At 41.6% G+C, this 144,179-nt stretch overlaps 1 protein-coding gene and 1 long non-coding RNA gene across 3 annotated transcripts; both read left to right on the top strand.

The window, feature by feature from the left end:
* The first annotated feature begins 47,370 nt into the window (after positions 1–47,370).
* RTP4 (receptor transporter protein 4) lies at positions 47,371–51,146 on the top strand. The gene is made up of 2 exons (XM_058555571.1): positions 47,371–47,552; positions 49,646–51,146. The coding sequence occupies exons 1-2, from the start codon at positions 47,371–47,373 to the stop codon at positions 50,931–50,933; spliced, it is 1,470 nt and encodes a 489-aa protein (XP_058411554.1). The 3' UTR covers positions 50,934–51,146.
* Positions 51,147–87,657: 36,511 nt separating this feature from the next.
* LOC131414874 (uncharacterized) lies at positions 87,658–112,374 on the top strand. 2 transcript variants are annotated; one of them, XR_009222251.1, is made up of 4 exons: positions 87,658–87,817; positions 105,046–105,134; positions 105,257–105,310; positions 111,752–112,374. It is a non-coding gene; the product is annotated as an uncharacterized LOC131414874 (long non-coding RNA). The 2 variants fall into 2 exon arrangements; XR_009222252.1 differs by lacking the exon at positions 111,752–112,374 and adding an exon at positions 109,234–109,595.
* The last annotated feature ends 31,805 nt before the right edge of the window (positions 112,375–144,179 follow it).

The raw sequence follows: 144,179 nt of genomic DNA, 5'->3' as shown, positions 1-144,179 counted from the left end.
AAATATTTTTCAAGAAAATAGTCTTACCACAATAAACAGATTTTACACAGTAACCTAGCATATACAACTGAACCAAAGTTTTCACAAATCAATGCTCACCCTTCCTACGAGGATAGACATGTAGATCAATGAAACAGAAGACAGAGTCCAGAAATAAATCTACACATTTATGGTCAATTGATTTCCAACGAAGCTACCAAGACAAGTCAGTGGAGAAAGACAGCCTTTTAAAACGGCGGTGGCACAACTGGATATCCACTTGCAAAAATACGTACATGCAAAAATACATGAACTTAGACCCTTTATTCATAAGATACATAAAAGTGAATTAAAAAATGGATCATAGGCTGAAATGTAAGAGCTAAACGTAGGGAGTGAACTACTTGTACATGTAACAACAGGGATAATCCTCACAAACGTTAAGCTAAGTGAAAGAACTCAAACGTGAAAGACTAAATATTTTGTGTTTCCGTTTACAAGAAATTTCTAGAAAAGGCAAAACACTAGAGACCAAAAGCAGATCAGAGGTTTACTCGGGCTGTGAGTCTGCTTACAGGCGTGAGGGAACTTTGTCGGGTGATTGCAGTGTTCTAGAACTGTGGTGATGGTTGCACAGCTGTATAAATTTTCTAAAACTCATCAAACTGTACACTTACAATGGATGAATTTTATGGTATGTAAATTATAACTCAAAGAGGCATGACAACTAATAATATTAAATCTAAAGGATAAAGATGATAAATGATTTGTTCATTTGTGTTGTGTTCTCTGGGTATGATGAGTTGGTTCCAGACAACCTCTTATTACTTTATTAGTCTCCTTTATAACATCCACGGCATCATTAGGCAGAGATATATCACTCATAAATGACTAATCATTTGAAAAAATTAGAAAACTAGATATATAGTGATTAGATTTATATTGAAAACTAAACTCTTTTAAGCAAAGGAGTTTATAAATCTAAGCAATTCTTCCTACATTTTTATATGCAATACCAAAAAATGCCATTGGTAGACCATAATTAGCCACAGTTTCAAGCATGTAAGTTGTCATATTCACTAAAGGCACAATCTAGTGGTTCTGAATGCTTGTGATGCACAAGGAAGAATGTTCTGTCTCTCCTTAGTGGCTTAGGATGGGAACCAGACACCTCCAAAGAATTCCCAACCAGTTCAGTGGCTTCCAAACCTAACTGATCATCAGGATGATTCATTAACGGCTCCCGCCAATCCTCAAGACCTAAACAATCAGAATCTCAGAGCCAGGAGGTCTTAGGACTCTTTGTTCTTGCAAAGATTTCCCAGGTGATCAGGGAGATTCGTGAGTTTCACTTGGTGAAACCAGTATAATCAGTTTTGAGATAGATCACAAAGAATTGGTTTCTAATTATAGTTAAAATATCAAAGTTTGCAAATGAGTGACTTTTAAAAAAAATTTATAAAGCGGAGTCTAGGCTAAGTTGTCTCAGCAATCATACCCCCCATTCTTCCTTGCCCTCATATCCTTAGAAAGGGGTGGAGTCACAGTTGGTAGGCTAGAATTCTGCAAACCCCTGGGATCTACATCGATAACCTCAAATTCTTAGCTTTTAAAAGAAAAGCTTTTCAGTCAAATGGAGAATATCGTCAGTTATTCTTTTTTAATTGTTGGCTGCTATTAGGTCAATTCATCCTCCTGTATTTGTGGAAGCTACTTTTTAAACCAAGTGCAGAATTTACATGCTCACTATTAAAGTTAGTTTTTAGCTCTTCACTCTAGAGTCTTAACGTCTTTTTGACTCTTCATTCTGTTATTTAATGAATTCGTTATTTCTCTCAGATTTACATCAACTCAGATGTTGAGAAAGTGAGTTGATATATTTATGATATTTGTTTTTTTGTCCCTATTTTTTTTTTTTTTTTTTTTTGCTCAGGAAGATTAGCCCAGAGCTAACATCTGTGCCAGTCTTCCTCTATTTTGTATGTGGGTTGCTGCCACAGCGTGGCTGTTGGCAAGTGGTGTAGGTCTGCACCTGGGATCCGAACCCGTGAACCCGGGCTGCTAAAGCAGAGCCCGCCAAACTTAACCACGACGTCACAGGGCTGGCCCTCTTTGTCCCTAACTTTAATCAACCTGCAAACCCATTTTCATTCACACTTTTTCCCTTCCTCTCGCCACCTGCCTCAGGAAAGGGGGCCTCTCTTCCTACCTCATGGGGCTCAGAACCTCTCCCCAACACCTGCTTGCTCTCCAGAAGCCTCCCTCCTCCAGTACCCCTCTCTCCTGGACCCTCTGCTTGTGCTCTCAGCCCACTTCTCCTCCGTAACCTAGAAAGGGATTCAAGTCTTTCCCATCTACAAAACAAAATCCTTCTCTGGCACGGTATTTCCCTTCCTAGCCAGCCTTCGTCCTTTTTCTCATTTTCTTTCTCAGTCAAGCTTCTGGAGGGAGGACTATCTCTTGAACATCAGTATTGCTCTTCTTACCCTCTGTCATCTGGCTTCGGTTCCCACTGTTCCAGTAAAACTGCTGCTGGGTGGAGCCATTAAGGATCATCTGGTTGTCCAAATCCAATCACCCTATTTTCTGCTCATAACTAATTTAATCTTCCTGGTGAGTTTGTTTTGGGGAACCATTCTCTCCTCCTTAAGCAGTCTTCCTTTGGTTTTTCAGGCATCGCCTGTTCCTTTTGCCCTTCTCATCCCTCCAACTGTTCCTCCTCAGCTGCCATCACGAGATGTCTCTTTCACTTCCCATTCCTTATGTGTCGCCTTCTGTCCTTGGCTCTCTGCTCCTCTCGTTCTCCAGTGGTTCCTAGCGTGGCCTTTGAACCAACTGTATCAGAAGCACCCAAGGAGCTTGCTTCTTGCTGAAAGTGCAAATTCCTGGGGCCCTAGCCCAGACCTACTAAATCAAATCTCCGAGGGGAACCTGGGTTCCTGCATTATAAACTCTCTCTCCTGGCGACTCTAAAGCACACTATGTTGAGAACAATGGCTCTACAGTCTTCCCTGCGCCACACTCTTTATTCAGATGTTTCCCAATTCATTGTCTCCACTGCTGCACAGACCCCATCTTGTTGTTCTCTTCTTTACAATCCTTCACAGGGATCTCACCTCTAGAAACAGAGGCGAAGCTTCCATATCCTGGCATCAAAGATCATTTAAGGCCCTGTGCAGCTTTTGGGTTGGGCTCCCCACCCCAACCCTCTAATGTTCTCTGTGTTCCAGGTGTACTCTTAACACACCTGCTTGCCCACACCTCTGGGCCTGGCTGTTCCTGCTGCCCAAATGCCCTCCCCCAAGGTCTCCTGAATTCACCTTCAATTCTCATAAACTACTTGGAACATTCTGCTGTGTAACTACCTTGAGCTTCACAGCCTCACTCCAGTGTCTCCTCTTTGTCCTCAGGGCACCCATGTATAAGATGCCCACTCAGTATTGTGTTCAATGATTGACCTCGCGCGGCCTCCCACGTGGCTGGAGCTCTATACCAAGGGGACCATGTCTTGCTCTCTCCAGGACCCCGGAAGCACAGGTGCTCCATGGCACAGAATAGGAGGACAGTGGTCATGGTGACAGGTGCTGCAAGGGTGCTCCTGGCCCAGACACATGCTGTGCCGCTCACCTGGGTGATGAGTGGCTTCACGCATCCCTTCACATGTGCCAGGCTCCAGGCTGGGCCCTGGGGTGCAGAGTGTGAACAGTCTCTGCTTTCGTTGAGGGAAGGACACAGAAAAGTCAGTCAGGATAACCTGGGAAGAGAAAGCCATGACAGGAGGGACATGCAGGGAGCTGTGGGAGCACAGAGGAGGACAGTCAGTCCAGACCTCGGTTTCAGATGGAAGATGCCTTTCCAGGGAAGGAGCGAAGTGGACGGAAAGGGTAAACATGGCAACACTGCACAGAGTGGGAAAGTGCTCCAGGAGGAGAGGGTGAAGACCTAAGTCTCAATCTTGGCTCTGCCGCCGATAAGCTGTGTGACACATTGCTTATACAATCGCTGAGCTGCAACTGACGTGTAAGTAAAGGGAGGAGTTTGAACTGAGTTCAATTTTGAAATCCTTGAAAAGGTCAGAAATAGGAACTTGGCACAAATGGGTGCTGTGAAAGGTGCATTGATAAGTGAAAGCCACAAGATGGCGCTAGAGGATCTCTTTCAGGGCAAACTTGGGGCTCTGCTTCCATCACTGAAACCTCACCCTGGGGGTGGTCCACTAGAATCTGGGGCTGATGGATGCCACCAGCTCCAGGCCTGGCCTCTGTGTAAGGCTCTTCTGAGACATATGAGCAGAAATTCTCATTTAAAACAGAACACCTCATTTTGGGGAACTAGTCATTAGTTGTCTTTAAATACACACATTTACAAAGCAGCCCCTTTGCTGCCTGATGGTGCAGTCTGGAGCCCGTCCCAGCATTCCTATGCTACAGATACGGGTCTCATCCCACTTGCTGGACACGTGGAGGGAGATGTTTTGTTCAGGTCCTAGGGGCACAACCTGCTCACCCCTCACTCTCTGTTGGGGGCAGACATTGATCGCAGGAAATGGCCTGGGCTGCCTTGCAAGACATATGTCCCATCTTTGGGCCTTTGAGCAAAGCTGGGCAGTTGGGGGTCTGAAGAGGTAATTCCAGATTCTTGTGTGGCTGGATTTGAATTAGAGACCCCTGTGAGGATCTAATGAAAGCCATGGACCCTCTCCTCCTCTGAATACTCAAGATATGTGTGTTATTTCAGCAGCTCCTCAGACCTCCTGTCTAGGGACCTAGGCTGTAGACCACTCAGAGTTCCTATCAGCCTTAAGAACCCAATGTTCTGTATTCACTCCCAATTGCCAGCTATGCACATTAGCTTCCTCATTAGTAGTAACACTAAGCTCTTGGTTATCTCCTCTAGAGAAGAAGTAGTGGGAGTGATGAGTCCTAAGTCTTACCATGGCTAATATCTAAACAGTGGACTATGCAAGGATCAGCTAGATACAGCTATGATGAGTTTGGATCTGGGTTTTTCTGTTGAGCGCTTCAGCTGTGCAGAGAGGCTGCATTCTGAAGCTCTGCTGCAGGAAAGGCTGAAGAGCCGCATGTGTTCCCGCCACTCCCTGCCTGCTGGGAACGCACCTTTGCTGCACAGGGAGGACATGGAGCTTCTTGCCAGCTACGCATCCACATTTCTGTCCTGAGTTTTTTTGGTAAATCTTTCTCTGTGCTGGAAAGCTCCAGAGATTCTACCTGCTTTTCTGTGCTCTGTTCAGCTGCTCCACACACTCACGCCTCTGGGGTTCTTTGCTTCCTGAGGCTAGTGACCTAGAAGCATGATAGGTCAAAATAACAAGCAATGACCTTGGGATTGGAAGGCTCCATCTGGTCCTGGTTCTGCCATTTATTACTGTGAGACTCTGGGCCTCAAATATAAATGGGAATAATGACTCCTTTTTCTTGTCAGGTAAGGTTCTTTTATTCAATAAATATACATTGAGCGTCTGTTGCGTGTCACTCACTGCTCCAAGGACTGTGGATACACTGAAGGAGACAGACACGATTTCTCTGTCCTGGTGAAGCTGACAGTCCAGGGTAGTTTGAGAATCAAATTAGAAAACATATCTGAACACCTTCTGTTAACTACAAAGTGCTCTGACATACACTCTTCCTACTGTTTTTGTTTAAATGGTTTTACAGCCTATTGTGGCAGGAGACACAGACACGGTTACAAACATCACAAATATGGGCAAGTCACCTCCCAGCAGAGCTGATGGACCTCAACCCTGGTGGGTGGGAAATTGTAATGGGGCTGGCCCTGCCCATCCTCATTCCTCCCTCGTGGTCTTTCTCCTGGAAGATAAGTTGGTCGGACTGGGACCTGTACTGTTTAAACAAAATAAAGTCCTCCATTGAGATTTGGACAGATAAACATGATGTTGCAGAGAATGTAGGCAGGACATTGCTGGCCACCGCAGCGTCGCAGGGCATCCTCGGAGTCTCACGTCCCTCAGGGCTTTCTCTCTCTCATCTGGCTGCCTGGTTTCCTGCCCTCTCCCATCCTGAGCCCTCACCTCTTGTTTTTATTATTTATTTATTTTTTTAGCACAATTGATTCAGCATGGCATTGGGAAAGAACTTTGTTAAAAAATGAGGGGAAATGAAGAAAATGATAAGCTGTACAAAATGAGACGTGTTTTTAGAGAACAGGGTTTTGAGCAAAAGAATCTGTGGCAGGGAGCTCTGAATTCCCTTGTCCAGGAATAGGTGCTCCCCAGTACCCACTTCCACTCATGGACCCCCAGCTGGCCTAGCATCTTCCAGATGAGTCCCACTACTGACTGTGTGTGAGGTGGTTTCCAGGTCCCATCATGTTTCCTGGTCATTCAGGCTTGGGGTGACCTGACCCTATTCATGGACAAACTCCTAATGACCTGAAACTAAGCCTTTCCTCTAATCAAAACCCCTTCACCCAACCCAAGGTTTTGAGAGGCGTTAAAGTCCCAGCTGATTTGAAGCCATCTTCTGTATTTCTCTCCAGTATTTCTTATGTCCATCCTCTCTCCTTAGCCCACCTCTGTAGAGAACCGACAGCATTGATTTTCATGCCTCCCTGTATCTGTTCCCTCTGGTTGTGTCTCTCGCATGGAATTTCTGCTCAGGTAGCACACTTACTTTGGAAAACGGAGCAGTAGCAAACATGATGCAAGCAGAGGCTTTAAAAAGCACTTGATTTCTCTCTTGGACGTCTGCCACTGTCGTGAGAACATGTTTGGGCTAGAGTGCTGCAGACATGTGACAGACACGTGGAGGAGAACCGACCAGAGAGTCCCCAGCCAATGTGCCAGGTGACCAACCACAGACACATGAGTTAGCCCAGTCAAGACTGACTGAGTAAGCCCACATCAGCAGAACCTCCAGGTGACCTGTAAATTTGTGAAAAATGGTAGATGGTAAGTTTTAGGGTGACTTGTTACTCAGCAGTACCCAGCTGATACAACTGTGTTGCTCAGACCATTATTGTGTCTTTGTTAGGCTATGGTAATGGTAATTCTTTGGTAATTCAATGGTAACTCATACCCTGGCCTTCAAGCAATAGTCTTCCAAGCCAGCCTCCACACTGATGTCAGAGTGATCTACTTATGTTACTATTGGACTGAACTGAAATATTACCTGAAGAGGCCATGAGGATCATCTTGCCCATTTCACAGATGAGGACACTGAGGCCTAGAGAGAGAAAGTGACTTGTCCACACCACAAAGACTTAGTGGCAGCCCCAGTCAGCCCCAAGACTGGAATCAAAATCTCTAGACTCTTTATTTGAGGCTCTTTCTCTGCACTGGAAATCTGGTACCTGGTCAGAGTAACTCATTCACATCTCACATTCTAAAGTGTCCATCCCATGCTAGGATTCCTGGGAGCAAATGTCTCCTCTTTTTTCTTTGAGGAGCGTTTTGAAAGTTCAAGTGTCTCTCCTCAATGTCAAAGGTGACTGGTGTGTAATTGCCCAGTTCCAGTGGCACCTCTAGAAAACTACAGTTCCCCTATCACTTAGTCTACCCTTTCTCTGCTTTCTCTTGCTCTGTTCAGAGATAGCCTGGGCCCCTCTAGATCTGAGAGGTCTGTCCCGGCATCCTGAAACAGCTGTCTCTAACCTTTTGAATGATCACACACATGACGTATCCTGCTTGCTGGATATGCTCCCGTGGACCTTCCTAGGGTTACAAACATTCCCAGCTTGAAGCTTTAATTCTACTTCTTTTGCTCCTTTAAGAAGGCAAATGGGAAGGAGATGATGGTAACATTATCAAAGGAACAACCTTGGTGGCACCTCGACTTAGAAAGCAGTGAGTCATCGGAAAACTCTTTCTAACACTGCTGCCCTCTAAGCATGGTCACAGCATGCCCATGGCTGAATGCAGGCTTTCTCAGGGGTCACAAGTAGAGCTCTTGGCTCTCTCCCAGCCATAACTGAACCCATTTTGAGGTCCCGGGCACTGGTAACAGCTATGCTTTTACATCATCGGTGTTCTTCCTTGCAGTGCCCTGAGCCTCCCAGGCAAATTGATTCCTAAAACAACCAGTTCAAGGTTTCCACTTGGTCTTGCTGCTTCAAGTGGTCCTAAATTCCCATAACCATAGGTTAAACATAGAAGTATGTTAATATTAGTAACGGGGGTTTGGGAGGCCCTTGATCCTCATTCCCCACTCTTATTCCCTTTTCATCTCAATTAGGTTCTGTCTCTGGGTGAGATGCTGTCAGTGGGCAGGCTAATACTGAACAGTGGCAGAAGTCCAACAGCCCAGAGGACTCTGGACCAGAGAACAGGGTTCCTCCTCACCCCAAGTGTTTAGAAATGTACACCTGAAATTTTTACAATGTTATAAACCAATGTTACTGCAATAAACAAAAAATTAAAAAAAAAAAAAAGAAATGTAAAATATAATCCCTCTCCACTCCCTAGTACCCCACTCAGTCATCTAAATACCCACCCCTCTTACTGGGTAGGCTTTAAGTCAACACTGGGGCTTTTAGCCAAGACCTGCATATTGAGGGTCTGAGCTCACTCAGGAGGGTGTGGACGTGTGGATATCATTAAAATCATATTTTTATTGAAGAATATGTTAGACTTGAGCTAGTCTGTTCTGTGTAAATTATTCAGAAAACTAATTTTCCTGGACAGAGTGAAAAAAGCAGGGAAAGGAGGAACGAATGATTGGGGATTCTGAGGATGAAGACTTCTCTCTTGTTTCTGAGAAAATTGAAGAACATGGGTCTGTTTTGCTTTAAAGAAGACATAGGTGCAATGTTTGTATACAAAACAATTTATTTAATGCAACCCTCCCCCACCTCAAACCACTCACACACATTTTCTAAATACCAAGAGTGTCCTGTGGGTCATGTGAGGTGCTGTGAAGCCTCCCATCCTTCCAGGTGCTCAGTCCAAAGACCATGCTGTGGTTTTGACCTCTCTCTTTCTCTCAGGCCACAGATCCAACCAGTCAGGAAATCCTATTGACTCTACTTTCAAAACGTTTCTAGAATCCAACCATTTCTTACCTCTTCTGCTGCTACCACTGTGAATTGAACTTTTAACATCTCTTACCAGGATTATTGCAATTACCCCCTAACTGTTCTCCCTACTTCTGCCCTTGCACTTTACATTTTATTTTCAAAATTATAGCCAGAATTGTCCTGTAAAACCTAAGCCACATTGTCTGTTCCCTTGTAAATCCTTCCATCAAAAAAAAAAAATTAAAAGCCATTTGTATTTTCTATTGATCATCAGAACGTCCTGCTAGTCTGTGCAGAATCTACGTATCTTTGTTCAATAGCATTAACTACTCTCAGCTCTTGGGTTTGGGCCTAATTCGCTTATTTCCTTTTAAAGACTAAAATATCCTGGAAATGAGATACCAGCAGAAATAAGCCAAGATTTCTTTGAGGTTATTAATTTTTACTTCCTACCAGCTAAATTGGGCCTGAGGTTCTCCCGAGAAGCACAGAGCAGTGATTTTAGCAGGGCCTTGTCAGGATAGGTCCACGGGATCCATCCAGGACTGCCACGAGAGGGCAATAGGAAGAAAACCGAAAGGGCCCATACCAAGTCAACTGGAAACAAACGAGCCTTGGATAAGTTTCATTAACCTGCAAGCTCTCCCCTCTCAGCCAAAGTCTTTCCTTCAAGGGGCACTCTGCCAGCCAGGTTCCTAGATCTTCAGACTGCAAAATCTGATCTGAATAATGGGAGGTAATATTGGTGATGGCTAATAATTATTAAGCCCTTACTTTGTGCTGGACAGGATTCTAAACACTTCATATTCGTCCATTTATTTATTCACTCATTCAACAAACATTTATTGGGCACTTAATACGTACATAAATAAACAAAACAGAAAAATAAATCCCTGCCCTCCACAGTTTACATACTGCTACCAGGAGACAGAAAATATATGATAACCATAATGAATAAGTAAATTATATTGTATGTCAGGAAATGATGGGGCAGGGAAAGGGAGAGGGAGTATTTGAGAGCAGGAATCACAATTTTATATATATAATTTATTATATAAATAAATAAAAATTATTTATTATATAGTTGGTCCAGGTAGGCCTCATTGAGGAAGTGATATTTGAGTGGAGAGGGAGGTGGTAAGGAAGTTATCCATGTGGTTACCTGGGGAACCAGCGTTGCAGGCAGAGGGACCAGCCAGCGCAAAGACTCTGAGGTGAGAGCAACCTGGATGCTCTAGGACCAGCAAGGAGCCTGTGGCTGGAGCGGAGGGAATAGGGAGGATAGAGGGGATGAAGTCAGAGATGTAAGGGTGGGCTGAGGCCATGATGGGCTTAGGAGGCCACTCTAAGGGCTTGGCTTTCTCTCTAATCATGTAGGGAGCCACTGGAGGACTTCGAGAGGAAGCTGACTTAATGTGACATATGTTTTGCATGAGCTCTCTGACTGCCATGTTGAGAACAGAGCATAGAGTGCAAGGAAAGAAGTAGGGAGACCATTTAGGAGGCTATTGCAAAAACCCTGGTGAGAGATGCTGATAGCTCAGCAGAGGGGGTGAGAAAGATTTAGATTCCAGATATACTTTAAAAGTAATCAATAGGACTTCTTGGATCTGTGGCCTGAGAGAAAGCAAGGAGTTGGAAATGAATGCCCGGTTGTGGCCTGAGCACCTGGAAGCATGGAGTTGCCCTTAGCCAAAATAGAGAAGCGCGCTGGTGAATAGGCTTTGGAGGAAGATCAGGAGTTCGGCTTGGGACGTGTCACCTTTGTGGCACCTAGTGGAGTGGGCAGTTGGATATGTGAGTCTGGAGTTCAGGGGGGAGGCTGGATGTATACATTTAGGCGTCTTTGGCAGGTAGATGATAGTTAAAACCTTGAGTTTGGAAGAGCTCACCAAGGGAATGTGTATAGATAGAGAGGACCAAGGACAGGGCCCTGGGGTCTCCCACATCCTGAGTCTGGGAGAAGATGAGGAACCACCAAAGGAGAATGGGAAAGAATAGTCACAGAAGAAGGACAAAGCCAAGAGTGTTTTGTCCCAGAAACTAAGAGAAGGCAGTGCCTTCAGGAGGCAGCAATGATCTGCTGTGTCAAATGTCACTGGTGGCTCAGACAGGAGCAAGAGTGAGAAATGGCCATTGGGTTTAGCAATGGGGAAGTCATTGGTGACCTTGACAAGAACGCTTTATGTGGAGTAATGGGCATGAAAGCCTACTTTGACTGTATTTAAGAAAAAATACGAGGAGAGGAATTGGAGAAAGGAGTGGATCAACATAAGAGTTTTTGCTGTGAAGTGTTGCAAAGAAGGAGGTGGCAGAAGGCAGAGGAAGCAGGATCAGGGGAAGTTAGAAACTATTTTTTTTAAGAGGGGACAAATAACCTGTGTCGATGCTGATGAGAGTCATACAGCAGACAGGGAAAAATTAACTCCCTAGGAGAAAAAGGGAGTACTGCTGGGTAATCTAAACGGGGCAGAATCTAGTCATTGCAGGTGACTGCGGGATTGGATTTCATCGTAGTTTGCTAGGGCTGCCATAACAAAATACCACGAACTGGTTGGCTTAAATAACAGAAATTTATTGTCTCATGGTCCTGGAGGCTAGAATTCCAAGGTCAAGGTGTTGGCAGGGTTGGGTCCTTCTGAGGGCTGAGAGGGAGGATCTATTCCTGACCTCTCCCCTAGCTTTGGTGGTTTGCTGGAAATCTCATTTCTTGTCTTGTAGGCACATCACCCTGGTCTTGCCTTCTTGTTCACATGGGATTCTTCCTGTGTGCGTGTCTGTGAATGAATTTCCCCTCTGTGTAAGGACACCAGTCAATTCAATTAGGGGCCCACCCTACTCCAGAATGACCTCATCTTAACTAATTACATCTGCAATGACCCTATTTCTAGATCAGGTCAATTCTGAGGTGCTGGGAGTTAAGATATCAACATACAAATTTTTGGAGGGCACAATCTAACCCATAATAGCTTTAGATAGGAGATGGAAAATTTATCTTTATTAACAGAAGGGCAGGTAGAGCATTTGTTTGAAAATGCTGACAGGTTTATAGATATATTTGTGGAAGACCCTGGAAATGCTCTTCCGATTGCTTCAATTTTCCCAGAGATGTGGAAAGCAAAGTCATTAGCTGAGAGTGTGGGCAAAGGCAGATTGAGGGGAGGGGAAGCTCTGAAGTTGTTTCTAGCAGGGTGGGAGAGTGAGGGTCTAAGGAAATATAATATGGCAAGTGGGTAGCCTTAAGGTCACACCTGCGGTCCTTGGTTCTGTATCTAAAGCAGGGCAGTCCGTGTGGTTGTGAATTTTTCTCGAGCTCCGCTCAGCTGCCTGGGGGCAGGCAGAGAGTGTGGAAGGAGCTGTGCTTCACTAGGGTTGTGGTTTTGCAAAGTGAGTACAGCACACAGAAGAGAAGGGGGGGCAAGGGGACTGAGAGTAAATACAAGGACATTATAATGATAGACTGTGGAAATAAAATTGGATAGGAGGGAAGAGAGGACCCTACGTGGAGAGACTATATTACTCTGATTTTACAGATGAGGAAAGTGATGGGCAAAGAAGTGAAGTACTTTTGGGGGTGCAATCAATAGCAGAACTGAATCCAGACCCAGGCAGGACGGCTCAGAGCCCATGTTCTTAGAGACAAGACCAGAAAGGTGGGAGGAAAGAGGCAGGAAGGACAAAGCATTAGATTAGTGTTATGAGACTGTTCTCTCCACTGACTCGCCTCACATCCATAAGCAAGGCATTCCTGTCCTCTGTAACACAATGTTCCACGATTCCAATGATTTCCTCCTCTTTGGAGAAGGATCTTTTCTCTTTGACTTTGACAGATATTCTCTTCTATTTAGGACAGATATCTGTTTCCCTACTGACATCTCATCCTCTCTTCCTTTTTTTCCTTAAATATATGCAATGTTTCATTGTTCACAAAGTACTTTTATGTTCATTTTCACACTTGGTGTCCACAGCCACCCTATGGCAGTTATTATTATTCCTATTTTCAAGATGGGAAAATGAGGCTTAAAATAGTAAAGAGATGAATCCAACAGCCAGTTAATAGCAGACCTGGGCTTCAAATCTAAGCTTTTAACTTGAAATCCCATTCTCTTTCCATCTCCTGAGTTATGGTCTTTTTAAAAATAGTGAATTTTCCTGAATTTGAAATAGAGTGAATTGGACAGCAGGTGTATCCCTGACACTGGAGAAGCTCAGGAATCTAGATTAGCACCCTTCTGGGATTCTGTAGAATAAACTCAAGCAATAATTGTGGTGTTAAACGCAATGGACACTCACATGTCTTCTGCTCTTATCTCACTACTCTGGGATAAGTCAGGGAATAAATGTCTATGTTAATAGAAGAAAGGCCATTTAAAATGGTTTAGTTGTGAAGTACACTACTGTTTACACCATGTTTAGTATAGTAGGTGAAGTTGTCTTATTTCTTCTTGGGGCTGTCTTTCTATATTAACAAAGATGCTTCTGAAATATTTGGTAAAACTCCTTAGTAAAGTTTATTTATTCAAACATTCAGTCATTCATTCATTGAGTGAATGAATTTTTATTGAGCCCTTGCTATGCACGTGGAATTGTGCTGGGTGTTGGATCCTTGCCTTTGGGAAATTCATAATCCATCAGGTAAGGCGGATCTGTAAACAAACAAATTCCCTATAAATTCTATAAGGATGTGTGTACTAAGAGCTAAGAGTATGGATCAAATGCCAGGGCAGAAGAAGGAGGACTTCAAGTTGGAGGTGATATTTCTACTTCTTAGAGAAGTTTTACAGGGAGTGCAGGGGACTAATTGCACAGCCCCCACAGCTCTCTCCATTCCTCTCCTCAAGACCGGTCTTAGCATGGCCTCCACACCTGGAGCGACAAAACACATGCCGCACTAATACTTTAAGACAAGTGAAGAGCAGAATGATTTCTTCAACTCTGAGATGCCATGGAATTCAAGAAACAGAGACAGCTGTGACCAACATGATTACAGGCAGAAAAGAAAGCATGAGCAGGCAGAACTGAGGGTTCATCTGGGCTTTTGGTATGAGACAGTAACTCTATCCAGGCTGGTAGTCAATCGTGTGTTCCTCTAACCAAAAGAGAAAAACAAAGTCTTCCTGCTTCAGAGAGAAGCACAGAGGAGTGGTATGGAGGAGACTCAACCAACGACCTGCTCCCTGATAGACTCTTGGCCAACCATTTCTCCTTCCCGGACCACAGTTTATATTGTGAGCTGATATTGCTAATTGTGATGGGCTTACGGATGAATTTTTCTTTATATTATTTTACCTTTTCTGTAATTTCCATATTTTCTACCATGAGAATGTTTTAATTAACCTTAAAATGTTAATATATTAATTAACCTTAAAAAAGTGAAAATGAAGGGATTGAAGTAAATGGCTTCTGAGATCGATTTCAACTCAAAATCCGATTTTAAAGAAAGAGTGGAGACAGAGAAAATAAGCAGAGAGCATATGACTTTTGCTGAGAGTAATGAATTCTGTTAACAATGCTTCTTCATAGTAGTACTCATTTATTGAGTGCCAGGTCTTGTGGAAAACACTTTACATACATATTTATATATATTCCTATAGAGCTGTATAGATCTCTATATAGTATATATCAGTATACATAGATATCAGTATATATAGATATATGGATCTATAGATGTAGTATATATCTATAGATATCCAAATATCTGGATATATATCTGTATATAAACATATGGAAATGTGTATACAGATAGTATAGATATAGATATATCCCTAGGATAAGGAGAGGCAATATAGTGAAGTGCTTAAGGTCCTTTTAACTTTCAGTTAAGTTCTGGCTGGTTCTATATATACCCCATTTGAGCCCAGTGCTAATAAAATTCAAAAAGAGGTGTACTTCCTCTTCATGTGAACATTGGCAGTAGACTTCCCTAGATTGGCTAGTGCTGCAGTCCTCACCTCTTCCTTTCACTGACCAAACAGCAAGCTGCACGCATGAGTACCCTTAGAACAGGATGGTGCCTCTGAGTGCTGGGGCTGCAGAGAGAGGGCAGTACCTGTGACATCCAGGAGTAACTGGGAGCCCCCACATCCAGAAGTCTGGCCACAGGTACAACTCATTGCCTAGAGCACATCCTACCCCTCCACCATAGGACTAGAGTCAGATTTCAGTAAATAAAAGGCACTCTCAGACAGCCTTAAAAGCAATCTTTAAAACAAAGTTGAGAATGTTACCAAGAATTGCTGAAGGTTAAAGAAAAACATTGTATAAGAAAGAAACAAAACTCAACAAACAGAAAAATTAGCACCCTAAGAAAGAGAAAATGAAACAAGTAAAAATGGAAAAATGTAATTAATATTTACATTTATGAAACAAGAACAAGATGTTATGAAAATTAGAGATTTTAGAGATCTTAGAAGTATTTTAAAAAATGCTTATTGAAAAGAAAAACTCAATAAACGGGGGGCAGAGCACACTGGACATAACTGAAGAGAAAATGAGTGTGTTGTAAGACACAGGTGAGCAATTCTGCCAGTTCTTAGAAGAGAAGAACCAGGAGGTAAAACATATAGGGAAAGTTAAGAAGCTCGGAGGACAGAGTCAACAGTCCAACATCTATGTAACAAGAGTCCAAGATGAAGAGAACAGACAAAACGAATGAGAGAAAATCAAAGATATACAAGCAGAAAATATGCCAGTGCTGGAGAAAGATATGTTTTTAGATTGAAAGGGCACATCAGGCCTCTGAGCAGAATAAATGAACAACCCTTTTCAAAGGAAAACACTTTTTTATCCTGGGTTGCAAGTAGATGGTTAGAAACATCTTTGTTTTTGTGTGGCAATCATTACTACAGCTGAGTTTAACTATGTATAAGACCCATTCCTGGAAACAACTTTGTGCCCAATATCCCTTCCTTCCAGCTCCTAATGATTGCCTTCCCAAAGCAGGTTTAGCACAGGGCCATGCAGGGTCATGAAAGAGAATCTCACTCACATGCCTCAGAGAAGGCACTTTCTTATCCCTGCTTGTAAGCAGATGGTAACAAACATCTTTTTTTCTGAGTGGCAATCACTACTAGAGCTGAGTTAAACTATAGATAACACCCATCCCTGGAAGTAACTTCATGCCCAATCACAATTCCTTCCAGCTCCTAAGGATCAGAAAGAGAAACATCCCTGAGTAAAGAAACAAAAGAAATTTTAAATTAAACCTTAATAATTGTTGACTGTAAAAAAAAAATCAATATTGGCTAGATCTCAAATCCAAAATGAACCCTACATATAATGTGGAGGAAGAGGAGGTTAACATTTTTGTAGCTATAAATAGGAGAGAATATAGATACAGTTTAATTTTAGATTATAGAAAAATATATTTATTGTGTTGTTTGGACCGCAGCAATAAGTGTGAATTGCTTTCAGAGTTTGAAATGAAAATCAGCAAGATATGTATAAAAGGAAAAAAGAATCCTCCAACAAAATGAAAACCGCATTCTTAGCTACTGCCTCAATTACTGAATCATTCCTTAATTTCCTTCTAACACCTGTTAGTTTACTGTTTAACAAAGAGTAAGAATGGAGCTGTGGTTCTCAAGCTTTGCTGCACATTAGAATCACCTTGGTAGTGTTTATACTACCAAGGCCCCACTCCCCATTAAATCAGAAACTCTGAGGGTGGGACCCAGGCATCAATAGTTTTTAAAACTCCCCAGGTGATTCCGATGTGCAGTTGAGTTTGCTAACCAGGAGGATAGAGGACAGGTTCTTCAAGGGAGAAGGTCACACTTCAGGTAGGATTAGATGGCAGAGTGACTGTGGGGGGACTGTGGGAGGGACTATGGCAGAGTGCCCTTGTGCCCTCAGACATTTGTTTTGTTCCTCTCTGAGCTGCAAGAGTCAGTAAAGAGGAGTTCTGTGAACGCTGCCAAAGCTGGGGAACTCTGATTCTATAAAATCAGTCTCAGAAAGAGAATGTGCTAACTCTCTTCTAAAATGTACCACATGGGACCCATATGAGTGCAGAGCTCACCCCTTCCTGGCACCCTTGCTGTTGCTCTGTTTGTGCTGTTGTAGCCAAACATCGCCGCCTTCTCATCAGGAGCTTGTTAGGTGCTGCCATGACCATAGCTTAAAACGTCTATCAAGACCTTCTTGGTCTATGGTAGTGGTTAGTGCTCTTGCTGAGCACTGCTGCTGGTCCCAGTGCCGAGCCTTGCCAAAGCAGGGTGCTGAAACAATTTCTCGTCTCCTCCCCTCTATTCAGGACACATCCGGCTTCTCTAGGAAGATATCACTTCTTTCTCTCAACTCCTGGTACACACTTACTGTCTTGGCTCCTAAGTAGATGTTCATCTCCTATTTGGCTTTTCTTTTTGAAATCCTCCAACCGCTTGTCTGATCCTAAGTCCGATATGATGAAGAGGCATTTAAATCTGCAGTCTCTGAATGCATTCCCACCATAACCCACCAATGTGTTTGTTAGCCTCCTGAATCTCTTTTTCTCTTTGACGCGATGAAATCCAAATGCCTTTGCGTGGCATTCACGCTCTTCAAAATCTTGTACTCATCAGCCTGGTGAAACACCACTCTCTCTGCCTTCCAGTTAAATCTACTCTCCAGCTGTGTCTCCAAGGCGCCACACTTTCACCGCAGGGAGAACGTGCTATGCACACGGGTTCTCCATTAGTCCTCTCTATGAAATCTTCCTGAATCCCCAATCAGAGTTGAGTTCACCTGTCTCTGTGCTTCCCTACCAGCATTTTCCTCCCTCTGTGACGGCAGTCGTCATTGTATATTATAATTATATTTCTTGTGTGTTATTGTCTCTTACTAGACCAGAAAGAACTAGAAAACAGAGTACTGGTCTCTGTCTTCACCCATGACCAGCACAGTGTCTAATGATTAATAAATATTTATCAGATCAATGAATGAATCAATGAATGAAATGATTTAAGACCTAACTGACCTGTCAAGACAAAGATCTTGAGCTTGGCGAGAAATCAGAATGTACATGAGAGTTTGTCAAAATGCTTGTTCCCAGGCTTCAGCCCAAAAAGATTTTGATTCAGTAGGATCAGGGTGAGGCCTGGCAATCTGCATTTTCAACAGCCTCCCCAGTTGAGTCTGATTTCTCACTACTGGGGACCTGCTGCGGCCTTGGAGATTCTTCCTTGGGAAGTTAAGTACTCCTGCCATTCTCTCAGTGCTCACATGGCTGGTCATGAGTCTGGCCCTTCTTTCTCCAGGAGGGCCGAAGAGGCCAGTTGCCCTGCCAGCATGTCGATCCCACATAAAGAGGAATCTTTATAGCTTAAAAATTTCTGAGGGCTGTGCCCGGAGCAAGGCAGACCTGTGCCCACACAGATGTCCACAGTCTTGGAGCCCAACCTGGCAGGAGATTTGCATTTTGGCTCACTTGTAAATCCAACAGGATTTGAGGAAAATAGAGCAACATTTGCTACTGGGATCCTGTCATCCTGCTACTTTCTTACGTGATTGACAACGCTGGTATGAGCAGTCTGCTTTTCAGCCTCCATCTTCCTCTAAATGAATATTGATGCTGTGTTTACCTTTAATTAATATTCATTGCAATAAAGGAATTACACTCATTCACTTTTAATTATATCCTTCTTGCATAAACAGGCTTTTAATAACAGATTTTCCAGGGTGGAAAAAACAAGCTCTCTGCCCCCAGCCTTGTCTGATGCCAGGAAAGCCGCCTCTGCGGTTAATAAAGGGATTGCAGTTTGTTACTTGGTGCAGTGGGAGGAGCCGTGGGTGGAAAAGTTAGCTCTTCTAAGTTCTAGCTCCAGCCCTGCCATAGCCACTGTGGCTTCTTGGGCTAATTCCTTTTCCTCCTGCGCTTCACCTTCGTATCTGAAAAACTGTGATTGGACCAGGTCAATCGTTCTCATCCATGGCCGTGTATTGGGATCACCTGGGAGAATTATTGAACAATACCGAAGCCCAGGCCATGTTCCAGATGAATTAAAACAAAGTTTCTATGGATTGGGCACAGGCACTGGTATTTTTAAAAAGATCCTCAGATGAGATTCTTTTAATGTTGAGAATTTAAGAGTTGATAACTGCTAATGTGGGCATCATTCTCACCAGACGTCTAGTTTCTTGTGGGTCCTGCCAGTGTTGTGGGTTGCAGAAGGCCCAGAAGGAAGGCCAGTATGGAACACAAGAACCAGCTCAGCTCTGCCCTAGTGTTCCCCTGTGCTGGGGGCTCACATCCTGGGATTGGTTTAGCGGTGTTCTCTAGGAGCAGGGAGGGAGGAATAATACTCACTGAGCACTTGCTATGTGCGAGACCCATCCACCATCTCCTCTGTCAGTCATCAGACCCATGTCTCATGTCTACTATGTGTCAGGCATGGGTGATTTAATGTTGGTGAGGAGGGCAGTTTCTGCCCTCGTGGACCTCATGATCTAGAAGGGGAGAGAGACTTTAAGCTGATAATTAACAACTAATTACGAGTTTAAAGAGTTACAAAGGAAAAGTACAGGTTGCTATCAGAGCACATAACAGTGGTGGGGGAATGTCGGTAAGGGAAATCTGCTATATGAAGCAAGGTCTGAGGTCTAAGGCCTGAGGATGGGTAGGACTTAGTTCAGTTAATAGATGGAGAGGAGTATTCAAGTCAGAGATAATGCTCTTACAAGGCAGATATTGGTACTCCTGCTTTACAGATGAGCAAACTGAGGCCCAGAGAGACCCAGTGCTTTCCCTGAGGTCCAAAGCAACCACTCTGATTCTGACTTTCCAGCTAGAAAGGGTGTTAGAAACCACTTAAATCACATGGTGGGGCAGAACCAGTCAAAATGATCTTGGCTGCAGCCAGACTGACTAGGAATCAGGTTGGAGTGGGGTGGGAATGAAGCCCTAGGCCTAGGCAGGCTGCAGGCAGAAAATGCCTCCTGCTTGGTCGAGCAACAGGCCACGTGTAGTCCTGGGAAGGAAGCCACATCACAGTGTTCAACATGAATCTTGGATGGGGAGGGGGGATTCTCTGTGAGGCAGACAAAGATGTGTGGCATGACAAAAGGAGGGGTCAATCAACAGGGGATAGTTGGATGATCCCAGCAGGTGGTCCAGAGTAAGCAATCTTTCAGCCAGTAGCAGGTCTCCTCCCATTACTCTGGAGTTTAGGGATGGGACCCCAGACCTTAGAAAAGCAAGACATTGCCAGCCAATGAGGATAAGCCCAGCAGTGCTACTCTCCCAGGGAACAAGGTGAGACTATATCTTGACAGCCAGCCAGGGCTCAGAGGTGAGACTGAAACAGGAGGTCAGAGCCAGTTTAGCAAGAGGGGGACTTGATGCTGAGGTCTAGAGTTTTGGCCTGAGGACAGGATCATTGCTGGAGACTGTGGGCAGGCTTAACCTGAGGCTGGGGATCAAGTAGTTCCAGGCGTGGGGGGAGCAGGTATGCAGAGGTGGGAGGCAGGCGGGGCCTGACTGAGCATTCCAATGGTTCTCAGTGCACGTGAGATTCTAATATCCCCTGAGAATCTACTTCAGTATATCTGGGGCGTAGTGTGGGTGCCTGCATTTTTAAGAAGCTCCACAGGCAATTCTAGGGTACATTTTTGGTGAAGAATCAGTGGTCTAGACCAATACCTTCAGTTTTCAGATGAAGAAACTGAGGCAAGAAGTCATTTGCCCAAGGTCATACAATATACTAGCAGAAATAGGATTAAAATCCTGGTTTTCCATTCCCAGTCCAATGTACCTAAGTGTTCAGGTTAGCAATTAACATCAACAGCAGTAACAGTAGCTCCTTACATGCATACTCCCATGCCTCTGATATCATCTGATCTTCACATTTAGGGGCTACTTATGCCCCAGTAAAAGATAAGCAAATAGAGGCTGTGTGAAGTGAAACAATTTGCTTGCTTAAGGCCATATGGCTGGGCTGGGACAAGAACATATTTCTCTTTGCTAGTCCTGAGATCTTTCTCCTGCTTCAAACACCAGATTACAAAACTAGAGTTCAGGCTTTTCTCCCAGGAGGCAAGACCTGACCTTTCTCAACCTGGATAGTCTAATGGCCTTCAATCCATTTCCTGTGCATGTCACCAACAAGTCCCTAATGGAGTGTAGCAAGAAGGCTAAAGGGGAGCTCAGTAATTAGTGGCCTCGAGGCATAAGTGATGTTTGGACAACTGGCCGGCTGGCTGCAGTGCATTTGGCACCCCAAGGGCTCCAGAAACCGGAGCCAAAGTGCCAAACACATCAAACACAAGTGTCGCCAAGGTCTGAGCTCAGCTGCTCCTTTAGCATTTGCAAAATGTCCTGCCCATACTCTTCCCCTCGCATCCTCCCTTGGCCATTTTCAGGAGCAGATGAGCTGAGGTTACATGCAGCTGATCCCAGACCTGCTGGTTAATTATCTTGGCCTGTAATTATTGTTTCCTATTCCTCGCTTCTTGCCAGCTCCTGCAGTTAATGTATCATTTCTCTCTCTGCAGAGACTCCTTTGGGAGGGCTCTGAGGCCACGGAACGAAAATTTCTGGTACTGGCAGCCTTTTGGAGATATCCATCTGCTGACTGTCCCATGACCCCTTGGCATCATCCCTGATCCCTCTCTCCACCTCAAAGTCTACATCAGTCACCAAGTCTTCTGTTCTCTTCTGAACATTTCTTGAATGTGTCTTCGTCTCTTTATCTTTGTGCCCTCTAATTTGCTCAGGCCTCATCATCACTCGTTTGGACTCCTACAGTATTTTTGTAATGTGTCTTCTTGCAAATGTCTTCTCTCTATAGGAAGAAGAATCTTCCTAAACTGCCAATCAGGCTGTGTTACTCTCCTACCTGAAGCCCGACCGTCTTGGTTTGGCACCTAATGCCCTGAGCAGTAGGGCCTGTTTCCTCTTCCCTCCCTCTTTCTCCTGGGTTTACAATCCACTGATTCAGCACTACTGTAATTCTCTCCTCCCCTCTCTCCCTTATGCATCCCAAAACATATGTACGTGTGTGCACACAGACACACACACACGTGCATGCGTACACACCAGCCATCCATGCTGCTCCATGACCAGGAGGACAGAAGATGGGGCAGGAAGAGGATCTGATTGACTTGCAAGCACCCCAAGAACCATCGTGAGGGAAGGGAGAAGAGACTCATTCTGTGTGGCTTTGGGAGACAGGATGAGAAGCTGCTAAGTTCATTTTAATATACAGAACAATTATTCGACAGTTGAAGTTGTTCGAGCACAAAGTGTGCTCCCCCAAGAAATAGTGAGTGTGACACCTAGAGGATTCAGGCAAAGGCTGTCTGTCCAAGATGCTGGACGTGCAATTCCCACACGGGGTGTGGTCTGGGAGTCTTTGGCCCTCAAAAGACATTCTAATGCCAAGATTCTGTAAATCTCTGATGTGAAATTTACATCAACTTTTGCTATTTCCATGAAGACTTTCCTGTTTGGGAAAATCTCTCACTTCTCTGTACGTTTATGCCTGGATCCCCTACATGCACATGCACATACACTCCACACACACTCTCGACAAGGACAATCTCTCCTAGACATGGAGAACTTCACCACTCACCGCCTCCAATTGCTTCAAATACCTGGTGGAGGCACATCTTACGCTCATTCAACCATACAAGCTTACGGGGGAGGAAGAGTGGGAGAGTCATTTGAATGATGTGAGGTGCCGCCTGGCCTCCCACTCCATAAGCAGAGGCCCCAGGCCATCTGAGTGTGCAATGGGAGGTGAGAGCCTGCCGTTTCCTCACTGTGTCTCATTCTCTGCATGCGGCTCAGAGTTTAATGCATCTTGAATCATAGGGCTGTTAAATTCAAGCCAGCTACTTCATTGGAGACATCACCAAAAAGCAGAAATCAGTTCTAGCCCTGAAGGACCGACTGGTAGTGTTGGACTCAATGAGACACAGTTTCCATTGTGGGACCTTCCTGAGGGAGTTTAAAGTGAAATTTTGGTGCTATTTGATTTTCCCTCATGTGCCTGAGGGTGTGACGGTACACTTGTACTGTATGAGGTCCATGACCACTTCTAGTGTAGACCACATGATGAGAAGGCACCAAGCCTTCTATTACTCTCATTTCCCACAGAACTCTGAGAAAGCATGGTGCTGGGCACCTCGCATCTTGGGAATTTGTTATGGAGTAATTGTTTAGAAAACAAGTTACTGTACTCTTTCAGGATTGGTGTGGTAGAAGGAACACGAGTCTAATGGTTAGTGACCTCAATTATGGTCCCTCACTAGTTTTGTGATTTTAGGCAAATCTCTCTCTCTCTCTGGGGCTCAGCCTCTTTATCTGTGTGTTGGAGGTGGGAAGGGACGAAGAAAATGGATTAAATGATTTCCATTCTTCCTTCCAGTGTGAATATACTAGAATTCTCTGATTTTTCTATTTCAAAGGTTGGCAAACATTTTCTGAAAAGGGCCAGATATTTTAGGGTCTGCACACCACACAGTCTCTGTAGCAACCACTCAGCATTGTCATTATTGCATAAAAGTAGCAATAAATGAATGAATGAGCATGGCTTTGCTTCAATAAAACATTATTTACAAAAACGGGTGGCAAGCTGAATTTGGTTTGCTGACCCCTGATTTGTTGATTCTTGTTCTAGTTTATTTTATCTATTCTCCACATAATAGAACTGTCTTATTCAGTCTGAAGTAAGTGGTGGGACTCCATTCTATATCACTCAGTTGCCTATCTCATGAAGGGACTTTCCCAAGGCTCCTTACTCCTCCTCTGCTGGAGTCAAGTGGTTCCAAATTACAGTAAGCCTTTCCTTAGATCATCTCAGAGTTCTGCTGAATTCAGAGCTAAGAACCATGTGGTGAAGAAAGTAATAGCAGTTGACCATTTTCACTCTGTCAAAGAAGTCTAAGTTTTCAAGATTTCCCCAAGTTGGATGAGTCAAAAATTTAGTCAATAACAAGTATGTTCAATCTTTTCAATAACAAATCTAGAGAGACTATCTCAAGAGCTGGACACTTGTTTCCTACGCTTGGCATCCAATATCCTTTTGATCTCTCATCAGTGGCTTTTACACATCCTCCTATAACCACCACCATATGTTATTTCAATTCTGTCACTTCTAAGCTGCATCACTTCAAAGAAGCTACTCAACTTCTCTGTGTATCAGTTTTCTCAATCGAATGAAATAATTTGTTTAAAGAGCTTTGTATGGTGCCTGGCATACAGTAAGCACTTGATAAATGCCATGTATTAGCTCCTTGTCCCATGAGTATTCCCCATACTTACCTGCCTCTAGGCCTTGGCTTCCCTTCATCCTGGCACATCTGTATTCTTCCCATTCCTCAAGATTGAGCTCAAATACTGATTGGCCAGGAAAAGTTCCCTGATTCTCTTGATAAGAAATAACCTGCCCATGTCCCACTCACCCCTTAACTGAACCTGCTATTTCTACATACCATGGTTATTTTCCACTTTGTCATAGTTTGTTAGCACCTATTACCATAAATATCTTAGGGATACAACATGTCACCAGTTCTTTTCTGGATCCCCTCCATGGTGTTGAGCCAAGTGCTTCAGTGCATAAAAGATTTTTGTAAGTGCTTGTTGAATTAATGAATCAAGTAACTCAAGAAAAGCCTCCCTTTGGTTTGATCTTCCCTTTTATTTTACATGCTAATACTTGGTTTCATGAGGATGGGGCACTACTGTCAGTTTCCAGTGGAAGTCTAACAAGGCTCATTAGTTTTCAGAATATATTGGCTATGATAACTGACAGAGATGCGATTCTTGCTTAGGCTGCATTTGAGTATGGATGGATGGTTTTTCTTGATAACTCGTAGTTTGTGAACTCATCCATGTATACCGCATCCAGGCACTGACTTGAGACTTGGAATTCTGAGCCTAGGAGCCAGCAGGAGCAGTTGGGCTTGGAGCATAGGGCTTGAGAGAGAATTTGTCAATTTTGCTAATTAAGTCTGGGATCCATCTCTCCCTCAGCTTGCCAGGATGATGACAATGGGCTGCAGCTAGTTATTTTAGTAGACAATTCCCATTGTAATTTTTTTTTCCTGTCATTAGTGAAAGAGAAGTCTGTGTGCATTAGCCACATATCGAGACCATACTTTACCCCAATTTAGAACATGTATTTGCTCCAACTTAATTTCAAATTTATGGAGTTGAGTTTAACTTCAGGGAAATTTTGGTTCCCAGGCCTATGACACTTCCAAGTGCTGGATGAATCACAGACTTTTAGAAAATTGAAAAGGGACTCTGAGACTAGCAATTCTGATGTCCAGTGCGTATATCTCCCCAAACATCTCTAAGAGAGGGTTGTGCCACTTCCTCATGAATATTTCCAATGACAAGTAGTTTATTGCTACATGGAGGCAGCTCATTTTTTTTATTATAACTCTAATTCTTAATGATATTAATAGTAACATCAGCTTGTATTCTCACAGTGATTTATTTCACATTTGGTTTTCACAAGATTGTTGAGGAGAGGCCCAGGACTGTTCTATCACCCCTGCTTTGCTGATGAAGAGCATGGGCCCGGCTGGCTCCAAGCTATGAACCTGTCCAGTTTCTCTGACTCCACATATGAGGGAGTTTCCATGATCCCATGAGTTCCCTTTATAAAAATTACAGTTGTTGGGGCCGGTCCGGTGACGCAAGCGGTTAAGTGCATGCGCTCCACCGAGGCGGCCCGGGGTTCGCTGGTTCGGATCCCGGGCACGCACCGATGCATCGCTTGTCAGGCCATGCTGTGGCAGGCATCGCATATAAAGTAGAGGCAGATGGGCATGGATGTTAGCTCAGGGCCAGTCTTCCTCAGCAAAAAAAGAGAAGGATTGGCAGATGTTAGCTCAGGGCTGATCTTCCTCACAAAAAAAAATAAAGAAAAAGAAAAAGAACAGTTGTTATTATCTTCCAAATTTTACATAGTGGAGAGCATTTTCTAAAAGTGTAGAGGGGAAATGAAATACTCTATATGTTTTGAACTTGCTCCCTGTCTCGGTACTCCTTTGAGATGTGGTTTACCACGTGGCCAAAGTCTAGGGAAGAAAGGAAGCTTGGAAGAGGTCCCACCTGCCTGACTAAAGCCTCAGTTTCCACAGAGATGATTCAGGCAACCACCTGGGATCTGCTTGCAGTGGGTGCTGGCTTACCTCTCAGAGAGAAAGGAGCAAAGCCTGTGAGGAGCAGGCCTTCAAGTTAGTGTGGTGTTCACAGCCCCAAAAGGAGCTCGGCCCTGCTGGCACCAGCTATCCTAGGTGGGCCAGGCCTGCTGAGGGGCGCTGCTCTTTTCCAGTGCCCCCTTTTCCCTTTCATGAACCTGGGCAAACCTCAAGAGCCCAATGGCCTTCTCCCTTCCTAAATTCAGGAATCCTAGCCTGTCTACTTGTTGCTGTCCATCTACCTGGTAAGGGTCCAACGCCTTCAAGGCCCCAACAGCCCAGCCTTAATAGTGTTGAGGGAACTTACACTGGCTGATGGTGCTGGCGGGTCTAGGCCTGTGTTCATAAGAATGAAAATACAAAAGAAGAAGAAGAAGAAATAAATACTGGAAATTTGCTGAGAATGAGAAGCCTAAAGGGAGAGCTACTACAATGACACATCAGAATAAATTAGAGCCTGTTTTAATAGAATGGAGGAAAGAGAAAGCAAGAAAGAGAACTCTCTGATACAAATTTTCAATAAGATTCAAGAAGAAATTATGGAAGAGAAAGCAGATAATAAGAAAGAACTCTCAAAAATTAATAAAAATAATTTAAAAAACACTTCTGAAAAGAAAACAATCTATAGAAGGAGTGTAAATATGTGGAGGGACTGAAAACTGAATTATTGATCTAAAAGACAGACTTAAAAATATACTCCAGTATACAGAGCAAAAAAGACAAATTAATGAAAATCATTAATAAAAATAAAAGAGAAAGGGAGGATAGACTCAAGATATATAATTGACAAAGACAGGCAGCTCCAGAGGAGAAAAAGGAAAGATTTGAGAAATAATAATAAAAAAAAAAAAGTCTTTACTTTCCCAGAGCTGAACAATGATCAATATTTTTGGATTAAAAGTCACAGAATTATATACATGATGAATAAAAATAATACAAACAAACATTTTCTTATGAAATTTTAATTTCTGGGAATAAAAAGCACATTTTATAAGTTTTTTAAAAGAGAGAACAGATTACTTACAAGGGAAAGAGAATGATTTTGACGTTAGAGTTCTTACCTGCAACACAGGAAGATAGAATATGTTGGGAAATATTTAAAGAATATCAATGGAAAAGGACTATGATTCCTTTGGTTTTCCAAGAACCACAAGGACTCAAAAAGTAGGTACCCACGAACGTCTTACAAAGGAATTGAAGCAATATGCCTTCTAAATTAAAATTTAATAAAGAAAAAGAGATCAGATTGGGAAAGATGAAATATATAAGAAAAATACTGATTTTCAATGAATCTAGTAAATCTCATTTTTAAATATAAATCAAGTTTCTTAAAATAGAAGAGGAATACTGAAATGAATATTTTAACAACTCTGAGTTAAAATTCCAAAAATGGTAACAGGCAAAAGGAGGATAGAGCAGGGTAAAGTGTTCTTCTTGAGGGACTATAAGCATAGTTAGCATCTAACTTTTTAAAATTTGCATTTGGATAGGTTTAAGTGCATTTGTTGTATGTTTAAAACTAGCTATTAGTAAAATAGAAATGCATAGTAGAACTACAAAAAAATCACAAGAGAAATAATGGAATAAAAAAGACAAATCAGATAAAGTAAGGAAAGGAAAAAAGAGTAAATAATAAGAAATCATATAAGCGGAAAGCACAAAATAAAAAAACTCAAGTTCAAAATGGTTTCAATGAGTAATTGTACTGAGCATTTAAGTAAGAAGTAATGCCAACCTTACACAAACTATCCCAAATAATAGAAAGAGGGAGAACTTTCCAATTTGTTTTTTAAGGTCAACATAGTCTGGATACCAAAATCTGACGAGGACAGTATAAAAAGGAAACATTATAGTTCAGTTTCACTTATAAATGCAAGGTCCCAAACAAAACAGTAACAAATGGATTCTAGTAATATATTAAAAGGATAATGCATCACACTCAAGTTGACTTCATTACAAAAATTCAAATTCATTTAATAACAAAAAAACTATCAATTAATTTGCCACATGAATAGAAGAAACAAACATTATATAACCATATGAATAGATGAAGAAAAGCATTTGATAAAATTCAGCATCTATTCTTTTTTTTTTTTAAAGAACTTTTTAAAATTTTTTTGTGAGGAAGATCAGCCCTGAGCTAATATCCGTGCTAATCCTCCTCTTTTTGCTGAAGAAGACCGGCTCTGAGCTAACATCTATTGCCAATCCTCCTCCTTTTTTTTCCCCCAAAGCCCCAGTAGATAGTTGTACATCATAGTTGCACATCCTTCTAGTTGCTGTATGTGGGACGCGGCCTCAGCATGGCCGGAGAAGCGGTGTGTCCGTGCACGCCCGGATCCGAACCCAGTAGCAGAGTGTGTGCACTTAACCACTAAGCCACAGGGGTGGCCCAGCATCTATTCTTGATAAAAGTTCATAGCAAGTCTAGAAAGTAGCTACATAAAACTTCCAGCAAATTCATACTTAACAGTGAAATGTTGAAAGCTTCTCTTTCAAAGTAATTTTGCAGTGCAAAATGGCTGATTTCTACTTCTATATTCACCACTATTCTGGAAGTTCTAGATAGTACGGTAAAGAAAGACAAAGAGAAAAGTATAAAAGTTTTAAAAGGAAAGAATAAAAATGCCATTATCATAGATATATAATTATGCATGTGAAAATCCAAACGAATCTATGGATACATTATTAGAATTAATTTTAAAATTTTGTACATTTTCTAGATACAAAATCAATACTAAAAACCAAATGTATTCATATATATCTGCAATAGGCAATTAAAACATAAAATTCTAAAAATACACCATTTATAAAAACATAAAAAATATCAAATATCTAGGATCAAATCTTACAAAAGATGTGCAAGGCCTTTCTGCAGACAACCATAAAATATTGTTGAGATACATTAAAGAAGGCTAAACTAAATGGAAAGATATAACATGCTCATAGACTGGAAGATTCAATATTATAAATGTGACATTTCTTCCAAATATACCTAAATATTCAGTGCAATCCCAATCAAAACCCCAAAAGATTATTTTTTTGGAACTTGATAAGCTGATTATAAAATTTATATGGAAAGACAAAGAGTCAAGCATAACCAAGATATTTTTGAAAAGGAAACCAAGGTAAGAAGACATGCTGTACAAGATATGAAGACTTATTATCAAGTTACAGTTATTAAAACAATGTGATGTTAGCACAGGGATATAAACTAGTGGACTAGAATTGAGAATCCAGAATCAGATTACAACATATATGGATACTTGATGTGTGATATAGATGACAATGCAGAGCAGTAGAGATAGGACTGTTTTTTAGTAAATGGTATTAGCTTGACCCCCCCACCACAACATATGCAAGAACTAATTCCAAGAAGATTTGAGACCTAAATATGAAAGACAAACAAATAAATATTTCACAAGATAAATTAGGTGAATTCCTTTATACTTCTGAGTAGGTAAAATTTTCTTTAAATAGACACAAAGGTACTAATCACAAAAGCAAAGAATGAAAAATTTGAGTACGTTAAAATGAAGAAATTCCGTTCATCAAAAGACACCATTAAGAGAGTAAAAAGATAAGCCATAGAGTGAGAGAAGATTTTTACAACAAGGAATTCATATTCAGAAAATACAGTTTAAAAAACAAATCAATGAGAAAATGCCAGACAGCCCAAGAGTTTTGAAAAGGCATTTCACAAAGAGGAAACTTAGTGGGAAATTAACATATCTAAAAGCACCTACTTTCAACAGTAATCTCAGAGACGTGAAATTAAAACCTCTGAAAGATGCCACTATACATCCACCAGAATGATTATAGTTAAAAAGACTAACCATTTCTCCTATCAGTGAGAATGTTAAGCAATAGAAGCTCAATATGTGCTTGTGGGAGTTATAAATAGGTGCAATCCCTTTGTTTAAGTTTGGCAATCTCTACTAAATTTGAAGATACTCAGTATGATCCAACAATTTAACTTATTATTATATAGCCAATGAAAATGTGTGCACAAAAAACTTGTTCAGGAATGTTCATAGCAGCGTTCTATTAAATAGACCCAAACTGGAATCATCCATTTGTAAGGCAACAGTGGAAGAGAAAAATACATTGTCGTACATTTATACAATGGAATACCACATAGTATTGTCAACAACAACAACCAAAAAGGCTATAGATACACACAACAAGAGGAGCACATCTTTAAAACATAATATTGAGCAAAAAAAAGTAAGACATATAAAATTCATACTGAATAATTTCATTTATGTACTTCTTAGAAGCAGGCAAATCTAAAGGTTAGAGTAAGGAGTGCACACTTGGGTGGTTAAAATATGAAGAAGAGAAAGGAGTCAATTCCTATAAAAGTCAAGAGATAACTTTTGAGGGAAAGGTTGAGAAGAATTGTTGGCTTTTCGAGTTCTGTCGATAGTCCACATTCCGTTACTTGACCTGGGTAGTTGTCAGATGCGTGTTCTTTAAGTCGTACTTTTACGTTCTATGTATCTTTTTCTGTATGTTATATTTCATAAAGAAAATATTTAACATCTCTCAGTAAAAAAAAAAAAAAAAACCCAAAGATATCAATGTTAATATCAGATAAAGTAAAATTTGAGGCCAAGAGTAACCCTGACAAAAAGAGAATATTTTCCATTTGATTAAAAACACCAAGAATATATGTTTGTCACAAACTTTCTGTACTCTAAACAATACATAGCAAGATATAGACAGCATGACTCTTAGAAATAAAAATAAAATTTGATAAAACGAATTAAAGAGCTTTTTAACTTCTCTGTCTCAGAATTTGATTGAACAAATAGCCAAAAAAATATAAAAAGGATATAAATGAGTTTCATCACATAATCAGTAGGATAAATTTACTAGATAATCTAGAACTTGGTATCTTATAGAGAATATATATTCTTATATGTCCATAAAAGTAAAAGAAAATCATGATGTACTTAGTCATAAAGAAAATCCTTTTTTTTTTTTGGTGAGGAAGATTTGCCCTGAGCTAACGTGTGCTGCCAATCTTCCTCTTTTTTTTTTTTCTTTTTGGTTTGAGGAAGATGGTTGCTGAGCTAACATCCATGCTAACCTTCCTCCATTTTGTATGTGGGAGGCCTCCACAGCATGGCTGATGAGTGGAGTAGGCCTGCACCCGTGATCCAAACCCGCAAACCCAGGCTGCTGACGTGTGGAACCTCAACAACTTGGTCCCCAGGCTGGCCCAGAAAATCCCTAATGGTACATTTCAAAATGTGAAAGTCTTGGGGCTGGCCTGGTGGTGTAGCAGTTAAGTGCGCGGGCTCCCCTGAGGGGCCCAGGGTTCGCAGGTTTGTATTCCGGCTCGCTGACGCACTGCTTGTCAGGCCATGCTGTGGCGGAGTCCCATGTGAAGTAGAGGAAGATGGGCACAGATGTTAGCCCAGGGGCAATCTTCCTCAGCAAAAAGAGGAGGATTGGCAACAGATGTTAGCTCAGGGCTAATCTTCCTCACACTCACACACACAAAAAAAAAGTAAAAGTCTTACTGGCTACGTTCCGGGACTATCATATGGTCAACTAGATCCATATAAACAGTAAATCAAAACAAAACAAAACCAAACAAACAAAATCCAACAAGTGAAATCAAAACTATACTCTGACGCCATCTAAAAATCAACAAAAATGAGAACCATGCATAGGAAAACTATGAGCTGGTGCTAGGCAGTACTTAGGACTATTCATAGACTTAAAACTTTTACTGTTAATCAAAAAAGGCCAAAAATAGCAACCAAGCTTTTGACCCAAGACAGTAGAAAAGTTAACAAAATAAGCCAAATATATATAATTATCTAATTAATAAAATAAATGCAGAAATTAATAACTTAGAATGCTAAAAATAAATTAAATTAATGAATGAAAGAAGTGATTCTTCAAAAAGATAAATAAAACAGGCAATCTCTTAGAATTTGGGCTTTGAATAAATGGAGAAAATAAAGATATAAAGCATTAACCATGAGACAGTAAAACTACATGAAGAATCTAAGTGAAATATATAATTCTTTAGGAAAGTTGAAATAACCAAAATTGACTTGAGATAGTCCCACCTTGTATATGTGGGCATTAGGGCATCAGTGGGAGAGGCCTTTGTTCTACAATGTTCCAGTGACTCTGAAGTTCATTTCAGGAGGACCCCATTTTGGCTGCAGAGCTCATCATGTTCTTCAGTCCAGCTTTGCCAATAACAGAGGCTATATTCTGTTTTCATTCCCTCCTAGGTCCGGTGTCTATTTTTAAATGTGTTCTGGATGTGAGCGGAAGGAGGTGTGAGTGCTTAGTTTTCCAACATATTCTGGAGTGTAATCAGAATGAAGATTTTCCCAAATCTTTTTATGAGGCAAGCATAGACCTGACGCCAAAACTTGATAAAGAAAGCATAAAAAATAAAAAAAATAGACAATTCTAATTTATGAATGTTATATTTGATTGTATCAAACTGACGTAAGGGAGAAAGGGATCTTGTTCGTGTTACCAAAAAATATAAGAGTATGTCCTTTGGCGTGCTGGAAACAAGTACTTAAAGTTTCCCTTTGTGCAGGTTTCATTCCCGAACATACTTTCACTTGGCTGTGGCAAGGTGTTCACTAGCAGGTACAAGCTGACATTCCATCAGCTTGTAACTCCAGCAGAATAAGAGCATTTCTCTGCTGACAGTTCCAGTAAAGGCCTGAGAAAGGGACTCATTGATCTGCCTTGGCTCCCATGCCCATCATCCCATGCACCATTCATTGTGGCCAGATCTGTGCTCCAGGAGCCAGGAATGGATTTTGTGTCCACTCCTAGAGCAGGGTTAGAGTTAGCCTGACCTGAACCTCATGGGCTGAGAGTGAGGAAGTGATAATTCTCCAAAGGAAAATCAGGCCTCTTACTAAGAGAAAGGAGAATGGATTCTGGGTAGACAAAACAAGAATAAAACAAACGTATACACACAACAAACAAAAAGTACAAAACAGCAACAACATCTAATGTAAGATTAGTTATAAAAATCATAGCAAATCAAATGCAGCTCTCTCTTCAAGGAATGGTATACTGTCAATAAGGAGAATTTATTCCAGGCATGCAAGGATGGTTCAGTATTAGGAAGTCCATGAATACAAATCAGAACATTAATTATTAAAAAAGAAAAATCATGTGAGGGAAAGGCATTGAACTTGATTCAGCATCTATTTCTGGTTAATTGATTCATTCCTACAACAAATATTTCCTGAGCACCAACTATGTGCTAAATTCTTTTCTGGTCACTGGACACGGGAGTGAACAAAATGGGCAAAACTCCCTGCCTCATTGAGGTTACATATTAGTGATTAAAACTCTATGCAAAATAGTAAGAATATGAACCGTCCTAAATTATGGTAAAAATTATCTATCAGATGCTAACAGCTAAATTTATACGAAATATTGAAGCACTAAAGACATTCCCATCCTAGAGTTTTTATTTTATTTGTCTTTCAGGGCACAGTTTTAATAAGGTTTCTGAGAAGTGCAGATATATGTACTATCTGAGTTTGTGCCTGTTCAGAATACCTTTTTACCTCCTTGCAAGTGAAAATAACTTGACTTAGTAGATTTTTCAGCCTTGAATATTTTTCTTTTTAACTCTGTTGCTTCTTTTCCTTCTGGCATTTAATATTAATGAGAAATGATCTGAAGCCAACCTAATTTTTGTTTTTTGGTAGGTAAGCTTTTTCTTCTCACTCTTGCCTGGATACATGTAGGTTTTCTTTTTTCTTCCCTAATACAGGAAAAATTGACCAGAGAGTGTGTATGTGTAGAACTCAATGAATTTGATTGCTCTTTCTGAAATCCTTTCAAACTGAAACATGTCTTTCTTTGATTCAAGAAATATTTCTCTTTTTCTTCCTTCTTTCATTATTTCTCCTCAATTTGTACTTTTCTCTTTCCACGTTTTATTTTATACCTAAATGGGATCTTCTGGATTTATTCCCTACGTCTTTATTTTTCTTCAGTTGTTCCCATCCTCATCTCTTTCCTTTGATTTGTGGGGGACATTTAGAACTTGCTCTCCCTTGCTTTGGTTTTCCTTGGGATCCAGTGCCCTCTTGTTTGTTTGTATTTGGTTGGGGTTTCTTTGTTGTCAGAGAGTCCTTCCTTTATAAAACTTCATGATGTTGTTAGAAGATATATCTATTTAGTTAAACATTCTCAGAATACAAATTAAATATCCTCTCTTTTCCCAGTGATCTTATTTACTAGAAAGATGTTGCTCTGATTCCGCAAGTCTGTGCTTTCCCGGTGTCAGATGTTGAACCTGAATCTGTCAAGAATTATTTTTTGACCTTTCAGATATTTCGTTCTAGACAAGGAGATACTGAAAAGTTTAGATTTATGGTGGTTTTCCTTACCAGTTCTGCATTCCTGAAGCCTGGGAAGGAGAGACAGACAGCCAGAGGCAGTGACGGTCAGGATTTTCGCATTCTTTGTGTTTTGTGTAATCCCGGAGCTAGCTGGCGCTGTGGCCTCATTCGCCTGCCTTCAGGGTTCCATGGTCCCTGGCTCATCTGTCCTTGGAGCTGCTCCAGTCTACCAGTATACCCTTTATGTTGCAAGGTCCAGGAAACCTAACTGAAACAATAGACAATATTTAAACTAGACAATAAAGGGGAACAATGTGCTCAGTTAGCTGAGATAAGGTAAACTCTTCAAGGGTTTTTGCTACAGCCCAGTGATGTTGTCAAGGAACAAGTTTCTTTTGATCTCCCTTCTGTGCCTCTGAAGTGTCAGCTTCACTCCTAGACTTACTTCCTTGAGGAGACAAAGTCGCTGCAGCAGTTCGTGTTCTTCTCTGCACACTATGTGACCTAGCAGGAGAAGGATCTGACTGGCTTGGAACAGGGCATCAGAACTTCTTGTAACTGTTGAAGGGGAATGCAGTTTCGCTAATTGGCTTAGACCAATCTTGGCACTCCTCCTGCCCCCCGGGGTGGGATAGGTAATTCACCATTTCCCTCCCCATCACACCACAGGGTTGAACAGATGATGGGGAGTCACTCAGAATATATTCAGGTTTTTAATGCCCCTTTTAGTGTATTCTCAGAGTTGGAGACAAGTTCCAGAAGTGATTTCAATACTGCAAAGATACACTTATTTAGCTATGTAAGTCTGTTACATTAAGCACCCACTCAAGAGACAGGCTAAAGCACAAGATCAGAAGGGTAACAGTGAGAGTGGGAGATGGCAGTTCAGTCAGCAAGTCAATGTGAAGAGGGTCGATGAGGAATCCAAGAAAGACGGTGATGTGTACGTTTAAGATGAAGGCAGGGGCAAGGCAATAGTCAGTGACCCATGGAGGTGATCAGAGAAACTGACAGCCGGTCCTTGTCAAAGCCTCTCTACTCTGTGCAAAGGCAAGACTCCATGTCTGGGAAGCCTGACCAGGACTAAGGCAGGCCCAGATCCAAGGAAACCATGAAACTAGGCAGTTTATCAAAGCAGTGACTCATTCTTTCTTTCATTCATTCAATAAAAAATTTATTAAAATGCTTAACATGTACATACCAGACAGCATGCTAGGTGCTGGAAGTATTAATACATTGTTTTTGCCTTTAAAAGGTTTAAACTAGTGAGAATAATGAGTAGGACGGGCAATAAATAATGTAGTGCTTTGATAAAAATATGCACAGGGCACTATGGTAACAACCCCAAAATTCTGATCTTACCAAGTCCGGTTGCAAGGAGGAGGGGACAGGCCGGGAAAGGGGGCAGGATAGAGAAAGAGCATTAAGAAGTATTCACTGAGGAGAAACCCAATTATTAATATAAGATCAGACCAAGATGGCTTCTAGAGTGACCTGTCGAAGCCCGTCTATAACATGTCTCTATTTCTAGAACTTAGGTTAGAGACTGTGGGTTGCAGTGTGCAGGGACAGAATCATATAACAAAGGTAACGAAAGTCTGAATGAAAGAGAAAAAAATGCAGAGTGTCCATAAAATATGAACAAACATCAAAAAAGTCATTGTACAGAACACTATTCAGCAATAAAAAGGAATGAAGTACTGATATGGCTACTACATGGATGAACAGTGAAAATATTGTGCTAAGACATACAAGACCAGGTACCACATGACTTCATTTATATTACATGTCCAGAAGAAGTAAATATATAGAGATAGAAAGTAGACTGGTGGTTGCCTAGGGCTAAGGAGTTGGGGGCAAAATGGAGAGTCACTGCTTATGTGTATGAAGTTTCTTTTTGGATGATGAAAATGTTCTAAAATTGATTGTAGTGATGGTTTTACAACTCTGTGAATATACTAAAAACATTTGAATTGGTACACTTTGGGTAAATTGTATGCTATGTGAATTATATCTCAAAAAAGCTGTTATAAACAAAAAACGGTTCATTCGAGGAATACAGAAAAGTTGAGCACAGCTAGAAGTTCAAACATATAGGGTGTAGGGTGTAATAAGAAATTAGTCTCAAGCAATGGTTCTCAACCAGGGTTGATTTTGCCCTAGAGTGGACATTTGGTAAACTCCAGAGACATTTTTGGTTGTCACAACTGGGGTGGTGGTATGACCCGCCTCTGGTGGGTAGAGGCCAGAGATGCTGCTAAATGTCCTATGATGCACGTGACAGCCTCCACAACAAAAAACTATTTAGCCCAAAATGTCAGTGGCTGAGACTGAGAAATCCTGGTCAGAAGAGGCAAGCAGAGGTCAGGTCACGAAGGATTATGGGGTCAGTCAAAGAGTTTGGCCTTCCACTTAAGAGTAGTAAGGAAACATGGTATTCATTGGGGATTGGCATGATCAGATCTGAATTTTAGATAGATCACTTTCAGTGCAGCTCAGAAAATGGATTAGAGAGGCCAGGCGCGCAGAGATAATGGTGACCCAACTAGGGTGGCCATGGAGGGAATGGAGGGATTTGAGAGATTTTAACTTAGGAGGAAGAATTGGGAGAGTATGGTGATTTGTTTGATTCAGGGTTCAGGAAAAGATGGAGAAAGAGGGGTGTCTAGGCAGATGGGTGGCAGTGATGCCATGCACTGAAATAAGAAACAAAGGTGAAGAAGCTGGTTTGGGCAAGAAAATAATAAATTAAATTCTGGACGTACTGAAGGTCCTGTGTAAATCAAAGTGGGGATGTTTAAGGAGTAACTGAAGATAAGGCTATGTACCCTGGGAGAGATTGGCACTGTAGGCAGGCCTCAAGGTATATAAGGCAATTGTACATGGGAATGCCTGGGATCCTAAGAAGAGTGTGGCATGAAATGAGAAGGCAGAACCCTGAGGGGCCTAACAGGGATAGAAAAAAGAACTTGCAAAGGAGACTAACAGAGTAGCTAGAAAGTTGAGGAGAAAAACAAAACAGAAGCACTGGGTGGTCTTATAGAAGTCAAAGGAAGATTGTTTCAAAGAGGCCAATAGTATAAAATCCTGCACAGAGATCAAGAAATATTAAGGCTGAGAATTACTCAATGAATTTAGCAACAAGGAGTTTGAGGGAGACTTTGGTGAGACTGGTTTCAGTGGTGTGTCAGGGACAGAAGTGAGATGTCATGGGTGGAGGAGTAAGTGGGAGGTAAGGAAGTGGAGGCAGCGAGTGTAAGTGACTCATTAGAGAAATGTGGCCATGACAGGGAGGAAAGAGATCAGTAGCAGCCAAAAGGGGATGTAGGGTCCAGATTGGGGGCTTTTTAAGGCAAGAAGACTTCAAAACGTTTAAATGCTGAGTGGAAGGGGCCAGTAGACAAAAGGAAAATTAGAGTTACAGAACAGGGAAATTAAAATGTCAAGGTTTTGGGGAAGGATTGAAGTCATTGCTCAACTAAGGTGGAAGGACGTCTCTGCTTTCAAAGCAGCAGTGAAGGGCAAAGGGATGGTGCAGACAAAAGAGAGGTTATAGGTTTGGTGGCAGAAAATTGACGAAATTCTCATCTGAAGTTTCCAGCTTTCTCTGTGAACAAGGTAAGACCATCTCCCGAGAGTGAGCAGGTGAAATGGCAGGGTTAGAATTCTGTGGAGAGTGGACACAGTTTGAAATATCTACAGTAGAGAGGGAGAGAAGGAAGCCGAGAGATTTACGGGCAATATGGAAGGCTCTATTGAAATTAGGGAACATAAATAATCAATGGCATTAACGTGAGTGTGTGTGTTCCCAACAGCATTCAGCAGGCAAGCATTGTTTAATGAGGGGGATATGTTCTGAGAAATGCGTCGTTAGTCAATTTCGTCATTGTGTAAATATCATAGAGTGGACTTACACAAACCTAGAGGGTATAGCCTATTACACACTTAGGCTATATGGTACTAATCTTATGGGACCACCGTTGTATATGCAGTCCATCATTGACTGAAATGTCATTGTGCAGCACATGACTGTACTTGAATAAAGTGGGAAGTAGATTAATCCTTGGTTGAGATTTTTAATACTCAGATGGGACAAGTCCCATTGTCAGACCATGTTCTCTAAACTGGAGAGAGAAAGAGGTAAAGGCAGGTGGGTGCTGATGGATGGAGACAGTAGAGATGTCAGGGGCTGTCAAGGTCTAACAATAGGATTGGTGAGAGTAGCTGAGAGAGCTGATTGTGATTAGACAGATGGATAAGCTAGAACATGACAAGGTCAAGTATGTGGCCACGGGACTGAGTGACTTAAATGAATGGAGATGAAGGTCATTGAAAATGAATGGAGTCAGGAGTATAAGATGGATTTTCTTCACCAAAGCTGACGTGTCTTGGCAGACTAAAAGTATATCATATCTCTCAAGGTAAGCACAGATTCTAAGTAATGTTGTGTTTTGTTTTCGGTTCTCAATTGGATTTTAGCCATAAATCTAGACTCAGTAGCACTTGTTACACTTCAAGTCTATCTAGCAGTTGCACTTAAGGAAATTGTGCAAAGAAGAATGGAAACATTCCCAAAGGCTATAATGAATACAGACTATTGTGTGCTCATTGACTTGAGGGTTAGAGGAAGCTACGGAGATGTAGTGCCTAGACTTTACAATAATCTTTTTGGAAACAAACACCCGCTTAACCCACTTATACTAATACTTTGACTTGCACCAAGCCAAGCAGGGCCATGTCAGATTCTCCTGTATTTTATTTTCAATTCCAGGGAAGGGGGAGTTACACCCAAAGATTTTCACAAATCCAGGATTGGAAGAGGCTTTAAAGTCATCTCCTCCAGGCGACTTTTGGTGCTGAACTATTCAATATCCTCACCATGTGGTCACCCTGCTCAGCCACTGCAACCCATTCGTGGAAGAGCTTGGATTCTAATCCAGGTCTTTAGTTCTTAAGCTGGCCCTCTTTATATTACATCAAAACTCCTGGATACCGCTAGAAAGAGGGAGCTGGTGGGTGGGGTAAGCCACACCATCTTTGTTCACCTTGGAATGACAGTTTTGTTCGGTTATCCTTTATATTGAATGAAATGCTTTCCTTGTAGCTTCTCTGTCCTGCATGTAGTTCAGTCCTTTGGACTTACCAGGGATAACTTTGCATCCTCTTGCACATGAAAGGTCTTTGGTATTTCCAGGTAGCCATCTGTCTAGTGCATCTTCCCTTTCTCAAGGTAAGTAGTCCCATTTACTTCACCCCTCTTTCCTCTTCTCAGGTACTTACTTATACATACTGTCCCCCTCCTCTTCAGGAGGAGGTATGTTCTGGATCTCCTCCTCAGCTTAACCTACGCCCCAGTTTTCTCTGAGGGAAAAGTAAGCTCCACCAGGAGGTAGGCTTTCAACCTTTCCAAGAACTGCACTCAAGTTCACTACTCTACTACACACTTGGGACAACCTGATACTGTCAACAGCACTAACACAGGACACAGGAGGACTCTTCTGGGTCACCTAATGTAGATCCAGAGCCCTGATCCCTTCACAGAATGGCTGAACTGGAACTGAACTCGGAGCCCATCTAGTCCAATGCTTTCTTACACAGAAAGGGAAGCTGAGGCAATGAAGCAACTTGTCCAGATCATGGCAATCAGCTAGCGGCACAGCCTGGATCCTCTCACCCTGAATCTGATCCTCTTTATGTTTATCAAATTCCCTGGGACAGTATCTCATTTTCTTCTCCCTAAATATCTGTGCCAGAATAATTTTTCAGCTCAGTTCCACATGTTAGCATTCTAAACATTCATTTCCCGAACCTCAGGAGCTTAACAAGAACAAAAGGTGGATCCAAAAATTAATCTGTTCTTGGGTGAGATGGATTATAACAACGCAAAGTGGGAAAAAAAAAACACACAAAAAAAGCAAAACCTCAGAGTGTTTATAGCCTTATGACATCCATCAGGCTGTGACAAAAATTGGACACGACAGAGTGTTATAAATTGTGGGGCTGTAAAGGAAGAGCAAGGAGAGAAAATAGTGCAAGAGTGCTGACACCTCAAGCAACATTCATCACCTGTAATCTCCCAGCCTCTCTGTCTTCGGAGCAGGTCACATACACAGCGGGATTTGTTCTGAAGCAGCAGTCCTCACTGATCTCTCTCTGCAGACCTGACACACGCGACTGATAGCCAATAATTAAAGGTGATCACAGGGCCAGCCAAGCCCCTCCTCATTGAAACAGGGTTATAATGTATCTGGATTTTTAAAAATGAAATGGAAAGGAAATCTCTGAAGAGTTGGCAGGGAGAGAGAGAGAATTGACCTCTTTTTCCCTCAGCAACACAGGAAAACCTAATCCTGTGGCTAAGAATGAAGAGTGCCCCACAGAGAGGTACACAAAACAGGCTGTAAAAATGACCTGTCGGAATGAACTCAGGAGAAATCAATAACTTCAGTGGAAGACTCTTCAGTGCAAGAGGTCAAATTCTGAAACTACTCCAGCATGAAACTCATGAACAGTCCTTGGAGGGACAGCTGTGAACCTTTGCAGAACAGCTACCTTGAGGTCAAGATCAAGAATCCTTTAAAACACTCGCCATACCACCCCTGGGTGGGCTCGTAGCTTTGAGCCTGCTTATTTCCTGCTACCGGCCTGGGGTCTGGGCTGCTCTTTGCACAGGTTTAAAATTCTCACTGACGTCAGGAGGGGCCACAGAGATCTCACTGAGGCCCGAGCTGCACTCTCATGGCCAGACTGAGGCTGCAGAGGTAAAAAGCGAAGTTCCATTGATTGGTGTGACCAGCAGCAGGCTGCACAGCATCTCCTCACTTCACGTGGTAATGGCCTTGGATGATCTGTCTCCATTTCTGCTAGCTCTCCTCCCTGGATTTCAATGTGCACTGCTGTTAATTAAATTCATACATTATGACTGTGGCTGTCTCCTGGATTCCATCCATCGGAGAGCAAGCTGCTTTCTCATGCCGGGTCTACTCAGCCACAATGACTGGACTAATGAAGGCTGACCTTGCCTTCGAGAGTCGCACAGTAGAAGAAAGTACACAAATGGGGCTTAAAACACCTAGCCTTGCCTCCTGCCTCTGTCACTCATAATGCAAAATCTTGGCAAGTAGTTCAAAATTCCTAAGCCTCAGATTTTTAACTTATAGTGATTTTTACACAGGAGTGTATTTTGGTATCATTCTCGGAGCTTTTAAAAAATACATGTGCTTCCTGCAGAATCAGAATTTCCAGAGCTGGGCCTGGGCATCTGATTTTACACAGCTCCATTAGATGCATCCATTCTGAAACATTCCTTATTAAGAGTCATAAGCCATTGGGTTATCTATGCTGTAGGGCCAGCATAGATATGGGGATAAAGGTACATTCTAAAAGATAAAGTGCTCTAAAATTTAGTGATTCATTTTACCTTCTGCTTTTCTTCTCTAGAACACACAGACACCGACACTTTCTAAGTTCTTGGTCTAAATATCTCTCTCCTTTTCACATGTAAGTCCTTATCTCTTCTTTACTCTTTAAATATTGAGTTCAAATGCTCCATTCAATCCAAATGCTACTATTTCAAGCCTCTACATATGCTTTCTTTTTTGAACTATCTGATATTTTGTACTTACAGTTCATATCTATACCGTATTAGTACATAAATCATTAAGTCTAATGGGATGGGTATTATCATTTCCACTTTATAGATGAGGACATTAAGGGTTAAAGAGCTTAAGTAACTCAGTAAGTGTTGGAGGTGGAACATAATGCCCTTGTTTTCTAATTTTAAGTCCAATGCTTTTCCCCCTGAGAATAGTATCTGAATTTCGACTTATAATTCAAATGTTAACCATTACAAAGTGAGCAAGTAAAGAATGGAACTTAGAAGAGCTTTAAAACATCTTATATGGCATGGTACTTTAATGATTCTGGTTGTATGTTTAGAAATCTTGATGGATAGCTGAATTCTTTATTTCTGCCTCAGATTTCATGAGCTGAGAAGAGAATTAGTCTGACCTGTGTAGGACCTGGCTCCTCTCCCAGAGAACAGCACAGGGGTAGCCCTGTCCCCTCAAGCATGGGCCCGGCTCTCTTCTCTCGTCACTGCAAGCTTGGTGGGCTTTGTCCTTATTACCAGGCAGGAAGACAGTTATGAGAAGGAGTGGGGTAATTCCCATGCCCCACAGTGAAGGCTAGAGGGGGCTGGCATTGGGTATTTCCCATCCCCCAGGTCAGTTAGGCTTTTGTAAAACCCAAGTGTGTTATGCTCCCTTGGAATAGTTTTCCTCGAGGGAAGACCTTGTTAAGAATAGAGAATTCTGGATGTTTTAGAAAATGGTTAATTTTCTCCTCCCCCTCCTGGAGGCACAAAAAGATTTTTCTCCATCTTCTAATGAGAATCTGGTAGGGTTCCTGGAGGTAGAAGTCACAAAAGTGTAGGGACCCTCCCTAAGACTGGGCCTCCCTGGGTTTTTAAATTCTCAAGCTTGTCCTCACTGACCCTCCAGAAATTGGCCAATGACAGTTTAAAGTGTTCCTGCTGGTACTGGCTCCAGCGGTGGCTTCTGCTCCTGGGCAGAAAGCTGTGATTCTCTATTTGTCCATCTGTCTCTCCAGTTTTCAGGGCAGCTGTTTACCCTGTGACCCCAATTCTCAGATGGATCTAAGAAGAGCTGTTGATTTTCAGCTTGTTCAGTTTTTTCTTGTTGTGAGGATGGGAGTGATGACTTCTAAGCTTCTTACGTGTCAGACTGGAAAATACCTTTTCACACATGGGAAGGAAGTGAAGAAAAATTAAGTTGCTCTTTGTCTTGGTTGAGGTTCTTCTAAAACGACAGCCTGAGATAAGAACTTGGTGCAGTTAGTTAATGTGAAAGGTGATCCCTGGGGGCAGGAGCGAGGGATTGGGTAAACAAGTCAGGGACAGGAGCAAAGCCAATGAACAGGTGTAGCTTTAGCCTGCTTGTTTCCTGGCACTGGCCTGCAGTGGGGGTGGAAGGGTGGGGTGCATAAAGACCCTACTTTAATGCATCTTCACCAGAGCCTTGGAACAGAGCCAAAATAACTCTGGCTCTGGTTTTAAGACTGCCTGTGCTGAAAAAGAAGAAGTGGCTGTCAGGAATGGGAGTCGGGGGCTCTATGTGTTGGTGGCCATGACTGGCTGGGCAGCCTGGGGTTGGTCACTCTCCTCTAAGGAGCTTAGCTTTCTTCAAGCTCACAGGAGGTCTTTCTACCCAAAACATATTTTTATATATATATATATTTGTAAATTTATTTTGTCATATCCCCAACATGGTTAAGAAAGACTTTACGGCAACTTACAAAGAAACATGCAACATAGCAACAACAACAAAAATAGCAAACACTTCTATTTGCTTACTAAGTGCCAATAACCATTTTTAAACTCATTCAGTCCTCACAACAGCCCTGTGAGATAGGCAGTATTGTTATCTCTACTTTTTAGTTGGAGAAACTGAGGCACACAGAAGTTAAGGGACTTGTCCAAGGCCACCAAGATGGTAAGTGTGGAACTAGGACTCCACCCGGGCAGGCTGGCTCCAGATTTATGGTCTTAACTGAAAGGATCAGCTGAGAAGAGGGAGACATAGGAAAGTGAAGGTAGATGCTCCTTTACATACCTGTAAAGGTTTTTCCTGCTAGACTGTGCCCTGCTTGAGAATAAGGGCTGGCAGATTATAGGTATTTGATAAATGTGTTGTTTGCTCTTTTGAAGACAACTGTTGAATTCTGCTTTCCCTTAACTCACTGGCTCCCTGTTGTAAGTAGTTGTGACTATCCATAATGTGCAGTGTAGGGGCAATGGTGAGGAGCAGAACAAGCCCCTTCCATTACATTCCAGGATGATGTGATTTCAATGCCTCCCTTCCCCTCCAGGCTGACCTTTTGCTGAGAAGTAGTCCTAACTAGAGCAGGAGTCCTTCCTAGGATGTGCCCAGGGGCCCCAGCCCAGAGAACGCTATGAAGAGGAGCAGCATGAAGACTCCCACTCAGATTCTCCATGCCTTCTGTCTTTTCTTCTACCATTAGCAACTCATTCCTTCTTTGGACATGCCCATGCTTTCATGGGATTTAGTGTGGCATCAGAGAACTTTGAGTCCTGGCTCTGCTACTTCTTAGACAGGTCATCCAAGGGTCTGGGAGGTGAAGAGATATCTGGCATCACCAACACAGAAGGGACTCCAGTCCAGAGCAGGAGAAATGGACTTAGGTTAGAAATCATCCAGTCTCATTAAAAATTTTCTGTATCTGTTCTGCATACACCTATAGAGTTTATGCTAACTAATCAGAGAGATGTTTAAAATATAAGTAAAATCATTGCCACATTGAGAACAACATTTCTTGTTTCTTGTTTCTCTCCTTTAACCAAACCAAGTCCCTTTATCCTCTTCCAGCCTCAAGCCAGAGTAACCATAGAAATAAATTATCAACTAGATGGCTGCCTCAGACAGGGCCTCCACCTCCTCTTTCAGTTCCACCGCCTCAATCTGTATCACTCATGTGTAGCCTCCTTTCTTCCCAAGCCTAAAATGTCCCCGAGAAGAACACATCTCTCTGTGTTAACCTTTGTGCTAAACTTATTTGTGACTGGTCATGTGATATTCTGAAAATGGGTGCATACCTAAGATTACAAAAACTGTACTTCAGACCTAGTTATACCAAATTTATCTTGGCTTTGGTTTCTGCAACTTATAAAATAAGGGAGCTGGACTATTGCAAGAATGGCAAACAAGTTTTATCTCCCAATCAGTTGGTAGTGGCTGCCTAGAACACTGTGATAAAAGGGATTCTGAAGTTACACCCTAACCCAGAGAGAAGGGTGAGAGCATTGATTAGCAATGTCTGTCTTGGGCAAGAACAGGGGAGGGACAACACTTGCCATCCCAGAATTAGATGATCCTGTAGATTCATTCCAGATCTGAACTGCTGAGAATCACAATTGGTGAAAGCCCAGAGGTCACTACATCACACTGTGTGACGTGGGTAAGTGACTTCCACACCTTGGTTCTCAGTGACATGGGGGGAAGGGGTCACAAGATTATATCCTGGGTCTCTTCCAACTACCGAGTTCTACGATTCCAACATCCTGGAGTCACAATGTCTTGGTACAAAGAAACAAGTGGCTTACTTGGATCTGTGGAGTTTTAAAAGGGCTGTAATTTCCTTCTCTTTCTTCTTTTTCTGGGTGGTGGTGGGGAAGGTAGCGGGCTTCCTCCAGCCCTGAAATCTCAATTTATATCCCTAGGCTCCCCACTCCCCTATCCATCGGATGAGGCTGGCCTGGAGCAATTGTGTATGCCAAAGGAAACAGGCAAAGCAGAGGCAGAGGGAAATGGGCAGGGAGTGCAGTGGACCAATCAAGGCTACATTTTGGGAAAAAAGACCATTTGAGGAGTCAGGAGACAGGGGAGGTGGGCATGCTCTGAAGATAAAGGATGAAAAGGGTGGGCTCCTGTTCTTACACCCAACAGAAAACAGGAAAGAAAGGGTGGGAAAAAGTCCTATGCATGGTGGGGGCAGGTGAGCAGAGCTCAGAGCTGGAACAGGGGATGTCTGGGTTCTGGTTCTCTCTCAGCAGTAATTTTCCGTATAATCTTGGGCAAGAGAACTCTTTCCTCTGGGTCTCAGTTTTCTTATGTATAATAATCAGACGGAAAAGAGAACAGTTGATTCCTAAGGGCTTCCCAGTTCTAATATCCCGTAGGTCCAATTCCGAGTTCCTATAATTGTCTGTGTAGACAAGAGTTTCCTATATTGTCTGTGTAGACATAGGTGCCCTCAATGGGTAAAGTTATGAAAGCAGAGAGGGTTTGTATAGAGTAGAATATCCTGGGAGGGAGGGAGGAAATGGAGGATGTTTCTGCCTCCTAAACAGAGCAGATTAAATTCTAGAAAGCCTGAGGTGACTTAGGCTGATCCTGTCTGGGACACAGTAACTGTAGCGGGGCTTCCAAGGGTATAAGTGTCCTGCTTGTCTTATTTCCCCCATTTGAAATTAAACTCCAGGGGGACAGAACTTACTTTCTAGAATCTCAGACTCTTTGAATTAGGAGTGACTTTAAAAGTTATCTAGTCCCAATCACTCACCCCATGAATGGGGATTCTCTCTATCCTGCCACCAAAAGATGGCTCCCACATCTGCTTGTATACTGCCCTGCAAGATAATTTACATAGCAAATGGCAGAGTTAAATAATCCTTTCATTCATCCTGGTGTCCTGTCCCAGCACCCAGGAGACCTCACTAGACTAAACCACTAGGTCAGGGTTTCCAGATGGTTCCTCTCTCACTGGCTCCAGAGCAGCAGCCTGGAATCTGAAATGCCAGTCTCAGCTTCTCCTCAGGGAGAGAGGTGAGTGGAGACATGGCATGTTTTGGAGTCGCTCAGGCCTGGGTTCAAGTCTCACCTATATTGCTTACTAGCTGGGTGGCTTTGGGCAAGGTACCCCAGCTCTGTGTGCCTTCACCTGCAAGATACCAGGAATAATCCCCCGCCGGAGACTGCGGTGAGGATTCTTCAGGTGCATGAGACGAGTTTTGGCCACATGCTCCTCCCACTTAATCCCTGTGTCTGCATGAGGATATGAGCATCTTTGGGGGTAGGAACTATTTCTTATCCCAGTGCCGAGCACAGTGCTTTGCCTAGTGTAAAAATAAGAGAAAACTAAGATAAAAGCTAACGTACAGGTGCTCCCAGAATCTAGATCAGAGCTCCATACTCAGAAGTCTCTTAGCAAGGCCTGTTCACAAACTAGGAAAACTCTGCTGCCCCCTGTCCTCAGAAAAAAGATTTGTTCTGTGCTCACAAACTATCGGAAACAGTTAAAAAAACAGCTGATATGGAAACTGAAACTGAAACCTCTTGCTAGGTGTCAGGAGTAAAACGAAACTTACTCACCAAACATGGACTCCCAGTCTCAGAGGGAGAGAACGGCTTTGGATGTTGGGACATGGGAGCAGATATTCCAAGAACTGATGAAGCAGGTGAAACCCCAGGCCAGATGGACCTTGAAGTTGGATGGGAACCTTCAGCCAGACTGTGTGGCCCAAGGGTGGAAGCAGTACCAGCAGAGAGCATTTGGCAGGTAAGTGAGAGTTTGCCTGGCAAGGGGGTTCCTGGGCACAGAGGCTCAGCTCAGCACTGATTGATTTCTTTGAAGTCTTGTTAAAAGGATAACTGTCACCAGGTTCGCCATCCTTTTGCAGTCAGTGTTCTTTAGGATCTAAATGATCAGGCTCCAAGTCTCCATTTTACCTAACTGCAGGAAGTTTCTTCTTTTACTAGGTTTCCTCTCTAAATATTTCTGGAAATCCCTAAAGAATGCTTCCACGTTCCATAAATCTGCCCTCCAATTCTCTCACCACTTCATTTGTTCCAGATTGTCTCTATCCAGCATCTTCCACTATCTCCCTCATCGGTCCTGACTGGCTTCTCCAGGCTGCAGGGGCCCCATTAGTGGTAGCCCTGTTTAGTATCAGCCTGGAACTAGGGCCTTCTTTTAAAGCCCCATGAGTTGACTAAGGCCAAGCAATCACTTTGAGCATTTCTTCACTGAAGGCCTCGGGGTAGTAGGAGGGAATCTTGCTGAAAGAATGAAATCTAAAACTTAGTTCCCGGAGCGCCTAAGTAATGCCCCTCCTTTATTGGCTATCTCTTTCTTTAACCCCCAGCGAACCTCCGAGTTACAGCAACCAGCTTCCTTGCCCATGCCAGGAGGATGAGAATTGCTGACCTGGACAATCAAGTCTTCTCTTTTTATATCGCACACAGGAACCTTTGCTCGACTTTCCATTTCACTTGTTGTCCTGCTTCCCTGCCTGCCCCTATCATGCCTCAGGTGTCCTCTGCTCCATGCCTCACCGATGATTAGCCATGCCATGCATTTTCGGACTTCTATACCCTTGTCTATGAGGTTCTGCCTCTTTGGTAGAACCCCCTTCTCTCCCTACACTTTTTTCAAGGACCAGCTCAACTGCTACCTCCTCCTTAAAGCATTCCCTGGTTTTCCTAGGCAGAGTTCCTTCTCCATTCCTATAACATAATGGTTTTATATATATGCATATACATATTATACATATATAATGTATTTATAAATAACAAATATATTACATATTATAGAACATATATATTTACATATAATTATTTTTAGCTGCAGAACCTATTGTTTAAGTGAAGCCTCCTGGGGCTCTGCAGAACATAGTTTTCAAGCCACTGGCCAGAGCCCATGTAGCAGTCATTCTGTTCTGCTTTGTAACCCAGTGAGCTGTGTAAGTGTCTCTTCCTGCACCAGTCAGAGCTCTTAGAGGGACTCATGATGTCTTTTATCAGTTTGGCACTCCTCCAAACAAGAAGATGCTTCTCTTGTTCAAATGAATTGATATGATAGTCATTCTGAGACGGGAAAAGCAACCCACCTGCATATTTTTGGAAAAATATCAACTAGCTTTTGTAAAGCATTTTGTGGTTTACAAAGTGCCTTCACATATAGTCTCTCATTTAATGCTAACAATATAACCTTTGAATATTTTTCATTTTGTAGATGTAAAAATTGAGGCTTAGAGAAGGAAAGTGCTTTTTCCAAGGTCCCTCTGATGTAAACTATGGACTTGGGTCTCCAACCCAAGTATTATCGCTCCAGGTCCTAAGGCAGTTTCTCTAGGTGCAAGACTAGCCATGTTGCTCACGAGACGTGATGTGGTGTAGTAGGTAGATAAACAAGGTTTGTTTCAAATGGCTTGGGACTGGAAACATGGCTCTACCACTTACCTTGTATGTCCTATGCCTAACTCAGAAGGGTGCTTTAAAGATAAAAAGGGATAACGTTGTAAAGCACCAATACAGGGTCTGCCTCAAAATAGGTGCTTTATAAGAGTCTTCTGTGACCATTGTGAGGACCAAATTTTGCTGGCAGATGGCAGAAACATTTTTCCCTCTGAGACATCCAGAGATGTTTTATGGGCAAAGAGGAAGACTTGTGACCACATATGTGTGGAAGCTCAGTGGATCACAGGAAAAAGCTTTATTAGAAATGCAGTCCTGCTCATTCCTATTTATCAATTCGTCAATATCACATGCACCTTTTCAAATTGAAAGGGATCTCAGAGACCGAGGCCAGGCCCATTTCCCTCAAGGCAACACTCACTTGAGGGTGCAATAGGTTTCTTCCTCTGCCTGCAGGTTTTGGTGTTCCTCATGCCAGCGAAGGTGGTTTTCTGCCCAAGTGCAGGTCCTGTGTCACATGCACCTGGAGCACCAGAAGTCCCAGGGCCAGGTGCTTATGCGGCTCTTTGCTCAGAGGTGCCGGAAGTGTTCCTGGTCTCGATTTGAGAAGCCCGAGTTCTCCCAAGATAGCACCATGAGGATTCTGAACAACCTGGTGCGGCGTATTGTGGAGAGATTCTACACAAATAGCATCAAGAAGACTTCAGAGATACCAGTGAAGCTGGAAGTGCCTTTGGAAGGGTCGCATGACATGATCAATTGTGAGGCATGCTCTCTGGGCTTCTGTGTACGGGGCTTACAAAACTGCATGACAAAGCCATCTGAATGCCCTCTCTCCTGCATGGAAATTGGGAGTTCATTGCCTCACACTGGTGATGTGTATGGCCCAAACCGAGCCAGGAACCAGTCGCCTGAGGCAAAAAAGGCTGAGAGGAATGAGTATTCCTGTGCCCAGAAGATGGCAGGGCCCAGCCATTCCACTGTTGGGATCCAAGTGCCTGGGGCGAGCCCTCAGCCCAAACAGGAGACGGTGCAACAGCCCACACTAGGGGCAGACAGGCAGGCCACACGGGGAACAGGCCCACAGCCTATCAAAGTAGCGGGATCACTTCCCCAAGGGTGGACAGACCCACAGCCCATACAAGCAGTACATCAACTACCTACAGCCAAGGCAGATTCACAATCCATTCTGAGGAGAGAACCACAGGCCCCCCGGAGGACATACTCTCAGGCTGTAAGGAGGGCAGGCCAACAGTCGATACAGGAGGCATGCTCACAAGCCATACAAGGGGCAGCTGTTCCGGCCACAAGGGAGACAGACTCACAGCCCACACGAGGGGCGATCCCCAGGGTCATATCGAGGTTAGAACCTCAGGCTACAGGGAGGGCAGGCCCCCCACCACTGGAATCAAACCCACAGACCACACGGGGGGCAATCCCCAAAGCCACATCAGGGTTAGACACTCAGGCGACAGGGCGGGCAGGCCCCCCACCACTGGAGTCAAACCTGCAGACCACACGGCGAGCAGGCCCCATGGCTACATGTGGGTCTGGGACCAGTAGAACTCAAGTTGCCCGGGGAAGGCAGGAGAGGTGTTTACCCAGACGGCCTGCTCCCGACAGCTTTTTCAGACCTGGTCCCTCAATGCCACAAAATGACTTTCTTGATCATGGTCAGTTGATCAAGTGGGGCTGTGCCTGTGTTGTTGCTCTGTTTACCTTTCTTGTACGCAGATACTTATAAGTAGAATGATGAAAATAGGCTTGTATTCTTCTTTTTTCTTGTCTTAATTCCATGGTAATCAATGTACTGGTTGCCATTTTAATATGACAGAGAATTTGCTTTGAAACCAAGCAAGGTCACATTTGTAGAATAAGTACTGGTGTCATGGACCTCCTTTGCAGATAGTCTAAAACATGACCTAGCAGATAATGGATCCAATAATAAATATTTGTTGAATCACTAAAAGGTCTTTGTTCATTCATTCATTCATTCATTGGTATCAATATATATAGACCATACCTTGATAAGAACTGAAGGTCATGAGTGTTATCAGAAAGTTATTGTGGTAGGCTGAATAATGGTCCCCAAAGATGTCCATGTCCTAATCTCCAGAACCTGTGAATATGTTAACTTCACATAGCAAAAGGGACTTTGCAGATGTGATTAATCCAAGGATCTTGAGATGGGGAGATTATCCTGCATTATCCAGGTGGGCCCAATGTAATTACAATGGCCTAATAGGAGGGAGGCAAGAGGGTCAAAGTCAGAAAAAGGAGATTTAACAGTGGAACCAGAGCTTGGAGTGATGTGCTTTGAAGATGGAGGAAAGGGCCAAGGAAGGCAGGCAGCCTCTAGAAGCTCACAAAGGCAAAGAAACAGATTCTCCCCTAGAGCCTTTGGAAGGAACCAGCTCTCCTGACACATGACTTTAGCCTAGTGAGACTGATTTTGGACTTCTGACCTCCAGAACTGTAATATAGTCAATTTGTGTTGTTTTAAGGCACTAAATTTGTGTTACAGAAGCAATAGGAAACTAATTCAGTCATCAATATCACTGCAGGGATCGAGCAATGATGTTTAGGTATGCTTCAGTTTTAACAACAACAAAGAGCATTTTATAAGTTAGAAATATCGATATACCTATGCTCTCTTTTTCTTCCTTCTCTCCATCTTAAACCCACTCAAATGTTCCCATCCTAAAGAGATTCCTTTTGATTTGGTGACCCCCTGGAGCTGTCATATTCTCTCACTTCTTCCAGGATCGGATTGGGAAGCACGTAAAAACTTGCCAACTCTGAGATCTTGTGAGGCACAGCGACGTCTTTCACTCCCTATTTCCATCTGTCTGCTAGGCATATCTACATGGCTCTCACACTGCCATCTCTACATTACCCTGTTTAAAACCAAGTTCATCAGCACCTCTGACTTTCTTGTTCCAATTTTCCCCAGTCACTCCAGCTTATCACCTCATTTTCCCCAGTCACTCCAGCTTATCACCTTAGAGTCCTCTTTAACTTCTCCTCCTCCCTGTCATCAACACTTACTGCCCCTTCTTTTGTCAAGTTGCTCCTATTTCTTCCTACTACTTTTCCTTAGCAACCCCTCTCCCCAACCAGTTCAAGAACTTGGATTATTGAAATAACTAGAGGATCTGGATTTTACCCTATAGGAAAATTGCAAGCATTTGAGGATATGAGCAATTTGAGTAGAATCACATTTTTAAAATACTATATATTTTGGGGAAGAATGGAGTACAGAATAGAAATAGTGAGGAGTCAACACAGAGAGGGGCTCCTATAAACAATAAATGTCTTGAAGGAATTTGAAGACAGTGAAACGTAAGAGGCCAGAAAACCCAAGGATAAAAATATTTCCTTTTTTTCTGGCCATCACTTTTCATTTCCTTTCAGGCCCCTCCCACTAGCACCCTCCTTTTATAGATGCCCCCCTCCCCAGACCACCCTACTGAATTTCTGCATTCTTCCTGTTTTCATACCTTTTTGGTTCTTTCACAAAGAACATTGGCCTGGGGACTACAGAATTTGTTTCCAGGCTAGTGATGTTGTATGACTTCAGGCAAGTCATTATCACTCCCTGGGCCTCAGTTTCTCTCTCTATAAAATGTCTTCTAATTAAACTTAGAGGAGCAACACATGCATTTCCCTGTGATCTCTCTTGGAACCCCCCTGAGTGACAGTAAAAGGGAAAAGGCATCTATACACAAGGGCAAAGAGATTGGGTGGAAGCTAGAAAATGGATGGACTGGTGATAGGTAACTGACGTAGCAGAGTAGAGAGATCTGGAAGAGAAGTAGGCAAGGGAAAACCAAGGCACAGGCAATTCATGTGGCACAATTTCAGAATGGCTCAAAAACTATAGGCAACAAGTAGCTCTGAAGGTCGGTACTGGGAAGGCAGAAGTAGGAGGACTGCCAAAAGCCTTTATAACAAGTTTCTTTCCCCCACTCCTATGCAGCCTGGCGCTCTTAACTCACTCCAGGGAGCAGAATGGAGGTTTATTCTCTGAAGACATTCACCCAGAGGGACTCTGGGCTCAGGGACTCAGGCATGGCTAAGGCGAGGAAGAGCCACCCAGCAATCAGAAAGATAGTGGAAGTCTACAGATTGATTAGTGGGAGCCCTTAGCCCACTCCCAAACCTAGGAGCCAGCCTTATATTCTATCCACCCCTCAAATACACAGAAGAATGGGCAGTTCTTCTTTGGGAAAACTGATCAGCTCAAGAGAAGAAAAAATACTTATACTAAAATGGGGGCAGGGAGCTTCCTCCAATGGAATGACTAACTCAGATAGCCCCAGAGTAAACACATCAGATGCTAAACCCCACAGATTCTAGTCAGCTTTTCAGTGTCTCACATTTGCATTTGGACAGACTGCCAAGGGATTATCAAATATTTGATAAACTCCCTAATGTGAAGGCAAAGAAAAAAAAAAAAGGAACTCAGAGGAAACAGAGATGATTCAAGGATAAGAAAACAAACCAAAAAATATTTAAAAAGTAAAACTATTATTTATACTCAGAGAGCTAAGATAAGGTATAATATTCATGAGGCTGGCCCCGTGGCCTAGTGGTTAAGTTGGGCACACTCTGCCACGGTGGCCTGGGTTCGTTTCCAGGTGTGGACCTACACCACTCATTGGCGGCCATGCTGTGGCCGTGACCCACATACAAAATAGAGGAAGATGGGCACAGATGTTAGCTCAGGGTGACTCTCCCTTAAGCAAAAAGAGGAAGATTGGCAATAGACGTTGGCTCAGAGCCAATCTTCCTCACCCTCTCCTCTTCCCCCCAAAACAAAAATTGGATGCCATCCTCTGGGACAACCTTGGGTGAGGCAGCTGCCTTTGGCTGGAGGCAAGTCCTTGGGAGGGTCTCAACTACAAGCCTTCAACAGGCAATGCTCCCAGAAGCTGGAGGAATGAGTGTCCTAGTTTTGAAAGAGGGGATCTGGGCAATGCACAGCCTCCACTACAATCCACATCCTGCATCACTTGCGTGATATAAAAAGTTCACTGCATCTGGGAAAAGACCTTCCAGGATTCTTTTCCTGTAGAAAGGTACAAGAAGAAAGTTATGGATAAACCAAGCCCCCACCACTGTATCTGGTTTTGGAATGGCAACTGGATACTCATGATCTACCTTTTCCACCCATTCTTGATTCCTCTTACCCTGGCACCTCTGCTGTTTAGGTGGCTTAACTGATGGGGTTATCTAGACCTTCATCCTTGAGGAGTTGAAGCCCTTGGTCACAAGTCCTTTCTCAGACCGTGGTGTCTGCCTTTGCCCATTCACTGTCAAAACTGGACAGGGAAGTACCAAGAGATGCCCCAGTGGATCATTTGAGTGCCAAATATATTCTTCCTCCTCCCACTGTGCACAGCAGTCCTATTTCCCTCTGATGATCAGGAGAGTGATTCTTTTTCTTGCCTGTTGGTCTATCGGCAAAAGATCTCTAAAATATCCAGCCATTAGCTGGTGATGGGGTTCTTGCTGTCTTCCTTAGTGGAAGAATTCACCATCTAGGATCTCCAGATCTGCAGAACCTTGAATGTGGCGATGGGACACACAAAAACGGTGACTGATTTAATGAGTGATGGTAAACAAGGTCACTCGTACTTTCACTTCTTGATTTCCAAACCCAAATATTCTACCTATTGGGAGCACAACATATAATGGTCATCGATTCAGGATGTATACTACATCCTGGTGGATGGTGACTCATCCTTACAAGATAGCATCTTCAGGCTGCACAAGAGCTGCATTTTTAAGAGGCTATATCATTGTTCTATCAGTCTGGCAGCTTCTAAGTGATGCTGTATTTGAAAAAACCAGGAAATCTCATGACCTATTCACCTCTGCTGTAACTGTTATGCTACAAATTTGCTCATTTAACTAATGTGATATTATGTGATATATTAGTTTTACAGGGTTGTGAAAGAGAATCTGTTCCATGCCTCTCACTTAGCTTCTGGTGGTTTGCTGGCAATCTTTGGAGTTCCTTGGCTTGTAGAAGCACAACCCTGATCTCTCGCTTTACCTTCACATTGGGTTCTTCATATGTACATGTCTGTGTACAAATTTCCCCTTTTTATAAGGATATCAGTCATATTGGATTAAGAGCTCATCCTACTCCAGTATGATCTCATCCTAACTAATTACATCTTCAACAACCCTATTTCCAAATAAGGTAACATTCCGAGATACTAGGAGTTAGCACTTCAACAGATAAATTTTGAGGGGACACAATTCAATCCATAATATGTGAGATCCTGAGTTTGAGACAAAATACTCAAGTCCTTGGAGTCATGCTGGCTGAAGTCCCGCAAGCAGAAAATACAAGCGTATATCTGGAATATGTGCTGATTCCAGTCAAGATGAATTACTATCCCCTCCAAGTTGGAAAGGGTATAATGTAATCAACTTGCCTGTGAGTAGCTGGCTTTTCTACTCAAGGAATGATACCACACTGAGGACTCATCTACTGTTGGCAGATTGGACATTCAGCAGGTATTATCTATATCAACCTCAGTGAGCAAAAACTCATGCTGTTGGGCCCATGCATAGCCTCTATCTCTACCCCTATGGCTACTCCATTCATGCACCCATAGTGCCAGTACCGGAGTGGCTGAAGACAGAGGCTACCATCATTAACTGGCTAAGACATTCTGTCTACTTGGTTGTTTAGTGCCTCGTCCGTGTGGGGTGCTTTCTAGTGAGCATTAAAATAGTACATAGAGACTTTCCCATTTTGTGCCCACCCTTAAAGATCTATCCAATTCTTCTTTCCCAAACTTCTTTGTCTTTAATCTTCCAAAATTTTTCCATTCAGGCCTCTGATCAACCAGCTAAGCCATTTGCCACTGTGCCTGAGTCCATGTTTATTCTTACTGGGCCATTTCACTTTTCAAATGAAGTGGGTGACCAGGTGCACCAAAGTTCTGTCCATTGGAAGAATTTCTCCTCTCCACTGCCTTTCAAGGTCACTCCTGATTGAGGCTGTAGTGCAGCCACAGTCTGTTTTCAACTTTCACCACATAATTGAGCTAAACCATAGGTGAACCACAGTTGGGCTTTTCCTTCATCTGTTGGCTGGTCATAAATGACAACCTCTCTCCCCCTCCACACACACACACACACACACACATGATCAGGTGTGAACTGAGGGAGGGGCACTAGTGCAGCAGTGGTGCTGCCACCACTTGGGGGCTGGGCCATCAGTTCACCCAGCTCACTGTATTCTCTAGTCCTGACTTGTGCTCAATCATGGCTGCATCAATTCCATATTCTGATGGATTGTGCTGGGCTTGCTCAACTTCATGACTTGAGCCTTTCAGAGCCGATGCCATGATGGGCATCTCTGGCCCCATAGTCTTTTGATATCTCATGTTGAGGAGTTTTACCTCTACCACGTCCAAGCAGCTTACAGGAGTTGTTTTTTGAATGGCATATAATTCTCTGATGCACATAGCATGGCCTTGCTTCAGAACACAAGTGTTATAAATTGTATTTCTCCTGTTGGGGATTGCCATAGACACCACATGGCACCATTTCCTGCTACAGATAACTTTAATATTGAAGGGTCTGCTGGATTATATGGCCCATGTGGCATGGTTCCTTGCATTGTATTGTGGACCTGCTGCACAGTCCTTTCCTATTCTGGGTCCCACTCAAAGTTGGTGGCTTTCTTTATCATTTGGTAAATGGAGCAGAGAAGTATGGACTACTACGTATTGTACTTCCTTTTAGTGGTGGGAGGGTCAAGATGCAATAATTTGACCTTTACTTTGGAAGTGTTGTCCTGGCATGCTCCAAATTACTGTACCTCTAAAATCTTTACTGACATGGCAGGAAATCTTTGTAGGGATTATCTTTCACCTTCTGGAGTACATGTGTCTTACCAAGGTCTCTGATGCATTTGCCAATTCCCACTCATCTGGTCTGATTAACATGATGTCATTGATAGAGTGGACCAATGTGATGTTCTTCAGTATGTCCAAATGGTGCAGACTCTGCAGATTATATTATGACAGAGGATGAGAGAGTTAATATGGCCCTGGGACAAATGTGTAAATGTATGCTGCTATCCTCTCTATATGGATACAAAGTACTTCGGGTTCTCCTTGATAGGGACGAAAAATAATGCATTTATCAGATCAATGTCCACAAATCATGTATCTGAACTATGTTAATTTGCTCCAGCAATATCACTTCTCGCACAGCAGTTGTAACTGGGACCTCTACTTGGTTGAGTTTGAAATAGTCCACTGTCATCCTAAATAGACTATGCTGGATATTACCACTTCTGCATCTTTTAGGTCTTAAGAGTGACTCTAATTTCTGCCATTTCGAACCCTGAGAAGTGATATTTTTGTTTTTTTGATATTGTATCTGGGCTTTTTGGAGGAGGAGTCCTCAGCTTTTCTCATTACTGTAGCTCTCACCCCACAGACTAAAGAACCAATGAGGGGTTCTGGCATCTATCACATGTATCCATTCCAATTATACATTTGGGGACTGGCAAAATGACCTCTGAGTGAGTCTACGGATTCCATGGGTCCATTGTGAGCCTGACCTGAGCCAGGACTCCTTTTATTACCTGACCACCACATGCTTGTACTCCAACAGCAGTCTATGATTTGTTTCAGATCCCTGGGGATTAATATCAATTCAGGCTCTGAATCTAAAAATCCTCAAACTGTCTGGGTATTCCCCTTTCCCTAGCATACAGTGACCCAAATAAATGGTCATATATCTCTTTGGGGAAGGACTGGAAGTTTTTGTAGCATTCTTCCTAAGGGGACCTAGCCTCTCTTTCAGTCAATGAGTTATGGGTCAGAAAAGTGGCTCAGGTCTTGACTGAACAAGGAGTTCTGATTATTTTGTTGGGTCAGCTGCTCTCAGTCTCTTGATCATCCATTCTCACTTTCTTTTGATTGTATATATTGAGAAATCCCTTTCTGGCTGCCCACCTACTTCTGCCTATATAGAAAATAGGAAACAGATAAAACTAGTGGATTGGTGCAGAAGGCCCAATATCTAAACCATAAGAGCTCCAGAAAGAGAAAATAAAGAAAAGAAGGGAAGGAAATAATGAAAGGACTAATTTAAAAACCTTTCCTAGAACTGAAGGACATACTTTCTTTATTGAAAGGGTCCACCAAGGTGTCACTTATACAATGAATGGACAAGATTCACATCCAGACACATCATTATGAAATTTCTGACATCAGATATAAAGAAGACTCTAAAAATCTTCTGGGGATAAAAACAAGACAAAAAACAAATACGGCTCATATATAAAGGACCTAGAATTATAACGACGTTCGCCTTTTCAACATCTCAATGTCTCTTAGAGACATTAATGCTTTTGTTTGTTTGCATGGATCATTTTCTGATTCCTGTACTGACTATCTCTTCTGACCTCCTTTTCTCATGTTTGTTTTGGTTTCTGCCTTTCCTGTTAGAATATTTCCTCAAAAATCTAGTAATCTTTGGCTCTCTGCCCAAGTTCAAATATGAGACACTAAAAAGCTGACTGGAATACAATGGAACAAAGCCTTCAAAGTTCCGTAACTGTGGGCCTTCCAGGACCAGTTCAACTGACCCATCTCATCAACAAAGTGATTAAAAATTGCCTTTCAGAAAATTCGCAATGTCACATAGCCAGAGCATGTGCAGAAGAAGAAAGCTTGACCTGAAATGACCTTGGAACCAAGAATTCTCCTCCCCATGGAACCAAAAGACCGAGACATGACCGGAACTTAAAAGTCAGACTCTTACCAGAAGTGAGGGGTCCTTCATTCAGGAAGATCAGTGTTAAAATTCCTTCCCCACCTCATCATGAATGTTTAGAACCTCTCATAAAAGTTTAGAACCTCATCATAAATGTTTAGAATCCTGCCATAAACGTTTAGAAGCCCACAAATCAAAACCTGTCTCGCCAGCGTTTCCACGTACCAGCCTGTTCTCCTCAACCTCTTAAATTTCGCCCCAAATCTGGAATGGAAGAAACAGATCTGAGGGCACCCAACCCTGGTCTCCCTGTAGACTGATTCTCAGAACAAAGCTGATTTCTTTCCCAAATGCTGATGCCATAATTAATTGGTTGTTTATGGGCATTGGGAAAGAGAACTCCAAATTTGTGCAGTAACAGTTCTGAGGGAAAATTATTTCCAACATAGAATTTTATACGCCAAAACAATCAAATGTAGTTTTTGAATAAACTTCATTTTCAGACATGCAAAGAGTCAACATTTTAGCCCCTTTCCTGCCCTGCATACATTTTCAGGAAGCGACTAGAGGATTTGATAAAAAAAAAATGAGGGAGTAAACCAGGTATGGTGAAGACTTGGAGCCCAGGAAGTAGGGGCTTCAACACAGAATAGAGACTAAGGGAGTTCTCAGAATGCTGGAGAAGCCAGCTCCCAGAACACTGCGTGCAGCTGACCTAAAAAGAGAAACACATCCCGAATGGAGCAGGCTGACAGAAGGCTCCAGGAAGAAATGCCTTTAAGGGAAAAGCAAAGGGAACAGAGAGGTTCCCTGAGGCATCTGAATGTATGGAGAAGAGTTTACATTTCCAACAGAGTTTGGGGACAAATTAGACAGTTACATAGAAAAGTAAGCAGAGAAACAGAAAATGAAAACCAAGGCAATCATTAACTTCAGGAGTAGCAAAAAAGTTGTACAAGAAAATAAATGCAATCAGAGTACTCTATATGGCTTAGCTATAAACAATATTCAAAGGTCATAATATCAAATATCATGACAATATTATTTTAACAAAAAATTATGATTTAAAAGCTTATGGGCTGAGGGTGGAAGAGAACTAAATCTTTATCTTGATGGAAGGAAATCAGTGGGTAGCATTAAAAATTGAAAAAATCAAGAAAGAGAAACATGGAGTTAAATACTAGAAGACAAAGTTAAGAGAGACAAAAGTGATTGTTTCTGGGGAATGAAAATGAAAGTTGAGAGGGGCTAGGAAGGGCCAATTTCTGTACTAAGCATTATAGAATATTCTACTTTCTTGAGCTATGCACACATACGACTTTGATAAAAATTAAAATTAAATGCCACTTTAAATAATGGCTTATTAGATTTTCAGGATTCCTCCCAGCTCTCACATTCTCCCCGTTCTATTTTCCTTATTCTAATACGCCTCTCTCCCCTTTCTCTTCTCACATCCCGTGGTCTTTTCTTTTTCTCTGACTCCTCCTCCAACCACAATTTACATATTGTAGACATGCCATTGGCACTGATGTTTTTACTTTGCGAACGATAAGAACCCTGGACTAACCCTACCTAGTCTATTAGCTGCAGGCAGTACAAAGGCTGGGGCGGTTGGAGACCTCCAGGGTGGGCAGTGAAGGAGGCATTGACTGTAGACAATTTAAAATCCACAATGAAGCCCATGAAAAGTTGTCTACTTTTTAATATCACCATGCGCCGCCAATTCCGAACAACGTCGGTGATAAAATACTCCCCGAAAATCATATTTTGTTGGTCTACATTCTAAACAAATTGCTGCGGTTACTGTTGTTTTAATCATACGTATGTAAGCATTGCTCCAACTGATAAATCACACTGTGGACAGATTTTCAGTCTCGAAATTCGATTACTTCAAGAAATTCCAGAAATGGTTGGGGGTGAGGGATGCGCCCTTCCCCAGCCGGTGCGGGGCTGGGGCGGCCGGGATCCCCGCGTTGGCCCGGGCCGCGCCTCCTCCTCCTTCCCCGAATCCGCCGGGGCCGCCCAGGATCCGGGCCGCAGAGGAAAAGGAGCCAGGCCGAGCGGAACTGCCCTCGGATCCCCGCTCCCGCCCGCCAGCCCCTGCCGGGTGCTCCCGCCCCGGGAAGGCGACGCGGCCTGGGCTGCGCCGAGGAGAGGAGCGCGCCGCGAGCTGCAGGCCCGGCCGCCTCCGCGGACCGGTCCCCCGAGACCCAAAGCCGAACAAGGCACAAATCAAAACGAAATCACCCGCTCGGGTGCTCGAGCTGGCTTCGGAGAGCACTGGAAACCCACCTACAGGCCCGTGCCGCCTCCGCCACCCAGCGCGGCGGGGGCGCGGGGGCGCCGCTGCAGCGTTAGCGGGTGGGCGCCGGGGAGGTGGAGGCCTGGGTCGCCGAGATGGCAGGTCCGGAGGAGGGACGAAGGGGGAAGGCGGGCTAGGGCGGAGAGCAGAGGTTGGTGGCCCTGGCCTCTCCGCACCCCTTCTCCCCTGTTCCTCCTCCTGCACCTCCGCCTTCCGTGCTTGTGCCTTCGGGGGAAGCAGGAGTGTTCACCCTCGCCCTTCCGTTGACTCCTTTTTCTTGCTCAGGATGTGAGCTCGGAGAGAACTGTGTCCCTGAAGCTAAAAGGTTTCGCAAAAGGGTGTGCGATCCATTTAGAGTTGGCCTTCCCTCTCAGAGACACAAATGTCCCCGCCCCCAAAGTTCTTGGAGAAACTTATTTTAAACTGGAACAGAGAATCCCCAAGCTCTCTGTTGTATGAAGGAGAAAGGTGTTAAAAAAAAAAAAAGACCCACTCAGGGTGTCAAATAGGTACATGACTGATTGATTTCAAACTAGATTTCCAGGATAACCACATCCAAGCATTTGATGATTTTGTTTCTGTGGCCCCCTGTGTCACCATTCAATGCCTAATAAATACTATTTGATTTTTTTTTTGACTTTTGTTGGGCCCAGACTTCAGTGACCCTCCCCTCCCACCCAGCACCTGCATAGTCCAGATGTGGTGAGGGCCCAGGATGTGGCTGGCAGCCCAGGAAGCATTACTTCATCCCCATGCTGGGGAATTAATTTGAATCCCGAAATAATGGATTCGGATGTTAGTAGAGGGAACAAAATTGTAGAGAGAAATTCAGCAGCACCTCACCGCACTGTGAGCAAGTATCATCAGTCAGGCCAGGCAGCCAAGCTGGGATCAGAAACAGAAAAATATTTATTTTATGAGCATTGTAAGCAGTGAGCTGATTCTCAGGCAGACAGAGATCTGACCTGAGAAGGCTCAGCAAAAAAACTCCTAACAAAATTAGTCATCCCCTGAAATGGAAAAGTTTTTCTATGTATTGGTCGTTAATTATAGTCCAAGGCCAAAGGCTACCGATTCAAGGAAATGCTAAATGCATCCAGTGGCCTTTCTTGACCCGCCTTTCCGTTCTTTGCCCCTATCTATCCCTCACATCTTCTCCCCTGGTGAATTCAAGGCACTTTCAGCTGGAGGATGATGGCTGAACATCCTCAGGCCAAGAAGGCAAAGGGAGAGAAATCTCTGGAGGTTTGGAAGGACAGATTCGTCAAATGTCAGGGCCGGAAGAGGGTTTAGAGAGGAATCCTGACCAGTGGGAGTGAGAGGAGTAGCTGTTTGATCCCTGCTCCCTCAGCGGAGGCCAAAATGCACTGACTTCCACTTAAGGATGTCAAGGAGGTTAACTCTCAGGGGGGGATGCCTTACCCTCCAGATTAAACTAAAAGCCTGGGGATGTAGAACTAGGAATTTCTGAGATTTTCAATCGAGAGTAAGGAGTGGTTGGGGGAGGGAGAGGCGGGGAATGGGAGTAAAGTGGGCAGAACAATATAGTCTGGCTCCTGGAAACTTCCAAACAACCTTAGAGTTACTGCAGGCGAGCAGTGTTCTAGTATGATTTGACCACTTCTCTGGGGCTGGGTGGCAGGGGGTGGCACTGGCAGGCACTGACCCTACGTTCCAGAGAGTTAGTGTGGCCCTTTCTCCAGAGACTCTGGGAAGCTGAGAAAGAAAGTCCCAAGTGGTTTTAACGGCTCAGATACCTTAGAGTGGGCCCTTAGGGACCCTCTAGTCCTAATGCATCTTTTAACAGATAAGGAAACCAAATCCTTGGAGGCAGAAGTGAGTTGCCTGTTAAAGTATAATTTTCAAAAACGTAAAATTGTATCTCTCATACAGATGATAAATGAACACATTTGGAAGATTTTATTGAGCTCGTTAATAAGGAAAGTAGTCAGGTTTAATACCAGCCCAAAGAGCATTTGGGAAGCTAGGTATATATAGGCAATTTAATGGCTTGCTGGGTTACAAGCTATACAAAAACTAGTTTATGTTTATCAGGATCATAAACTGTAAACTTTGAGGCTATTAGTTCCACTGGGAAGAAATTATTTGCATCTCTACTGAACAAAATTTTCCAAGTGAAACTGTGCCTTATAGTGAAGTAAAATAGTCCAGCAAACAGAAAGTCAAGTCTGGCACTGAAAGAACGCCCAATAATCTCTCTCACCTATTTCCAAGATTCAGATTATCTTTGGACTTTTTAACCTGTCCAAGATCACACTGGTAGTTGCTAGCAGATGTAGGATGATAGCTGAAGTCTCATTATGCGCAACTCAATATTTTTGTCCTTGCCACGCAATCCAGAAAGACCAAGATGTACAAGAGCCAAACTGTCAACAGGAGAAAGGGCTGCTTAGGGAAGTGGTACATTCCCTACTCCCAGTCTGCCCAGCCCATCCACCCCCTTAAGGTGCTTCTTATGCAAACACTGACCAGTGAGGAAGCCCAAACTGGGTCCTTGTTCCCACATTCCCCAAACCCAAGGCATGGTCTCAATACCCTCCTTCTATCCTGCAGCAGGGTTCCTTAAGCATCCCATCACCACCCACCCACATACACTCAATCCTCATACTGGACTATCTCTAGGCTCCTTTTCTGCATATTCTCTGTTGGAACCTTCATTAGAAGTGTTCAACAGAGGCTAGATGACACCTTGGCAGAGATAACTAAAGCGATTTAAATACTGAATGTGCTCGAATGGCATAGATATCCATTCAAGTCCTTCCAGTTCTTAAATTCAAAGATTCTGTAACAGTTTATCCCCCAAAATGGGAATGAGAACTTGCATATAAGACTGAGAAAGCCTCATGTAGATTTGCAAAGCTGGCATTGATTTTTTGGCTTTAGGAAAACTCTAATTTTCTGGCTCCTCATCAGAGTGCCTACAGTTGGCTCTCAGTATCTGTGGGTTCCGCATCTGTGGATTCAACCAACAGCAGATCAGAAGGCATATGATGGTTGTGTCTGTACTGAACATGTACGAATGTTTTTTTCTTGTCATTATTCCCTAAACAATACAGTATAACAGCTATTTACATAGCACTTACATTGCATTAGGTATTATAAGTAATCTAGAGATGATTTAAACTATACAAGAGGATATGCGTAGGTTATGTGCAAATACTATGCTGTTTTCTATCAGGGACTTGAGCATCCACAAATTTGGTATCCGCGGGGGTCCTGGAACCAATCTCCCGCAGATACCGAGGGACGATTGTACTAATGTTCTTCCTTCTGGGAGGGCTCTGAGGATGAGTGAGTTACTATTTGCCAAGAGATTTGGGAGCCTGAGGCAAGTGACACTGAGCTGCTCACCAACTATGACAAGGCATCTGCACAAACACCCATCCTTTTGTTCTTGCCAGATCTTTGTGGGCGGCAGAGTTGGGAATAATTTCATTACCAAAGTCCATCAGACTTGCCAGTGTCTCTCTAAGATTGCCTTTTTCATAATCATTGTGTTTGTTTATCTGAAATGAAATTCAGGTAGATAAGGGATGGGGCTAGTGCAGGGGCAGCTATTAACCATTCCAACATGATAACACAATGGGAATGAATCATTTACCCCCACGCCCTGATTCTGAGGCTTGTTTTTGCGTGCTGTTTATCCTCTAAATAAAAAGAAGGGGAAAATTCTAAGAAAGATAAGTTCCTTATGGCTAGTAAAGTTGAGAACCATCATGATGTAGTGTTTAGACCACAAGTCTGAGATGGAAGTGGGAAACTTTTGGAAGTGCTGTGTCAAAATTCTAATTTTATTCTTTGACTTACAGTATGTTAGGGCCAAGGGAATATGAGAAATAAGCATTTTATAGCTTGAGAAATGAAGTCCCAGAGAAGGAATATGATGAATAATGAAAAGCAATAAGAAAAGTATGTATGTATATATATATTGAGGTATATGAGGAAGCCATTTGGTTTAAAACTAATTTGGCCTGACCTGGTTTTTCCCAGAAAGGTCTAACGTGGCCTGTCAAGCATGCATTGTACATTTGTTTTAAACATTTACAAAGCAAAGAATGATACCTTTAAAGATAAGGATGTGTGCCACCCTCATATCAACATTTCTTCACAGATGAGCATTTCTTCCCAGAAACTAAGGGTCAAACCGACCTACTGTGTACATCTTGTGACCACTGACTTGCTGTGCTAGCAAGACATCTTGTGACTGTAGTAAAAAGAGATATTCCTGTCATGTTTGATATATGTTCCTAGTTCCAAGATGTTCTATAACCACACTGTACACCTCACTTCTTTGGAGTGCTCCCTTCCTTGGTGAAGGTGCTCACTCATGCTATAGAGTCCTCAGACTGGCTTATATAAACAAAGCAACCCAATTTTGATTTATAGATTGATTATTGATTATTTGCATCGACGTTTCTTGGCATAATCATGGCAGGATTTCAGAGAAACCTACCGGAGACCACCTGGGATTGACATTGAACTGGCGTTCGGTACCAATGAATCCCCCCTCCACCACTCCTGCATTATTTAGGTGCCCGCGTGAGTTCTCCTGAACACAGACCTCCTTATTTTAAGTAAAAGGTCTAAGAGTTTTATATGAACTGTTTAAGGTCTTAAGACTAGAAAGGGTACCAGTATATATCCTAGGTAAGAGAAATCTAGGGGGAATTTCCCAGGCCAGAGGAGACTAGGGGGAACTTTGGAGTGAATGGGGCAGGCTGATCTATTTAATTTGTCTTTAAATGGGAAAGAATTGTGCCTATAATGTCTGAACTAATTGATAGAGAAATGAGAGTCTGAACTTGTTCAACTCCGAAGAGAAGGGAAAGCAGCTCCTTCCAGCTGAAAGGTGTTCTCAGGTGACTGAGAACCTAGTGGAAGTGTCGGAGGATCAATCCTCGTGGTGTGTAGTGGTCCCATGGGGAACTCCACTGTGATTATTCACGTTAATTAATTAAAGGCTCGTCCAGGGATGCACACATAGGATTGGTCGTTTGGTGCTTTGAGCCCCCATGGCAGTTTTATATTGCTGGCAGGAGAAACTGAGGCATGCAAGAGAACGTTCATGACCTTTTATAGGGAACGACGCTCACAAATAGCACATTTCTGACCCACTACATTTTCTCTAGAAATTGTTCAGATTTTATAGTAAAAGAAACTAAAAGAAAACAGGAAATCGCACTTCTAAAAACTGACCAGTTCCCAAAGGGGCAGCCTCCCCTTGGACCTCTGGATACTTGCAAGTGCTTGACAAGATGAGGATAACTATAAATGGCTGGATCTTTGGATCGAGATAACCTGGGATAATTTGAAATTGCAGTAGCCACTTTGGGGCTCCTTTGACCTTCCAAAACGTGTCTTTTGCACACTAGGTTTAAGAGCTGCAGAATAGAGAAATCTTTAATCTCTCGAGTTAAGCGCACCACCTTCTGGCACAATTGCTCAAAAACTAAAGGCTCTGGAAGGCGTAAATATTTCCAAAGAACTGCAAAATCTTACTAAGCTTGTTTCTTGTCCTGAGGGCTTGGCTTGATAATCGTCAGGTTGGGGGGTCCCAAAATATGGTTGGACAAAAATATGGTTGTACCTCATTTTGCAGTCGGAGATGGTCCGACAGAAATGCTAGTTGCACTTCATTTGCGGCTAAGGGTCCTACCAAACTGCCATCAGCCTCAGAGGAGTTATATTGCCATTAGAAGGAACATTCCAATTAGATAAGATCATTTAAGTAGTCCACTTAAAAGCAAAGGCTTCAAAATTCCAAAATAACCTTATTTAAAGTTTTGTTGAAAAAAGCTAAAAAATTAAGCTTTAAGAGGTACCTAAAAAAAAAGTCTATTAAGTCATGGCTTTACAGACACCCCTGTAATCTACCTTTGAAGAAGAACCCAAAAGGAGCCCCTCCCAGAGTTAACTGAGACACTGAGATATTTTCTTAGACACTGGTATGTTCAAGATTAATAGAGTTGTTCAGTATTGCCAAGTATAGTTACTGTTTGTCCTGGCTGAAGCTTGATAAGATATTTGAAAGGATTTAGCAACTTATATCAGAAATTTGGCCAAATTAGAAGCTGATATTCAGAGCCTGTTAGGAATTTTTTAGGCCTTCTTTCTTAAGTTAAAATAAAGTTAAGTATTCAGAGGGAAAGAAGCAACATAGGGATGATGTAGTTGGACAGGGAGATCAACCTATAATGTCATTTATGTTACAACCCAATTTCTGAGGAATTAAGAGAAACTGTCCTTAACTTACAAATCTTTGCAAAACTGGAAATGCAACTCTAGAGGCAGTTCAGATTCCACTCATTTCTTTCATCTCCAAAAGCTTGTAACCTCTCCAGGAACTGTTATCTAGACCATCACCAATTCCTAAGACTGAAGAAAAAAAAGGAAAAAGGAAGTACAAATGGCTGTAGAAGCACCCTTGCCCCAAGTCTAGCATCTTAAGTGTCTTCTCCACAAATATTGGTAGTAAAGGCTTTAGCAGTCTAAGCAAATAACCTTAATGTATTCCAACTGCCAAAAAAACAATTTGGATTCAATTATTTTTCCGTAGCTAGTGAGCTTTGTATTACTGTACCTGATTCATGGCAATAATTTTAAAACAATAGCTGTGGAGCCTCTGTGTATATGTGTCTATATATGTATTATATATGTGTGTGATATTTTTTACCTCTGGATGGTGTAATTTCTAAAAGAGCTGTCTTTAATTGGGTTAAAGTAAGTGCTTATATAAATGTAATAGAAATTAACCCAAAATGACTTTCAAGTTAACATGTTATAAAACAATCTTTGGTAAATGGAAGCTTATTTAAATTTGTTAGTTTGACTGAAATAAACATGTTTCCAGAGTTATCAACATTGAATATGATACAGACATGTTATCGCTGTCACAAAATTTGTCAGCAAAAAAATAACTTAGAATAATAGCTGACTTTGCCTAATGTCTCATGAAGTTTTGTAGACAATCTAAATATAGTTTACTGGGAACAAGGGAAATAAATAGATGTGAAAGAGATAAAATATTAGACATTAATTACTAAACATAGATTTATCTACCTTTGGCTTCATATTTCAGAGAAACTAGAAAAAATGTGGGTTTATTAATAAAGACATTTTGTGCCATGCTGAGAAATTTTGTATGAGCAAGCATATGGTTCTAGACAGTATTTGTTGGTCTGCCAATCCACAGGATGCCAATATAAAAAATTATGGAAAGTAAGATGTATGTTTTCCATAAAGAAAGATAAGGAATGGAGATATTTTTATTTGTTTTGTTAAGAAAGATAAATTTATCCTAAAGTACTAGGAAAGAAGGAAGACGTGGGACAAATTCTGAATGTAAAAAGAAACTTATAGAAAGTTTGTGGAAGAGGAACCCTGAGGAAAGAGTTTCGTGCATGGTCAAGTTGGCTAAGATTAAAATGAATTTAATTAAGTGAATAAGTTTTAATACCAAAAGTAAGCTGGTGCAAAAGTTATAATTTGGTTTTCTTTCTCTTAAAAGGATAATTTTCTTGGATTTTTAGTCTGCTCTTGATACAGAGATTATGAAAGGTTTTTTCTTTACTTTGAGTAGTCTACCAGAAGGGTAAGGATTTTATGTTTTATCAAAATATATTTCGTGTATTGTCTTTATCAGGTCTTTAATCATAGGAGCTAAAGTTTTTCTTACAGCTATTTAATTTTCTGTATTTGCCTGAAAATCTTTAATTGTCACCACGGTTAAATGGATAACTAAGCATTATTTCACAGTGACCTATGATCTTCTTTGGCTGAGTGTTTTAAAACTTTTTGATATTTTTGACAACTTCCTCAAAATTCAAATCCTAAATGAAGTCTTTGTTTTGACCTGAAAGTAACTTTGAGAATTTCTGGTGGGCCCCTGGGACTTCTCAAAGAATTTGTTCTCTCTATAGAGGCAGATACTAAACTAAGTACACTTGTTTGGTATGTTAAATTACATGGGAAGTATTGTAAAACAAGTGATACTAAGTCTCCTTTATGGATATCCTTGCATGCATATATGTTGTTAATATAAGTCTTTTAGAAATTAAATGAAATTTTTGAAAAAATTTCTAATGTCCTTGTATAATGTTATCACTTGTAATTCTAGTCATTATCTTAACTCTGCTACCTTACTTACAGCACCACAGGAGGAAAACAAAAATGAATGCATTTTATTATCTAATTTGGTTTACATATGGGCCTTACTTAGAAGATGAGCAGAGAAATTACTGGGCTAGATAGCCTGTCCAGTCTCAAGAATGCCTACTACTTTCTCTTAACTCTGTTAACCCAGTAAAAGATTTCATTCTACCATGGAACAAGAGGAACAAATATGGCGACAAAAAGGGGGACTTTTTGACACCACCGCGCAGATGTGGTTCAGGCCCAATAAAAAACCCATAGTGCCTATTGGAACACAATTGCTATTGCTCAAGCATATACATCAGTTAACCCATTGGGCACCTGAAATCATGATTTTATGGGGAAAACAATGCTTTTGGAAACTTTCTCCCACAGTGGCTCAAAAGCCTATGCTCGTGCTATATGCCCAAAGTACAGTCCAGGGAAACCACTTCATGGGTCACAAGGCCACTTTCCCCTTTCTTAGGGACCCTTTGAGGTATGGCAATTTGACTTTGTTCAAATGCCACCATCTCAAAGATAAAAGTATATCTTAGTAATGATCTGTATGTTCTCACATTGCGTTGGGGCCTTTCCTTGTAGAAGAGCAATGCCTTTAGCAGTAGGTAAATTATTATTGGAAAGGAAAATTCCTGTTTAGGGAATTCCTACTGGGTTACACAGTGACCAGGAATTCATTTAACCAAACAAATAATTAAATCTATTTGTGACATTTGATCAATAATGCCACATTTTAACTAATGGCGCAATCCAAACTCTATTGGCAAAGCTTTCAGAAGTGCTTAATCTCTCATGGCCAAAAGCTCTTCCACTAGTGCTCCTCAATCTTAGATCTACACCCTTTGGTAAACTGTCTCCTTTTGAAATAATGTTAGGATGTCCTATGCAATTAGGTGAGGGAATGTATGAACCAACTTTGCTCAAGGGAGATATATTACATTATTGTCAGGATCTCATTGAGACACAAAAGAAATTAAATATTGGTAGCTGATTCCTTTCACAAAGAGCTCCTGGGAGATGAAGACCTTAGGGATCATGGACTACAGACTAGAGATTTTGTTTATTGGAAAATACACCAGATAAAAGACTCTTTACAGCCCCATTGGAAAGGACCATACTAGGATGAGAAGATGGCATTTGTTGCAGACGGCTGTCCCAAGATTCTGGACCAGACTTGTATTCCCAACCTTATAGCTTCTTATTTAAACCCTTGTAATACTTAAACCATATACCCACTTTATAATTGCTACAATAATTGCTCTAGATTGCCTTCATGGACTATATCTGTTCTATAATTATAAACAATGTAATCATAAGAAGTCATGTAAAAGCACATGTACAATGTTTGTGCAACAATCTAAAATTAATTGAAAAATTATGTAACCTATGAAATGCTTCCTCTGTTAATATACACCTCTGTGCTTGTCCAGTATATCCAACTATTTCTCCCCAATGTGGATAACTGGGCAAATCAATGAAATAAAAGCCTAGCACCGAGGGACATGATGGACCCAGGGCAGGCAGAAACCACCCTGGTACTGAGGGACAATATGTTGATCAACAATGCTTTCTGTCGAAATATTATTGATCAAAAGGGGAAAAATGATGAATACATGAAAAGCGATAAGAAAAGTATATATATATTGAAGTATATGAGGAAGCTATTTGGTTTAAAACTAATTTGGCCTGACTTATTTTTTTCCAGAAAAGCCTGACATGGCCTGTCAAGCGTGCATTGTGCATCTGCTTTAACATTTACAAAGCAAAGAATGATGCGTTTAAAGATAGGGATGTGTTCCTCCCCCACATAAGCTTTTCTTTAAAGATAAGCATTTCTTCCCAGAAATTAAGAGTCAAAGTGGTTTGGCCCCTTGGCTTAGCGGTTAAGTGCGCGCGCTCCACTGCTGGCAGCCTGGGTTTGGAACCCCGGCCGCGCACTGATGCACCGCTTCTCCGGCCATGCTGAGGCCGCGTCCCACATACAGCAACTAGAAGGTTGTGCAGCTATGACGTACAACTATCTACTGGGGCTTTGGGGGAAAAAAATAAATAAATAAAATTATGAAAAAAAGAAAAAAAGAGTCAAAGTGACCTGCTGTGTACATCTTGTGACCACTGACCTGCTGACCACTGAACTGGTGTGCTCATCTTGTGACCACTAACCTGCTGTGCAGGCAAAATATCTTGTGACTGTTGTAAAAAGAGATATTCTTGTCATATTTGATGTATATTTCTTCTTCCAAGATGCTATATAACCATGCTGTACACCTTGCTTCTTCAGAGTGCATCTTTCCTTGGTGAAGGTGCTCTCCCATGTTATATAGTCCTCAGACTGTCTCATATAATAAACTCACCCCAATTTTGACTTATAAGTTGATTATTGATTATTCGTGTCAACAAATATAATTTCCCCAAATTCACACAGCTGTGTTGAGGTGCGTGTTTTTGTGATTTATAGGGGATGAAAAAGGAGAAACAAAGCTTTAAGATGTGGGAGCTGGTACCCTGTCTACTAAACTATCCCACTAGTGAGGGATATTTCTCTGAGGCTTGAGATATAAAGCAGAGCAGAGACAGGAAGGAGTGATTTCAGCCTATTTCCTCTCTTCTCAGATCAAACCTTTTCCTCTTCACTCCCAAGATTTTGCCCTTAAGGCCTCCAAGACCTGCTATCATCTCCTGCTAACCCTACTCCCTAACATTTCCCCCATGGGCTATCTCCTAAGAAATAATAATAAAATAGCCATTTTTATTGAACATCCATTAGAAGTGCCAAGCTCAGAGCACTCCATTTCTAGTATCTCAAATAATCTGTACAACAACACTGAGGCCAGTACTGTCATTGGCATTTAATAAATGGGGAAACTGAGGCTCATTGGGTACTGAGATTTATCCCATGACTGGTGACAACAGAGCTGGAAATCTTACTCCTAAATTCTGCCCTTAAGTGCTGTGCTTTGCAATCCTCCACACTCAGTACCATCTTCTCAAAACCATGCCTTCTTTCATCTTGCTTCCCTCACTAGTAACTAAATCCCTCTTCTAGATAAGTGAGGGCCATTTTCATTGGACCTAAACTGGAGTCAGAAAATCTGATACAGGCAAGGGAATGGAGCTGTTGAGTTCAGAGCCAAGGGAGATCTAAATATCTGATTTCGTGGACATTGTGGCTTGCCTGTCTAGCATTTATTTTCCACTTTCTCCTTTCAAAGAATCAAATTTTTTCAGGTATCCACTTTCTTTTACAAAGCTCACATGCTTCACCCCCAGCTCCAAGGAAAGGCCTCATTCATCCAAGGGAATCACATACCCCTGGCCAGTGATTTGTTCATAAATGAGCATCTGACACAAAATTAGTCAATGAGATGCAAGGACAAGTTTGCAGAAAGCTTCTGGGAAAGTCCTTCTTCACTTTTCAAATAGAATTTCCAAGAAGTGACCCTTTTCTTTTCTCTGGCCAACCCATGCCCAGGATTAAAGTCTGGAATGTCTACAGCTGTCTCACTAGTAGGCTAAGGATGAAGCTTCAGAGGAAGGCAGAGCCAGGACCACAGGCCTATGTGAATCCCAAGTTTTGCCTTACTGTTGCACTTTGTCATAGGAGCCAATACATTTCCCACCTGTTTAAGCCACACAGAATCCAGGGATGAAGACTGAATCAAGAGTCAAGCAGACAATCCAATGGAAACATTAATCTGAAAGAGCTGGGTAAGGAAGCAGAATATGCTGCAAAGCAATGGTAAAGGAGCAAAGATACCAACCCAAAGGAGGATGCTGGGAATTGAGAGTCTGAAGCAAAATTTAAAGAGATTCCTGAGAATCTGGAACATTATTTCTACAGCTGTTTATTGAGCAACTGATTTGATGCATATCACCTTATTCTGACTCCTGGAATTCTCTTTCTTGTCTCAGTCCAAATCCTGCCCATCCTTCAAGCCCTAGCTCAAAGCTTACCTCCTGTGAGGAGGCTTTCCATTTGCGCTGGGCCTTGTTTACTCCCCTCTGCTGAGACTTCCTTGGGATTTCTCTTCTCCAGAACATCTGTCATGCAGAATCGCTATGCATCCTTGGGTGAGAGTCTTGTCTTTTAAGGCCAAATGAGGTAGTATGTTTCTTTGTTTCTTTCTTCTCCCATGGAGCTGACCCCAGGGTTAGTCCCATAAATCACAAGAAAGTGAATGTGTTTGCACATGATAGTGTGCTAAAGTTCATTAGTGAGGGAATCTCAGTGTTCATAATGAAATCCTCTGTCAACATGGCTCCTGAGTGCTGTCCCTCCCTAGGTGCTTGGTCATACAGGGCTGTCTCACAGCTGGGTTCAGTGGGGAGGACCCCTCTTCCATCCCCAGGTGGTGCTGAGAAAGACCACAGTCCTGACTACAGCCCTGGTTCGTAGAGAAGTTCCCAGAAATGGTGGGAAAGGTGAAGGGCAACAGGAACCACTTTGAACTTGTTTAATACTTGGAATTGTGGAATATCTGAGCTGAAAGGAAGCTTAAAGGTCACAGAACCACATTCTCTTTTTCAGCAGGGGAAACTGAGGCAGAAAGTGGAAGGAACTTGCCCAAGGTTCTACTATTATTATTATTTTTTTTAAACTGTATGTTTTGCCACTTTTTTTGTGTGTGTGTGAGGAAGATCAGCCGTGAGCTAACATCCATGCCAATCCTCTTCTTTTTGCTGAGGAAGACTGGCCCTGGGCTAAAATCTGTGCCCATCTTCCTCCACTTTATATGGGACGCTGCCACAGCATGGCTTGACAAGTGGCATGGCTTGACAAGTGGTGCGTCGGTGCGCGCCCGGGATCCGAACCCAGGCTCCCAGCAGCGGAGCTTGTGCACTTAACGGCTACGCCACTGCTGGCCCCCATGTTCTACTAGTAAAGTGACTGTTGAACAAACACCTTTGGACAGATGAGGAAACCTGAGCAACTCAGCCTATAATTTCCTTAAACACAACTCTTTGTTATTTCTCAGGTCTCTTTATCACTAAAAATCGGGGCAATTTGATGGTAACTAAAAAAGTTTCCTAAGTAAGTAGCCATTTTTATAGTAATAATTGCTCGTATTACTATACAGCTCTATAGTTAAAAAACAAAAAACATTTTTATAGCTTGGTCTTTCTTAAAATTGTTTTCTGGAGCTAGGGATTGTTGTTTCTACTTTAGAAAGGTGGGAACCAGTCTCAGCCACTATCCAAGGTCACACTTCAGACTCAGATCTAGAATTCCATCTCCTTTGCCTGCTCTTGCCTATGTTCCTTCCTTTTCACGTGGACTTGAGAAACATCTGTGTTGAAAACATTGATGCCTCCAATGTCTCCAAACTCCAATTTCCCTTCACAGTGGCAGAGCCCCTGGCTTTTCATCAGCCCAGCTCTAATTCTAGACTTTGGGCCTAGACGCCCCTCTTTGTCTTTAGTTGACAGTGGAGCCTTTTTAATGAAGTGGCCCCGAAAATACTGCCCAGTGTCTTAAATATTAATAACTTCATTTGTTTCCAAAACTTAGAGTGGGTGTCGTGAAAATTAATGAGTGTGCTGGTGGAAATCGATTGTCTTCTGCAAAGGGTTCTCTGGAGCCATTGTGTAGGAAATTATATGCACTTTTTCTTTTTTTGCATCTGGGATAAGATGTTTCTAGCTAAAGAGTATGTTTTGATTATATTTATGATTCAGAAAACAGAGACTTGGTAAAAATATTCTGGTCATTTTTTTTGAAGAAAGATGAAGTTCGGAGAAAAATAATCCCAAAGAATGAAAACCCAAAGGAAACATTTCAATCAAATGTTTCTCATGACTTTGGCTTGGGTATCCAGATTCCTCTTCAATCCTTATACCTTTATACTCAGAGCTGGGCTAAGGCGGGTTCTTACTGAGCTGGGGACACAGAACCAGGCTCAGAGATGAAAAGAGATTTGTGGTAGGTCTCACAGCCCAGTTAGCGGAAGAGGTCCCTGATCCCCAGCCTATAATTTTTGCTCTACTATATTGTCTGTCTTTCTCTCAGTATATTGCTATACTATATTGTCTTTCTTACTCTCTTTTAAAAAAGAAAAAATTCAAAAACCAACACTGGATGTGGGGGTAGAAGTTAGCAATGTATTCATTTGTTCTTGTAAAATTTCCAAATTAAGGTGTTTTAATTACATTGAGTTAAGATCACGATCTTTTCTCACTCTGAATCTGCCTTCATCTCAAATCCACCTGTGTCTGGTGGCATCAGATAGGCTGTAAGCTTTTTGTGGGTCCAACTATGAGGAAGTTGAATTGGAGATATATTTAGTCTGTATTGAGCAGGAAACATTTATGTATTTCACATATCTGTACACGAATAAAATGCATAATTTTATGTGGAAAGTTGGTAACATTTAAATACACCATTTGAACTGCAATTTGAAAAAACATATTGGAACATTTCACAAATCAAGTGAGAATTTACTGACTCTTGGTTTAGACATATATGAAGGATGCCTTGTTTTATCCTTTAAAAATTATTCATTGAAAAATTGAAGGAAAATTCAGATAAAAATTAGTGGATATTTATTATACCATTTTTTCAACTTTTTTGTGTGCTTGAAAATTTTTAGATTAAAAATTCAGGGACTTTTAAAAAAATTAATGAAACACAGAACAATAGTGATAAAGACAAGCAAGGGAATTAATAGAAATTTTCTGATATTGAGAGGCAAATTGTAACAAAAACCAAAACTACTAAAGGAAGTAATTCACTAAGAAAAAGAGATAACTTTTCAACAAATTAGTGAACAGGATCTTGGATTGTTTGATAATCTAATTAACAAAGTGAAGTGAATCATATAAACACATTAGAAAATTTAAAAATATTCTGTAGACTTGACATGGAATAATAATATCAATAAAAGATAATATGAAACTGATAATATACACCACAACAAGAACATCAACAATAAACTCATTAATGAGTAGCTTGATTCAGAGTATTTAAGATGAGTCACTGTACAAAGAAACCTGAAATGCCCTGAAAACTTCCTGCTCATATAAGAAAGAAACTTGGTAAAACTTCCCTTATTTGACAACAATCCTAAAACTTTATATGGCATTATTAATAAAGAGTTATAAAGTATAAAGGAACTTTCCTAAACCATCAATAATTTTTCCAAAAATTGATTAACCATGTTAGGAGAAAACTATGTTATCTTTCTATTCCCTCTATAGTAAATGATATTACAAAATCAAATAAAAATTTGATCAAATTTTAGGAAAAAGTATTATAGAGAAGTCAGTCTATGTCATTTTTCTGGATTTTGTGGTATCTGCCAGCATTTTAAAATTTGTTATTTATTTTTATTTCTTTTTTCATTCTAAATAAGTATTCACTTTCTCTTCTAATTTTGTGTTCTTTTTCTTAACGAGGGCCAGACCATATTTTATAGGCTTTAGACGCCAGAAAATCTGCCACCTTCTGGCTGCGAGAAAGGGAGAGGCTGACGTGGACTCAGGGAGGAGGGGGCGGTATTTACTGGGACCTGAAGTATAGACGCAGTTTATGGAGTAAAGAGAAAAGAGAGAGCATCTAGGTGGCCAGCGACACCAAATGGTGAATGTTGGCTGTCAGGTTACATTTGTAAATAGAAGGAGAAGTAAAGAGTGGATTGGGTCATTTCAAAAGGCTCTTAACAACAATGACAATAATAATTTTTACTATTGCTGAGCACTAATTATATGTCATGCATTATATCAGAGGTCACAACTATGGCCCATGGACCAAATCTGGTCTGCCCGTTTTGTAAATAAAGTTTTATTGCACAACAGCTACAACTATTCGTTTAGGTATTGTCTATGACTACCTTTGTGCTACCACAACAACACTGAGTAATGACAGAGACCACATCATTTGTAAAATCTAAAATATTTACTGTCTGGCCCTTAACAGTAAAATTTTGCCGACCCCTGCACTGTGTGGTCATTGACTCTGGGGTAGATTATATTTTCCAAATATGTCCACATAGTATCTCCTAACCCACATTCCTTGGTGAAAATGTGACCTCATTTCCCCATCAAGAGATGGATTCTACTTGTAGGTGGGCCCTGTGGCTGCTTTGACCAATAACATAGAATGGAAGTGATGCTGTGCCGTTCTAGGTAGAACTTCTGCTTCCTGCCTATTGAAAGCTAGCCAACACGTAAGAAGTACAGTTACCTGAGACCACCATGTTGTGAGAAGCTCAAATCTCATGGAAAGGCCCTCGCAAATGAGATGCCATTTGGAGAGAGAGAACAAGGATCATAGAGGCACCAGACATGTGAGTGAAGAAGTCACCTTGGAAATAGACAGTCCATCCCCTGTTGCCCCCGCTGACACCATGTGGATCAGACATAGACCACCCAAACAAGCCCTTCCGGAATTTCTAACCCACAGAATCATAGATGTAATAAAATGGTTGTTTTTTAAGTTTGAGACAGTTGGCTACGCAGCAATGGATAATTGGAACGATTTCATATAATCCTCATAACAAATCTCTTGGCCCTGTGAGATAAGAATTGTATGTGTAAGAGGACCAAAGGTTCAAGAAGTCAAATTATATGCCCCACGTCACACAGCTGACAAATGACAGAACCAGAGTTCAAACTCGAGTCTATCAGACTCCAAAGCCCCCATACCTGACATGCCACCAGTGCTGACATTCTGTGTGCTTAAAGCCGACAAAGCTAAGAGACAATGGGTCAAGCAGGAGGCTCCTGAGAAGGTAATATTCCCAGTCATAGTGGAGTTAAATTCGAGGAGGGAGTTTTCAGTACCTAGCTTCCACAGAGCAGGGCAACTAATGTTATGCCAAACATTGGTCCCTTGGCAATTCATCTGACAACATTTCTTTTTCATCCATGATATGTTTTTATTCTCTTCCAAGGCACAATTGTTTTTCAAAATGCTTTCTTTTTAAACAGCTTTATTGAGATATAAAACACATACCACAAAATTCACCCATTATAAATGATTTCTAGTAAAGTTACACAGTCATGCAACCATCGCCACAATCCATTTTAGAATATTTCCAAATGTTCTGAATGTTCCAAATGTTCCAAATGAGGGAACATTTCCTAAAAAGATTCCTCATGCCAGATTGTAGGCCATCCCCACTCCCATAGCTAGCCCCCAGCAACCACTGATCTGTTTTCTGTCTCCATAAGTTTTCCTTTTCTAAAAATGTCATATAAATGGAAGCATACCATATGTGGTTTGTTGTGTTTCACTTCTTTCGTTTAGCATGTATCAGTAGTTTGTTCCTTTTAATTGCCAAAAAGTATTCTATTTTATGGATATACCACATTTTCTTACAGTTCACCTGTTGATGGACATATGGATTGGTTCCAATTTTGGGTTGCACTAATGGTGGCATTTAGACAGTGTTTGATTGCTTAAGAAGTTTGATAGGACCCAAAATGATAATGCTTAAAATCTATGGTTTATTGCAGGAAAAGGATACAAGAATACAGCAACATTAATCAAGTAAAGACCTCAAGTACTTCCTTCCACATACCTCAAAGTCAAGAAAGTTGCCCAATGTCGAAAAAACTTGGGGGAATCTAAAGTGATTATTTTGGGCCCAAGAAATCTTCATCCTCCTGACCTTACAGGCAGGATCCAAAAAGTCTCCTGCTTCAGTCTCTAGGTGGCATGGTGTGGAAATAAACAAAGAATATCCAAACAAGGACAAGCTAAGGCTGTTTATTCAGAGTTTGCTTTAGCAAGGGAGTCAGTACCATCACGCATTTGGCAGAGACTCAAAAGCAGGCGGGAGAGTGTGACAGCCTTATAGTGGAAAAAAGGAGAGGCTTCAAGTATGCCCCGATTAGAGGTTGTTGGCATGGGGAAGCTGAAGGAGGGCTAACTAGAAGAGGAACAACCTATGTGATTGGTTAGGGGAGCATATTTGGCTTTCTCTGATTGGTCCTAAGTTGGAAGCAGGAGAGAAAATTAGGGAAGCTGGTGGTTATTGACCATGGTTTTGGGTCTAATTGCTGCAGAGGTTGTGGTTTGCTGCAGGAGTGGTGTGTCAGAGTTCTATTTTTATATATGGTCTGCCCACTGACCCTTTGCATATTCAGTTTTTCAAGAGCCAGTCTTCTCCTACAGTCCCCTCCTTCTAACTCTAGCATGTGGATTCCCAGGCAACTCTTCTGTAGTGCAGTAGAAGGGAAAGGCATTTGGTGTTAAAAGACCTAGCTCTACTCCATGGGAAAATCATTTCATTTCTCTGAGACATGTTTTCTGCACATAGAATGAGCATAATGATAGTAATGCTTGCCCTTTTAGCTTGTAGGGTTTGTAATAGAGTGCACTAAGGTCTCCAATTTTTCATCTGTTCCCGTATCCTTGCCCTTTGCCATGCAACTTTGTAGTTCCTCTCACAAAAGGAGAAGAGGATATTTTCCCACTCCATGATTCTGAGTTAATCATATAACTTGCTTTGGGCAATAAAATGAAATAGAAGTGACAGCATGACAGTTCTGAGCTTAGCTCTCAAGAGGTCCTGTGTGTTTCCACTTGCTCTCATGAGCTTCCACCATCACCATGAGCAGCTCATGCCCAGGCTAGCTCTCTGGTCCCAGAAGGTGGAACAGAGCCAACTTGCCCCAGCTGGGTCATCCTACTTCACCTGACACCCAGTCAACCCCTAGACCTATGAGAAAGCCCAGCTGATATGAGCAGAGCCATCCAACTGAGCCCCACTCCATGAGAATAAATGATTGTTTTTTAAACCACCAAGATTTGGGGTGGTTTCTTAGGTAGCAAAAGCTAGTATATACAGGGTTGTATATCAAATCAATCAAATAAAATAATGGATGTGGAAGTTTTTTAGAAACTGTAAACTACTCTGAAAAATGATTTATCCTTATTTTTTATTTCTATGTGACCTTATTTTCAGTTGTCTTTGAATTAATCTCTATGAAGTAGTAGCTGGCAAATTTTTAAGGGGCACTCTTCTATGAGGTATTCAGCCATATATGTATTCCCTAAATATTTTTTGAATACCAGCTATATGTTCTGCAGAATACAGAAAAGCATTTGAAATCCAAAGAGATATCTCTCTATCAGAGATCTTTCAGACACTGAAGAGATTTGGGGTGAGTGGGGAAAGATGTAGACTTGAAAGGAGTAGGTCAGACGCTGGTCCCCCACATCCTATGGTAGACAGCTATTCTGCATCCTGCTCTCCTTTAGAAGCAAAGAAAGAGCCAAAGCCCTCCCCTAGGTGGTGGAGAGTGCAGAATTCTTTGGAGAGTACAAGAGTAGAACATCTTCCATCTGGGGAGAACTAGGGAGGAGGGCTTCACTGCACCTATAGCTCTGGGTCCAGAGTAATTACTGAAGAGCCTTCAGTCATTTACATCTTCTGAAATCAAAACATTTCTTCAAAGCTCAGCTCAAGTTTCACCTCCTCCAAGCAGCCTTGTCTCCTGAGGCCCTATGGATATTATCTTTTTTTATTACATCTGGGTTAACCTCTCTTTGGTACCTCTACTTTAGCCTCATACTCCACTGCTTTCACAAAAACATGAGCCTAGTAAACTAGTAGGATTTGGCCTGGAATGGCTGTGGCAGCTGGGTGCAGCTTAAGGCTGGAGAGAGCAGCACATGGCAAGGTCAGGATGAAGAAAGTAGGGTGTGAGGAGGCTGGTGTTCATGACAATTCTTGGGGGACTCAGGATGTGGAAGAGTGGGCTGAGACCACTATGACTGCATCAGGGTCTTAGAAATTTATCTCTGGCTAGGAATTTGAGGGCCAGACCTGTTTGGAAGAGCTTACCTTCTGCCCTAAATCTCAGATTCTTTAAGTGGCCAGGGCCCAGCCAGCTAGAGCCCCAGTGACATGTTCCCCAGATGTTCAAATCAGATCTTGGATTTTCTTGGGACCAATTCTCATTTTAGATGACTAGTGCTCCTGCATGATACAATTTAATTTTTGTTTATTGCAGTAACATTGGTTTATAACATTGTATAAATTTCAGGTGTACATCATTATACTAATATTTCTGCATAGATTACATCATGTTCACCACCCAAATACTAATTACAACCCATCACCACACACATGTGCCGAATTATCCCTTTCACCCTCCTCCCTCCCCCCTTCCCCTCTGGTAACCACCAATCCATTCTCTGTCTCTATGTGTTTGTTTATTGTTATTATTATCTACTACTTAATGAAAGAAATCATATGGTATTTGACCTTCTCCCTCTGACTTATTTCACTTTGCATTATACCCTCAATGTCCATCCATGTTGTCACAAATGGCTGGATTTCATCGTTTCTTATGGCTGAGTAGTATTCCATTGTGTGTATATACCACAGCTTCTTTATCCATTCGTCCCTTGATGGGCACTTAGGTTGCTTCCAAGTCTTGGCTATTGTGAATAACGCTGCAATGAACACAGGGGTGCATGTATCTTTATGCATTGGTGTTTTCAAGTTCTTTGGATAAATACCCAGCAGTGGAATAGCTGGATCATATGGTAGTTCTATCCTTGATTTTTTGAGGAATCTCCATACTGTTTTCCATAGTGGCTGCACCAATTTGCACTCCACCAGCAGTGTATGAGAGTTCCCTTCTCTCCACATTCTCTCCAACACATGTTGTTTCCTGTCTTGTTAATTATAGCCATTCTGACGGGCGTGAGGTGATATCTCGTTGTAGTTTTGATTTGCTTTTCCCTGACGGTTAATGATTTTGAACATCTTTTCATGTGTCTGTTGGCCATCTGTATATCTTCTTTGGAGAAATGTCTGTTCAGGTCTTTTGCCCATTTTTTAATTGGGTTGGTAGGTTTTTTGTTGTTGAGATGCATGAGTTCTTTATATATTTTGGAGATTAAGCCCTTATCAGATGTGTGGTTTGCAAATATCTTCTCCCAATTGTTAGGTTGTCTTTTCGTTTTGTTGATGGTTTCCTTTGCTGTGCAGAAGCTTTTTAGTTTGATGTAGTCCCATTTGTTTATTTTTTCTATTGTTTCTCTTGCCTGGTCGGACATGGTGCTTGAAAATATGTTGCTAAGACCGATGTCGAAGAGCGTACTGCCTATGTTTTCTTCTAGAAGTTTCATGTCTTACATTCAAGTCTTTAATCCATTGGAGTTAATTTTTGTGTATGGTGTAAGGTAGGGGTCTACTTTCATTTTTTTGCATGTGGCTATACAGTTTTCCCAACATCATTTGTTGAAGAGACTTTCTTTTCTCCATTGAATTTTCTTGGCTCCTTTGTCAAAGATTAGCTGTCTATAGGTGTGTGGGTTTATTTCTGGGCTTTCGATTCTATTCCATTGATCTGTGTGTCTGTTTTTGTGCCAGTACGATGCTGTTTTGCTTAATAGCAAAATATATCTTTGTAGTATATTTTGAAATCAGGGAGTGTGATACCTCCAGCTTTGTTCTTTTTTCTCAGGATTCCTTTAGCTATTCGGGGTCTTTTGTTGTTCCATATAAATTTTAGGATGCTTTGTTCTATTTCTGTGAAAAATGTTGTTGGAACTTTGATAGGGATTGCATTGAATCTATAGATTGCTTTAGGAAGTATGGACATCTTAACTATGTTAATTCTTCCAATCCAAGAGCATGGGATATCTTTCCATTTCTTTGTGTTTTCTTCAATTTCTTTCAGAAATGTTTTATAGTTTTCCGTGTACAGCTCTTTCACCTTTTTGGTTAAGTTTATTCCTAGGTGTTTTATTCTTTTTGTTGCAATTGTAAATGGGATGGTATTCTTAATTTCTTTTTCTGCTACTTTGTTGTTAGTGTATAGAAATGCAACTGATTTTTGTATGTCGATTTTGTATCCTGCAACTTTACCATATTCGTTTATTACTTCTAAAAGTTTTCTGGTGGATTCTTTAGGGTTTTCTATATATACAATCATGTCATCTGCAAATAGTGACAGTTTCACTTCTTCCTTTCCAATTTGGATCGCTTTTATTTCTTTCTCTTGCCTGATTGCTCTGGCTAGGACTTCCAGTACTATGTTAAATAGGAGTGGTGATAGTGGGCATCCTTGTCTGGTTCCTGTTCTTAGAGGGATAGCTTTCAGTTTTTCACCATTGAGGATGATATTAGCTGTGGGTTTGTCATATATGGCCTTTAGTATGTCGAGGTACTTTCCTTCTATACCCATTTTATTCAGGATTTTTTTCATAAATGGATGCTGTATCTTGTCAAATGCTTTTTCTGCATCTATTGAGATGATCATGTGATTTTTATTCTTCATTTTATTAATGTGGTGTATTACATTGATTGATTTGCGAATGTTGAACCATCCCTGCATACCTGGAATAAATCCCACTTGATCATGGTGTATAATTTTTTTAACATATTGTTGTATGTGATTTGCTAGTATTTTGTTGAGGATTTTTGCATCGATGTTCATCAGTGATATTGGCCTGTAATTTTCTTTTTTTGTGTTCTCCTTGTCTGGTTTTGGTATCAGGGTAATGTCAGCTTCGTAGAATGAGTTAGGGAGCTTCCCTCCTTCCTCAATTTTTTGGAAGAGTTTGAGAAGGATAGGTATTAAGTCTTCTTTGAATGTTTGGTAGAATTCACCAGGGAAGCCTTCTGGTCCTGGACTTTTATTTTTGGGGAGGTTTTTGATTACTGTTTCAATCTCCTTACTGGTGATTGGTCTATTCAAATTCTCTACTTCTTCTTGATCCAGTTTTGGAAGGTTGTATGATTCTAAAAATTTATCCATTTCTTCCAGATTGTCAAATTGGTTGGCATATAGCTTTTCATAGGATTCTCTTATAATCTTTTTGTATTTCTGAGGTGTCTGTTGTAATTTCTCCTCTTTCATTTCTGATTTTACTTGTTTGTGCCTTCTCTCTTTTTTTCTTGGTGAGTCTAGCTAAAGGTTTGTCAATTTTGTTTATCTTTTCAAAGAACCAGCTCTTGCTTTTATTAATTTTTTCTATTGTTTTTTTTTTTGGTCTCTATTTCATTTATTTCTGCTCTGATTTTTATTATTTCCCTTCTTCTACTGATTTTGGGCTGTGTTTGTTCTTCTTTTTCCAGTTCTTTTAGGTGCATTGTTAGATTGTTTATTTGAGATTTTTCTTGTTTGTTGAGATAGGCCTGTATTGCTATAAACTTCCCACTTAGAATTGCTTTTGCTGTATCCCATAAATTCTGGCATGTCGTATTTTCATTTTCATTTGTCTCCAGGTATTTTTTGATTTCTTCTTTGATTTCTTCATTGACCCAGTCGTTGTTCAGTAGCATCTTGTTTAATTTCCATGTATTTGTGGTTTTTCTGATTTTCTTCCTATAGTTGATTTCTAGTTTCATACCGTTGTGGTCAGAAAAGATGCTTGGTATTATTTCAATCTTCTTAAATTTATGGAGACTTGTTATGTGGCCTAATATGTGATCAATCTTGGAGAATGTTCCATGTGCATTTGAAAAGAATGTGTATTCCTCGGTTTTTGGATGGAATGCTCTGCATATATCTACTAGGTCCATCTGTTCTAGTGTGTCATTTAAGGCCAATGTTTCCTTATTGATCTTCTGTTTGGATGATCTATCCATTGGTGTAAGTGGAGTGTTAAAGTCCCCTACTATTATTGTGTTACTGTCTATTTCTCTTTTTATGTCTGTTAATAATTGCTTTATATATTTAGGTGCACCTACATTGGGTGCGTAGATATTTACAAGTGTTATATCCTCTTGTTGGATTGTTCCCTTGATCATTATGTAATGCCCTTCTTTGTCTCTTTTTACAGTTTTTGTTTTAAAGTCTCTTTTTTCTGATATGAGTACTGCTACCCCAGCTTTCTTTTCATTGCCATTTGCGTGGAGTATCTTTTTCCATCCCTTCACTTTCAGTTTGTGAGTGTCTTTAGGTCTGAAGTGTGTCTCTTGTATGCAGCATATATATGGGTCTTGTTTTTTTATCCAATCAGCCACCCTATGCCTTTTAATTGGAGCATTTAGTCCATTGACGTTTAAAGTAACTATTGATAAGTATGTACTTACTGCCATTTTTTAACTTTTTTTTTCTTCTTTTTTCTTTTTTCTCAGTGTTTTAGTAGTCCTTCTCTGTTCCTTTCTTCTTCTATACAGAATTGATAGTCTCTTTAGTTTGAACTCTGTCTGAAAGCTCTACTGTTTAACTCCCCTCCTCCCTCCTTTTATACTTTTGATATCATATCTAACCTCTTTTTTTTGCATTTGGATCCATTACCCTCGTATCATGGAAATAGATAATTTTTCCTATTTGTGGTCTTCTCTTTTCCCCTTAAATCAGTCCCTTTAACATTTCTTGTAGCACTGGTTTCTTGGTGACAAACCCCTTTAATTTTTGCTTGTCTGGGAAATTTTTGATCTCTCCTTCCATTTTGAACGATAACCTTGCTGGGTAGAGTATTCTTGGCTGTAAGTTTTTTCCTTTGAGCACTTTAAATATATCGTGCCACTCTCTTCTAGCCTGTAAGGTTTCTGCTGAGAAGTCAGCTGATAGCCTTATGGGGTTTCCTTTGTATGTAACTTGACTTTCTCTTGTGGCTTTTAGGATTCTCTCTTTATCTTTAATTCTGGACATTTTGATTATGATGTGTCTTGGTGTGGGCCTCTTCGGGTTTATCTTGTTTGGGGCTCTCTGTGCTTCCTGTACCTGGATGTCTGTTTCCTTCCTTAGGTTAGGGAAGTTTTCATCTATTATTTCTTGAAATAGATTCTTTGCCCCTTTGTCTCACTCTTCTCCTTCTGGGACACCTATAACATGGATGTTAGTGCGCTTGATGTTGTCCCAGAGGTCCCTTAGACTGTCCTCACTCTTTTTAATTGTTTTCTCTTTTACCTGTTCAGCTTGGGTAATTTCCTCTAGTCTTTCGTCCAGCTTGCAGATCCGTTCTTCTGTATCCTCTACTCTGCTTTTGAGTCCCTCTAGTGAATTTCTCATTTTCAGTATTGTATTCTTCATTTCTGATTGGTTCTTTTTTTTTAATAATTATTTTTATTTATTTATTCTTCCAGAGCCCCAGTAGATAGTTGTATGTCATAGCTGCACATCCTTCTAGTTGCTGTATGTGGGACACGGCTATAGGCCGGAGAAGCGGTACGTCGGTGTGCACCCAGGATCTGAACCCGGGCCGCCAGTAGCAGAGCGCACACACTTAACCACTAAGCCACGGGGCCAGCCCCTGATTGGTTCTTTTTTATATCTTCCATTTCTTTGTTGACATTCTCACTGAGTTCATCTATTCTTCTCCCCAGATCAGTGAGCATCCTTAACACTCTTTGTTTGAACTCTCTGTCGGGTAGGTTGCTCATTTCTGTTTCATTTAGTTCCTTTTCTGAGGTTTTCTCCTGTTCCCTTACTTGGAATGTATTCTTTTGCCTCCTCATTTTGCCTCTTTCCCTGTGCTTGTGTCTACATATTAGGTAGGTCAGCTACCTCTCCTGCTCTTGGATAGGTGACCTAATGTAAGTGATCCCTTAGGGGGCCTGCAGTGTGCTTCCTTCAGTTCTCAATGTTCCAGGGGTGACCCCTATGTGGGCTACCTGTGACCTTCTGTTGCGGCCTGTTTGCTCTCCCTGTAGGCACCCAGGGAGGCTGAGTTATGCTCCTGGCCAGCTGTTGTAATGCTCAGCTGCTTGTAGTAGTTGTGGGCCCTCAGTCTCTTTATCAGGTGTGCGGAGCCCCAGCACAGTTGGCTGCAAGTTCTAATACCACATTTGTGTTGCAGTATTTCTTTTAAGTGAGTAGGCCCCCAGCGTGGCAGGTTGTTAGGCTCAGGGCCTTACAATTGCTATAAGCCTCCAGCCTTTAGGTCTCTTGTCAGCTCTCTGAGGATTGCAGCTGTGTGGGGCTGGCCTCAGGCACGGGAGCACCCAATTGTTTCAGGCTTTGGAAGGTGGGGTAAACCCCCTATGTGGGTCTTTGAGAAGCACAAGTCTTCTGCAGCTGACAAGCCCTGCCGCCCACAGGTCCACACACACAGTCAACACAATCCTGCCCCATGTGTGCGCCCAGACCTCCCAAAGTGGACCCAGTCTCTCCACAGCGGGAGCCCCACACAGTCCATCACCGCCCCACACTCTCCACCGGCTCCTTGTGCACGCCCCGCCCCACCGAAGTCGGCTCAGTTGCCAGGCTGCAGAGAATCCAGTTACCAATCTATACAGGCCCGCAAGTTGCCTGAGGGCTTGTTGTTGGGTGGGGTCAGTCTCTAGGGTGGGCTGCCTGCCCTGGCTGAGCTGGATTAAATCGGTGCTCTAGCGGGTGGGACAGACCCTAGGCTAGCAGGCCTCAGGGAGAACTCCAATGGCGTCTGTGTCAGCACGCCCACCCCAGGCCACAACAATGGCGGCCGCCAATGTCCCAGTCCCTGGAGAGGTCTCACCCCTCACCGAGATGCACTCAGGGCCTATCAGGTGAGTCTCTTTTCACCAAAGCACTATGCACCTTTCTTGCTGGTGATTTAGGTTGCTTTCTGAAATGGGTGAGTTTGCGTGTGGGAACTTTAAGAGCCGGTTTTAGTTTCTTTGTGAACCGAGTTTTCTGGGGGTGCTCCCCAATGCTTTAGTAGCAGGCAAAGTCAGATATTCTGCCACTCGTCTCGATTGTGCTGGGTCCACAAAATGCCCACAGCGGGGGCGCTCCGGGCTCAGGGCCCCGCTCCTCCAGGGAGGGCTGCATACCTGTGGGCTGCTCCCGAGCGGCCTTAGGCGCTGCGGCTTGTGAAGGTGGGGTTTTTCCTCTCCAGAAGGGAGTTTCTGCCTCTTCCACCTCAATTAGGATTGTCCGTTGTTGCAGGAGTTCCTCTTTTCAGTTTTCAGTTCTGTCTCAGGGGTAATCTTTCCACGAGTAGTTGTAACTCTGCTGTGTCTGCAGGAGGAGGTGAGTTCAGAGTCTGCCTATGCCGCCATCTTGACTTCGTCTCCATGATACAATTTAGAACACTGGCTTTACTTGACAATTCAGTTTAATTACTGAATTTTAAAGAGATATGCCTCCATAGCCTCAAAATCTTGGAAGGCATTACAAATACAGTAGTTTGTGGTTGTGATAATTTTTATTAAAAAATTAATTCACTTATGATGATTTTGATAGGAATAAAATATGCAAATAAATCCACTTTTAGCTAATTGTGGAAATGATCCTTTTCAATAATAAAAGACATTCAGACAGATCTTTAAAACGCTTGAAAGAAATATTTTGAAATGAGTTAGATTCTCTTAGAGTCAACCAATGGTTTACCTTTTAGTCTAGAGTAGTCATATATGATTCTGTCTCATCCAGGAGCCTCTATTCTCCTGAAGTGCAAGAATTGTCTCATTTCTATCTGCATCTTCTCTGTGGCTAGTACAGTGCCTGGTACATAATGAGAACTCAGAAAATACTTTTGCTGTCTTGAAGTGTTATCACTAGCTTCTTTTACATATGCAATTCATTTACTCCTTGCAACAATTTTGCAAAATTTTACTACCCTAGTTTCCACAGAGGAAGGAACTAAGCCCAAGAGAGGGTAAGTGATTTGCTCAAGATGGTACCATTAGTAAAGGGCAAGATCAGGATTCAATCCTGATTTGCTTTCTATGGAGTCCTTCTCTTTAGACAGAGAAACAGGGCACAAAAATGATCATATACAAGGCTTTCATTGCTGTCTACTGTTGTGGATTTCACTCTTTTCTCTCCTTTTCACTCCATTGACTTATATTATGCTCTTCAATTACAGCTGTCAGCTTCCTCCCACAATTTCTCTGTATTCTGGGCTGTAATTGCTCCTCGCAGAACATGAGCCCACATGCCTACAATTTCCCCATCAGCCAAGCAGCCCCCACTGCCTCCAAGGGACCACAGCTAATGCAACCCACAGAGGTATATGTACTTGTGATTACTGCCATTTTCCGCTTTAGTTATCCCAGGAGAAGTGCTATTCTAGACTGCCTTTTAAGTAATGTGTAGTGACAACATTCTGATGTGGGTAGGTGGCCAAGAATCATTATTCCTCATGTTATTATTTGAGAAGTGGTACCTTCAAGGTGGGAGTTGACATGTTCACTCACATGATTGAGGGAGGACACAAAGGTGAGTCCCTCTGGTATTGAGGTCCATTCCCTGTCCTTAATGCTGAGGGCACAAGGCTCTTTCCTAGATGATAAATTAAACCTCCACTTAAGAAGGTTCAAAAGCATCAGCTAACAACCTACTGAATTGTACTATCCAAGAAAAAAGTAGTTCAGAAATAAAGGATTCTTCTAATTTTTTCTGTATAGGAATTCCTGAAATGCATTTCAAAAGAACTCAAGCAGGTGACAGAACCTGAGAACTAAAAGAGCCTTGTACACATAGGAGAATTGGGTTCTAAAGAGGGAGTAGAAGCAAGAGACAGATTTTCAGACTCCTAGACACGGCCTTCTTCACCATGGTTAAAGTGATGGCTGAAAGAGAGGCGTGGTGTCACTTCTACCTTCAGTCTCCTGGAAGCTTCTGATGGGAGAGTTATAGAAACACCAAGTCCCTGGGAAGGTGGCTTCTGCCATCGGTAACATCTTATTTCTAGGATACCCGAGTCCAGGACTCAGTCAAGAAACTCTGGCCAAGAAAGCCAAACATTGCTGAACAGATAAAAAAAATAAAATAAACAAAAACCCCTACAAGGGCTACTAAATGGACTTGAGATCAAGCCCCCTCTCTTCACCACAGGATTGAGAGAATCTGGTCAAGAAGCTGATTCTAGGGGCCTGAGAAGCTTCTGGGAGAGATGAAGGGATCAAATGTAAGGATTTTCCCAATGAACCTGAAGCCCAGGGCACATAATCACTGTCACAAAGGAAGGAACTCCTTTTCCTGGGGGTTAACTAAAAGAAGGGAGCTGAAGGAAAGGCTGAGAGGGGTTCTCAAGGACTGCCACAAGGCAGGGACATTACAGAGTGAGCAACAGTCTGAGGGACCTGCCTGGCATCTAGCAAAGACGAAGCTGAACTGACACACACTCTAAACAACATCAACAGAACAGCAACATGAATAACTTCACTGAGCCTTGTCATGTCCCAGACACTTTCCAATTGTTCTACATACATTATCTCATCTGATCCTCACAGCAGACTTATAACATGAATTAGAGAATGTGGTAGGGCCACTTTCAAAAGTTCTGGAGAAGGATTATTATAAATGAAGACTTTCCCATTAATCTCATTTCATGGGTTATTTTAAGATCCCCACAACCTCTCTATGTATGTATAAATAATATTTCTTATACCTATTAGTTTGATCCAGGGCAAACTGCTAGTTTTGTAGGTTAAAAAATGCTCAAATAGCAGAAACTTCATATGGTTCAACCTAATATATAAGATATATATTCTTTATGAGAAGTAAGTAAAAAAGTAACAGGCAAATACAATAGAGTGAGGTATGTACTACGTAAGGAGAAAATATTGTGCACTCTGAAGAAAATACCCACAAAAGAGGGCTCTAACCCAGTTTTCAGTTGAGTAGAGCAGTCAGGGGACACTTCTCAGAGGAAATATTGAGACCTGAAGGACAATGGAGAACATAAAGGAAGTTAATCACTATGTGCCAGATTCAATAAGTCAGGGAGGCTCTGGGTCATGATAAAGTAACAGATGCAGGACTTGCACTGCCACTACAAACAAATAACAAACTGGGAAAAATATATGACAAAAACTCCACTTTCAGACATTGGACAATAGGCATCACAAGATCATAATCACTGGGAGTAGGAAAATAAACAAGATGAGTCCATCAAATGATTAAAATCAATAATTTTAAAAGATTGAAATCATAGCATATGTTCTCTAATTGTAGAGAATTAAATTAGAATTAAAAACAGAAAGAGATCTGAAAAATAAGCAACATGGTTTTAAGTAACTCTTGAGTAAAAAGAAGAAAACCCAGGAGGAATTAGAAAATATTTTGAACCGAATGAAAGTAAAAACACAACATAGCAAAATTTGTGAGATGCAGTTAAAGCAGTACCTAAGGAAAGATGTATAACTTTAAATGATTATATTAGAAAATAATAAAAATCAAATCAATGGTTTAAGCTTACATATTAAAAAGCTACAAAGTGATGAGACAAACCTAAAGAAAGTGAAGAAATGAAATAATAGAAAAAGTGCAAAAATCAATCAAGTAGATAATATACAGATAATCGAGAATCAATTAAACCAAAAGCTGGTTCTTCGAATGTCATGTCATGAGCTGTAGGCAGACATCTTCCTCTAGCAGCCCAGAGGTGGGAGCAGCTCATAAAGGAGGTCTGCTCGATGGAATATATACTGGCTGCAGAGGCTCATCGCTATGAACTGCCACTTTGGTGAATCACCATTTTCCATCTTGATTGGCTGCTGTGACCATCATTTCAATAAAACTAATAATTTCTATCTAAACTCATCAAGAAAACAAGGGAGGAGACAAGTTATCCACATGAAGAATGGAAGAGGGGATATTATCACAGATTCTACAGTAACTAAAAGGATAATAATGACTATTATGAACAACTTTATGCCAATAAATTCAACATCTGATATAAAAAGGAAGAATCTTTGAAAAAAACAAATGACTAAAACTGACTTAAAATAAAAATTCTAAATAGTCCCGTATTTATTAAAAAATAATTGGATTTCTTATTAAAAATTTTCCACAAAGAAAAATCCCAGCCCAGATCATTTCTCTAGTGAATTATTTCAAACTTCTAAGGAAGAAATAATAACAATCCTACACAATGTCTTTCAGAAAATAGAGAAAGAGATAATACACTACCATGCCACTAGACAAAGATATTAAAAGAAAACATCAGCAGCACTGTTTGGATCCTGCCTTCTTAACAGAGTCTTACGGCATCTGCAATTCAAAGAGAAACGAAAACAGGTACCTATAAAAATACATAAAGTTTGTTTGTATACAAATCTTTATAGAATATTTATACTAGGGGCTGTCCCAGTGGCATAGTGGTTAAGTTCACGTGCTCTGCTTTGGCGGCCTGGGGTTCGCAGGTTTGGATCCCAGGCGTGGACATGAGCACCACTCATCAAGTCAGGCTGTGGCGGCATCCCACATACAAAATAGAGGAGTATGGGCACAGACGTTAGCTTAGGGCCAATCTTTCTCAGCAAAAAAAAAAAAAAAAAAAAAAAAAAGGAGGATTGGCAACAGAAGTTAGCTCAGGGCTAATTATTTTCCTCACACATACACACAAAAGAATATTTATACTAAATAAAAATTGGTAACAATCTAGACATACATCAGCAGGAGAAGGGACAAATAAATCGTGGTATGTTCATATTGTAGAATACTACTCAGAAATAAAAAGAAATAAATTTCAGATAGATGCAACAACTTGGATAAATCTAAAAACCGTTACACTGAGTAAAACAAGCCAGATGCAAAAGAGTATGCATGTATACTCCATTTTTATAAGAATTTAGAATAGCTAAAACTAATTTATAATTGTAGAAAGCAGATCAATGGTTACCTGAAGCCAGTTGTGGGGCTGATTAACTGTGAAGTGGGATAAAGGAACTTACTCGGTGGTAGAAATAGTCTATATCTTGATAGGGATGATGTTTCATATGTATATACAATTGTCAGAAACTCATAAAACTATACAGTTAAAATGGCGACACTTTTTTACATGGAAGTGTCTCTCAGTACAATGGAATTGAAAAAAATAAGTCAGAGAAATGGGTAAAATGAAGAAATTAGGGAGATGATGTCAAGGTTGTCTCTACTATTTCAGTGGAAGCAACTTGATGGATGGTGGTTCCCCTCCCTATTCTGGAAAGAAATGCTGGGACAGAGCCAGGTTTGAGATGAGGGAAGAATATTGATAGAACAGTATTAAAATGTTGAATTAACGTTACCTGTGGCAGTGGCGCACTGTAAACCATTTCTCAGTGGGAGAGGAAATAGATGGGGAGCCCTGATTTGTAGCATTTTCTGATTTTCGTGGTATAAATACTTCCATCACATCTTATTTCAAGCTACTAATGGTTTACCAACCAGCTTGAAAAATTCCTAGAAATTTAACAATAGGCTCTCGTGATCCAGGAAGACACATCTCCAGCACACCACTGCCTGTGAATCATCAAAACAAATTTGTGAAGCAAGAAGTTGTGTAAATGGAAGGGTTTGTTGGGGGAAAAATATAGTCACTAGTGAATAGATGTCAATAAAATCCACATATGTGGATGTAATTGGGAAAAGAATATTGACGGAAAAGAAAAGATGCTTGGAATTGTACCTTGAGCATGTTGGTTTTAAAGCTCAACTAGAACAGAATGAGCAAGTGGAAGAAAGTGAGAAATAAAGAACAGAGAAGTGGAAGGAAAAACAGGCCAGTAAGATGTCAAAGGAGCCAAGAAGTGGTTAGCAGTGTTAAATTTAGCTAAGTTAAGTAAAATGAAGACTAATATTTTGTGGTATGGAGTTTATGGCGATCTTTGAGAAAGCAGTTTCAGTGGAGTCTGGAAGTAGAATGGGCTGCAGGCAGATGCCTTCATCTAGCAGACCAGAGGTGGGAGCAGCTCATAAAGGGGGTCTGCTCAATGGAATATGTACTGACTACAGAAGCTCATAGCTATGAACTGCCGCTTTGGTGTGTTACCACCCTGATCAATTGCTATGACCAACGTTAAATACTCTACCCAGGCACAGAAGGTGTCCTGAAACCTGAGCTAATATTCCCAGGCCTAAAGGTTTATGATCAAGCATATCCTTGGGAAACTGAGGATTCCTGTGCCCACTCATGGAAGAATTTCACAGTGGACCTGGGCTCCCTGCTCTAGTTCCCAACTATCTTCACCACCACTCTGTCCATGAAGGAACCTTCCTTCTTCCTGTATGACCATCAGCTCTCTAACCACGGCCCATGTAGTCCTTTTTCAAAGAGGTAGTTCAAAGTTTTCCACAACGTCATCCACCTTAGTTCTCATCAGTACCTAGCATTTATAAGTAGAGATTTAGTAAATATTTATTGGGTGAATTGATGAACTAGCCCTCTCTTCACCATCTATACTGTCTTCCACATCAACAGAATCAACTGGGTCCTAAAACTGAAGGTCTGTTCCCACTCAAGTGCCACTGCAGATTTGCCCTGGAAAACCACATCATACTCCTCAGAACATCCCCCAAAAGTGTGAATTCTTCTCCTGCTAAATCCCTACTTCCTAAGCACCATCATTACCCCAGTACCTTGAGGAACTACAGGTAACTAGAAAGGACCTATGCTGCCCTAAGTTCCTCCAAATAACAATGTAACCTCAACACCTTTCAAATAGAGATGTTTGTACCCACTGGTGGTGACTTGAAGCTATAGGAGAAATATGACATCTATTCCTGGAGCGTTAGTTTTGCTCAAAGGTGCTTTAGAGGGGGAGATTATGCACACACACACATACACCCAGAGAGACACACACACACCCAAATATGTATACAAAACAAACACTAGGGCCAGCCTGGTGGGGTAGTGGTTAAGTTTGCATGCTCTACTTTGGCAGCCTGGGATTCGTGGGTTTGGATACTGGGTGTGGTCCTATGTATGGCTCATCAAGCCATCCTGTGGCAGCTTCCCACACACAAAATAGAGGAATATTGGCAACAGATGTGAGCTCAGGGCCACTCTTCCTCACCAAAAAACAAACAAACAGTAAGATGTACTATAGAATATTAAAAAAAATAGATTTTTAAAGATAAAACATGAGATTTCGAAGAAATTTTATGTTTGCAGCATGTTACTTTAATCTAAATTTCTAGGCCTCCTTCAATTCTTCCCCTCCACTGGACACATTCCCACTCCTGTGTAGAATAACTTTATTAATTCTCTTTGATAGTCAGGGAGACGTGGATGAACAAGTTTGACAGACTGATAGAAAGCATGTGCTCTGACAGGTGCCAAGAACCAGGAGATGATTTCCAATGCCAGATGCTCTTTGACTTTCCTGGAGCACCACCTATCCCTGAGGAACCTGGAGGATGGTTGCTTGGAGCCCTTCTCAGAAGAAGTTGTCAACCCTGTGGTTTGACACTTTCATATACTATCCTTCATATCATCCTATCCATCTTCCACCACTTCTGCTTGCACCAGGCCCACATACAGCCCACGGTCCATTGCATACCCAAGAACTCAGACCCAGAGACCACAGAGACGGAGCAGAAACACATGGACAGGAAACTTCTAAGTTCTTTCTGATACCAGTACCAGCTTCATTGCCTGAGTCACCAGGAGAGAATGGATACGGGGAGGCCTTGACAGCATTCCCATAGGTCTGTGCAACCCAGAGCTTATCAAGGGCTTCTCAGAGCAGTTAGTAGAACACTGGCTCTGATTTATATAGAGTTTTCATACATAGACTCTAGGCTACACACAATTCTTTGTTTTAAACATCATATGTTATCTCTGTGAGAAGATGTAAGTAATACTCCCTGGAACTGAGCAGTGCAAAACCTCCATAACTATATGTGGTGGCTCTGCTCCAGCTTTCTGAAACCCTGTTAGACAAACCAACCCCCAGGTCTCCTATCAGGTGAAAAGAATTTGAACTGAAGGGACCATGAAAGGTTTGAGAGAAGGGTCTGTCCTGCATTCTAGGAAGTTGACTCTGGTCCTCATAGATGAGAGAGATAAATGATCAGAGGCTGTGGGAACAACCAGGATTTTACCATAATGAGTCAGTGGTTCTCAATGGGGGTAATACTGTTCCTAAGGCATGTTTTGAAATTTTGGGGATTTTCAGGGGTTGCTACTGGTGTTTAGGAGCCAAGAACGATAGAGACTTTGCATCGTACAGGACAGCTCCAAACAATTAAGAATTGTTCTGAATTCCACATAAAGATTGAATATTTCTTTTTATAATAGTCTGAGCCTGGTATTTAACTCTGATTTACATATATAAACACTATTAATGATATTTGAATATTAATACAACACACCTGTACTAGTATGCACTGGTAGCTATGGCATTCAAAGCACGAAGAGCTGCAAGCATTTGCCTACTTGATCAAGTACACTAGTTTACTGAAACATATTATTTTGTTACAAACTACTTTCTTTTATTTCTCCATGTATTAAACTCAGGGCATTATATTGCTGTTTGTGAAATGATATGTGTTGATAGATTATATTACCTACTATTTTCATTTCCAGATACTAAATGGGGCATTGCAAAAATTTTTTAATTTTTATTTATTTTTCAGAAAAAGAAGCATTAGATATAATAGTGTTGAAAATGACTGGTTTACGTGATAAATATTGAGAGCCTAAGCAAAGATCTTAGGAATGGAACAGAAAGTCATTGTGGATATAGAATTAACAGAATTTGGAAAGTCATTAGATTCAGTAGATTAAAATTAAGCTCTGTTTCAACTTTCCCTTCTGCAGGGTAAGTAAACCCACAGCCATCATCCTAGTTGTGCTACTTCACAAACCTTTCATTATCTTGGTTGCTGTCTCCAGAAGCACTTCCCTGAGTCTACAAATGGTGTTCAGTTGTAGATTCTCAAATGGAGGTTAAATATATTGAAATGAGGAGCCAAGACTCCCAACTCCCAGACAAACATGCCACACACTAGCCCACAGATCTGACCATGTATGTGGATATATACGTAGCAGACATTATCAGTAGCCTGAAAATATTTTCCCTCACCTTCTGCAAATGCCAAGTGACTTGTAATGCCAACATTTGCATTTCTTTGATTAAGAGCCTTCTTTGACCACTGAAGCCTGCTTTGCCCAAAGAAGGAGGATGGAGGTTCTAGAATTAATGCATCTCCCCATCCCTTAAACAGCGCTCAACCAATAACTGACTAGAGTTGGTGTATAAATACCTGAGCTCCCTAGTCACCTTCAGTGGGATAACTCTAAGATGCGTGTCCTATGCTGACCCCGAGTTTCCCCAACAGAATAAAACTCCAGTCACCCAGAGTTATAACTGATTTGATAACACATTCTTTATTGACTGCCTTTCTTGTCTCATTTCCCTCTTCCTCTCCTCGCATTTCTTTCCCTTCCCCAGTAAACTAGTTTGCTATTATATCCTTGTCTGTGAGTCAAGCTTCCCCCAGCTTCTGGGGGAAGCCAAACCAAGACACCTTGTCATCCACTGCGCTGGAGTCCTCTTGTAGTGGACTGATATAGTCAAAGAGCACAGGCCTAGGAGACAGATCTGGGTTCTAAGCCCAACCTATACCAACTCACCATCTGACTTTAGGCATGTTACCTCTCTCTCTCTGGGCTTCCATTTCGTTACTTTCAAAATAAAGGATTTTGACTAGATTAGCATTTCCCAGAATGTGTTCATCGGAAGAACCTTCACTTTTTGGAATATTAATAGTTGTCATGGAGAAAAGACAAGAGAAGAAAATAGGCTCCTGGTCTGTAAAATGGGGCAGTCTCTATCTACTTCTCAAGACTATGTTGAAGTAGAAGTGGGGTGCCTAGCTCAGTGCCTGATATATAGTAGGCTTATAATAAACGGTGATTGATTTCAAATCCAAAGCAGTTAGCTCATGGTCCATACAGAATACATACATCACCATTAGGGAGGAGTTCTTAACCTGAAGTCCATGCACTCTCTGAAATTGTAATAGAAATTGTATACCCTGTGCTCCTGTGACTTTTTTTCTGATGGGAGTTTTTTAGATTTAATTGAGTTCTTAGATTCCTTAAAAGATTAGCCTTGTCTTAAGCCATTTGTTCTTACTAGTTGTTTTAAAACATGACAGCAAACCATTACTTCCCAGTTTTAATGATCAATCAACAAACACTTTTTAAGCATCTTATCTTCCTTTTGAGGAACATTCCAAGTCTTTGTGTAGTGGTTGAGTGGGGCAATTCATGAAGGTTTCTGAGACATGAATGCAAAATGCATACGTGACATACAAATATAAGAATTCAGTTGATATAAGAAAAAAACTAATGGATTAAAATAATCCTAGGTTTCACTGGGAACTGTGTTTGTATTTGGGTAGAAATGAAAAAAGAATTTTTTAATCTAGCCAATTTGATGATATATGCTGTATGTTAGGATAGGGTGGAATAGTCCCTAAATGGATCAGAACAATTGGGCCATTTTTGAATATTTTCCCTCCACCCTCTCTGTCAGAGCAACAGGCAGACTATAGGTCTTGGATTCAAATGCTTTGCCCCGCTATCAGACCATTCATTGGATCAATGTGTCCTGGTGTTTATTTGGAAAATATGTTCACGTTATCTGTCTGTGCTATCTCAATAGCTTACATGGTCCTTTGCTATTTGTAAGGTCTTAACAGAAATTTTCCAGGCTGTTGGGAAATCTTCTGTTATCTCAAACCATGAGCAGCAGAGCTTTCTCCGCATGAGTCAACCTCAAGGAGAATGGAACGAACTACTAGAGGTGTTTCCAGCTCCAATTTTCTCAGTCTTTCTCTCCCTGCAGGGCTTAATTTTTTGTTGTTATTGACAACTGTTGTGACCACATTTGAGAATGTGTGCAAGGAGCTGCGTGGAGGAAGTATGGGGAGGCGGGAAGAAAAAGAGATAAATTGGCAGAAATGATTTTAAAAGATGCCTGTTTTCCCAATTACTTAAGCTTACCTGGTTTTGTCAACATCAAGAGTGGCGTAATTTTCTTGTTTTTAAGAAACAAATTATGCCTCGGCAGAAAATAAATGCATTATCATGGGTAAAAGGAAAATATATAGTCAAAATAATTGCTACTTAGAATCCGGTTTCAGGAAAATTTTTTCAGTTTCTTACAGGCAGAGAATAGTCTTTTTAGAATAAGCTAACCAATTTCATTGGTACAATGACCTCTGCTATACTTTCTCTCTATCGGTTAAAATTCCTAGTTCAGTGGGTCTTCACATTTTTTGTGAATATGGGGATACCTTTTAATAAATTTTTAAAAATTGAGGACCTTAAAATGCTAGTAGTTGTTCTTTTAGTAATCATTAAAGGGAAAAAATATAAAATAGTATTCCAGTTATCTATAACTGCCTAACAAACCACCTCAAATCTAGTGGTTTAATAACAACAATATTGGTTTATTTGGCTCATAAATAGCCATTTGGACAGGGATTAGAAAGGACAGCTCATCTCTGCTCTGCACAGTGGAGCTGAGGTAGCTTAAAGACTGGAGGTCAGAATCATTAGAGGCCTCAGGCAGGACATGTTCAGAGGTTGATACTGACTGTAGGACCTCAGCTGGGGTGTCACCCACAAAACCTATCCATGGCTTCTCTGGGTGGTTTCTTTGGTTTCTCATGGCATAGTGATTGAGTTCCAAGAGAAAGTGTTCTAGAGAACTAGGTGTCACCTGTATTGCTTTTATGACTTGGGCTCAGAAGGCACATAGCTCATTTCTGCTCCAGTAACAAGCCCACCCAGAATTAATGGGGACAATGTCAACATTGCATTGTAAGAAGAATGTATGGGATTAGAGATATTGTTGTGGCCTTTTCAAAAAATATGACCCTCCACAAATAGCAAAAGACTCACAATTCCAGTAATGCTTTTAAATGAATGCATGAGCCTATCACCCCTGGCAATGATGTCTCCGTGTTTAGGGGTTTCTTACTGTCATTGGGGACCTCTGCTCTAGAACAAATGCAGGTAAAACACACTCCAACAGAGTCAAAGCAATTGGCCACAGCTTGAGACTCTGACCACGTCCTGTTTCCACCCACAGAGGATGGACATTCTTGACCTCTATTGAGCATACCTTCCAGCCCACTCCATATTCTGTTCATTCTGCTCTTCTTCCAATCATTCTCCTACATGTAGTTTATCTCTCATTTAGCCAACAGCATTTTTTTTTTCCTAAAAATATATACCTATTTACAAAATAAATCACCTCACAAACCAACTCTGGCTCCATTTTCCTGCAGAAATAACAACAATAACATAAGCAGCTACCATTTTTGAGCACTTAAATGCCAGACACTGAGCTGAGTGCTTTATAGGCATTAACTAAATTAACTATCCTTAGCATAATAAGGCAGGCTCCGATATTATCCTATTTTAAAATTAAAAGAAAAAAAATCTTGAGGTTTACAATAAACTTACCCAAAATCTCAGCTAGTAAGTTATGGGCAAGTTCTCACAGAGACCTTGCTTTTAATCATTATGATGCTATGGGTTCCTGTACAGGAAAAGCTGATCTATTCAATATGACCTTCATGGACTTTCATGAGCTGTACCTTATTTTTCTAGTTTCACATAGTAACAGTTTTCCTTCACCCTCATACAACCTATACAACTGTTACCTAGTGCTTCTTACTGTACATGCACACTTTATTCTTTGTTCATTTGCTTAATTTGTTAATGTGTTTCTACTCCCCAACTAGAAAAACAGAAATCCCCTGGTTAAATGCCATCTCCTCTAGGAAGTCTTTCCTGACATCTTCAGACAGTCAAATGTCCCCTCCTCTTAATTTCTGTGATGCTCAGTGCATTCTTCTACTAAAGCTCCTCCGACAACATTGAATTTATTTGTGTGACTATCTTTTCCACCAAGTAATGAGGTCCTGGGTGTGTCTATCTGTAAAGCCTCAAAGACTAACACAGGACTTGGTAGCACATAGTCTGTTTGGTGGAACTTCAACTTTCTGCCATGGTGGAGTAATAGATACGACACTAGCCCTTTTGTAGTAAATAACTATAAAACCAAACAAAATATAAAAAATAACTATTTTCTGATGTTGAATCAAAGGCAGTGCCGGACTGTGATCTCTGAGAGACGAGAAAACAAACAAGATAAGCCCCATGATTACCATGGATTTTTGTTTGAAGGCACTTTCCAGACTGTAGTGCAGAGAAGGGGTACCAAAGCAGAGCACAGCTGTCTTGCAGAGCTAAAGTGATAGATATCAGAACTCAGGTCTACTGAGATAGCTAGAATTTCTGGGAGAAGGGAATTATATATAGAAGGAGCTCTAAAAATCTGCTTAGGGAGCCCATTGAACCTTTGGCTGAATACTAACCTGTGTATGTGCAGAGAAAAACTGCATGAAGCTAGACTAAAAATATCTATCAGAGAAAAACAACTACTGGGAGCTGTGAGCTAAACAAATACCAGAGTTTGCATAGGGCTGGCAGATGTTTGCATTCTGACTATCCAGAGTACAGAGACTTTGCTGAGCATCCCAGAAATTCAATAAAACCCATATAAAGGCAACACTTTAGGAATAGAATTAGCCTAACCCCAGGGTAATAGTCATTCTAGACTAGCTCTTTAAAAGTTTCTAAACAAACCTTGAAATGACTGTGTTGATCCAAGAGCAAATTAAATGCCTGCTGGAACAAACCACTAAGCTCTACTATGACAGAAAACAAAATCCCTCAAAAATGTAGTACCGATAATATCAACCATACAATTGAATTTACTAGATATGTAAATGAGCCTAAATATGTGATCCATAACCAAAACATAAATCAGAAAAATAGAAAAAAACAAGAAATGGGAAAGATGATGAAATTTGCAAACAAGAACTATAAAAGAGCTATTATAATTATATTCAAGAATTTAAAGGAAAATGTTAACATAATGAGTGAACAAATAGGGAATCTTAGAAAAAAGGGAAACAAGATAGAACAAAACAGAAATTCTAGAATTAAAAAATACATTATTCGAAATAAAAAAATAATGGGGTAAGTTTAACATCAGATTAGAAAATGCATGAGGAAGGTTGATGAACTTGAAGACAGAATAACAGAAGTTATATCAATAGAAGCACAGAGAGATACAATGCTGAAAAAAAAAATAAACAGAGTCTCAGGGACAATTGTCCTGTGGTACAATACCAAGGAGTCTAGTATATGTATAATTGTATGTATGTATTGGAGTACCAGGAGGAGACAAAAGAGAGATTGGGGCAGAGAAAATATTTACAGAAATAATGGTTGAAAATTTTTAAATGACATGAAAAATATAAACCCACGGATATAAGAAGCTCAGTGTACTTCAAGCAGGATAAACACACACACACACACACACACACACACACACAAACCACATCACAGTGCATTACAATCAAATTGATGTAAACCAAGACGTGTTAAACAAAGATAAAGAAAAAATCTTAAAAGCAGCGGGTGGGGGTGGTGGTGCATATTACAAAAAATCAAAGGAACAACTATAAGGGTGACCACTGGTTTCTCATCAGAAACAATTGAAACCAGAAAAAATTGGAACAAAGTCTTTGATGTCCTGGGGGCAAGGGGGACCTATCAACCTGGAAATTCATATCCAAAGAAAATGTTTTAAAATTGAAGGCAAAATAAAGACAAATGATAGCTGAGAGAATTCATCATTAGCAGACTTGCACTACAAGAACTGTTAAGGAAAGTGCTCCAGGCCAAAGGAAAATGATACTAGATAAAATTTATCTATACACTTAAGATCTGTGTATGTAAGTTATATTTCATTACAAAAAAGTCTTCCTTGTTAGGCTGCCCTTCAGGTCTCATCACTCAGTCAACCTTCCTTAAAGAGAACTGTATTTTTCTTTTTTTTTTTTTTTGTGAAGAAGATTGGCCCTGAGCTAACATCTGCCAATCCTCCACTTTTTGCTGAGGAAGACTGGCCCTGGGCTAACATCGACGCCCATCTTCCTCCACTTTATATGGGACGCTGCCACAGCATGGCTTGACAAGCGGTGCATTGGTGCGAGCCCAGGATCCGAACTGGCGAACCCCAGGCAGCCGCAGTGGAGCACGTGCACTTAACCGCTTGTGCCACCAGGCCGGCCACAAGAATTGTGTTTTCCAAGTGGATTGCTAGCTGACTGGAAAGATCAAGGCTCTATCTGCCCTCTCTAGAGGTCTTCCTCAAATTCTGCTCCTTATCAAAAACATAAGAGATAAATGCTAGTGGAAAAAAGGGAGCCCTTGTATACTGTTGCTGGGAATGTAAACTGGTACAGCCACTATGGAAAACAGTATAAAGTTCCTCAAGAAATTGAAAATAGAGCTACCAGGGGCCAGCTCTGTGGCATAGTGGTTAAGTTCGGCACACTCCACTGCGGCGGCCTGGGTTCACAGGTTCGGATCCCGGGCGCGGACATACACTACTCATCAGCCATGCTGTGGGGGCCACTCACATACAAAATAGAGGAAGACTGGCACAGATGTTAGCTCAGGCCTAATCTTCCTCAAGCAAAAAAAGAGGAAGATTGGCAACAGATGTTAGCTCAGGGCAAATTTTCCTCAGCAAAAAAAAAATAAAAATAGAACTACCCTATGATCCTACAATCCCACTTCTGGGTATACATCCCAAGGAAACATAATCATTATCTTGAAGGGATATCTGTACTCCCATGTTCGTTGCAGCGTTATTCACAATTACCAAGGTATGGAAACAACCTACGCATCTGTCAACAGATGAATGGATAAAGAAAATGTGGTATACATGTGCAATAGAATATTATTCAGCCTTAAAAAAGAAGGAAATCCTACCATTTGCGACAACATGGTTGAACCTGGAGGTATTATGTTGAATGAAATAAGCCAGGCAGAGAAAGACAAATACTGTATGGTATCACTTATATGTGGAATATAAAAAAAAAAAGTCAAACTCATAGAAACAGAGAGTAAAAGGTGGTGCCAGGAGTTGGGGGATGGGGGAAATAGGGAGATGTTGGTAAAAGGGTACAAACTTTCAGTTAGGAAATGAGTGAGGTCTGAGGATCTAATGTACAACATGATGAATACAATTGATAACACTGTATTCTATAATTGAAATTTGCTAAGAGAATACAACTTAAATGTTCTTACAGAATACAAAGATATGTATGTGAGGTGATGGATGTGTTACTTAAATCAATGGGGGGAATCCTTTCACAAGGTATCTGTATATCAAATCATTACAATTTTATTTGTCAATTATATCTCAATAAAGCTGAAAAAAAATTCTACTCCTTCCCCCTGTGGAATTCTTTTACCCCAAGAGAATTAACAGGACACTCATTCGAAGGCTGGTGGTGAATTCAACAGCTTGAGGAATTCTCATTAAAGAAAAAGAGTTTTTCTTTTGGGTCTGCTGAGGATCTAGAAAGCCAATTCTGCCTTTCAACTTGGAGTTTCTAAGTAACCAAGTCCCCTTCTCTGCTCACCCTCCTCCACAATAGAGTAGGGGTTTGAAAGCCTGAGCAAATACATCTATGTCAGGGACTTTGATTGCTTCACTCAGTCTGTGCTTTGCTGAGGCCAGTGAGCCTTTGCATGCATCCCCTACACCAGCCCACATGCACCATGAAAGGTAAAGGGTTTTAGATAACGATTGTTAATTAAGTGATGTCATCGAGAGTCTTTCATCATTAGACTGAAGATTCTAGTTTTGTGGAATGGGGATTACCATGCTTGGTGTACGAGTGGGTGTTCAGAACGTTTGAGATTTCTTTTGCAAATGATGTTATCTATGTTTGAAATGTAATTAGAGGAGTGAACCTAGGGAGAAATTCACCTTCCCTTTTCTTTACAAGTTTTTACAGTTTTGCCTTATAACTATTATTTCATAATATGTTTTAGTTGACGAAGTACTTTCCCATCCATATTTTCATGTAACCTTTACAACATTACCCCATGAGATAAACAAGACGAGGATTATTCTTCTCACTTTACAGATGTAGAAACTAGGCTCAGAGTTGTGTGTTTGCCCAACAGAGCTAGAACTAAATCCTGAGTCTTCGAGGCACCCAGTTCATCATCATTGTCATCACACTGGCTGATACACCTCGCCTGGTTGATCTCTGGTATGCCTTTCCCTATGGGCAGAATCCCTGGGTTTCCCTCCTAATTAGAACAGTCCTGGCACAACACTAATCCCTTTCCTTGCCAAACTCCAACTCCCAGCTTCCTGCCTTTTCAATTCTAGGTTATAGCATTGGATTCTGGAGAAGCCTGAATGATCCCATATAGTCTGTCCCAGGTATGGAAAAAAAATGACAAATCATGGTTTCTTAATCATAGCTCAGCTGCCTCCTCAAGTGGTTCATCTGATCCCGGCTACCCTAAGTTATACCCCAAGTACACAAAGCTTGGTGCCCTCTCACTGGGCCATCGTAACCTAACAGTCCATCCCTGACCCCTAAAAATTGACCATCCGCCCATTGGCTTTTCCACATCTCAGCTTCCGGCGTGGAATAGAAAAGTTCCTTTAAGAGTGACAATAAAGGTAGAAACAGCAGATCATAGTTAAATTCCACATGTGTTTTCTGTGGAAAAGGGGCAGCCTCCCTTGTCTAGTGTCATCCTCTAAATGGCCCATTGCTAATCACCAAGTTGTATTCCTCCTCCCTTTGCATGTTTTGCAAAACAGAGTGAAGCTGAGGGACGTGATGCCCAGATTGCACCATTTCATAAATCTGGAAGGAAGGTTTTCACTTTACAGATAAATAATCCAAGGTTCTGAGAGGGAAAGTGGTTTCCAGAAGGTCACCCACAGAGCTAGTGGCAGGACTAGGACAAAGATTCTTTCAATTTCTCCTATAGTGTCTCTCCTTTCTCAGGTAAGTTTCAATATATGGAAGCAATGATTCTGGTTGGGAGATTGTCTCTCAGATGAGGTTCAGATTGAAGGAGGAGAGAACTACCTGCCCTCTGGTTGAACAGGCTCTATTTCTCAAGAGAAGTCCCTACATTTATGTCCTCCTGAGGGTTCCTTCCTTTGAGGAGGTCTGAGTGCATGCTTCTCACCAGACACCCATTGTTTACCTTTGGAAATATTTTTGCTGCATTTCTTTTTCTTTGCTTTGAAATATGGTTCTCATGTATGCAGCTAAACTCCAAAAAGTATGTTGATACAATTTCTAGTTGTTCTTTTTCATGTGTTTTATATTTCAGAGCCCTCTTTACGCCAATGAGGGTGGTGATATGTAATTCAGAATGAGTAAACTCGGTCTTGGGAGCCTCACTGCATTTCTTTAAAAAAGAAAATCAGCACAACCTTTGATAAGCATATCACCAAGTTTAATTCCCCCTTAGAATGTTGGTGAAAGCCAGTGTAATGAATACACACTAAGCCTGCAGCTTTTCTTATAAGGAAATTTCAAGAGGCTCCACCTGCTTCTGGAATGAAGCAGCACTTTGCTATGAGGCCAAACACACCCCTTGGCATTTCATGAACACTTTCTGAAGGGAAGGGAGAGACAGCTCATCTCAGCCACAGATCTGTTGCAGGCAGTAAGAGGCCAACGGGGAGTTGGAGTCTTGCCTATTACAGTTATTATTATTGCAGTTGTCACTATTATGATCATGTTGCAAATTCACTTAATGGTAACAACAGGGCCTGGCCCCAAAAAGAGATTCAAAAAAATGTAATCTCTGCCCAGAGGCCTTATTTTTGAGCCGGATGTTTTACCAGCAATCCATTCTCACAGTCCTCTGGTGCCTGTTGTGGATATGTGTCTGTGTACTCTGACCAACCTGGGCAAATTGATGTTGATAAGCTGTGCACACAGAGGAATTGTCTCGTTCACATGCACTTTACTGCTGCTTTTGATAAACCAGAACCTCTTTTTTAAGATAACGTGACAGATTTATTGACATAATTATGCATATACTGCCGTCTTCTCAAATAGGATTTAGAGAACCTAATGAGATGACTGGTGTTGGAAGTGACCTCAGAGAGCCAACAATATAGTGCTCAAATTCTGCCCTTCAATCACCCCTCTTGCCTACACTTGAGTACTCCTGATGTTGGAGAGCTCAGCACCACTTAAAGCAGTCCATTCCATTCTTAGTTCTGATAGAAAGTTCCTTCTTACATTAATACCTTAGGCAATCTGCTGAGTCACTTTCTTCCTCCTTTCAGAGAGCGACAATCTCTATTCCGTACCGAGATTTCTTCTGTACAGAGGTTTTTTCCTCTCTTTGCTTGCGGCTTTGCCCTCTCTGGAGTGCTCCCTAGCACTGGGGAGCTCTTTTATTGCTTCTGGCTTCTCTGTGGTTGCCCTTCAGGTCCCCTGGACATCAGTGGGAGCTTATGATCCAGTAAATGGGCTGATGCTAAATAAGTCTCCCCAAAGGCTTACAACAAGAACCAATCATTATTTGCTGTGATTCTGAGCATTGGTAAGGGAGTTGCTCTGCTGGTTTCCCTGGGCTCCCTCGTGGGGCCTCATTCAGCTGGAAAGCTTGGCTGGGCTGGAGGGAGGAGGATAGCTTCATCCTCATGTCTGGCAGTCAGTGCTACATTGCCTGGAACTCCTCGGTTCTCCTCCACATGGTCACTCTTTCTTCACTAGGCTAAACTGGGGATCTTAAATGTGGTCTCCAGACAGTCTGCCAAGGGGTTGAAAATGGACCTTGTAAGGCCACTTGAGGCCTAATCTTAAAAATAGCACACTATTTCCACCACATGTCTATTGGCCAAAGTGAATCCCAAAGGCAGCCCAGATTCAGGGTGGGGAAATAGACTCCATCTCTTGACAGGGTGTGGCACGATCTTCAGTCAACCAACACCAACACCCTGTCTGCTGGAACATACAGAATGTAGAGGGTACAGATGGAGCACTAAGGCTTCCCCCTTCTCTCTTGCCACTCTGTTCCTTCATTTTCTCAAGACCAGTATCTCTGGGAGTATGGCTACATACAAATTTCTTTTATAAAGAGTTTCAATGATTTTGGAAAAGAATTATTACACAGAAAAGAAAAAAGTATAATTGGCAGCAAACTTGAACATTTTCTTGAATCTCAACTCTGAGGGAACTTAGAGACTTGTAAAGAGATCCTCTGTGGCCACTTTCTGAACCATCAGTCCAGACCCTCTACCTTCACGTTCTAGACTTTCCTCCTCCCTCATATCAAGTGTCTCACTGTTCAAAGGTCACCATCCAAATTTCCACCTCCACCCCATTTCCTTTTAAGAAACCTTCTTTCTTCATGAAGGAAGAGATTTATTCCCCCTAGATCCTTTGCGCTTTCCTGACATAAAATGACTTAAGTTTTAATCGTGTGGTCTTAGCACCCCAAGCCCTTACTAATGTTGGTCACTGGTCAAATTTCACAGACAGACAAGCAGAGGATGGGTGCTGGATCCTTGGAGGAAGCTGAACGTGGAGTCACCTTTTGCAGTTTCCTTTTTTACCTCCCCTTGTGAAGGCTGAGGCTGTCAGTCTACTTGCCAGGGACCTATTAAAATAGGCTCAGCTCCCAAGAACAAACATCAGTTGTGTGTATGTGTGTGTGTGTGTATGTGTGTGCATGTATGTTAGTATGTTTTTGGGAGGACTAGGGATGGTTCAGGTAGAGTGAGTTTTTTCAATTAAAAATGGAGTTAATGGAACCCCCATTATTGAGTTAGAAGTATTTGATTTCTTTCCTACTCAGTCTTGATCCCTGCCAGAATCATAACAGTCCTATGCTCCAGACTGTGATTTCAGTGGTCCCTATCCCAATCCCCAACCACACACACACACAAACACACATGCACAGCTCTGAAGGGATGTGCTGACTTCTCTTACTATATCTTAGAGGAAATCTGCCTCCTTATATCCTCCACTTACCAGTAATGATTTTCCCCTGAGGACACACAGACAGGGTCTAATTCATCCTTTATGAGAGGCTTTTGTGTATTTCAAGATAATTACCATGTCCTTCACAAGTCTATTCTCTTAGCTAAACATTGAGACTGACAATGAAATGTTATCTAACAAATGTCACTTGATTGATGCAAAAAAGATAAGAAAACATATTTATATTTATACCTATTATTTTTATTCTAAGTATTTCAGTCATGCATTCAGTAGAAATCCAAATTGGTTGGACACAAGCTATGGGTAATGTACAGGATATGGAACATAAAGTGTTAAATCATTAGTTCTGTTTCTATTTCTCTTCTTTTGTAAATAGTACATAGTGGAAAAAAAACAAGAAGAAAAGAAGACTGTTGAAAAAGATCCTATGTTCAATCTAATAATTCATTTCTCTAACTAGACAAGTCTTATAAATCCATTTAATGAATATTTAATAACATCCAGTAATATTTATTAAACATCTACTATACATCAGTCACTGAGCATCTGGCACCTAGTAAACCTTTGGTGAATACCTGTTGGGTGAATACTAGATATCACTTAATTCATACAACTCGGTGAAGTAGACATTATCTCCATTTTCTAGATGAGGACATTGGAATTTGGGGAGATGAAAGGAGTGGAGCAAATTCTTATAATTAGGAGGAGTAGAACCCAGATCCTTCTTCTCACCCAACTCAGTGCATACTTGTCCTGGGCAGCTCCTCCTTCATATCTTGCCCTCTACATGTGAAGAGAAGCAGTCAGGGCTCAATTCAGGGAGGAGGGGAGCACTGAGCTGGTCCTGGAAACATAGTGGGCAAAGGAGGCAGAGGAGGGGACAACGATAGGGAGGGACTTAAGAGCCAAGGTAAGGAGAGAGGAATGTCCCAGCATGCTCCACAGGCCACCGAGTAGACCAGTCCAGCTGGATGTGGGAGGGCTCATTTTGGGGGTGTCAGGAGGTTGGTTTGGAATTCCATGTTAGTTTGACTACAATCTTTAGCATAGTTGGACCATGGAGATCCTTGAATAACAAGGTGAGAAGGCTTGTTACTATGGATTGGCCATGGCCAAAAGCACTGATTGGCCATGTTTTTAGAGGTAAAGATAAGCCTGTTCAGGGAAAATTCCTTCTTCATCTTGATGTTAGGCAAGTTCTGGGTTGGCCTTTTTTCATCGCTGGAATGGTGGGCTGTGAGTTTCAGATTTGGCTTTGTGAATAGCAAGCAGAGTAGCTCCTTTGACTTGCTTACTTGTCACTAGAATTGGGAAAAAAATAAGATTTCTTCACATGGTACCTGGCGTGTATTTTCCTTGGCAGTACCTAGAAATGTTTAAACAGAATTCAAAGATTCAGGATCCTCTAGCCTACCTATTTAATTCTTAATCTTTCCTTCATTCCGTAACCAACAAGAGGGAGACAGTGAATACTTTAGCAGAATTGTTACTTGATGAAAAGCAGTGTGAGGGAAACATTAATCTTGGCCATGTATCTCAGCATGGCTCAGAGTAGAGACCAGGAGGCAAGAAGACCAGGTAGGAAACATTTCCATACTTGTGGCAAGTGGTGGACAGCTTGTCCAGGAAATCTGAAAAATTAGTTCATCCATTTACTCATTCCGTTATTGGTTTATTTATTCACTCAACAAATATGTAGAGAGAACCTACCATGTGCTGGGCAGTGAGTTAAAGCTCTAAAAATCAGGAGCGAACAAACCAGACATAATTCCGATCCTCAAATAATTGAGTTTCTCTTCTATGTCCTCTAATAATTTAGTCTTTCTTCTTAGCTAATCATCCTAATTTTGTTATGCAGTATTACAGTGTTTTAGGGTGATGGGATATTATGAAACTCAAGATGTCCAGCAATGGGAGAGGATACTTGACTACATAGTGATCTCCCTGACTCTGGAGGCAATTCCTGCACTAAGTAGGAGCCTGACTTAAATTTCTAGTAAAATATCTTCCAAACATGGGAATATGAGAATCTAGGATTCATGTTTACAGGTATGTGCATCTGAGCCTGGGATGGGGCCTTCTACTAGGATTGGTTTTGAAAGCAGTCAAAAAAAGGAACTGGGGAGATATTTTTCTTCCTTGTTCTGGAGCAAAATCACTGTGGGATAGAGCAACCATTGGCCACGTCCTCTCGGTAAAGCTGAGGAATGCAAAGCACTGTGGGAGTTATTTCTTCCACAAAAAAGGGCCATGACCTTCCAGGTTTAGCCTGACTCCAAAGTCAAGAAAGCATGAGTGAGGTTGGTTTCCTTTTGTGCTAGGCTTGGCAATCTAACTGACTCAGGTAGGGAGAAAAGTTAGATCAGTTCCTGATCTTAAGAAATTCGCCATCAGGAGGTTGACACAAAGGTGTATTCACAGCAACGAGCTTATTTCTTGGCTTATGCCTCCCCCCACATCAAGCAGTTGCACCAGTGCCTCCTCAAAATCTCAAGAGATTATCTCATGAGATAACTTAACACGTTGCTGTGTAACGTCTTTGAGCCTCAGTTTCCCCTCAGCACAATGATGCTGATGATATTTTGGGGGGGCCACTGTAAGGATTAAATGATGCCACACAAGCAATTTGCAAAACATAGTACCTGGCACCTGGCTAGAACCTAACACTTGCCTCATATCATCACATCTAGGAAAAGCAAAATACTTTTTTAAAAATGACACACTTTGTGAGAGAAATTTGGCAAGAAAGATAGGAAATTATTAATTATTAACATTTTCCCCAGTCAGGTTCTAAGTTCCTTAGGTTGTTCATTCCAAGATCGGTGGGAAGAAGCTCAAATGAGACAGTGTATAGGAAAGCCTTTGCAAACTATTCTGTACGCTCTACATCTTAGGATTGAGGAGGCCTGTTCCCCAGCTTTGCAACAAGAGCGCTGGTGTCCTGAGGCCAGCGTCACCGCGTGGAAGAGGCCCGCATCGTCAGCGCTGCATGCCTGCTAATGATGGCCACAAGAGGCCTTGAAGAGGTTTTCCACCATCATGCCTTCTTCCAACTGCAATCTGTGCAGCCTGTGGCCGCTCTGCTTCCGGCTGCCTGGGCCCCAGATGCTGTTAACAGACAAGGTCACCGGGAGAACCTCTGGCCAGCGTGACTCTGACTTCCCAAGAGAAGATAAGTGACTGATAAGGCCACGGAGAGGGGAGAGAGACACTTCTAATTAACAGCTTGGAGCGGAAGACAGAGGGCTGCTCACAAAGGCGGGGTGCAGTGGTGCTGCTGCCCCTCCGTCTGCTTCCTGGCGTGGTCCTGGGGCGGGTTGATGACCGTCCATCTCGCTGAAGACCTCTATGAAGCTATCTCGAGCGGCGCTTCTGGGAGGAGCAGGGGCAAATCCTGCCAGAGCTTTCTGATACCAACTCCGTCCCGTGTGTTTTCTTGACTGTAGCCCTGAGGCTACAGCTCCACCCTACACTTAAATGTAGTCCCAGAGGGGAAGCTACCTCTAAATGGACTCTTTTCAGCTTTTCGTTTCTCAAAAAAAAAAAAAAAAAAAAAAGAACACAAATGTGTATTTAGTTTTCTAATTGTTATTCTTCTAGGGCAGTAAGTGGTTCTCAAATCTCAGTGTGAGTCAAAATCACCTAAAAAAACTACAAATACGCAGGACCACCGCCCCACTGCACCCCACGGACATATGGGGCTCAGGGGATCTGTGTTTTAACCAGTTTCCCAGGTGATTCTGATGTAAATGATTCTTAGACCGCATTTTGAGATACCCTATTCTGGGGGTTAAATATTAAATACAGAACCAATTTCATAAGGTGTTAAAACTGGAGGGGACTTCAAGGATATCTAGAACAATCTTTCATTCTACAAATGAGGCATTATCGTCTAGTGGATAAAGGTTCACTTGGATACTCTAGCAAACTGCTGGAGTTAAAATCCTGTCTCGGCCTCTTACAAGCTGTATGATTTGGGGTGAGTTACTTAAATTCTCTGTGTTTCAGTTTTATCATGTATAAAATGGAGGTAATATAAAACTGGGATAATCCCTACCTCACAAGAGATTTTGTGAGGTTTAAATAAACTAATATAGAGAAAGTGCTTAGCATATAGTAAGCATTCAATAAATATTATTTGTATCATTCAAGATTTAGGGAAGCAGAACTACTTCAAGTGGTATAGAATAAGGAATGTATTACAAGGATTAAACCATATGCAAGGAACGTATTACAAGGATTAAGCCTTATGCAAGGTTTACAAGGATTAAACCATATGCAATTGTAGGAGCTGATTATGTTGGCTATTTAAGGCTGTGGTTTCTGCATTTGGTGCTAGGCCTGAAGTCAGCAGGGCTAGAAATGTGGAAGGAAAGACAGACATAAAGTAGAGATACCACGAGTAGACTAGAACCTGTAATAATTAGCTGGAACAGTATCTGTCTCCCACCTACTTCAATCTCAATGACGCTGTTGACCTACAAGATGAGCTGGCACCCTGGACCACAGAGTAGCACCTGCACTTGACCTGGAACTCAGAGAAGTTGAAGGAGGGGATCTGGCAGGAGCTGGAGGAGCTCAAGGCCCAACTGTACCCCATATCAGTCAAGTGAGCCAGCAGACCAGCGACCACATGCATGAGCTGCAACAGTGCCCTCATCAACTTTCAGAGTGCAAAAAGATAAAATGGCTCTCCTTCATGTCCCTTTTCCAAAGCTCACATAACCCTGACTTGGAACACTAATTTGTGGCCAACTCTAACTTGGAACTAACTATATAAGGAAGGGAATTCCAATCTTAACTTAGAATCATATAGAGAAGGGACTTCTAGGATTTATAGTTCCAACTTAGCTGAGTAGATATAGTAAAAAATTCCCACATTCTCAATTTCTCTTAACACTCATCAGAAAATTGAGACAGAGATGGAAAGGAACTTATTCAAGATCAAACAGCAAATTTGTAGAAGACTGACAAGGGCTGGGGTCTTTTCTTTTCTATTTCTGCCATTCAAGTCTCCCGGTTATCACAAAGATCTTAAGAGGGTGTTCGTCTGAATGGTCCTTGGAGCTACAGACAGAAAACCCAAGGGGGTGATGGGTCTATTTCAATACTACATTTGGTGGGGGCCTGCTGGGGGCCAGGTACTCTACCCCTAGGCAGGCAGGGGTCCTTACCCTCGAAATGCTCACAGAGAAGACAACTGCTTTGGCAAGTACAATAAAAGGCTGAAGAGACATATGCTTCAAGAGAAGGACGATGACGGTGTTTTGGGATGGAGCTTGATGAAAAGTGGGATATCAAGATAATGGCAGGGCCTTTTGCTTAATATCCAAAGTTCATCAAGTCTAACTCCTACTTCTCCACTCTCTTATCCCTGATACTCTGCCCTGGTGAGGCAGGACATCTGGTTTGTATGGAACTGAGGGCTTTCCCAAGATGCAGGACTTCCAGTGCTAAAACCAGAAAGTCTCTGGCAAACTGGGATGGGTTGGTCACCTTCAGGTGCAACAAAATAGAGTGATTTACTGAAGGGAAACAGTGAGCAAGTAAGCAAAGCCAGCTTTGGAATCAAATATAGTACAATATTCTCTTGGCTATTATGGTGGACTCAAAAAAAAAAAGAAAAGAAAAACACTGACCCTTCAGCTCAACAAGCCCAAGAACCACTCATAAGCAATAAGCAAGCCAAAAAAAGGAATCAAGACTCTCTAGTCACCCTCAACTTTCCTCAAAATTTCCTGAACTTCTATTCCCATTTGGGTTCTGAAATCCCCTTAACTCTTGTCTGTTTTCCCCAAATGTATCAAAGACCATTGGACTTGGTTTTATGTTGGGTCTCTGTGCCTTTTACTTTGGGTCTTTCGCTGACTCTGACTTCACTGTTGCCTGCTGATTCTTCCAAATTGAGAAGAATTAGAAGAGGATATCCTCACTCAAAGTTAGCACCCAGCACTGCCAAAACAGAAGGACCTTAAACAGGAAAGAAGGTTGCCAGTGCTGAGATGGCCACTTAAGAAATTCTCCAGCTCTTTGGATAGAAAGTTTGATATAATCAGGGGCGCCTATCCAGACCTTTAGCTTTTACCATACAAACATCATATCAGATGAATCACCTTCCGGATCTACCAACCAGGGTCTTTGTTTGGCTTGCACAACTAAAATTAGCAGCCCATTCACAATCCATAATGGCTGGGGAATTATCTCATACACATGGGACAAAGGAGAGGATCCGAAGAGGGGCCTCTTCCCTAAGTCTCATCCACGAGATTCTTCTCTTTACAGAGGCGCTCTCAAGCGTCCAATTTGCCACAATTATAGCAATCAAAAAAGCATTCAGCCTCCTTCCGCACCTGACGAGCCAGCTCACGCATTCTCCCCAACAGCGGTGGGGTGGATGCTAATGCAGCTCCCATCCCCCTGGTTCCAGCTACAGCCGTCAATAGCACCCCTGCTCCCACCCTCACAGCTGGAGTTTGTTCACAGTCCAATGGACTCAGTCATGTCGACACCGCATGGTAGACCTGTAGCTGCCCAGACCACATGGGCTCAATGGTTCTCCTGGGAAGGAGGGCAATTAGCCTTTGATATTGGCTTATATATCTCTACCCCCAAAGGCTGGAAGAGAACTGATTATAGACAACCTCCTCCATTTTGTAAGTTTCTAAAGGCTGATCAAGAAGTTCCCGCTGTGATAACAGGTGCAGGTGTAGCGCCATGGAGAAGCCGGGGCTCGTCTGATTGCTGCATTGTGCCAGCCTCTGTGGCACTTGAATGGGAGCTTTGTGAGTATACAGTCTCCCTAGATTGCAGGGACTGGCTGCTGCTGGTGGCGGGGTGGGGGTCTGTTGATTAAAGGCCCATTAACACAGCGCAAATAACTCTCAACTTCCTCTTCTCACCTGCCTCTTTGTTTTAGTCTAATGGCTCTTGGGAGAGCTGAAAATGTTATTTAATTATTCCTAACCCCCATGCTGCTGCTGCTATAACTCCTTCTAGAGCATGCCGCCCCCAGCAAGGCTTCTGTCAACATTCTTATGAACCACTCCGGGCTTGCCAATAGATGTAAGAAGTCTGCAGCTACTCCAAACAATCAGGCTGGTATTGAGTCATCTACATGGACCACCTCTGTGCTACTCCCTTGCAACACTCTGGCTGCCCCACCTGTAACATGCTTCCATTTGCCTTCAAGGTCGCTGACCACGGTCCCTTAGATTATTATTCACTGTGTTTCTCTCAGTCTCGGTCAAGAATCTTTGGAAAACTACGCAAATCCTTATTGTTGCTAAGGATGGTTGCTGAGCCCAGTGGAACATTCTCCCACCTTTTCTAAGTCTCCTCATCTGTAAAATGAGGATAAAGGGGAAGACCAGACCTTCAAAAGTTTATTATGAATCCCAAATGAAATAACATTTGCAGAATGTCTAACGCTCAGTTAAGTAGGTGCTCAGTTGAAGGAGTTGAAGGTCACTATTAGTTCATTACTGTTTCTATTGTGTCAATTGTTAGATTATTTTTTTTTTATTTTTTTTTTTTGTGAGGAGATCAGCCCTGAGCTAACATCCGCCAATCCTCCTCTTTTTTTTTTTTTGCTGAGGAAGACGGCCCTGGGCTAACATCTGTGCCCATCTTCCTCCACTTTATATGGGACGCCGCCACAGCATGGCTTACCAAGCAGTGCGTCGGTGCGCGCCCGGGATCCGAACCAGCGAACCCCGGGCCGCCGCAGCGGAGCGCGCGCACTTAACCGCTTGCGCCACCGGGCCGGCCCCTAGATTATTTTTTAATAACTTTCTCTGGAATGTCTGTCTATCTCCCAATGTGACAAGTTCCCCTAGAGCAGGGAACATCTAGATTTTTCTATTTGTCCACACAGTTTACCAGGCAGCTGGAACATGGAATGAGCACTTGAGTGGGAGCCAAGAGTGTCAGGCTGGATCCCTGACATTGCCCATTACTACCACATTCCTCTCTCTGGTTGTCTCCCACTAGGTGTTGTTTGGTCTCCTCTGTGCCCTCATTCTTCCTTCCCTCCTAAAATACCCACCTTCCTACCTTAGCCCCACCTTTTGAAACCCCACTCCTTCTTCTGGCTCAAACCAAATGCCTTACCTTCCATGAATCCCTTCTTTGGTTCCCCTAGCCTACGCTGGCCTCTTGCCACAGACTTCTAGTCCCTTCATGTTGGCACCACAAAGCCTAGCAAGCACAGTTTTCTTTACCTTTTTGCAAAACTCCTTCCTCTACTGTGTTTTCTACGTTTATACCGCGCTTTAGGGCAGAAGTCGGCGATCAACGGCCCAGTAGCTAATTCTGGCCTACTTTCTCTTCTTGTCCAGCCTAAAGCTAAGAATGGTTTTTGTATTTTAAATGGTTGAAAAAAATCAAAAGAAGACTAATATTTCAGGATCTGTGAAAATTACATGACATTTGAATTTCTGCATCCATAAATAAAGTTTTGTTGGAACACAGCCACACCTATTTGTTATGTGTTATCTACAATTGCCTTCACACTACAAGGGCAGAATTGAGTAGCTGCATCAGAGACTATATGACCCATAAAGCTTGAATTGTTTACTATCTGGCCCTTTACAGAAAAATTTTGCTGACCCTTGCTTTAAAGTATTAAAACCCCTTCGCATTTGCACATTTATTTGGTTCTCATAATAGGCCTCTAGTAACATCTCCATTTTCAGAACCCCAGAAAAGTGAAGCCACTTCTCCAAGACTGCACAGCTTCGAGGTGGCAGTGCCCATAGTCTCCAATCCACTCTCCTGACCACGCCTAGACCCGCACTGCTCTTCAAGCGAGCCAACATTTCAAGTAACTCTTTTGCCTTGTAATCTATTCTCCATCGCATGCTTCATTTTGCATCTCCGAGGAGCTCCCTTGAGAAATCCGGGCATGAAGAAATGACAGCTTGCATCGGTGGCTCCCCAGGCTCTCCGAAATGGGGTTTATTGTTAGCAAATGAAAGTCATCAATAACTGGTAAAGGGCCTCTGCTCTTGGGTGGTGCTGGAGCTGGCTGGGCTGTATCCTGCCAACCATAACTCCTTCCTTGGCTGATTCTGATAAGGTTTAATTTAGGGGGAGGTGACATGTTGCTGGTGACCACTGATTGCCAGCAAAATGTACAAATAAGCAGCAGCTAGTCTCTGAGAGGGACAGATAGAGGTCTTGGCCTTCATTCAAGCCATTCTGAGGCAACTGACTGCCTGTCCGACCCTCTTCCCTAACCTCCCACTGCCCTCTCTCCTTTCTCGAACTCCTGCGGTGGGTGCTCACTGGCTGTCCTTAGCTTCTCCCTCACTGGTCCTTGGCCTTCAGCCACACTCTTTCCCTAGGGATCTATCTCATCCTTTCCCAGGGACTTAGAGCTAGTTACTTGCCCTCACTGAGCTCAGTTTTCTCATCTGTTGAATGGGGATAATACCTCTACTTTCAGCATAGTTGATATGATCACATGTGATAATTTATGTAAAGTGTTCTTAGCACAGTGCCTGGCATTTCAGCTGGACTCAGTAACTGATAGCACAGAGGTACTACCGTGTCTTCATTTCAAGACTCAACAAAGGCAGGCATTAAGCCTCACTAGCCAGGCCTTGCTCCCTCCCACAAACCAGGATTCCCAGGCTCTCATTGGAAAGTACCTTCCTGAGGCTGCAGACAGTGCCCACAAGTGGAGTCAAAACTACATTCAACTACCTCTGTGGTGATTCCCATTTGGGTAATGGGTAGTGTATTAGTCAGAGTTCTCCAGACAAACAGGACCAACAGGATATGTATATATACATATAAACAGATTTATTATAAGGAATTGGCTCACACAGTTCTGGAGGCTGATGAATCCAAAATCTGCAGTGTGGCCCAGCACGTTCAAGACTCAGGAGAATTGACGGTGCAATTCCATTCTGAAGGCTGGCAACCTGGAGACCCAGGAGAGCCAATGGTGAAGATGAAGTCTGAAAGTAGCCTAATAGAGAATTCCCTCTTGCTCCAGGAGACTGGTCTTTTTGTTCTGCGCAGGCCTTCAACTGATTAGGTGAGGCCCATTCACATTATGGAGGGCAATCTGCTTACTCAAAGTTCACTGATTAAATGTTAATCTCATTTGAAAACACCTTTCAAGTTGACATAAAATTAACCATCACAGATAGCATGCATAAGTACCCTTTCCATTATCTCTGACAATTCCCATTTTGTTTGTCTTTCTAAAAAAGGGTATTTTAGGAGGTAAAGCAGTTGGAGAGCCCCATGATGTTTCTTTCTCTGTCTAGAATGGTCAAATAATAGTAATATACTCTTTTAGGGGGTAAAATTGTCTCAATTGTATAAAGCGATTTTCAGTCCTCACTCTCATTGGTTTCTTACATAGAACAAGTAGTCAATTGGTCCAATGCACTCATTTTTCAGATAGGGAAACTGAGACCTGGATGGGAGGGGAAGCTTTGCCAAGGTTATCCCACACAGTAAATTTGTCGGAGAGCCAAGACAGCTGAGTAGGTGTCCTGGAGCCCAGCCCAGGGTTTTCCCACTCCTTCCTCAAGGTTTGTACAATAGACAAGTAATGACGCCAGAATTCAAGCGGCTGCTTTGAGCAGGTTTAGGATTCCTTTAATCAAATGTCTCTAAGAAAAAAAATTGTGAAATTTTAATATTTAGTGGTTGTCCTGATTAGCACATCCACCTGAGTTATCTCTGCCTCTCCTTATCTTTGACTAGGCTCTTTTACAACTCTGTACAGACGGAAATTAAATTGTAGAAAACTGATGGTAATGTCAATAATTTCTGTCCATAAAAGTGCAAATTGAGTCTAATGGGATGCAATTGATTATTGCCCTGTAGATACACTTTTGCATCCTTTTGTTAACTCATTTCAGCATTCCATATTTAACCAAAAATATTTGACACCATGAGTTTGCTTTTGAATTCACTGTAACATCTACTGGTTCCCTCAATAATTAATGAGTTAAAAATATCTTTGGCAAGAGGTGACGTCAGCATCATGGCGGAGTGAGCTTTCCCGTGAATTCTTCCCCCACAAGATACAACAAAAGTAACAGCCACAGACCAACAACGGAATCCCAGACAGTGAAAAGCTAGAGCGGAGGGATCCACACTGCCGCACATCTGAGAGCGGAACGTGCTGGGCCCCCGGAGGAAGTGGGGAGAGGTAAGGAGAACTCCACTCCCTCCCCATCAGATCAGCGATCCGGTCCGCGCGGCTCCCAGAGAGGGGGGAGGGGCGGCCCTCGGCGGGAAACTGTAGCTCTTCGGGCTCTCTCAGCCAGTGGGAAACTCCCGCACAGAGGGCTCAGAGGGCTCAGAGGAGCCACAGGGCTACCATCAACATCTGAGCAACCCAGAGAGCGGATAAAGAGGGGCAAACGAGAAGCCTCCCACGTCAGGGACCCAGAGGGCAAAAGAGAGAGCTCCCCCCTCCCCGCAACCCGGAGTCTGCAGCTCGACCAGATCTAGCGGTCCGAGGCAGACCTGAATAAACTGGACTGGACCCGTGGATCGCAGTGGGGAAAAAAAACAAAACAAAACAAAACAAAACTGCGAATCGCAGCAGAAAAACTGGGGCAGAGCGCAGGGGGCTTAGACTACACAGCCCTTTACCACCAGACAGTGGCGGCAGGTGGAAATTGCAACCAGAGACTTCCAGGATGAGGAAAATCAAAACCAACACAGGAACCACAATGCAAAAATATATGAAATCACCAGACCAGAAACAAAATGACAAGCACCCAGAAATCAACCCCGAAGACACAGAAATCCATAAACTAAATGACAGAGATTTCAAAATAGCTATCATAAAAACACTCAACGAAATACGAGACAACACAGACAAACAATTAAATGAGATTAGGAGTTTCTTCACAAAAGAGATTGAAATCATAAAGAAAAACCTATCAGTGCTGATGGAGATGAAGAACACAATGGAGGAGATAAAGGAGAATCTGGAATCTTTAAAGAACAGAGCTGACAATATGGAGGAAAGAATTAGTACTTTAGAGGATAGGAATACAGATATACTCCAGATGGAAGAAGAGAGAGAACTAAGACTAAAAAGAAATGAAGAAAGACTCCGAGAAATATCGGACTCTATTAGAAAATGTAACATAAGAATTATAGGTATTCCTGAGGGAGAGGAGAGGGAAAGAGGAACAGAGAGCCTATTCAAGGAAATAATAGCTGAAAATTTCCCAAATCTGGGGAAGGAGCAGGAAATACCAGTAAGCGAAGCCAACAGGACGCCTATATATATTAACAGACAAAGGCCTTCACCACGACACCTAGTGGTAAGGCTAGCCAGGGTCAACGACAAAGAAACAATATTAAGGGCAGCTAGACAAAAACAAAAAATAACGTACAAAGGAACTCCCATCAGGCTCTCAGCGGATTTCTCAACAGAAACTTTTCAGGCTAGAAGAGACTGGAATGATATATTCAAAATACTAAAAGACAAAAACTTTCAGCCAAGACTACTCTATCCAGCAAAAATATCCTTCAAATATGATGGAGAAATAGTAACTCTCCCAGATAAACAAAAGCTAAGGGAGTTCATGGCCACGAGACCGCCACTACAAGAAATACTCAAGAAGGCCCTCAGGCCTGAAAACAAGAAGAGAAAGGGAACACAAAGCTTGGAGTAAGGAGAAAAGTAGGTAGACAAAATCAGAGAAATAGTAGATCTTTACTGGAATAGGTTAGCAACCACTTAAATACTAAACTCAAAGATCAAAGGAAGAAATTCACCAAAAATAAATTTAACCTCATCACTGTAAACACACAGCCACAACACAAGATAGAATAAGGTATAACAAGAGCAACTTAGAAGGGGAAGAGGAAAGTGACTGAATTGACTTAGTATAAGGAAATAGGAGGCTATCAGATAATGGACTATCTCATACAGAAGATTTTTCGCCCAAACCTCAAGGTAACCACTAAACAAATAATCAAATTAAAACCACATATGATAAACAAAGAGAAAACTAGAAGAATCATAAGACAGAACAACCAAACTGAATTGGCAGTCCAAAACAAATGGGACAAGAAACAAAGGAAATGCAAAAGAACCAGAAAATAAGTGACAAAACAGCAACATTCAACCCTCATATTTCAATAATTACCCTAAATGTAAATGGATTGAACTCTCCAATCAAAAGATACAGAGTGGCAGGATGGATTAAAAAGCAAGACCCAACAATATGCTGCCTTCAGGAAACACATCTTAGCACTAAAGACAAGCACAGGCTCAGAGTGAAAGGATGGAAGACAATACTCCAAGCTAATGGCAAACAAAAGAAAGCAGGTGTTGCCATACTCATATCAGACAAAGTAGACTTCAAGATAAAACAGGTTAAGAAAGACAAAGAAGGGAAATATATAATGATAAAAGGGACACTCCATCAAGAAGACATATCACTTATAAATATATATGCACCCAACATAGGAGCACCAATGTACATAAAACAACTATTAACAAACCTAAAAGGAGAAATCAACAACAACACAATAATAGTAGGGGATCTTAACACCCCACTTACAGCAATGGATAGATCATCCAGACAAAAAGTTAATAAAGAAATATTAGACTTAAATGAAAAACTGGACGAGATGGACCTAGTAGACATATACAGAGCACTCCACCCAAAAACAGCTGACTACACATTCTTCTCAAGCGCGCATGGAACATTCTCTAGGATAGACCATATGTTGGGAAACAAAGCAAGCCTCAATAAATTTAAGAAGATTGAAATCATAACAAGCATCTTTTCAGACCATAAGGCTATGAAACTGGAAATGAACCAGGAAAAAAAAACTGGGAAAGTGACAAAAATGTGGAGATTAAACAACATGCTACTGAACAACCAATGGATCATTGATGAAATTAAAGGAGAAATCAAAAACTATCTGGAAACAAACGAAAATGATAACATGCCATATCAAACCATATGGGACGCAGCAAAAGCGGTCCTGAGAGGGAAACTCATAGCGATACAAGCCCACCTTAACAAACAAGAAAAAGCCCTAATAGGCAACCTTAAATTACACCTAATAGAACTAGAAAAAGAAGAACAAACAAAGCCCAAAGCCAGCAGAAGGAGAGAAATAATAAAAATCAGAGCAGAAATAAATGATATTGAGACCAAAAAAACAGTAGAAAGGATTAATGAAACAAAGAGTTGGTTCTTCGAGAAGATAAACAAAATAGACAAACCCTTAGCCAGGCTAACTAAGAAAAAAAGAGAAAAGGCTCAAGTAAATAAAATTAGAAATGAAAGAGGAGAAATTACAACGGATACCATGGAAATACAGAGGATTATAAGAGAATACTATGAGAAATTATATGCCAACAAATTGGACAATCTAGAAGAAATGGATAAATTCTTAGACTTATACAACCTCCCAAAATTGAACCAAGAAGAAATGGAGAATCTGAATAGACCAATCACAAGTAAAGAGATTGAAATAGTAATCAAAAACCTCCCAAAAAATAAAAGTCCAGGACCAGATGGCTTCTCCAGTGAATTTTACCAAACATTCAAAGAAGATTTAATACCCATCCTCCTCAAACTATTCCAAAAAATAGAGGAAGATGGAACACTTCCTGAATCATTCTATGAGGCCAACATCACCCTGATACCAAAACCAGACAAAGACAATACAAAGAAAGAAAATTACAGGCCAATATCGCTGATGAACATTGATGCAAAAATCCTCAACAAAATATTGGCAAACCGAATACAACAATATATTAAAAAGATCATACACCATGATCAAGTGGGATTTATACCAGAGACGCAGGGATGGTTCAACATTCGCAAATCAATCAACGTGATACATCACATCAACAAAACAAAGAATAAAAACCACATGATCGTCTCAATAGACGCAGAGAAGGCATTTGACAAGATACAACATCCATTTATGATAAAAACTCTCAATAAAATGGGAATAGAAGGAAAGTACCTCAACATAATAAAGGCCATATATGACAAACCCACAGCTAACATCATACTCAATGGGGAAAGACTGAAAGCCATTCCTCTGAGAACAGGAACGAGGCAGGGCTGCCCACTCTCACCACTCCTGTTCAACATAGTACTGGAGGTTTTGGCCAGAGCAATTAGGCAAGAAAAAGGAATAAAAGGAATCCAAATAGGTAACGAAGAAGTGAAACTCTCACTATTTGCAGATGACATGATTGTATATATAGAAAACCCTAAAGAATCTGTTGGAAAACTGTTAGAAACAATCAACAACTACAGCAAAGTTGCAGGGTACAAAATCAATCTACAAAAATCAGTTGCATTTCTATATGCTAATAATGAACTAACAGAAAGAGAGCTCAAAAAGATAATACCATTTACAATTGCATCAAAAAGAATAAAATACCTAGGAATAAATCTTACCAAGGAGGTGAAGGACCTATACAATGAGAACTACAAGACATTATTGAGGGAAATCTACGATGACATAAAGAAATGGAAAGATATCCCATGCACGTGGATTGGAAGAATAAACATAGTTAAAATGTCTATATTACCTAAAGCAATCTACAGATTCAATGCAATCCCAATCAGAATCCCAATGACATTCTTCACAGAAATAGAAAAAAGAATACTAAAATTTATATGGGGCAACAAAAGACCCCGAATAGCTAAAGAAATCCTAAAGAAAAAGAACAAAGCAGGAGGCATCACAATTCCTGACTTCAAAACATACTACAAAGCAATAGTAATCAAAACAGCATGGTACTGGTACAAAAACAGACACACAGATCAATGGAACAGAATTGAAAGCCCAGAAATAAAACCACACATATACGGACAGCTAATTTTCGACAAAGGTGCTAAGGACATGCAATGGAGAAAGGAAAGTCTCTTCAATAAATGGTGTTGGGAAAACTGGACAGCCACATGCAAAAGAATGAAAGTGGACCATGTGCTATCGCCATTCACAAAAGTTAACTCAAAATGGATCAAAGACCTGAAGGTGAGACCTGAAACTATAAAACTCATAGAAGAAAATATAGGCAACACACTATTTGACATTGGGTTTAAAGGAACCTTTTCGGATGACATGCCTACCCAGACTAGGGAAACTAAAGAAAAAGTAAACAAGTGGGACTTTATCAGACTAAAGAGCTTTTATAAGACAAATGAAACCAGAATCAAGATGAACAAACAACCAACCAGCTGGGAGAGAATATTTGCAAAACATACATCTGACAAGGGGTTGATCTCCATAATATATAAAGAACTCACACAATTGAACAACAAAAAAACAAACAACTCGATCAAAAAATGGGCAGAGGAAATGAACAGACACTTCTCCAAGGAAGATATACAGGTGGCCAATAGGCACATGAAAAGATGCTCAACATCACTAATCATCAGGGAAATGCAAATCAAAACAACACTAAGATACCACCTCACGCCCGTTAGAATGGCTATAATCACCAAGACAAAAAACAACAAATGTTGGAGAGGATGTGGAGAAACAGGAACCCTCATACACAGCTGGTGGGAATGCAAATTGGTGCAGCCTCTATGGAAAACGGTATGGAGATTCCTCAAAGAATTAAAAATAGAGATGCCCTATGATCCAGCCATCCCACTACTGGGAATCTATCCAACGCACCTGAAATCAACAATCCAAAGAGGCTTATGCACCCCTATGTTCATTGCAGCATTATTCACCATAGCCAAGAAGTGGAAGCAACCTAAGTGTCCCTCGACTGACGATTGGATTAAGAAAATGTGGTATATATATACAATGGAATACTACTCAGCCATAAAAAAAGACAAAATCGTCCCATTTGCAACAACATGGATGGGCCTGGAGTGTATTATGTTAAGTGAAATAAGCCAGAAAGAGAAAGACAAACACTGTATGATCTCACTCATTTGTGGAATATAAACCAACACATGGACAGAGAAAACTGGACTGTGGTTACCCGGGAAGTGGGGGTGGGGGGTGGGCACAAGGGGTGAAGGGAGTCATATATGGGGTGATAGACAAACAAAAATGTACAACCCAAAATTTCACAATGTTAGAAACCATTAAAATATCAATAAAAAAAAAAGTAGAAAAAAAATATCTTTGGCAAAAATTCATTTTATATCTGTATGAGAATTATGATTATATCTTCTCTTAAAGTGTATCCTTTAACAGGTCTTATTGTAAACAATGCATACACCTTATTTTCCCACACTGCACTATTTTCCCACATCTCACTCAAAGAATAAGTTGAAGATCCTGTGAGCTTCATGGAGAAAAAAGCTCATTTTGTAAAGTATTTTAGTGTTTGCAAAGCACCTCCACTTTCATCATCTCATTTGATTCCTCCAATCAGCCTGGGAGAGCAGATATCATTCCCATTTCACAAATGGGGGAAACAAAAACATGTTTTATAAAACCAAGATCTTATAGCTATACGAGGCAGAGCCATGACCTCAGCGTAAGTTTCCTTTCTCTAAGGCCTATGCTCATCTTCTTCGTTAACCTCTGTCTGCTTTCTTTGTGAGAAATACTGTAGACCCAGCCTAGCAGCTGGATCCCGGAGTGGTAGCAAGCTGCTGTTTCAGAAAACAAGGGCCAAGAATTTGGTTGTAATGGAAGTTCTGAGAAGTCACAGTTTCATCACCAAGGATGTTTTTCAGCTCTATTTTTCATTTTTCCCTTTGAGAACAAACGCTGGTTTTACATTTTAATGGATTTAATTACTGCATGGAGATCTGAACAGATAGAAAAGGAACAGGCAGTGAGGATGCAGTGTCGGTCTATTGAGTAGCATTTGAATTAATTTGGAGTTTTCATCTCTGTGATTAGTGTGGTTATTAGCGTTCATGCTTGAAGTTCGTGTTAACAGGGTGTTACTGTGAATTCAAAGCATTAAAACAAGCCTGATTTCTTAGTATTTGTTTACTTATTAATCAGTCCATTCATAATTGCTATGGTGCTGACATACAAAACACCCCCTGCATTCAACTTCTCAGCTTGACTTAATAAAGAATAATACTGGGTCTCATTTAGCCAATGTTTAATGCTAATAGGCTGTCCTTATCTATTTTGGTGCCTTCTCCACTGTGGACATTCTCTCCTTTGTCCTCAGACCACCATGGAGGGACAGATAAAGCCTCAGAACTTAAGGAAACAGCCTGTATTGGGGCTTACGATACCAGACCTCTGTTCACTTGAACTCTCGGGGTGACCCTAGGAAAGCCACTCCTCCTCTCTGGGCCTCAGCTTCCCTTTCATAAAATAAGAGGTTTAGATGAGATGATCCTTGTTTCCTTTCAGCCCTATGGTTCAGGGAGCAAATCGAAATGGAGAGATGCCCGAAGAGTCATAGAAACGTAAAGTTGTGACTAAGAGCTCATCTACCCTAATACATTAATTCTTCAACAGAGGACAATGAGACCCCAAACAAGTTAATGATGTGCAAGATCAGGTAGCAGGCTAGGGTCAGAGCCTGAACCTAAAAGCAGACTTCTTAATTCCCAATCAGGTGCTATTTGCTTCTTCTTTTGTAGTTATACTGTAGTTTTAAAATAGAGTAAATAATATATCAGACTCCCATAAAACTTCCACTTAGTATATGTTAACTTTTGGCCATATTCATCTTCTCTCTCTTTCTTTCATTCTGTCTCTTTATCAATATAACACTAAAATCCAGCTGAATCCCAAATCCTCAAATGACCATCCTCAAAAGTAACCGCCATCCTGAGATTTGTGTATGTTATTCCTATGTTGTTAATATTTTTATTACGTACGAAGTATTCATTTTCTATTTGATTCATTGAGCTTTATTTTTACCCCTCTACTGGTTTGGAATTATACCTTCTATCTCTTTTTCTTTTAGGTGTTATCCTTAAATTTTTAATATGCCTACTTGATACTCAAAATGATCTCCATTTAATCATAATCTCTACCCTCCTCCTAAGCAGAACCACCAGTAATCCTTATTCTAAATCCCATGTAATTGGTTGTCAACAATTTTGTTCTGCCTGTTTTAAACATCCTCAATTAGTCATTTTTTGTACTTTATGCTTATTTAGATTTAGACACGTTACTTATACATATTTTCTCATTATTTCTTGTTTATCACTACTTCAACACATGGAAGATAATATTCCATTGTCTTCAGGTTTCTGGATTTGCTACTAAGAGGTTGTTTTTAGTTCAATTTATGTTTCTCTGTTGATAATTTCTCTTTTCTGTTTGGTAACTTTAAAGATGTTCTCCTTGTTGTGGTGTTCTGTACTTTCACTTCAGTGTGTGGGTGTAGATTCATTTTTTCTTTTTGCTGCCCTGGATGCATTATAAATCTCCAGTCAGAAGTTTCACGTCTTTCTTTGTCTATGGAAAGTTCTCAGCCATTATCTCATTGAATATCTTTCCCTTTCTCCCTTCTTTCTCTTTGAACTGCTGTTAAAAAGTAACTGTCTGCATTCTAGTTTATGTCCTAAAATCTGTCTTCCGGGCACTAGTTCTGTCCACAACTGTGTGTAATCTGTTCTCTAAACTGTCCATGAAGTTTTCAATTCCAGTGATTTTGATCTTTTCCTTTCTTACCTTTCCTTTCCTTACCGTTTACTTTCTTCTCAAATCTTCCTATTCTTTGTTTCATGGAGCCTTATTTTTTTTCTTATAGTTTGATTGTTAATTTCACATCTTTAATCATCTTAAACATTTATTTAATGATCTCTTTAGATGGCTTTATCCTAAGTTCTTGCTATGCAAATCTTCTTATTTGTTGTGTGAATTTACTCTCATTTTTTTTCCTGTGCATTCTGCAATTTTTGAGTATGAGCGTGGGGTGGCTGGGAATTCAATGTGATGTGGGTTGTGGAAATGTCCCCCCAGAGAAGCTTTGCATTTGGTTTTGCTGGGTGTCCCAGAGGTATCACGACCCCAGAAATATTTTAATGTAAATCTTGAGGCTTAGGGATTTCTGCAATATATAGGCGGTATACTCTTGTATTCTAAATACCTGCATAGTATGGACACATGGAGGCTTTTTTTCAACACAGACTTCCAGCAGAGACAAGAGTCCTTATGTTCTCCCTGGGCTGGTATGTCAGGCTGAATGATGGCTGTCAAAGATATCCAGGTCCTAAGCCCTGCAGCTAGTGAATGTAACCTTATGTGGCAAAAAGGACTTTGCAGATGAGTTTAAGTTAAAGATCTTGAGATGGGAGGATTATCCAACTGGACCCTAAATGTAATCACCAGTGTCCTTATAAGAGGAAGACAGAGGGAGATTTGACTACAGTGAGGAGAAGTCAATGTGATAATGGAAGCAGACATTGGAGTGATGTGCTTGAAAATAGAGGGGAAGGGACAATGAACCAAGGAATGCAAGAAATGCAGAACTAGAAGCTGGAAAAGGCAAGGAAATAGATTGTTCCCTAGATCCTCCCAAGGGAACACAGTCCTGCTGACACCTTGATTTTAGACTGCTGACCTCCAGAAATGTAAGACAATAAATGTGTTATTTTAAAGCCACTAAGTTTGTGGTGATCTGTTACAGCAGTAATAGGAAACGAATACAGCTGGTAAGCAGAGTTCTTTAATCCCCTTTGACTGAGAGTGCGGTACTTCAATGGTCTCCACAGGAAAACTTGACTGGATTTTCCATGAAGGCTGGTAGTGAGGATGTTATCACTTCCACCAAGTCAGGCTGGGAAGACATTGAAGGATAAGATTCTGCAACCCCTGTGATTGCAAATCAGCCTCAAGAGGGGGACTAAAAAGACATGATTCCAGGATTCTAAGTCCTTTTTATTAGTCAAATCAGTGACTCCCGATACATCATAGTTGTCAGGGGCAGTGGGATAGAAGATGCTGTTTGTATTCCATGTGTTTTATAACTTGCCACATGGACAGAAAAAGCTCCTTGGGCAAATTAGTTTCTACCCCTCAATTTTCTCATCTGTAAGTGGAACTAATAATGGTGCTTCTTTCACAGAATCATGGTGAGGCTCCAATTAGATAGTGCATGTCAAGTGCCTGGGTATATATATGTCTTAGCCTTGTAGACAGACTTAGGGTGTCTGGAGGGGCTTGGCCCAGGGTTCTTGTCGAAGGATTATGAGAAGACAATTGAGTGACTCAAAAAGGTTTGTAAGAAGTTTTGAGGACTTAAAAAGAAACACAAAATGAAGTTTTGTCATTTCCAAAGCTCTAGAAAACAGAAGATTCTGTTAATTTTGGAAGGAGAATGCTCTGGTTAAAAACAGAAGGTGCTAATGTGATTGCTATATTGTTCATTCAACAAACATGTGTCTGCAGGGTGGTACCTGCAAGGCTAAATGCCAGATGCTGTGAGGGAGACAGACATCAAAAGTAGCCACACTCCTCACATTTCCATAATATCCAACAAAACCGTTGTAACAGTTCACAAGTTGCACGTGATTCTCACAGGCATCCTCTGAGATGGAGAGTCTAGAAACTACTTATCAGCATTTTACAGATAAAGAAACTGATGCTCAGGTTTAATGGAGTCAAAACTGACTCTCAACCCAGTCTCCTGATTCAGTGCAATTGACCCCATATCACAGACTATAGGATGAGATCTCTGATCTCAAAGTACTTAGAGATAAGGCAGACAAAAAAAGGGGGAGAGAGTCCTACAAGGTAAATGTGACCACCACAAGATTCAGAAAGGGAAACAAATAAGGGCTTTGGGAGGCCAGGAAGGCTGTGATATGGTAGTGGTGGGGGGTGCCTGGTAAGCTCAGTAGAAAGAGATTAAAACATACACATTTTAAAATTCTTTACCTTGAAAAACAAAAATCAATAACCCACCACCAATACAAATGGTTTCAGACTATGTCAGCATGTTGCATTGTACTCTCCATTCCAAAAGCAACTATTCTGTGCTTGCTACATGTGGGGGATGGATTACATTGAAAAGAAAGCAACAACATACCATGGACTCAGCCTGATTTAGGGAAAGGAGCAGTACACTGTTCGATAGGAGACCTGCAGTCCAGCCCTGACACCCAAAGTGGCCTTGGGTCATTTGTTTTTCTTGCAGCTTTCGTTTCTTCTCCTGCACAACAGGAATCTAAAATTCCCTTGCTGCTCTAACGTTCTAAATGTGAAAAAGGAGGATGCTTGTCTATTTGGTTGTCTTTTCTGTCATCATGTATTCTCTTTTGCATTGTCTTAAATTATTTCCTTCTCTCTTTTCCTCATTTCTCTCTCCCCCTTCTTTTGGGACGGCTTCTTCACTCCCCTCCATAGTGGTTATTCTCCGTCTCACGTTCCATGTCTGCATATTTCCTTCCTCATTACCTAAGTACATGTAAATTGGCTATGTTGCTGATGCGGAAGCAATTTTTTTAAATTGGTTAAAATGTGCCAACGTCAAACATGACGAATTCTTCCACTTTTGGACTCCTCATGATTTTAATCACCCAAAATCAGCCATTTAAAAAATGACAGCATGAGGACCAAATTCCCTTAGCATCAAGTTTTTTGTTTTGTCCTTTGATGATGTGTGTGTGTGTGTGTGTGTATGTGTTGTGAGTGGGTTTGGTCGTTATTTAACTCATCAAGTGGCGTTGAGCACCTGTTGTGTGCCAGCACTGGCTGGGTAGGTGGAGATGGGGGAGATAAAAAAGGCAATATGAGACTTGGGGCCTTGGTGGAGGAGAACAAGTAGGCACTGTTAGCAGTAAAGAAGGAAGCTCTGGCTGTGTAACGATGGTATCTTGGCCCAAGACCCAGGAATACCTGATTCTTGTTTCAGCACAGGGTTCTTGGGTGTTGCTAAACACACAGTAAACTGCAGCAGCATGGGAACAAAATTGCCACCTTGCCACTAAGGCCAGGGCCTGATAATCTCTGATAAGAGGCTTTCTCTTAGAAGCTGATTTGGAGAACATTGGTTAGGTCTACTAACTGCCTTTCTAAGCACCAAATCTCTATCTTGGGACTCATACATTCAGGAATATCCATGCGAAGAGGAAGAAAGAGAATTAGGCCCCAGAGGACTTTGAACTTGCTTACTCAATCAGCCATGAGTGGAAGCCAAAGTCCAACAAAGCTGGCCAATCTGGCCTGGGACCAGGCTTTACCTGGGTTTCAGGCAAAAAAGCAAGAGAGATCACAGCATAGGGTGCTGCTCATATAAGGTACCGTAAGCCAGGCCACAAGTAAACTGGGCTCGTTGAATGTTCCGGCTCTGGACAATTAGTAAATTCTCCTGTCTTTGAAAGGCGGAGTAGCTGGAGAGGGAATGCTCCCCACTACCGAGAGCAAGTAGAACTCCTATCAACATAGGAGGAGTTAATAATCTGCTGTCACTTGAATGAGTTTATGGGAAGAGCTAGAACATTCCCTTCTCCAAAGGGTCCTGGATAGAAGACATTGCTAACCACAAATTCAGGATGGAGGAATGGGGTCAGCCCCACTTCAGGTTATGTGAGCAAGTTCAGGGAAGTGGGCAAAGAATTATATCCAAAGAATACGGTAAATTATATTCTGATTTCTGAGTAAATGATTAGATAAGCAAAGTGGTTTACCTAATGCCACACTGTAGAACCAAGGCACAAATAGATCTTCTGACTCCAGGTCCAGGGTTCTTTCCATTTCACCACAGCTGCTGGGGTAGTAGGCATCTGTCTAGGCAATTGGTAGCAGCAGAGTTTCAGCAGGTGGGCAGCGCACCTAGAAAAATGCAGAGCCTGAAAGATGGGATCCCTGTCCTTGGGAAGAGGGCAGGACAGAGGAAAATGAAAAAAACACAACAAGGGCCTAATCACAAAGGAGAGGAAGACCAGGCTGGTTTTCCAGGAAGGCCCAGAGACAGAGATCAGAAGCTGAGACCAAGGTGGGATTTGATTACAGACCAAGGCAGGAGCCAGCCACTGGGCCAGTGTAACCAGGTCAGAGGGCTCCTGCAGCCAGCCCACCTGGGGCTGCGTTATCGAGCTAATCTATCAGGGCTTCAGAGAATCTGCCAGTGTGCTCTGGGTTGCTACATCCATTTATGAAAAATACTTTGCCCTGAATTGCAAACAGATCTCTAGCTTTCCTTACCTGGAGGGAGAGATGGATCCTTTGAGAAAATCCAAATGACATGGGAGCCTCTCCCTCTTTGTACCTTCAGCAGCCACTCCATAAATGTCTGATCTGCCCACACCACACAGAGAGTGGACATAAACATGTCTTACATACTGGTAGGAATATAAGGGGTTATTATAGACAAACTGCCTATAAAAGTGTGAAAAGAGATTCTCACATATTGAGGTACGTGGGGTAACTATTCAGGTTCAAAGCTGATTCGGCTTGAACTAAAAAGCCTGATTTATGGCCTATCAAACATACATTGTACATCTGCTTAACCATTAAAGAATGCACTCTTTTAAGATAAGAACGCATATGTCTCCTCCTGCGCCCTGCCCATTGGTAATACCCTATTGGTAATCAGATTAGTCCCTTTCCTGACATGATGGTCATGTTGACCTGCTAATTTGCAACTGAATACCTCTTTGAAACTTTGATGAAAATGTATCCTGGGTGTGTTTAATGTATGTTTTTTGTTCTAAAAAGATATGACTGTACTGAAAGCCCTGCTTCTCTGGAACACGTTCTAAGGCCTTCCTGGGTTATAATCTTCACTCTGGCTCAAGTCAATTCACCTTATTTCTCTTATCTATAGAATGGTTATTGGTTATTTTGCATCGACAAGTGGAATCAAGACGTGTCATCCTCTTGGCACATCAACGTATTCAACAACCAGTAAGCTTACCTGAGCCCCTGGATCCAGGGTTTTTATTGGGGTCTTACTGACAGAGATTTGAATACCACCATGCGTGTAACATTTTGGCTTCAGAGTGAGATGATGGTTTGAAGGCTGGGTTTACCCCTCACTAGCTCCATGGTTCTGGGCAAGTTATTTAACTTCTCTGACCCTCAATTTTCTCATCTGTAAAGCAAAGATAATAATACTTACTTTAAAGTGTTCATCTAAGGGTAAAATGAAATAATCTATGTACACACAGCATTTGAACATAGTTTGTGCTCAGTGAAAAGTGCCATTACTCCTGGTGCCATTTGTTATCCACTACAATATAAAATATATTAATCATCTGCTATAGAGCAGTGGTTCCTAAACTCTAATGTGCATAAGAATCACCTATGGAGTTTGTTAAAAATGTGGATTCTCAGTCTCGTCCCACTTCAAGGGATTCTGAGACGGGACTCTGAAATAATATGCATTTTAGCAAGTACCCCCAGTTGACTCTGATCACACTTTGAAACTATTTCTATAGAAATATATTTTAAGTTCAAAATATGACTTCTCCTGGTTCGTGGGTATATGGGTATTTCCCAGTGCAGGGCTCTCAACTTTGGCAGCATGTTACAATTACTTGAAGAGCTTTCAACGATCCTGACGTCCAGGCCACACCCTCGACTAATTAAGTCAGGATCTCTGGGTGGTCTCAGGCATGGAGTTTTTGGAAGCTTGCCAGGTGAGTTCAATGCATAGCTAAGTTAAGAATCACTGCTCTAGATCTGCTGTTCCTTTCAAATAGTCTCCCTCATCTAGTTTCCACCTCACGCCTTATATCTAGGTATTACCTCTCTTTCAAAATTTTTGGCTGGGATCACTCAACAAGTGTCCTGGTTTTGTTGTCATTTTTCCTGGTACACTGATGGCTCTTACTTGCTTCCATTTGGCATTGATGTCCTACCTACCACTCTGTCCAAACTTGCAGGACACAACACTGTAGTCCTAGGATAGCTGTACTTTGTCTTGGGAGGGAGGATCAGATAGCAATATGCCACTGTCTTTCAAACTTTTTAGCTATTTCCTCCTGATAATGTTTTCTCTATTCTTGCCTACTTATCCTGCCAGAACTCATGTAGAGGTCTCCTCCTCTGTGAAGCCATCTCTGACTATCCCATACCGAGGTAGAAACCCCTACTCTTGACTTCTCTAATAGCATTGACATCGTGTGTTATGACATTATATCTATATAATGAGAAGAGAAGGTGTTATGGTAACAGCAGCCACCAGGACTTTTTGTGGGAAAGGAACTGTACTTATTCGGAAAAATTAGGAGTGCTCAGGGTAGCAGTTTATACCAAGAGAGATGTAAAACAGATCAGAACTACTTTGTTCAGAATCAAAGAGGGATTGTTTATTACTCCAGAGGGAATAAAGGAGGTTATCCACTCTGTGATGTGACCCACGCCATGATTTCCTTAAAATCCTGAGTAAAATCCATAAACCATTACAAAATATTTGGTAAGAGTAGATTTCCCAGGACACAGCTAAAGGGTCTGAGTCCAGGATATTGCAGGGAAAGACAGGGCACATGGGTATTGGCCTAGAGACCAGAAGGAAGCAGGGGGGTCTAATGGAAATCTTAGGGAGGGCTTGAGACGTGGATTAAGGCCATCCTCTATGTCCACTGAACTGTGAGTCCTCTCATGGCAGGGCCTGTCTCCACTGCGTCTGAGTTTCCCTAATGCGTAGCACAGTTCTTGGCACATAGGATGCTCTAAATAAGTGGTTGAAGAATGAGCAATACAGAAAGCATATAATATATGTTTTCTTCTAAGGTCAAAGGGAATACCAAAGAATCCATATTTTCTGTGGCTATTTTATGACTCAGATTGAATTTTCTCTCATTCACCACTTAAATGCTATTGAATTTGTTTCTCCAAACTCTGTTACTCAAAATTTGATTAATTTGAGCTCAAAATGACATTTCAAAATCCCCTGTTCCCAAACACATAGCTCATCAGAAACGCCTCCCACTCTTTACAGTTTCGCTTCATTGAAATATGATGATGCCAGGCAGACAGCGATGTGTATTCAGTGGAATTCAATTTTCCTGATCACTGGCTCCATCGATCAGTCTGTTTGCAAATGGCTGACGCAAGCATCAATCTACCTCTTATAGACGGTGAGTGAGCTGCTCCTATTATTTCTGCTTGTGAAAAGCATTGTTAGACTCTAATGATGGGATTCTGGAGGATCACTTTATTGTTGTTGTTTTAAGCTCTACTGAGTTCCTATCAGGGACTGAGAGTTTTTACTATGTGTTCATATTTAAACTTTACAATTGACATTTTGTGGGTGAAGAATCCGAGACTTAGAGAACTTGTGGTGAATTGTTCGTGGTTACAGAGCCGGTAGTGTGTAAAGCCAGGATTCAAACATAGGTCTTTTCATTCCAAAAGTGAGCACCATCCATTATGCTAGCTTCTCTTTTTGGGAGTCGTCTTGGGGTTGAGGCAGAGGAGCAGAGAGAAATGATGAGGACAGGAATCCAAGACAAGTTGAAGGTGAAGAAGAGCAATTGTGGTTCACTACTGAATAGATTCACCACCTGTCAATCACTCCTGCCATCCCCACTGTTCCTGTATGGACATTTGTCACTGCAGCCAGAAGGCCACACTTGGCCATGGGCCTGTCGCTCCCTGTATGACATGAGCTCCTTAAGGGTACATACGGAGGATGTGCACTCAGTGTGGCACACAGACCCAGAGGAGACAAAATGAGTGAGTGTACGCTAGAGAGGAGGTGACTTGAGGGCAATGCCATACAGATGGAAGCCCGGGGAAGGAATCTTCATGGATCTTACAGGAAAGCAGCTTTCCCATTGGGTTTGCCAGAGGGAATGACCTGGGCGTGTGAGTGACACAGAGGGCAGAAAACAGGGATGGACCCACCCAGAATTCCAGTATACCTGGTAGCTTTGCCAACTTAAATCCTCCTCAGGATAAAACCTGCACAGCATGCTCCCTTTTCTAATCCAGGCAGTCAGGAAAGTGCCCCTGTGGGACCCACCACAGCTCCATCAAAGTCTGGGGACAATGACTATTGTAGCTTTCAAGCTTCAGGAAACTTTCCTTGTTGCTCATAATTGTGTCAACAGATATCTGTTACCACATAGCTACCCTCAATGCATGAAATGCATGGAAAATCTCAAAGAGAATCATGTTTTTGATCTATAGGCAAAGTTTAAGAAAAGTTGGGAGCATGCTTCTCTTTTCAGGCAATAATTCTAGCTGATAACAGGACCAAAAATGATCAATATTTGCCTTCAATTTCTCTGAAAACTGAATTATACATCATGAGTATTCTCTATGCAAGTAGGATAGTTTTTGAAGGCCATGACTTTCTCTATTAGAAAGTCTGGGCGTTTTCATAGACCAAGGCCTTTCATACACCAGACCAGGATTTGTCTACAGGGCCTGGTTAACAAGGGACAGGATCACGTATAAGACATATAGCAAATCTGAAGTAGGTGGGGCTGATACTATACTATTATTTCCATTTCATAGATGAAGATACTGAGGCTCAGAGAGTGTACTTGACTTCTCCAAGTTCACGCAGCTAAATAATGGTGGCACTGGCATGAGACCTGGGCATTCTATTGTCCAGTTCAATATCGTGCTGTGCATTAAGGCTTGACTCCTGCCAACATCCTATGACCACAGACATACTTTTATCATTCAATCTTGAATCATATTCATATGTCCTAGAAAAAGAAACCAGGAGAGGTGTACACTGCTATTTTAAATACAATCCGACTCTGCTCTGAATAGAGAAACTTGAGGAAGTCATTCTGGGGCACAGCAATCGTAGTAGATTCAGTGTCGGAAAAACCAATTCAGATTTCAACACTCAGGTTATGAAGCAAAGAGTCTTAGAAAATCTTTCTAAGCCTATTAAGGGCCAACTCCTATTCCCAACTCAGCTGATATAGTCCAGTTACACTGCAGGTCAGAATAAACACTCCAAGTCAAATATTTCACTCTTTTGCTCTCACTTAAGCTACATATTTGATTTCTTTGGACAGCAAGTATCAGAGCTTCAAAATGTGTGTGTGTGTGTGTGTGTGTGTGTGTGTGTGTGCATCTATACTGTTTCCAAGCCCTAGTAATTATGAGATAAATTTTAAAGCAGATATTATAATAGTTGTCTAGAAATTGGTTAATCATCCTGATTGATATTTTGTGTTCCAATTACAAAAAAAAGAAAATGAGAAATAGAAATATTTGAGAAGAAATGAACAGGTGAGTGGCATATCAACATTGCCACATACACAACATTAATCATCTCTGAAGCAGATAAAGCATACTACAGTTTAGAAAGCACTTTCACCCACTAACATCACTACTATGACTCTCAATACTACTCCACGTAGAAGTCGGCAGAATAAGTACAAATATCAGCATTTTTAAAATGAGGAAACAGAAAGGTAGAACCAAGTCTAGAGTCCTGTTTAGGAGCCTCTAGGTCCAGAACTTTCTCCTACACTGTCATTTCTATGTAGACGTTAGCCTTCACTTACATAGTGCTTACCAGTGTAAGAAACCATTAGAAGTGCTTTTTGTTGGCTCAATGAATACCTAGGGGTACATACGACGATTCAAAATGCAATTGCACTTTATCAGTTTTATAGAAACCCACCAAAATATAATTCATGGTGTGTGCGGGGGGGGGGAGTGTTAATTTAAAAAAAGCTAGCCATTGGCTATATAAATGGTGCAATTTTAAATGGTTTATGCTACATTTGTACAACACTAAACACTCTCCAAAATACTTTCTCCCATACAGTCTCTTTTTACCCCCACGGGATCCCCACAAATTGGGCGTGATGATCTCCATTTGACACAAAGGGGAAGCTGAGCCTCTGTCTCCTGGAACTGAGTCAAATTAGCTGTCTTTTGACAAGAAGCCATGCTGTTGGCACTGGTGGGTGGTAGATGTTGGGAGGAAAGCAGGAAGGGGAAAAGTAAGGGTGAGGAATGGAGTGGAGGGAAAACCCAAGGGGTGGGATGTGGCTCAGAAGACAAAGTGACCGAAACAAGGTGAAGACTCACTTTGAGTGGCATCAAGGTGAGGCTTTCTTTGGCGTTGTGCTTCAGCCTTTACTGGCATCCATCCTCTTCACTTTCCAGATTGGTACTCCTTCATTGTGAACCCGTTATGTGCTCAAGAGACTGTGCATGCAGACATTCTCCTCCTAGGTCCCTTGTAACTCTATCTGCACCCACACACGGGAGCCAGATAAGAAAAGAAGGCACTAGGGCGAGAGCTGGGAGACCAGCAGCCATTGTCTCCCATGGCAGCCTTAAGGGATGGAATAATTCTTAGGATGCACAGCCTGAAACAGGCATGTGTCCTCTTAATTCATGGTGACAGCTCTGTTACATCCATGGCTGGGCCCTGGGACCATCTCACTCAATTCAGCACCCTGTGGTGCTGATGGTTTGGACCAAGGTGAGGTCACAGATTGTGGGCCAGGACTTTAGGGTTCCAACCACCCCTCAAGAATGCCCAGCCTCGTCATTTAATTTTTCTCTTTAACAATCACTTATCAAACGCTGAAAATGAGTACCATACCAAGAGCTGAGAACAGAGGTAAGCTTTTATTTATTTAATAAATACTTACATAATATTTGCTATGTGCCGGACACTGGTCTAATTGCTTTATTAACTAATTTAATCCTCACTCCTGGAAATAGGGATTATTATCCCTATTTCACAGATGAGAACACAGAGACATAGAGAGGTTAAGAGAATTGCCCGAGGTCACAAAGCTAGTGACTGTTAGAGCTGGAATTTGAATCCTTGCTATATACTCCCCAGTGAATGCTCTTAACCACAGTCCTTCAAGATTTCTGCCTTAAATATTTTGTAGTTCAGAGGGCCAGAGAGATATGTAGTCATGATAGATTATAGTGGTTGTGTAATAGAGATATGTGCCGAGTACTGTGGAGAAAGAGTTTGATCAAGTTGTACCGGCTATTGTTGAACAAGTTCTACTGCCCCACACTTTTCTAGTCTCAGCGGCTGCTATCCTTAACCCCTCATACCCTATTTTCACTAGCTTTCTGCTGATCTAGTCCCATATCTGACTCAGAGACCAATCCTATCACTGTCAGGGGGGATTTCAGGCTTCCTACATCTGGAGTGCGGGGCACTTGGCATCTGGACGGTCTGGCCTCTGGTCCTGCTTATGTCCATGCTCTCTAAGTGCATGTTTTTGCCTTAATCTTCTGACCAAGTCCCATGTCATACCATTGGTCCAGTAAATTCAGCCCCTCCCTTGGCCCCTGCTTGGGCTCTCTGGAAAGTACACTGAGTTCTCTCTATTTCTGATGGACAAGAAGGGGATATGGTTGTAATATTTGAGTTCTCATCTAATACAAGGCTCAATGCACTCTTCTGGCTGCTCAAGTAGGTGGTCCCTTCCCCTCTCAATGCTTCAAATATGTCCTTCCAATGCTTGGACATGGAGGATGACCTTCTCTGTGGAAAGGGCCAGTTCTCAGTCAATGGTCATTGGACGTTTTCCCACTGGATCTTCTGAATAAGCCCTTAAGGTCTTGAATGCCTATAGGATTGAAGCTCTGCCCTCTCTCTAGTCTTCTCTCCAATTCTACATTCAAGGTCCTGAGACTGCTGACAGATGTCACCACCATCGCCAGGCTGTCCCAGACACCTTCCTTACCACTCTCCTTCCCCAATCACAAGCCAGACCACCATCTGTCTCCACACCCTGCACATCCTATGCTCCATTTATTACAGCCCTCTCCTGTCTTCTGGAACTGTTTCTGCAGGATTATCCTCCAGCAACCTCTGCAGTTATAAGTAATCTGTCAGCAATCTTCATGCTTGGACTGTTTATTTATATCAAAGTCCAGCCATTGGTCTCACCTTATTTTTTTTAGATGTTTTATCTCAAGAAAATCAACCATTCCTGACACTTAAGACACTGGCATTTTTCTCTAAGCTTTTCCTTCTAGACCTATAGAACAAAGATTCCGATTATATAATCAAAGAGAGCAGGAGACGGGGTTTGGTCCCAAAGCACTGGGATAAGTATATTTGAATTTATTGAGTGTTTAAGATATGCTAGACACTCCACTATGTGCTTGTTTTCATTTTCTCATTCATCCTTAAAAAGATCTATAGAACTGATAGTTATTATAATCATTTTACAAATGAGGAAACTGCGGCATAAAAATTTAAATAATTTGACTTAATCACATAGGTAACAAGTCAGTTCTCAAACCCAGGTCTGCCTGCCTCTAAGGCTGTGTTCTAACCACCAATGTTCTCACCACTTCACTTATCCTTTCTGAGTCTTAGTTTCCTTACTGTAAAATAAAGGGGTAGGATGGATTATAAGACTTCAAAAGTCTCTTTCCGCTTGAGAAGAATGTAAATCCAACAGAGTAGATCAGAGTTTAAGATGGAGCTTGTCTCCTTTGCCTTCTGCTTTTTGTGGTTCCCGCTGGAGAGGCGGCAGCGCTGTCTTCAAGTCTGACGGGCTGTCTTATGAAGGAGGGAGCTGGCTCAATCTTGGAGGCCTGAAGCAAAAGACACCAGAAGATAATTATGTTCAACTCCACAGTAACTTTCTAACAACTGCAGCAGATTTAGTGTCTTATATATATTAGGAGCCTAATAATTTTTAGGAATGAATAAACAGTTTAGAATTTGGGTAAATTGTAGCCAAGAGAAATGTGAAGGCACGTCTTCTTCTAACTTAGACACGAACCCCAGTGTAGAGTTAAGCTGAAGTTCTGAGGGTGCTCAGTGACCAGGGCAGTTGACCCCCGCAAATAATCTTAGAGTGGGAAAGATTTGAGAGATCAGATTACCTAATGCCTTCATTTTACATAAGAGTGAACTGAGGCCCAGAGAGGGTAAAGAGTCGTACGATGACTGCATCACAGGATAGCACCCTGAGCTGTTATTATCATCCCGGGTTATAGTTAGAAAAACTTAACAGCACTAAGCTTAATGGTGGATAGATTTTCCTGAATTCTTGCATTCCACACAAAAGGAGGAAGAACTGAAATCTGAATTGCGACACCACCTGCTCTTCGTGAGGATTTAAGCAGTCTTTGCCACTACACCCACTGGGTACATCTTCCAGTTGAATGCTCTGCAGGGAAGCCCTTTATCTCAAAGGCATTAATTCAGATGGCACTATAGTTCTTTGCAATTGCAGCCTATGCCTTTATTATTATCAGTACCTTGAGGAATATATTTAACAGTGTTAAACTCACTGAAGTTGTTCAGCTCAATCCAGTAAAAGGATTGACCAAGATCAAATTAGCATTCTATTAACTATTTTAAATATAATACAAGCTTGTTGAACAATGACAGGATGTCTCAGAATTGGTAATGTATTGACTTGCCCTTCAAATTCCAATTCTCCCATGCTTACAAGAAAAGTGCAAAAGGGAGATGTGGGCTGACAAAACCAAGATATTTCAGCTTCATCATAAAAGAGGCATATCTTTAAAGCAATGAGAATGATTTGTATGTGTGACAATTTTCAGAGTAGAGTTCAAAAAAAGTTGCAAAAGAGTCAGAATGATTCCCAAAGCCAGATTTTGAATAAATCTTTTGAGATCCCATGCCAAGGCCCCTGTGAGAAGCTGGAGGTGGAGGGGACACAGTCAGGAAGAGGCATACGGGAACTTCTCTGACTTGCAAGCTGACTCTGAGTGTGGTGGCTGTTGGTTCAAACTGCCTTGTCTACAGGAATGAGGGAACTCAGCTCATGTGAGCAGGTAGAACCAGAACAGAGATCTAGTCTGACAGGTGGGGCATGAACCGGGAGCCCCCAGGCAGTGATGATGTGGATTCAGGTAAGTGCAGCAACACAGCGGCATAGTCCAGATGAACTGCTTGTTTGAGCAGGACCCCAAGACTAACTGGGAGTGGGGAGGAGAAACAGGATCTGGTGCCCCAAAAGGGGAATGGCCAGGCACAGGCAGAGTATCTAGGCCTAGAGAAAATGGCTAGTATTTATAAACACTACAATATCAGCAGGAAATTGGGGCAGAAAAGTCTATTCATATTGACTGAGCAAGTATAGCAGGAAGTAGGTGAAGACTAGCTTGCATGAGGGAACCTTTTGGGCCAGAGCCCACCTTGGCGTAGTGACTTCCATGCCCAAGAAGCAGAAACTACCCTAGGCCTCTCCGGGTGGTTGTGCTCAGTGTACTGTGCATCTCCAAGCTTGATTCAATGCCCACCACTGCACAAGATCAGGAAGGCAGGAACTGGGGCTCATGCTTTGAAAGCCACTGTTCATCTACATTATAGCTATGGCATCATAGAAGGGCACCTGGTTAGTTTCTGTCAGAAAGAGAATGCAAGTGCCATTCTTCTGACTTGATATCTGAGCCTCTTTCTGTCACCTTCTATTGGGTGACCTGTGAGTCACTCAGAAACCCACCTCTGCCCAAGTGGAGATGGCTGTGCTCGGCTCAATGTGTTGCATCTACTAAGCAACATATTTGTAGTTAATAAAGACATATCCAAGGTCACAAAAATGTAGTTCATAAACCCAAGATAGGTATATTTTCTAGGATGGTATAAATTTTAGGCTTTGATGCTCTATTTATAAGGAAGAAGAGGGAAAAAAATAAATTGGGGGATGAGCATAAAGAATTTTGTGTCATAGGCTAGTTGTGAGTCAGCAGTACAGTCTTTTCAAAGATTGTCCTGATCCAAAAAGTAACCATTATAAAAACTGCTCACATTGTCTAGCACTTGAATATTTCTAAAGCATTATGCAGCTTTATGATCACCACAACTTAGACATATAGAATATATTTTAGTATTCCCATTGACAGTTACAAAGTTAAAGCTTCAGACAATGGAGTCATTTGTCCACAGTTACATCAGTGGAAAAGTTTGAGCATAGACTTGCTCCTATGTCTTCTGAGTCCAGACCCTGGGCGTACGTAAAAGAAAAATTTTGCACTGGATGCTTATTAAAAATGGCAAAACAGATTTTACTCAAGCTAACTGCAGTAGGGGAGAGACTTCAGTGTATAAACTGAGCTCATCTCCATTGGACACAAAGCAAGACGCTTCTTAAATGCCGGGGTGTGCTAAAGGAAAGGTAGGAGGGCCATTTGGGGTGGGTGGTCAATGTGATTAGGCCACATGTGGTGTTTATCAAAGTTAGGCTCCTACCTCCCCACAGGGACTGGGGGACCTTGGCTCTATCATTCTTGAGGATTACATTTCAAAGGGATGGCTTCCAGGTCCTTGAGAAATACGTTCCTGGGCTGTAGGAGATACATCTCAAAGGGACAGAGAAGGCATTTATAATTGCAAGTCTTGTAAAGTAAATGCTCTACTGGAAGTCAGGGGCTTATAGTCAGGTTTTGGCCAGAATGAACGGTAAATTCTTTTTTTTTTTTTTTTTTGTGAGGGAGATCAGCCCTGAGCTAACATCCGTGCTAATTCTCCTCTTTTTTTTGCTGAGGAAGACCGGCTCTGAGCTAACATCT

The sequence above is a fragment of the Diceros bicornis genome, chromosome 15 (assembly GCF_020826845.1).
Source record: "Diceros bicornis minor isolate mBicDic1 chromosome 15, mDicBic1.mat.cur, whole genome shotgun sequence".
Lineage (NCBI taxonomy): Eukaryota > Metazoa > Chordata > Mammalia > Perissodactyla > Rhinocerotidae > Diceros > Diceros bicornis.
The sequence above is the reverse complement of the archived record's forward strand: the minus strand, read 5'-3'. Positions and strand labels throughout refer to the sequence as shown.

Excerpts from the sequence above, each read along its gene's own strand:
- RTP4 (XM_058555571.1), top strand. The coding sequence starts at position 47,371 with ATGGACTCCCAGTCTCAGAGGGAGAGAACGGCTTTGGATGTTGGGACA. Across the intron at positions 47,553-49,645 it reads CAGCAGAGAGCATTTGGCAG|GTTTTGGTGTTCCTCATGCC; the intron begins GTAAGTGAGAGT and ends CTCTGCCTGCAG.